Consider the following 116,872-nt stretch of genomic DNA (forward strand, 5'->3'; position numbering starts at 1 on the left):
CAATGTACTTCCATGCCTTCGGGCAACAACTATTCTGATTTTTATTGTTACAGATTAGTTTTTGTGTGTCCTAGAACTTGATTTAAAGGACATCATGCAATGATATGTACCATCTTTTGTGTCTGACTTGTTTATGATATTCATCCATACACCCCCACATGTATCAGCACTCAATAAATAGGAAATAAGTTTTTTATCCATTCTCCTCTTGATGAGAATTTGGGCTAATACTACTAAAGCTAATATGAATATTCTTGCGAGTCTTTTTGTGAACATATGCATTCATTTTTCTTGGATATACACCTAGAAGTGGAATTGCTGGGTGATGGGAAAGGCATTTGCTTAACTTTATTACGAACCGGCAAACAAGTTGCCAAAGTGATTTTAATTGCTATTCTGTAAACATATCACATGAACTTTTCTCCTCTCATCTCTTAGAATGCCCTTTGCATGCTTATGTGTTAAATTCCATCATTCTTGGGGGTACAATTCACTGGCCTCGTCTTCCATGACGTTTTTCTACCCCAACTCCTGTCCTAAACAGCCAAACTTCTTTTTTTTTCCCCCCGGCTCTAATCTCTCAGCATTTTTCATTACTTTTCCTACAACCTTTTTCACTTGGCTTTTTCGATATTATATCCCGTGAAAGCAAGACGCTACTCTGCATTGTTGCATGCCTCAGGCCTCGCTCACAGACAATATCAAGCATATAGCAAGTACAGGCTAAAGATTTGTTGAATGAATAAATGGTTATTTTACATATATACTTTCTCTCCTCCCTAAGATTATAAATTCCTAGATGGCAGAAACCATGTTTTACTAATTTCTATAATATCCAGAATTTCCTGCACTAAAATAATCAAACGAATATCTGATATGTGCTCATAACAATTTATTTTAAAATATGTGGAGAGTATAATAATTCAATTAGATATGGTGGATATGCAAAATAATTAGTTAATTAATATTTTATCACATGGTTCTAATGAATTTCTCATTTGATTGAAAAGCTAACTTTCTGTTTTAAGGTGAAAGTGGAAGAATATAAATGCTCTTCCCCAAACCTTTATTTCAGATTAGAGGTGATCTCATATAGTGCTTTCATAACACACAAATATGCAAATGTATTCATAGTTTCTTGAATATTAATGAAGATGAATTAAGCATTTGGTTGTTCCAACTGACTCTCATGTGATAAAAAAATTAATTTTTTGAAAAGGCTGTTGTACTACAACTCAGTTATTTCCTAGGATATAGTTGTATTCACAATCTTAATTTTAAATTGATAGGCATTGTTTTAATGACAATAAAATTAATGTGAAAACTTCTGTCTTAAAATAAAATTTTTTTCAAGATAATCTTACAGGGTTGAAACTCATGAAGTGAGACCTCATTTTAAGAAAAAAGAAGAAAATAATAAAAATTTCGGAAATCTTGCTCCATTATCTAGACTATCCATTTACATCCAGAGCTCAGGGGAATTGCTCAGGATTTTGCTAGATAAAGCGGGTTATTAGATGCCTTCTGCTATTTTATCTGCTATTTCAACACTTAGCTCTTATGAGAAATATCATAACACAAAACGCATTTTATTGTCAGCGGACATTTAAGAGGGATTGTCGACATGGCACTGAATTCCAATGTTTTATTTAACTGGTCTAGGAGATGAATTATCAAGTAGAAAGGATAGGAAAAAAATGAAATTTTAAAAAAGCGATACATGCAACTTTTCTAGATAACAGAAAAATGCAAAACTTAGATACCTAAATCTTTGGTAATTGTTTTGACAAAAACAATGCCTTAAAACTTGAAAGAGACTTGTTGAATAAATGCTTTTTGGGGCAGGTTGTGTGATTGGTCTGACACTCTTAAAAGTATGTTTTCATCATGTAAACCAAAGGTCTTCAGGTTGTTGTTTTTTTTGTTTTGTTTTTTTTTAAATTTATTGGGGTGACAATTGTTAGTAAATTTACATAGATTTCAGGTGTACAATTCTGTATTACATCGTCTATAAATCCCATTGTGTGTTCACCACCCAGAGTCAGTTCTCCTTCCATCACCATATATTTGATCCCCGAGGTCTCCAGGTTTTTTCTCTAAAGGACCACATACTATTATACTTAACGTTTTACTGTGCAAGGCATCAGGTCTGTTACAACCACTCAATTCGGCCTTTGTGGCTCAAAAGCAGCCACAGACAACATGTAAGCAACGAGGTATGGCTGTGTTTCAATAAAACTTTATTTACAAACGTAAGTCCAGGCAGCCACCTGGACTATATTTGACTTGGATATAGCTAGCTGACGTCTGATTTATACAAGAAAATTAAAATCCAATAGGATTTTTTTTTCTCCAGTTTGAAATAAATTCTCTCCACTTCAGCACTCTTAATGACAAACAAGGTCTACAAACTCTTAATGACAAACAAGGTCTACTTATATATCAGAGACAGATGATTTCACCTTGTCTTTCTTATCACCGCAAATCAAAACTACAACGAGATCTCACATCACCCCTATCAGACTGGCTATTATCAAAAACGCAAGGGTTGGCGAGTGTGTGGAGAAAAGGGAACCCTTATGTGCTGTAGCTGGGAATGCAAACTGGTGCAGCCACTATGAAAATCAGTATGGAGGTTCCTCAAAAATTTAAAAATAGAACGCCCATATGAATCAGAAATTCCACGTCTGGGTATTTACCCAAAGAAAACCAAAAACAGACTCAAAAAGGCATCTGCACCCTCATGTTCACAGCAGCATTTTTTACAATGGCCAAGACATGGAAAGAACCTAAGTGTCCATCAACATATAAATGGATAAAGGAATTGTGGCATATTTATATATAAATATATATATATATATTTCATTATATATAATATTTCATTATGTAACATATTTGAAGAATTGAGGAAATCTTACCATTTGCTACAACATGGATGAACCTCGAGGGCATTGTGCTCAGTGAAATAAGTCAGACAGAGAAAGACAAATGTATGATCTCACTTATGTGTGGAATCTAAAAAACCAAAACCAAAAAAAAAAAATAAAATAAAAACAAAAACAAAAGAAACAAGGGGAAAAACCCAAACTCAGAGAAAAAGAGGTCAGACTTATGGTTACCAGCAGTGGAGGGGGAGTTAGAGGAAGGTGGTCAAAAGGGACGAACTTCCAGTCATCAGATAAGTAAGTACTAGGAATGGAATGGACCACACGACAACTATGGTTATCACTGCTGTACGATACACAGGGACGCTGTTAAGACAGTAAATCCTAAGGGTTCTCATTGCAAAAAGAAAAATTTTTTTCTTTTTCATTTTCTTCTTTCCTTTTTATTGTATTTGTACAAAAAAAAAAAAAACGGATGTTAGGTTGAACCTGCTGTAATTATGTCCCAATAGATGTAAATGAAACCATCATGCTGTACAATTTAAATTTATACAGTGATGTATGTCAATTATTCCTCAATAAAACCAGAAAAAAAAAGTTCAACTAAATTTTGGTATATAGTAACAAATCTACATGCTTCAGAAATCTGTTTTAATAAATACCTTTGAAGACCTATCTCAGTTTTAACTCCCTTCTTCAGAAGAGAAAGAAAAAAATCAATTTTTCTTTAAAACAATGTTTCAAACAGGTTCAACACTTTATCTCAGCTTTGCTAATATGAGTGATTCATAAAGATTACAAATTGGCTGCTTCCCAAAGTATTTTTTTTGTTTTTGTTTTTGTTTGTTTTTCTTAAAGTTTATTGGGGTGATGCTTCGTAAAGTTTTAACACTTGATAAATGATGTTTCTTACCAAAGCAACTAGGAGTATAATATGAAAAACACCTAAATTAGAATAGGAAGTCTACAGGTCATTCAATTTGCCAGTGTATGTCCACAATACTTCACTGCAAAGCCATGGGGCAGATGCATTTGGGAATTCAGAATTTGGGGCATTTTAGAAAAGAAATATGATACATACACTATTTATTACATAACACCCACAACAGGATCTTGGAAAAGTACCATAGAATGAAACTCATTGAGATTTTTGCAGCAAAATATATACATACTCACACTAAGTTGATAAAACCTACATAATCTCATGTCAGTTCAGGTCACGTTTTTGTACCCAAATGCATTGTGGTGCCAAACTTATGAAAATCTTGCACTTTGCAGAAGATTCTAGATTTCAGAATTGCAGAGGAGGGATTTTGAATCTTTTTCTATGTGCTTTTTCCCTCCTAAGGTCTTTCAAAATGGATGGAAACCAATGTGAAACTGATGCGGAAAAATAGGATCGAGGCTAAATGTTAAGTCTAATAACGTGTGACAAGACAGACTGAGCACATCCTGTCCCTTCGAAATTCATTTTGTTTGGTGAGTGTGTCTAATACTTAATAGCATCATACCCTTTGGGAGATATGTCATGTAGAGAAACAACGGACTTTTCTTTTCTTTTTGGATTAGACGTCTCTCAAGTGAAATACTTTGTTTTAGTCTCAGTTGCTGTTGTCTGCACGCTCGTGTGTGACAAAGTCTGGTTCCTGGGCTCCCCCGAGCACGTATCTGTCAACTTCCTTCCCTTCAAGCTCTCTCCTGGGCCGATATTGTGACAAGCATCTGATACACCGGAGTTCTCGAAATCCTTTCTTATTTGGTAAAGGACTTAGAGTGACCACAGGTTTTGTGTGTCCCCTCTGGCCCTCCCCAACGCGTTCCTTTCGGCAGTTTCCTGTGACATGCAGTACGTAAAGTGCTGTGCTAAGAGACAACCCCTCCAATGTTACTTTAAATTTAGCTTGTACTTTCTCTTCAGCTTTTTTTTTCCAATAAGAGACTTCCTTCCCAATCAAGTTTTCTCTGTGCATTTATCATTGTCAGAAAAGATGGATGGCAAATTTATCTCACAGACGGATACTAAACTCTACGTGTTAATACTTTTACATTCACGTTCTAGTATTCGTCATGGCAGCTGTAATGAAGACTGGCGATGAGAGTCAGCAGTAAAATTCTTGCCTTGATCCAAATTCTGGATTTTCTACTTCGCAGACAACCTTGAACGAACTGCCCTGTGTTTTACTGTCTCCTGGACCCCAGGGGCTGGGTGTGAGGAGCACATCAGTTAATGCTTCAGAAGGACTAGAACAGGGTCTGAATGCAGTAAGCACTCAATACATGTTTGTTATTATTATGAAAATGTACCTGGACCTGCCTAGAAAGCTCTATTCTGTACATAAAGCATTAAAAAAAAAAGAAGTATATAAAAATACTAATAAAAAACACCTCTCAGAACATATAACCCCTGAGCAGTAATTCTCGGACTCCATTTTTTTCTAAGGCATTATAAATTCATATGTGATTCCAATACCGACAGAAGTCATAAGTTATTTCTCTGCATATACCCGGCACTCAGCCATTTCTTTTCTCCTGCATCTAAAATAGAATGATTCAAAAGGTAATTCTCCTTCTCTCCCTAAAACAGCTTCTCTTTTGTAGTTTCAAGGTTAACCTATAGTTATCCTTTTAGACGAAAGCTGGTATTTCCTCCCAGAAGCCTCCACGGATTCTATGTCCCATCTTTAATACCCCGTGTATATCATCTCTGTGACTGTTCTTTCCCATTGTTTAATATTCTCTATATTTCTGTCTCTTCCACCAGCTTCTTAACGACAAAGAGAGCCTTATTCATCTTTGTCTTCCTAATGGTTCTTATAATGCTTGGCACAGCACTATAAGACGAGACCAGGAATTCAGGATAAGTCAAGGAACTGACTAAATGAACGAAATGAAGCAAACCAAGCAAAATAGCATCCATTTCTTACCGTATTTGTCCCATTTTACACACATTGCCTATCTCATTTGAAAAATATTTTTAAATAACTAAAAGGAGGTTTTAGAACCCAACTAAGTGTGCCTGATCCAGCAATGAAATTGGTCTCCCTTTACTTATCTTTACCTTCCTTTTCACAAGTAAGAGCACTTCATAAAACGAAACAATTAGAAAAATATCATTTCCTCAAAGCTTCAACCAGGACAGTTGGTCTTGTTGGCAAACAGTAGAGCAAACAAAGGTGTGGGGACAGAACCCCAGAAAGCAGTTTCCACGCTCTCGGCCTCACGTGGAAAGGTGCTGGCTCAGGTAGTAAATGGCCATCAACTGTGATCAGATGGCCATCGGCTGTGGCTAGTTGGCCGTCAGCTGTCACCAGTGAGCCATTGGCCACTAATATAACTGCTGTGGCTACGCTAGCAGCAAATGGAGGCTAGCAAGAAGATGGTGGCTGGCAAGCGCGGACTGCTGTTAGGACGGCGGGTTGCAGATTATGTAGATCCTGCTTCCTGTGTCTCCAGCCCAGCTGCTAGCCAGCGAGAATATAGTGAGTGGTATGACTCCCCTATCTATGGCTCCGTGGGTGTTCCTCTTTGGCCTCACCATATCCTGCGTTCTTATGCGGGGAGTGAGAGCTGAGACCCCACCTGCAGGCCGCCCCGCAGGACAAAAGGTTACAGGCAAGAAAGACATCTGGAAATTTCATTAAGCAACTCCAAGAAGTCAGAATCATGAGGAAGCATGGCATCGCCTATTTTTGGCTAAAAACACTCTATAATGTGATAACGTCCCCTTACCTTTACATGAACTATCATTGAGCCTTGAAGAACGTGGGAGTTAGGGGAGCCAACACCCCCAAAGCCGTGGAAAATTCGCATGTAACTTTTCACTCTACAGTGAGCCCCTCTCATTCGTGGATTCGACCAAACTCGGATCTTTTCAGCTCTAACTCCATTTCGCCACTGCTCCCGGCATTCCTTGCCTGCATTGCTCAATTCTCCTGGAAGAGTGGTTCGCAACCTGGGCTCTATTAGAATCACCTGGGAGCTTAAAAAACAACTGCTGCTTGGACCAACTTTGCAGACTATGATTATTTTTTTTAGGCTTTAAGAAGTATTTATTTATTTACTTATTATTTATCTACTTATTTTGATGATCTAGGATATATCCTCCCGAAGTACTGTGTCACTTTAGGGAGGTCTACGTGATTGTCCGATTCAGCTAACAGGGCTTTGCGGTTCCAGAGATTGTGATTTTCATCAGTGTCCGGTGAGGCTGGTCCAGCAGGTGTGCTGACAGCTGCTCGGGGGAGTTCTAAGGCGGAGCCAGGGCTGAGAACCAGCGCCCAGACTGCTTCATGGACATCAGGCCATTTACCGCAGTCCGATCCTCACCAAGCGCCTGGGGCTTCCGCCTAACTGCTCTGCCTCTGAACAGTCCTCACACCGCCCCCCGCCCCACATCTATTGCTGGTTCTTTGGAGTCGGAGGACCTCGTCAGGACACTGGTTGTTGACATTTTAATAATGCATCTGTGCACCTGGTGCCTAGTGTTAGGACTCGGTCTTTGCTACCACTTGAAATTCTGTGTAAGAATGACCAGTCGTTGCCCCAGGACACCCTCAAACTTGGCCAAATGGAGCGAATCCATCTCGACACACTGTGCACCACTACCAACCCTAGTCCTGTCACTGTCCCTAGGCTTGGAGATAGATGCCAAGTGGAACTTATCTTGCACCTGGTCAGGGTCTGGCCCTGGTTCTTAGGTCCCTACCGGAACTGTGGGGCTCAGTAGCTGGGCAGAACTGAGATTCTGCCTTTTCCCTTCTGGATGAGTCTGGAGTGCAAGTAGCCCAGCATTCCTAGCAGCTGGACTTTCTCTCAGAACCGCCACTCACCGGCTCTGCTTCACGCACACTGGCCTTCCTAGCACTCCTTAAATATTGCCAAGCACTCTCTGTCTCAGGGCCTTTGTACTCACTGTTCCCACTGTTTGAAATAATTTTCTCCCAGACATCCATGGCTGTTTGGCTGTTTCTTCACTTTATTACCCCATTTTGTTCTTCTCCACATATTACTGTCTGACATACTAAATCTTTACTTGTGTGTTGTTTATTGCCTGAACGTTCCCCACCAGGAGGCATGTTCCTTTAGCACAGGGACTGTTAGTTTTGTTCACTGCTGTGCCCTAGCGCCTAGTACAGTGCCTGGAATACAGGAACTACTTAGCAACTATTTGTTGAATGAATAAACACACAGAACATTGCATGAAATGTATGTTCTCCTTCACTGCAGTCACCTAACATTTATCAGTCCTTCTTTCTAGAGCTGCACCATCCAATACAGCAGCCACTAGACACAGGTGGCTACTGAGCATTTAAAGTGTGGCTAGTCCACATAAAGAAGAAAGAAATCTTATCATTTGCAGCAACATGGATGGATCTAGAGAACATTATGTTAAGTGAAATAAGTCAAAAAGAGAAAGACAAGTACCATATGATCTCACTTATATATGGAATCTAAAGAAAAGACTATGTGAATGAACTAATCAGAAACAGTTTTGGGGACACAAAGAAAAAACCGAGAGTTGTTAGATGGGTGTGGGGGGGGGGTTGGGGATAAGGGGAAAGGTGAAGGGATTTGGAAGCAGCTGGTAACCACAAGATGGCCTCAGGGTTTTTTTGAAAATTAATTTGGGGAAGGTATTCAATAATGTTGTAAAGATTTTGTTGGGTATCCGATGGACATGCGTCCTATTTGGGAGACCACCTCAGGGATACTGTGAATACCTGATCATGGCATTGTACACCAGAAGCTAAACATTAATGAATGCCAACTATAATTTTATATATATAATGTGATGGTTCAGTGTGAGGTCGGAGGGATAGTGGATGGGGGGAGGGGGGTTCACAGTGTGAGGGATATAAATGATGAACGTCTAAGTATTACCTTGTCTTGTACACCTGAAACTAATAAATAAAAAAATAAAAAATAAAAAAATAAAAAATAAAAAAAAAAGTGTGGCTAGTCCAAAGTGAAGTGCACGGTAACTATTACATGCTTGATTTCAAAGACTTAATATCAAAAAAAACAGCAAAACATGGTATTAATAATTTTATCTTCACCATACATTGAAGCGTTCTTAATATCTTGGGTTAAATAAAATGTATGATTAAAATTAACTTCACCTGTTTTCTTTTTTACTTTGTAATGTGGCTACTAGAAAATTCAGAATTATATTATGCGACGGGCTGTTTGCAATGTATCTTTTAAAGTTCAGTCATATTCTTCTTGTTCTCAATTCACGTGGCAGAGATTTGGAAATGTACCCCAATATCTTCTCACCCTTTCTTCTTTGGTGATCGTGCCTATAATTCTCAGCTGGGGAGGGGACTGCCGCAATGAAGACCCCAGTTCCCACGCATCTGGGCGGGGATGGGCACCCCCCCCACCCCCCTTTGCCCTGTGAATGGTGGACAAAGAAGTGATATGTGGCTTCTAAAGAGAAAGGATGTCCCCTCCTCCCTTCCTCTTGCCTCATTCCCACTAGTGGCTGGAATGTAGACAAAGTGATGCAATCACTTTGGGCCTCGCAAGTGAGAACAAAAGCCTACGGGTGGCAGAGCAAGAAGATCAAAGAAGACTGACTGATCCCCGATGAGTGTTCCATGAGACATAAAATTCACTCTTTCACGGCACTGTTCCTTCACGTCTCTGTTGCAAGCAGTCCAAAACAACAACTGAACGAATACAACTGATGGTGACATGATACCAATTTCATGGTACGTTCATACAGTGCATTTTAGTTTTTCAAACATTCCTCAGTGCCTCGTGTGCTGTTCAGAACACGTCCATCAGGGTCACTAGAACAGATATTGCCATCCTGATTTTATAGACGGGGAAAGCAAGGCTTAAGGAGTCTTCGAGAGCTGTTAAAGGATTAGATGGCTGCAAAGCCACACGCCTGCAAGGGCAGCTGGGTCTTGGGACTTGAATGGTCCTTCCCCGGTGCTGCATCCAGTGGCACGAAGAGTGGGACCCGCCAACAACAACCGGGCGTTGCACATTTGATCCAGCCTCTTACAAGTGAAGATAAGAAACGTTTTTCCAAAAAATGATTCTGACTTTCTGTCCACAGGCTCTTTAACACTGGGGAACACGAGAGCAAAGTTTTCCATAACTCGTGATTTTCTTGGCACCCTGTCATGTGTCGTGTCAGGGCATGGTTCAGAGGGATGTCAGGGACAGATTCAGGATGAAAAGTGACGTGTCACAGAGAGAAAAAGCAGAAAACGGACGACATAGAATAAAAACAACATGAAATTAAACCACCACCAGCTGCAGGATGTGAAGCTGAGAAAAAAATGACATTTCTTTTCAATGATATTATACTAAAGGGATATAATCACTGAAACGCAGAGCAAAGGTGAGAGCTGCCTTCAAATTTAGCTCTTTGCTTTTTCCGTACACAAGTGGACTATAATTTAAAAAGAGAACGGAACGACAAAAAGAGTAACCGCAATTAAAGGGGACTCTAGGAATCTTTGCAACACATATCATTTCTTATTAACCTGAATTTCAGTGAGGTCCCAGATGTGGTCTGAGACTATGAAAACCGAATCCTCCTTCCAACAGTGGAGGGAGTAGAAGTTCTGCTTAAGCTTCTCCAGCTGGATCCAAACCCAAGCTCAGGGGGAAATCAGTAGTTGAGTTTCTCTGCATTCACCTCCAGCCCTAATTGCTAACTGCCAGGAAGGTAGGTAGTTATTGCACTAGCAATTTAGGGGATGAAGGCTTTGGTCTATAACAAACTGAACTGAGAGCAACTCATTTTACACAATATCCAGCCATCAAGTGACATAATTCAATCTCTATCAAGCCATGACAAAATTGAAATGCGTGAATGCCCATAGGAATAGAAATGTATTCCTTTCCCAGGTACTTCTTTTTTAATGTGAACACTTTTTTAAGTGGAATGTTATTAATGAGTACACTTAAAACCATGTTAGGGAGGATATATATAAGTATCTATTTTATAAGCTTATGTTTACAGCAATCGGGTTTTTGTAAAGTGTGTATGCAGATTACTATACCTTGTTTTAGTTGACTTTCTAAAATCATTACTTTCTTAAATTCAAAGTTCTGAACTCAAGCTGAGTCTGAACTCAGACACTTCCACAGTTTCCAAGGCACTAAAACCCAAATGGCTTACTGGTGAATTAAATACCACTTTCCACATTAAACAAGTCAAAAATCTGGCAAGATTGCCATCTGCCTTCCTTTCATCCCCTATATCCAATCAATAACTAAGTTGTGACAAAGCTCCTAAAAGCTTTAATCCCCATTCTCCATTTCTCCCCCACCTACTCCTGCGTTCCTTCCATTTCATTCTACCCAAGAAGCTATAATAGCCTTTTAAAAACATTAACTATAATCAGCCAAAATCTATATACATACTACATTTATCAGAAGACATGAACGAGAATATTCCTTTCAGCTTTATTAGTACCTAACTCTATACCACCCCCAATATCCCCCAATGCTTCCTCCAGCAGCTGACCTGCCTGTATGGTAGACGGCTTCCACAGTGGCTCCCAATAAACCCTGCTTCCCTCCTGGTACCCACTCTCTCGTGTAGTCCCCCCATATTTTCGCAGAATTAGTCCATGTGACCAATAGCATGTCACTTCCAAGATTAGGTTATAAAAAGACTGTGCCGTCTTCATTGGGCACTGACTCCCCCTTTCCCTCTCTTACATGGGTCACTTGGGGAAAGGAGGCTGTGCTGTTGTGAGCAGCCTACAGGGAGCTTTACAGGGTGAGGAGCTGAGGCCTCCAGCCAACAGCCACAGAACAGCGGAGGCCAGCCGATCTTGACACGAGTCAGCCTGGGAGCAGGTTCCCTAGGTAAGCGTTCAGATGACAGCAGCATTGACTGTCAGATCTAACCCAGCAGCTCTCAGTGATACTATTACCTAATACTTCCTGAGATTATCTTGTATTTCCCAAAAGTCTGAAGATTCTCATGAGACTATCACAGAACTTTTCTGATGCCTCTAAAATAGGACAGTGCCACAATGCACGGCAAACAATCTACAAATACTCTCTGAATTAATTTTTTAAAGTACATTTCAATAGAGCATACTACTGCATGTTTGTTCACCTCGATGCAGTTAGAAAACTACTCAAGTACTTTGAACTAAGTAAAAAAGGATAAGATACACAAAGAAAAGACTTCTCTGTGAAGAACTGATTCTAAACACCATTTCTATAATTTGGCACGAGGGACACAGCCATTAAATAAGACCTCTAACAAGGCTCTCTGATCTCTGTAACTTTGATTTCTCTTTCTTGTAGCTCAAGTTGACAGAAAAACATGTTAGGAGAAGCATGATCATGAAATAAAAAGGGACAGATAAAAGAATTTGACAAGTAATATGAATTACTGATGTTGGGTTATAGAAATATATCAAGAAATCTCAAATACCTTTCTTAAAGTGTCCTAATAAGACACAAGAATAATAAAGTGTAAACTCTTCTGTGTTGAGACCTAGTAATTAGTACCCCTTTTGAGAGAGGCTATCTCCAAAGTTTTGTTTATTTAATGACATTTCTATGAAGGTTGTTTAAAAATAGGCACACACACACACAAAGTGGGTCTCATACACACACTCACACAGAAAATCTTCTAGCATTTACAAAGCAAGGATTTATTAAAATACTTTCTATATCTAGCTGATTTTTTAGTCAATTGCTACAAGTTTGATGTGGCGACAATAGATTTTTCAGATGATTGTGCTGGGTGGCTAAGTGTGGGCAGCTCTTGAATAACTGTCATCACTAGATGGGAACAAAATGATTAGCTTTTACATGGGGTTTATGACATTGCATGATTCGGAATATCCAGTCTAAATCTTGCCAGACTTATCATGCCAGAAACTAAGAAAATGCTCAAAAATATGATTGGGCGGGCAGGGGGTGGGGGGGAGGGGAGTGTCCCAAGGATACAGGAAATAGCCTGAAGGAACGCCACAGGCCAAATGTGGGATTGTAGTGAATTGTGAGCCACTGAAAAACTAGGTATGTGTGAGTACTTGAGACGGCCTCAGATCACTTAGGTAGGATTTCTCTGAGGAATGCTACCCTTAATACTCATGAGGAAATAGCGGACAAACCCAGAAGGAGAAACACTGTACTCACAAGAAGGAGACTGTGTTCTTCAAACATGTCAGTGCTATACAAGACTGGGGAACTCTTCACGTTGAAGATGATTCAAAAGTCATGGCAGTTAAATGGATATATGATCCTAGACTAGACCCTGAACTGAAGGGAAAATGGTATTAAAAAGGACATTGCTGGGTCAATTGAAAAAACTGGAACGTAGACATAAACAGTTTATAAAATATTGCATCAATATTAAGTTTATTGATATTGATAACTGTATTGTGCTATGAGGAAAGATCCCATTCTTAATCAACACACACCAAATACTAGGCCAGTGATGCATTCAACTTACTCTCAAATGGCAGGAAAACGTGGGGTAAGGGGTAGGACGGAAGAGAGAGAAAACGAGTGTTAGAGCATGAAACTGTTAACAATGTTAAACGACATTAAGTAAATCTGGGCAGAGGGCAATCTGGGTTTCCATTAGTACTTTTCTGGCACCTGTTCTGTAAATTTGAAATTACTTCCAGATAAAAATTTTAAAACACTTCATTTAAAATCCAAATATATAGAAAAAAGACAGTAAGGTAGCAAACTTCTAAATATTTAACAAACGCACATTTGTGGGATGCTGAATTGTCTCAGCCCGGGTACCATAGAGTAAGGCGTGGAGTACACCAGCGTTCACGAACAACCTCAGCAAGAACGATTCCAGTGTGTGCACCCTCTGCTTTATGATCTGTGGGATCACGCCAACGCTGACACGCATTTCAGGTTCACCAGCTTCAAAGCTCAGCATGAACCTGAGTATCTCGGCGTTACGTGCAGCCTTTGATCCTCTAAAACAGCACTTAACCCCATTTTCTGTATCACTTGTTCCCATCAGACGTATTTATTCATTTACTTATCATGTCTCTCTTCCCACTCCATGAGGACACGGCCCAACACTTTGATCACTCTGTATTTCCAGCGATTCAAACAGTGCTGGTCCCTGCCAGGAAGTAGGTAATAAATATCTGAAAGAAACGTCTGCCTACTTACCCTTTCTCCTCCTCGCGTTCCCACTTTGGAAACCATTCACGGTGCTCGCCCTCAGTGGTAAGATGGACACACAACTAGCAGGAGTGGCTTCAGTCAGAAGAGTGCAGAACTCGGGTCCTCCGAGAGATTTCACCCATCCCCAGGGTCACCGGGCTACAGAAGAACCAGAGCTAGCCTCCCACAGGAGCAAATTGGGGAAGACAAGAAGTTAGGATGGCCGTCAGGAAGAACTTACACTCTGTAAGGAAGTGTCCTCATAATCTGTGCAAATGGGACACCCAGATACATTTTGTTAAAGCAAGTTGGGGGGTTGGGGGGGCATTGAAGCTATCTGCACCTTTTCAAAAAAAAATCTTAAACTATCCAAATGGACAGTTACTGATCTCTTGCTATAAAGCCACAGATTTTTGTTTTGAGCATGGATCCTTTAGATCTCCTGCTTGTTGCCATCAGTCACTGGCCTGTGGCCGGCATCCCTGTCACCCCCCGTCATTCTCACTTTATTTCAACACTCACATGAAGAGCAGTGGCCTCACAAATCCTTGACTTGTTAGCTAGGACCTCGTCCTCCTATCCCAGCCACTACCAAGGTCTTAACTTGTTCTCATCCTATCCTATCACTGAAATCGTGACTTCATACATGCCCCCTCCCCACCTTCTCATCTTTCAGGTTCATCTTCAGCCTCATTGTTGGAAGCTTTCAGCTCCTGGGTCACCCACTTTCTCACAATCTAGCATCTCGGTGCTCTCACGCCTTGAACAGCTCAGACCATACTGTGTGGTATTATAACCATCATCTTGCGATTATCTTCAACTCCCGGCCAACTTCTGTTTCTACCAAAAGTTAAAACGCTAGCTATGTTTTCTCTACAACTGCAACCAATGCAAATGAAGCTGAAGAAAGACCACACCATAGGCCTGCCTAGTTTCACTTCAAGGATATATTGCTGCCCAGTTCCTCCTGTATTTTCCCACCGAGTTGGAGTTTCCATGTAATTCCTTCTTTCTTCTCAGAATTCCTACATCAACTTGCTGTCCACTGCATTAATGCTCGTCTCCAGTAACCCTTACACTTCCTTTTTGTACTCCATGGTGCATTATAGAATAAAGACACATAACTAAGACACATACATACTTTAAAATTGTTTTACAGTCTAAGCTGCAATAAACATTAGTGATGCCCTACTATGTGAAAATAAGAGATGTAAGCAAGTTCATCGGCTCTCCCCTAACCATTACACACACTGACCTGATAAACTTTCAAACTATTTCCTTTTAAAGGAAAACACGTTGATATTATTTCACAATTGTAAAGAAAAAACAGATGTCATCGTCATATTTACATTTTTAACGCTAAACTCCATGAAGGCAGTGTTGTGTGTTCACATTACCATATTTTATCACAGTGAATGTTGTATAACTCAAGTATTTCCACTTGGAATGTTTTTGGCAAATGAAGTGCAGCCCACCAAAACATCCAAATGTGATAGATAGAATCTCTCAGATGTCTTCTGTTTCCCATGGCCTCAGCCCTATTCATATCCGTCATGTAGTATGTCAGCATTCTCTGGATGACAGACAGGGAATTGTAAACCGTAAATCCTTCTGTGCCAAAGGACCTGCAAATAATCAGGAGACAGACGACAACAGAGCCTTCTCACAATTAAGAGGAAAAGTCTTCCAAGTCACCATAAACGCTGATCATTATACAATTAAGTATAAAAGCTAAGTGTTTTTTAAAAATGAGGAAAATAGCCTAGCTGGCAACGGGCTGTTATTTACATTCTAGCACCTCTGAGCCTTAAAAAAAAAAATTCAACAGCATTTACCACTCATGCTGTATCTATTTTAGCTCCCGGTGCTCCCGGGAGAGCAGACGAGCAAAGGAACAGAGCAGAATAAAATACATTTAGTGGGCACTTACGAATTGAATGGAAATTAAGTTCCAATATGGCCCATTAAGCTCTCTTCATTAAAGAAACTCGGTTGCAGAATATTCACACATTATTACTAATATGATGACGCCGTTAATGATTTGATTACATGGGAGTACAGTTTGTTTTCGAACTGTAAAACGTTCAAGTCAGGACGTTCCAACTATAAAGATAATGGAGCGTGCCAAGATGCACTCTTAATTCTGTTACAAGGAGGACACAGGCAATTCAACCAGAACTGAACCAAGCTCCGCAGAGCACTAAGCTTCTCACCTTCATGGAGAACTAAGATTCTCCACACTGTTTAAGTGACAGACAGGGAGATTAACCGTCTCTCGCTCACTAGTTTGCACAGTGAACTTACACTGCATTCAGCTGGCCCCTGAACGACGCGAGTACGAACTGCACTGGTCCAAGTGGATTTTCTACAATCACAGCCCTTCATCTCCGCGGGTTCCACGGGTACCGCGGGTTCCGAATGCGCAGATTCAACCAACCCCCCGTGGAAAACTATTTTTGCTTTCTCAACCGGGGATTTTCCCCATAATCTCCACTCTGTTCAAGGGTCCAAAACAGAGAACTACTATGCTTGAAAAATCTTAGGAATCCTTTATATAAAGACTTTCATCATCCATATCCTACCCCACAGTAGTTTGTGTTCTGGGCTGACAGTCATTTTTGTTGTTTGGGAGGTTTGAGGGGCAAGGGTACGGGTAGGGATGGGAATTGTCCAAGACTCTTAATATTATGTGCTACAGAATGTTTTATTTATTTACAATTAAACCTGAAATGTAAAAGTCCACTGAAACGGAATCAGAATGAATAGAACATTTTATCAGGTCACACGGCCCAAATGTAAGCTCCATTTGAGAACGACTATTCTTGAGAAACAGTACAAATTGGTGGCTAAACAATCATTTATAGTGCTCCCACCATGTACAGGAACTGCATTCCATATTAAGCACTATAATCAAACTTGGAGGTTAAGTAGCTTTTAGTAAATTTTAAATGGATAAAAATGTAATTCAATGAAAAAAATTCTCAGACAGATCATTTAAATTTGACATAGAATCCCCACTTTTTAAATTTAGGTAATAAAATTAGTTTATTTCATTAGCTTTATTCACTTAAATGGCAGACATTTATAACTCCCAAGTACTTTATAAACACTACCTAAAATAATACATATAACCCCAAACAGATCAATAACCTGAAAGTATTACCTATTATGCATTTACTAAGTATAATTCTTTATACATCTATTATACATTTTCACTTTTTCCTTAGTTAATATCCCAACATATTAATATAGATACCATCTGGGGTCAACGTACATCCAAATGTGGTTAGGACATATGTGACATGGCATTTCAAAACTTCTAATCCAATTCTGAAGTCAAATTTGGTCATTTTTCCCTTTTTATTTCTGAAGTTAATATACTATGGTTAGAGACCAGTTGAATATCAATTCCGAGTGAATAAAAATTCTTTCAAGTAATATTAAGGCTAATGTAATTAAATTTTTAATTTTCTTTCATTTTAAGCAGCTTTTGTAACTTGAATTTTACCGTTGGTCACAAAGAATTTTATAAACTAAGTAGCTCAACAAGGAAGACTTAGATAACAGGTATCTGGCAAAACTGGCATTATTTCTGACCACATACGTATGTCCTATCAGTTTCTATTGTTGACACTGATAAAATGGAATTGTTGTATTATATAGTAAGAAATATAGCAACTAAATACCGCCACCCCATCCTCCAAAAAAGAACAATGTCATCGCTTTAATTTTGTTAGGAGTCACAAAAATTTTTATTTAGGAAAAATATTTCCTTCATTGTTTATTAGATAATGAATTGTATTTAAATGAATAATTTACTTTTACTTTTCTGTGTAGACCAATTAAAAAGTATGCTTCTTTCCTTTCATAAGCAAACTGTCTAATTCTGCATGGCAGATAAGAAATTAATACTTCCTTCTACCTTAAAAATTATGAAATTTTCCTCATGAATTAGTTATTTCTGTATGGATTGTTGTCATGCTGCTGTTAAAAAGAAGTCAGTAAAGGATATGGACACATGGGAAACAAATCATAAATTGTATTACTACTTTATAATGAAATATATTAAACATTGTTTAAATATTAAACAGCAAAATAGTCCTATATTAAATAAATAAAACTTGAAATTTGTCACGTGGAACTATAGACCGATACCACCAATAAAGGGGGTGGTCTAGTGCAAAGGGTGGCCACACAAAAAAAAAGGGAGGAAAAAACACAACATTTAATACTGGTATTGCCTTCAATAACAAATTAAACCAGTCATTCTCAATCCTTTCTGAACATAAAATTATCTGAAGAACTTTCAAAAAATACTGATGACCAGGTCTCATCCCAGACAAACTAAATCAGAATCAGGATTCAGGCAATGGTATTTTTATAAAGTCCCAAATGATTCTAATGTGCAGTCAGGGTTGAGAGCTACTGATTGAAACCTATAAGCTTCTTACTGTTACCTGACTCAGAAGAGTGTCCTATGAATAAAAAGATGGAGTTTTCTTTTACTGGTGGGACAAGACAAGGGGGTCTCCCGTTAATAGTAACTTAGGGGTAAGACAAGTTTATCAATGTGCACTTCATTTCGATTAAAATATCTGCATATGCCTATTAATTTCCTTTAACTCTGAATTTTCAAAATCCAAGACCATGTAGTCAAAGTACTCTGTAATAAATCAGTTAACATTGAAAATACATCATTCATTCGTTCATTCATGTATATAAATATTTACTGAATGCCTACTATGTGCAAGGCACTGTGACAGGTGCTACTGTAGGACTTGGAGTCATGAGAGAATGAATAGTGATTGCCTGAAAATCTGTTTTTAATTAATGGCTATAAAATTATTTGCATGGACCTAAGGGACTGAACTGCCATAAAAAAAAAAAGAGAGAGAATACATACAAAGGATCTGATCTGAAAATACATGGCACAGCATATTTGTACTTTTCCTAATGTTCCTTACAGCATTTCAAGAAGCCTTTGAAAATATATAAGGCAAATTCAAGATAGAAAAATAAACCCTGTTTAAAGTAAATGTTCCCAATTTTAACCACACTTTGTATCAAGTAAGTTTCATACATGACATAAGTATAAATACTAAAAATCTTTATAGAAAGGTAGTTCGTGTCCACTTGTAGTAGTCTTAACAAGTAATCTCACATTAAAATACTACAGATTCTAGTCCTTGACTATTTCATCACGGAGAAAGTTTATACAATACATAATTTATTTTGAAAACTGATTTATATACTGAGATATTCTAATGTGAACATAATTTGAGGTTTTTTTTTATTTTCAAGAGAGGATACAGAGAAGAAAGGAGGGGTCAGAATCTGTTCAAACCTTATAAATATCCTAAAATCTAATAACTTTAAATGCTGACTATCTTCTGAAAAACCTAGTGAATTCCATATGAATAAATACTTTTGTTTATTCCCCACCAATATGGACTTTTTGTTTAAAAATAAATAGTAAGTGCTTCTCATTTTTATGATAGCATTAAATTTCAAAATGAGGCTGGGAAATGTTAACATAGAAGAAGCTAAATGTTTACCAAAAAAAAAAAAAAAATACGTCAACCTAAGAGAAATCACTGCAGGGTAAAAATGGGGAAGAAATGACATAAGGTGAATGATCAGCAACAATCCTAATGGCAAAAACTCTTTAGGGCAGTGAAGGTTCCAAGTTGCTTTTAGGTAATAGAAGGTGAAATTAAGACTCAAGGACAACGCTCGTTCATTGTACCTCGGATGCAACACTTTGTCTAAAGTAGAGAAGTAGTAAAATATTTTACTAAGTTAAAATATAGGTTTTATATTTCATACGATATTGAATATGCACATAAAAATACCAGTGTTTTTATCTTGTTTCTGTTCAGAGAATTAAGCAAATGTGTTCTTTGGTGCCTGGGAGAGTTTAGCAATACTTAAGAGATAATGGAAGATAAGGACTCCCATCAACAAACCTAGAAACAGAAGACTCCAAACCCCATACCTGTGAGCTAAGAATGAAAGGTGGACTTAGGACAAAAGGTAAGGAAGCTCAAGTTACCCTGCGGGAGGACTAATACATTTCCTTCCCACACATCACACTCTAGCTCCCAAAATAAAAAGTACTATACCCTATTCGTTTTTTAATCTGAGTTTTGAGATTTTTCAAGTGGAAAGATATCACAGATAGAAATATATCATTCTAAGTTTTAAAATCACCAAAGTCAGTGAGAAGAATGTACATTCATTAAATGTATTCAATATAAGTAAAGAAGTCTTGAAAAGGCTGAACGGTTCAACCAAAGCTGAAGAATTGTTCTTGATTTTTCATTATTCCTTTTTAAATAAAAAGTATAGATATAGTATATTAATACATACAGACTGACATTTTGATTCATTCAAAATAGTCACATCCCTTTGCTTGGTTTTGCAAGTTCCAGAAACCAAAAATTTAATACCATTCATAACACAGTATTTTCAATAAAGGAATTATAGAGCAATGAAAAATCAGAAGCAAGATGGCTTAGAGAGCCTTATGACCTCTAAATATACACACATTTATAACCTGTATTTATTTTCTAAAGAAACAAATTTTAAGTAATGCTAGTTTAACCAATGGAGAAAAAACTTCTATCAAAATATACAATTTCCATTACAGACTAGAAGGCAAGTATTAAAAAAATAGTTGTAAGCCAAAAAGTTTGCTTATATGAATGACAGGCATCATCGCTTTGAAGCATAAAGCATCAAATGAGGTCTTCTGATCGATCTGTGACCTTCTTCATCTGTGTTTGATAAATTCATAAAGCTTGACTCTCAGTCTTTAGATCAAGGCATATCCATGCTTCTTAATCCAGATTTCCAGAAGAAGAGGAAACCAAGTAACTTAGAATCTCAAGTGGGATTTATGTTTTACCATGTACCTGAAAAATAGTATTATAATAGGTTATAATGATTATACAAATTTTAGATACTACATGTAAAAATAAGTGGACTTTTTTAAACTTAAAATCAACAGTGAAACAATGTTTTGTTTTCTAAAAAACTGGAAACCTGCTACTGTAACCTTTGGGAATATAAGGTCTTCTAAAGTAAGTTACAAGAAACATTCCACTTACTAAATTCTATAATCTAAGAGCTTCTTGCTAGAATAATAAATGTTTCTCTTTAATACGTTATCAATTAGAATCACTGGTCATAATCACCTCTGACTTTGAGGAAACCCGTAACATTCAGTAAGGGACTTAGACCAAGGAAGTTACACATCTTAGAGGGCGCCTCACGAGAAGACCAGATTCAGTGGGATTTACTGTGATCATGTGCTGCTCTGAATGTTTCCAATTACAAAACTGATGTTGTTTTAAGGACTGCAAGAACTCTATACTAGGAATTAAAATAAATTCCAAAACTCAGTTCCTTTCATCAGCTACCCGCAACTCAAATCCAGAGTCAGAGAGCTTTTTGTGCTGACCGAAAACACCGGACTCCCTGGGTCCAAGCCCGCAGGTGGGGAGAACACAAGGTTCTGAGAGCTCGCACAGGCTTTGACAGCAGGTCAGAATCAGAACTGAAATGCACATCTTCTGACTCAGAGTTTAGGGTGTTTCCTATCAAGAAACCCTTTCTCCATCTGTTTCTAAAATCAACAGAACACAGATAGTTGGTAAATTATCGACTGTAAATCAGCATCAAATTAGAAAACGTTCAAAAAAGGAAACTAGGGAATATGGTTCACCAGTTTGGGGAACTTAAACCTAACTGAAAAAAGCAGAAGTGCATGCGTCTGAGCACCAGCATTACCTGTCCAGCGTCTCCCAGAACCGTAAGAAAACCGGTCTATCCAGGTGGCGTTTGTGATAGCTGAGTTCTAACACTGTCACATCCCATTTCTGAACATTTGGATCTAGACGAACTTCATCATATTTGAGATGGAAGGCTTTAACTACATGGGGATGGAGGGGAAGGGAAAGATAATATTTTTTATTCAAACTGCAGTCAAAATTTTTTTTAAAAATTCTAAAAAAATAAATACCCAATACAGACATTAGCTAAATTTTTTTTTTTAATTTTTTTTTCTTCCACCAACTAAAGCTATATTATAACCAAAGTGATCTCTGAAATAGATGCTAGAACCTGCGGCATCCTCAAAAACATTTAATTTAACAAACATTTATGGAGGGTTGATACATGCCAGCTACTGGGGACTGACCTGAGGAATAAGGTAGGATAAAATGCACACGGTCTGGTGAAAAAGAGTAATAAGGAAAAGACTACTCAAATACAGTATGATAAAGGTTCCTTACCCAGACCATGGAATTCCAAAAGGGCTTGCATAGGCAGTGAGGTCTAATCTAAGACCTAAAAGTGGAGTAAGAATTAGGCTAACACAGAACAAAAGTGACCCAGTTAGTCAGAAGAGCACAAAGAGAAAATGGTTTAGTGTAGGAACTAACAAAATTAAATGGAACTACACTGTGCAAAGTAATGGAGGGGCTGCCTAAGAGGTAAGACCACAGACATCCGAGCAACATTGGCTTTAGGCCATATGAAGAAGTCTGCACTTTTATCTGAGAGACATGGAGAATCACTTCAACGTGTTCAGCAGAGATAACTGATAGAATTTAGGAATCTAGGGAAGAAAGAGATAGATTTGATCAACTGGGAAGATATATGTATGGCAAGAAAACCATTCAAGAGATAATTAGGGAGTGAAAACTAATGGGCCTTGGAAAGAAATGATGAAAAGGAAAAAGAAAAAATTGGCCCTTCTCTCGAGAAGTTCGTAGACAACTAAACTCTATAAAAAGTGAGTCCAGCAAAGCTCTAGGAGAAAGGTCTCAGGCAGAGGTGATAGCTGGTACAGAGGCCGAGATGGAAGCGAGCTGGGAGTGCCCTCCCAACAAGCCTAACTTCTCTTGTGGGCGATGTCCCACACGTAGAACCTTACGGCTATGGCAAAAAAAACCCTGAATTTCATTCCAAATGGAACAATAAGCCACCAGAAAATGTAAAGCACAACTACATAACTCTAGGTGCTGGGTAAATACAAGACTCCAGGGCAAAACTTCCCCAAGTCCTGTGTGTGGTGCAAACAGTTAGGAGGTGGGCCTTTTAGACCTCCTCTCTCCCTGACCATCCCAGCTGGCTTATTATTGTATTTGCAATCAGTTCACCTTCCATGGAACTTTTGTTTTATATGTGCACGTGTAAGGTGTGTGGCTTTTCTGCCCATTTTTCACTTTTTCCCCTAAGATACAAACTATGACAGCTACTGTTGCCATTATCATCAAGTATTAAGGTTTTCAAAGAAGAAATGATTAATTCTGTTCATTTTTTGATAGCCACCTTATGAACAAGTTACCTTGTTCCACTATTGCCTGCTGGCTTATTTTTGATGTTAAAAATAAATCAAGTCTAATTCTTGATAGAAATCCAAAATGAATCAATTGTGCCCACCAAAAAACAAAACAAAACAAAAAAAAAACACAACAAAGCAAAGCAAAATACTCATAAACATTATTTCTAAATGATTTCCTTTTTAAAGTACAGGTCCCCTCATCAGACACATTACTCATTTTGAAATGAATTCAATTTAATTAATTTAAGCCAATTTATCAAAAGGGGTTAATGTTATAGTTTGAGAGAAGACCCATTTTCAAAATATTTATAAAAATATTTTTCAATTTTTTAAACTTTCAAATTAAATACATTAACATTTCAACACCTCCTATTCTGCTTACATTTCACACTTCTAATTTCCTCAAGATGACTGCTTTAAATCATTCTTAAAAATACGTTATTAGTTATATTTTTAAAAATGATTTATCTAAAGCCACAAAGGCATGCAGTTCCCCTTAACAATTTCAGTAAATTTAGTTTATACAGTATTTTTCCAACACAATAGAGAACAATTTAAATTAAAAAGGGAATATCAGAATCCAAAAAGTTTAACTCACAAATGAAGAAACATAAGGTTTCTCTCATCATATAAAACATTTCATCATTTAACATGGAGCAATGGTGACAAGCAAACCACGACATCACCCTAAAAGACCTTTCTTATTCAGAAAAAGACTTCAAGGTTTTAAGCCTCAGCAAAAAGTAAAAGAAACAAAGTTCAGTTATAAGAAGCCAGTTATCTGGTGGCACAATGAATACGAAAGCAAAATACTTCACACAGCTCAGAACTGTTCATTTTCTGCAAACTGCATGAATCTTGTCAACAATTTTTTTGTGGGAACAAAGAAGCAAAAAAATTAAAACGGTGCTCTTGAATAATATTTAGTAGATACAATGATGGCATGTCAAATGATAAAGGAACAACGTAATGTAAGGATATTATTAAATGAAATTTTCTCAATGATAACTAGCAAAACTTTGAAGAAATCATCATTTAAAAATCTTGATCACCAATGTATGTAGCCTTCTCAAGCATAAAAAATAATATTTTATAAAAGCTGTATCTAGTCATAAGCTCAAATTTCTCATAATTTTGAAAATACTTTATTTGGCAATTTTATACAACTCAATATTTAATATCTTCTCTAAAGTTTTGTATTTTATTACGCAATAGAAAGAAAAGATAACTTTTTACCAAGGCCCACAGAGATGCTCCAAACTCCCTCCGTTTTCTCCCCGTGTGCTACACAGATACTACTGTTCTCAGTGTGTGTTATGGGAGAAAGGTTGGGAAGCTAGAAGAGGCAAGAGCGACGTCAGCAAGGAGACCAATGAAAAGCAAAGAGATAATATAGTCCTGAACTTCTGGCTGAGGTAAATTACTACAAAAAACTAACTGAGGAAAAGAAACAGTTTGGGGATGAGGGAGAATATGAGACAATCAATTTCACGGGGAAGAGGGTGAGCGTGGTGCACCGATAGGGACATCAGAGGCCTTACTTGGGAAGCATGACACGCGCAGGCCCAGGGTATTGGCTAGAGACGTGACTTTTCAAACAAGAGGGCACAGATGGTAACTGAAAACTATCAGATCTTCTTCAGAGGGTATTTCTAATTAAAGGAGAAGAGAAACGGCAACAGAAAAACGTTGCTGAAAGCCAGAGGAAAAGTAGCAAGGAAGTCTCAGAAAGCATAACAAACCACAGAGAAGAACATTTTTTAAAGGAGGAAATGGGTCAAAAGAGTCAAAATCTGATAAAGAGGTCAGAAATATCCTGTATTTGGGTCACTGGTGAGCTTGGTGGGAAGAGTTTAGTGGAAAGAAGACAGACAGACTACAGTGGACTAAGAATTAGGAGAGAGTGAGCAGAGACAATTCTTTCAAAAGCTGATCTGTAAAAGGAAAAGGAGAAGGCGATAGGAGGCAGGGTGAGGTCAAGAGAAAGGGTTTGTTTTATCTGTTTGAAGATGGAAGGGGAAGAGTACTTTCATCTTAAATGCTAACAGAGGGGCGGTGGGGGAAAAACGAAAAACAAAAAATGAAATAAATAAGTAAATGCTGACCCAAAGGAATCAATAAAGAAGGAAGGCTGAAGAAGAAGAAAATAATCCATGGAAGAAAATCATTACTAATAACTTTTTTTTTTAAAGCCTCTAAGTTCTTATCGAAATTTCAGAAAAAAGAAATTTCAGAAGACTTAACAATCTGAACAAAATAGCAATTAAAGCGTCGTTTATAATTAATTCAATTTAGACAGCATTTACATCTTCAAGACATTCTTATCATTTTTTATTACAATACTACCAACAAGGCAAGCAAGCCGGCAGAATACAACATTCGTGTTCAGTGACTGTATTTTCATTAAAATTCCCATTCTCTCTGCATCTTTAACTTTCTACTTATCAACTCTGTGCATCACTCAAGTTTCAGAAATAACATATTAGCATTATGAAAACTTTTTAAAAAATGAATGAAGGTAGGACAAGAAAGATTACATCTTTCAAGCGGCAGTTTCTAGCCTGGAAGAATAGTGGTACCACTAACAAAAACGGAAGTTGCTAAAAATCAGCTGGATTTCACAGTAGTACAATCTACGTTTATAATAACTAAAGTTGTCATTTGTAATAAACATATTTGTTTCATGAGAATACTTTTTATAAAGCGGTTCCACTAATGTTACTAACTTAACTGGGTACTCGAATGAAATAATAATTGAACTACCCCTACCAGCAAAAAAAGCAGGTTAAATTCCTCTGCTTTTTATTGACCAGAATCTGGTGGAGAAAGGCTATAACCACATGAAATCCACTCCTTTAACGGGTTATCTACCGAATGCTTCCCCTGTGCCACACACTTTTCTGTGCTGATGAGACAAGAGCGAAGGTAAACCTCCTCCTACCATGGAACTTGTAGAGAGACGACGATAATACAAAAATAAGAAAATATCAAGAAGTGCTATCATAGAAATAAAACAGCGTAGAGAGTAACTAAGAGGAGGGAATGCCTATTTCCATGACAGTCAGAGAAGGATTCTCTAAAGAGAAGAATACTTGAGCTGAGACCTGAACGAAAAGAAGCCAGTCATGCTACAACCACTCCAGACAAAGGGAACAGCTGGCAAAAGCGACACTAAGTTACAGCTACACATCACTGTTCATCAAAAGTCAACACCCTGACAACAATTCTAATAAAAATGTATGGGCATGCAACAATACTAACGATTTTAAAGCAACCTAAAAAAGTAATTATTCATGTTCGGGGATAGGCAATAATTCAGTTAGATATTAAGTTCATAGAAAACATTAACGGTCACAAAAAGGCTTAAAAATATTTCACAGGTGCTTAAAAATAACATTATACAGAGGGTGCCAAAAAAATATATACACATTTTAAGAAAGGAAAAAACGATTAAAATTGTAATACTCAATATATACTGATAACAGAAGATAAATACACGTCACGTTTGGCTTCTGCAATTACAAGAGGTGCTCAAAGTGGGTACCATCAGCGTAATTTTAATATAGTTTTTCTCCTCCCCGCACTTCTTCCGCCTCCCAACCCCCCACACCGGTTCAAGCCATTGTTTCTCAGTCTAGTTGTGTAGGCCACAGCTCCCTGGCCCATGCTGGTATTAGGAGCCTTGCGCTCCCACCGGCTGAGCCAGTCGGTCGCCGGTGACCTGTTGGCCGGTCGCCTGTCAGCCGCTCTTAGCAGCTCATGGCAGCTCTCACCGGCTGCCGGCCACTCACGGCCACCCAGCTCCAGGGAGAGCCGTTGTTCACAATCTTAGCTGTAGAGGGCGCAGCTCACTGGCCCATGTGGGAATCCAGCACGGTGCTCCAACCACCTGAGCCACCAGACCAGCCCGTTTTTTCCTTTCTTAAATGTGTATACATGTTTTTTGGCACCGTCTGTATATGTTACTTCATAGGAACCCTCTGATATACACATCATATATGCAGAGACATAGAATGCTCTCTTAAATAAAGTCAGAGTACTTCCGTATTAGGCAAGCAGTAAAAAGTAATAAAGAAAATCTTACTTTTAGCAAATATGTCAACTGGTGACCCATCAGGCAAAAGCCATGGCCAACCTTTGAACTGCCACGCGGGACCTTGCACAAAAACCGCTACAACCCGGTCCCTATAAACAGAAAAGGGGGAGGGGGAGAGTGGAGAGAGAAAATACACAAACATGAGTTTCGGTTATTGTAAATCCTGAAGAAAAGTCTCGTAATTAGTCTTGCAATATAGTCTCCTGTCAACAGTTCTAGGAAGCAAAGCAAGCCCATCACCGTAACTTCTCATCACGACGTTTCCATCAGATTACAACAACACTTGCTACACTCCCCATGTGGCTGTATTTTGTGCCTGAGTCTTTTTAAGCACAAGCGCAATCCTTCTATGGGATCTCTTTTTAGCCTTTTATCTCTGCCCTTTTATTAACTACAGTGAGGGCCCACTTCTGCAATGCAATAGGGAACAGTAGTCGATCTATTAATTGAAAAAGTTGGTTTCAAAATTCAAACACATCCTAAATATTTTACCTTAATTAAAAACATTATAAATTATAGTAATTCACCAAACCATTTTATGAAGCTCTAAGGCCTTATTTTGAGTTCGGATTATTTGGAAAGTAATCTGAATACAGAAACCATCTAGACTTTTTGAAGTTTTTCAACTGTTTAAGTTTTCAATTTTTCACTCACCCTACATGCTGTAAGTATTGCTTAAAGCAGTTTCTTTTTCCAACCATTTAACTTTGTTTTCCTAAAAAGAACAAATCTTTCTAGGCCCTCACATTTCACTGGTTTACAAAGTATTTAGTTAAATTGAGAAATCGCAGTAAGTACAACCACCATAAACAGTCTGCAAGTAAAAAGGTGGGAACAAAACCCAACATCAACAACAGTTAATGTCAGTGAGATGGACTCCAGCATTTACGATGTGCCCAAGTTGGGCTAAGCACCTTACAACGTGACTCATGTGCACACATTTAATCTTCAAAAGAATCCAGGGAGGCGAGTACTATCATTATCCCAATTTTACAGATGAGGAACCAGAAGTGCATGAGCATGCTAGAGAAAAGAGGGAGGGAGGAGGAGAGAGAGAGGAGAGAGAGTAAGGAGGAGAGAGAAAGGGGGCGTGGGAGAGAAAGGGAAATAAGTGACTGATCGTGTACACTGGTGGTGCTACTGTCCCGTGTGGGGGCTGATGAACCGTGAGAACAGCCACTCCACTCAAAACCATGGCAGCAGTTCTGACCTTCCAACTCCCTGAGAGGGTCCTAGCCATGCCAGGGAGTCCACGGACAACCAGTACATTAGATGAAGAAGACTATACATCCAACAAAACATTAAACCAGGGTTGCCTTCTACTCAAATAAAAAAGACCTACAGCAATAATCGGTTAATAATCGGTTACCATGACAAACCACAGCTTAAAATTTTTAACCTGTTCAAAAACCTGTTCTAAGGCTAAAATTAAATCTTAAATAGAAGATTTTTTCCTTTCAAGGGGTATATGCTTCATCCCGCCAAAACCGTCCTTGGGAATGGAGCACACTATTAAACGGCTTCTTAATTTTATGGTGTAGCTTGTATCATATTAAAAGCTCAAGGTGCCTGCCTGCCAAGAAAAGGGAATTTGCTGGAGAGACGTCACCTGGATCCTTCCAGGTCTCAATGGGTTAGCTGGGGAGCAGCAAAATATAAATATGACTCCCGGTGAATTGATGAAGGGACAATTAACACAGAAGAAAAGAAGAAAGGGAAAATATCCCTAGGTTATGACACCAATGGCTAGGGACCTAGTAAATATACACAAGCCATGTTTTGTGTACAGTGATGGCAGCTGTACATACTGTCTGCATTATCATTTTCTGCCAATAGCTCCAAACATATATAATGCAAATGGTACAACGCTCCTCCTTCCTACAAGTTTTAAACCTGACATCTGAGATTCTCATCTTATTCACTTCATGTAGTACTCAATGTATCTTGGTTAGGTATCAGGGTAGAATTACAATACAAGAACCCTTTATTCTTTAGTGAATTAACATACCAATATCGTCAACGGCTTGACTGCCTAATGTCTGAAGACTAGTGAGTGCTGCAAAGGGAAATGCCATCTCATGCGTCAATGTGTGGCATTCTCTGTATCAGAGATGTGCTCAGACTGTGTTTTTATTCCAGCTTACACCAATGAAACAATTTAAGTTAATTCATGTATATGAATTTTATATATATATAAGTATTTTATATTATAAAAAGCTTAATATTTTATTAAAGGACATTTTAATGCAATAACAGCCCTAAAACATGGTGATTATGTTCTTTTTATTAAATTATTCCCTTACAATAAAAGTAACAATGCCTTCACTGACCGTTTCTTACCAGAAAATTTGAATTGTCCAAATCAAAACGCTAAATAAACTATAAACCCTCAAAACATTCGTCTATTTGAAAGTTTTCCTCTAAAAGCTGATCCAGAACAAATGAAAACAATTTTTACTAAGGTTTCTAGAAGTTAGTGTTTCTTCTTGTAAGTAAAATAAAGTTTAGCTATTCAAAATATAAATTTATTTATGTATTACTAGTCTGTATTATTGATGACCAAATTAGACAGTAACACAGGTTTCAAAGATAGGTTCTCTTTATAACTCCTGATAAAATATGATATGTGTTCATTAAACCAACAATTACAGATTATCTTACCAGTCTTGAGGCATAAGTTTAAGGGGCTGGTCTACTACTCTGTAAGGAACTGTGACGCTAATTGCAGTGCCCCCTGGTTGCATCTGGTCTTTTCTTCTCTGTATTAGAGTTTCATTTTCTCGTTGGCAGCCTTGCTTCTTCTTTTCATCTGATGGGACAAATCTTTGAAAAAACAGAGATGAGAAAACGTCAAATGATTCAATGTGATGCAAACAGTAAAATACATTATATTTTGAAATTATGTTTTTAAATACTGAGAGTTTTTATAAACATTTTTTTTTAAAATAAACCTGTTTTGCATGTACAGGTCATAATGCTTCAAGAGTATGGGTCTTCCCTTGCATGTCCAACAGAACACAAGCTCACTTGGGCCATAAGTATGTGTGCATGTCTCACACAGACACACACAATTTATACACATCTAGTACTTAGCATTCTCCAAGGTTACATAAAAGACCACACTAATCCTTGACTTCTCAAATGCTATTAGAGGGAAATTTTATTATAAATCAAAAGGCAACTTGAAATAAAGACGTGGCTGGCTAGGCTTCTTCTAGATAGGGGATTTAGACTATCCAGGAACTTCACAACACACCTCTTTTCACATTTTATGCCTCAGCAAAATTAGAAAAATGCCATCAAATTTCAGGGTTGCTTTGCAATTTCTAACGTAAGGAAATTCAATTGGTGTATGCCAACTGTCTGATTCAGTAAATACTGCTAATAATTTAGTCAACTGCCAAACCTATGTGGCTCAATTCTCTGCCGTACCATCAAAAAATATTCTCAAAAATAATTCAGCAATCTGCAGAGCTGTTAACCAGGTCTAGATTTGTTAGTGTTCACAAAGTATTCTTTTTAATATACATACCCCTAAATACAGTCTATTAGCTATTTTATTAGCTATAGTCTGGGCCCTCCAATTAAATGGGGGCAATGCAATCACTGTGTTGAGTAGCGTTCTGCTTCTAAAATTTAGGAGAGATAAAAGGGGAAGGGGATGTATGAGAGACTGCACTTGGTAGAATCCTTTGAAAATTTTCAGTACCATATGCTGGATTCATGACACAGTGATATTAACTCTGCAGTCATGAAAGTTGTTAGGATACGGTGACTATGATGAGACTGAACTTCACTTTTGAGCTGAATGCATTCACGTCCATATCACATCTAATAGAAAAGACTGTCGTGTCATTTAGAAAGTTCTCACAGATAATCACTTTACTCCCTATGGATTCGTTTACGAACTAGAAAAGATGGGTGTGAGGTCATTCCTCCAAGGGGGTATGCACGCACATGCCTCCCAAATACCACACACATGCCCCACTGCTTCATGCCAGTGTAAGTCTGCATACACAAGGCTACTGCCTCAAAATTTACATACAGTGACGTCCAGAAGGGTATCTTTTCGTGAATGTATACTCAGTGTAAGCAGCACGCCAATCAAAACAAAACATCTGCATCAAACCAGAAACGCACCTAGGGAATTTTTCAGTAAATCTTCATCCTCCCTCCCCCCATAGGCAGCCGCTATTCTGCAATCCCTCACCCAAGACTAGCTTTGCCTGTTCTAGAAATGCACACATCTGGAATTGTACAGATGCACTCTTTTAGATGCCTGACTTCTTTCACCCAGGTGAACATTTCCAGCGGTCATCCATGTTGTAGGCATATAGTGGTTCATTCTTCTTGACTGCTGAGTAGAATTCTAGTGTATGAATATGTCACATCTGTTTATACATTCTCCTGTGGTGGACACTTGGGTAGTTCCAAAATTGGGGTTATTACAAATAAAGCTACTATAAACATTCTTGTGTAACTCTTTTTGTGACATATGCTTTCATTTCTTATATAAACACCTATGCGTGGAACTGTTGGATCACAGGGTATGTTTAACTGTAAGAAATTGTTGGGAAGTTTTCCAAAGTAGGACAAGGTTTAAAGAGCATCTTAAAGGCATCTCTGAGCTAGCTAGTAAGAAGGAAAGATTCTTGGGCCACGGACTAAGTGGAGCTGGGAACCCAAAGAAGTCAGAATAACAGTGCACACTTCTACCCATGGAGGGCATTGGCAAACTAATTAAACTTGGGCTTTGGTTTTTACAGTATTTCACAAGGCTATTGGAATAGGAAACAAAGCCACAATTCTGCTCCAGGTAGGGAATCTAACAGGAGTTCCTTCTTTCATAAAGCTAAAACTCTCCAGAAATAAGTTCAATGTAATGGCAAACTAGGAATAAACCCACTGCCCACTTCTTCCCTGCCCCTCACCCCCAATCCTAACTAACACCATGGCAACTGCAAGGAAAATCAAAGCTCAGAAATGTAAACTGGACCTCACTGAGACTTGAAGCAAGAATTAACAACCCTGACCACCGTGACTGGTTCAGGATAAACACAAGACAGGCCAGAGACATAATCCTGGGGTTTCTGCTAGAATTACTGGGAAACAGGCACTATCTTCATACAGTGATTGCTAACCTGGACGTTCTGGTCATCGTCTTTATGGATGATTACGGAGATGGAGACAACAGCCCCTGAGTCCATCATTTTAGTACTGGGTCCGGCTGTGTCGAAAGCCAGAACTTTTAGGTCATATTGAGACAATAAATTATTTTTTATAAAGGTACTTTCAGTTGGTTTTTATCACTTAAAAGTATTCTGACAAATACAACCAGAACTGCACAACTGATATGGTGGGTTGTATGTGATTTGGATAAGTATTTTGATGTCCACTGACTCACCCAATATTGGCAAATTTCTGTATTCCACTTTATACTCCATAGTGTGAAGGGGTGTGTGGGCACAATTAAAGTCATTACTGTTTCAACACATGTAGTTCTACTGAAATACTTTTACTAGTACTGTCAAAGAATAAAATACAAATGAAATGACAGAGCTAGATATGTTCCGGACTTTTAATTTTGTTATTTTGAAAACTGAACAAGTTTATGGATGTTTCCCATGTTAAAAATATAAATTAAAACAAAATTGAAATAAAAAAATATTATCTGGATGTGGAATAATATCTTTAGTGCAATGAAAAAATAATAAGCAGCTTCTATATTGTTTCCCAAGTGGCTGAGTGTCTGCAGTGCATTGGGAGCATGAGCGACCCGCAGCACCATTGTGAACCCCCGGAACTGTTCTGCCCGCTTCTTCCCCAGGCCCCACGCAGTGTCCTTACACGCTTGTGCTCTGAAAGCTGCCTGACTGAATCAAGGGGCCCTCTTTGCAATGCTGCCCACGAGGCTACTACCATCATGGCCAGACTCACAAGTGCCATCCAATCAGTTTATTTTCAATAAACTTACAGTCCCACTAAAACATCTCTCTAGATCATGTTTCATGAATGCAAAATGTGTTTTTGAATACTGCCATAATGTAACCTCAATTTTGTTTTTCAGGATGTTAAAGGTTACGGTGGGGTTTGTTTTTGTTCTGTTTCATTCACTTACTGAAGGGCTAGAAAATGGAAGAATCCCCAGTTTCACGTGAAACCAAGTAGACGCCATGCTACCAGGCATATGGGTCCCAGCCAGTGCTCTCATTGTGAGGAGGAGGTTTCAATTATGCATTAATTACACAGCAAGGCCTCCAGCTGACTCAAACTGTAGGGGATGTGTCAGCTGCAATGAGGTGTTAAACAATGAAGGGAGTGTTTTCAACTTAGAAGAAAAATGAGGTATGGTGGGTCCTAAGAATGTGGTCTGTAGTAAGGCTAAGGAAAAAGACACTGAAATGTACTTTGTGATTTATTTGCATATTTGCTATCTTCTGCTATAAAACAATATTTTAAATTTGTAATACATTCGGATGAGCACTGAAAAGGTTCCAATGGAATAAAAAAATTAAAGACAGGATTTCTTTTTTAACGTTTCAAAAACTTACTGTGAATTTTCTGCCACCATTCAGACATATTTATGAAACACATAGTTGTCAATTACTAAAAAAAATGAGAACTGAAAATATCAAATTCACAGATCATAAAGACCCAAGAGCGACAAAAGACCACAAAGATCACCTGATCCACATACAGTAAGTGCAAAAAACCCAATACCAAGTACAGTCACAGGTACAGATATGACTACCATATAGCAAAAAAGGGAATTGGAAATTAGAGATAAACGCACTAAATGAATTCACAGCTTGCACAAACACACACAAAAACAAATTTTGAATTTCAGGTATACACGAGTACTACTCTCCAATTTTCTCTATGTGTTCCCCTCTCCCTTTCCTTTTCCTTCCCAAACATTGACTTAATACCTATTACTTGGCAAACGATGGGAATACAAGTAACAGTAGAATAACAAGTCCTTTTCCTTGAGGAATTCACAATTTAGTTGTAAAGTTTGCTGGACTGCAAGACACAGACAGAGCCATCACAAAACAAAAACCAAAAAATGCATGCATGTCATATTTCACAGATTATAAATGATAAAAAAATCTACTTATATATATTGATTAGAAGATGAAAAGGAGATACATAAATACTCATGCAAAAGCACAGCATTTTAAAAAAGTTAATAAAAACTATTTACGTGTGGGTCTGACAGTCTCAGCTGTAGTAGCATCAAATCTATTTCAGAAAGTGGGCCAAATGATTCCATTCCTTTTCACCCCCAACTGTAGGTCAATTGAGGAACTGAGCCAGTAATCCACAACACTAAACTTCACTAAAAAAGCCTAATAAAATCTAAAACCATAAAACAAATATTTCTTCTCTCCATACTCAATGGAAAGAGCTTTATTGAAAATGTCATTCAAAGGTACTGAAAAATAATAATAATAAAACACGGATAAACTTGTATGTACCAGGTTACATAAATTTGTATACAGCTATTTAAGTCACAGGTACTTTTTAAAATTCAGTTCTACATTTGGTAAAACCTAAAATCAGGAAGTACTGCAACTTATTTTGTTTCTCATTTTTAATTAGTCATAAGTTATTTAGAAGCAGTATGAATTCCTTTTTGGAGGTGAGGGTTTTGGGGTTGTTTTATTCCTTCTTCAAGAACTGTCATTGGGATTTTACTAAGGTAGATCATTCACTCACATTCTTCTTTTAGATACTAATTATGTTATTGAGTGAACGCATTTTCCTAGTTACCACTAAATATATTTAACAAGAATTTTTACTGTCAGACAATTCAAATTATAAAATGTTATTCTAACAGTGAATGAAGAGTTTTTGTTCTTGAGTTATATCCCATGACTATCAGGTCCAGAATAAAACCTCATTTCTTAACCTGAATGTTTAAGAATCTCCACTGTCCCAAGGTTAAAACAACTAAACTGGTCACTGGAAGATCCTGACCTGCAACTAACGAAATTCCAGTCGCCTTTATGGTTACCTCTCAGCTGAGTGTAAGAATGGGTCAAGCTAAATGCATTCTATATTCCTTTTAGATCTCAAATTCTAGAAAATAATGAATTTCAAGTATTTCTTTAGATAACAAAAAAAATCACTGTGGTTCTGTATGTTCTCACTAATACCACAAAATTTGTCAGAAATGTAGGTAAAGTTTTTATTGGCTAATATATTACAGTGGAGGTCTAATTTGATTTTGAACCAAGCTTCTGGATAGGATTTCAGTTTATAGCGTGTGAAAGGAAATTATGTTTTCGTCATACTTTGAACAATGCACATTAAAATTGGGAAGACTGGGTTTTACACTAAATGCTGGAACATGTTCTATTTCTCATCAATTGCTATTAGTTCCTCCTAATACACTATCACCACTATCCTGGGCATTCCTAGAAGGCGGGACTTGTGTATTTAGCACTGTGCTTTTTAGTTATGGCTCAGTAGACACAGCAATCTCCCTAACTGGGAGTTATGACTAAGTCCATCTGTATTTCTCATAACAGACAAAACAGCATGATTTACAACGTAAAAATTAAAACTCACTTCTAATGGAGGGTGTATTCCAAACCAAAACAAACTTTTTATAGCTAAATAGGCAAACATTTTATTAAATATATTTTTTAAAATTTCTCCTCAGATATGACTCAATCAAGAAATGTGAATTAAAAATTTGCTGGCATCTTAACAGATTAACATACATTTAGCAAACTGAGTTACTACTAAGATAGATTGAATATACCTAATAAGCTTTATTAATTTATCATATTAATCTAATATAAATTAAAATGCTGTTGGAAAATATGTAAACTACTTAAATTTTAAGTCTAACTCTAAGGTTGGTTTGGTAGGGGAGAGATTTATTTTGTGCCCATTGCCCTGATGCACATTCATTAGAATAAATTGAATACAACTGCAACTATACTAATTTTAAACAGGAAATTCGGAAAGAGACATTAAAAATTTCAGGTACAAAATTCCAGTTATAAAATGAAAACGTAGAACTATCCAGTTATAAAATAAGTCAGTCACAGTCATAAGGATGTAATCATGTACACCATGGTCAGTAATAGCATACTGCATATTGGAAAGTGGCTAGAAGAGTGGATCTTTAAAGTTCTGTTCACAAGAAAAAGAACTGTGTGTGGTGGTGGGTGTTCACTAGTCTTACTTTGCCATCACTTTGCAGTATATCCAAATACCGAATCATTTCATTGTACACCTCAAACGAACACAATGTCATGTCAATTATACTTCAATTTTTAAAACTCAAAAAGAAGTTAAGCATCTGGAAAATTTAACATGGAATATAGGGTTCATTTCCACTTTAACTGATTTTCTTTAATGTATAGGTTAAAAACCCATGGTTCTACCCTCCACCCCCTAGGGAACTTGTTATCTAATACCCAGAAGTTCGTATCACTTCTTCCATTCTGAGGGTGAAAGAGGGAGAGAACCTGAATTTGTTTTGGAACCTCCTCAAGCTCTTGGGGGGGGGAATCAACAAAATAATTCATATTAAAAATGAATACAATAGTATCCTTTTCATTATGACTTTAGCCAAAAGTCTGTGTAATTTTCCCTAAAAAACCCAGACATTAAAAATATATACTGTACTTTGAAAATTATATTTCAGACTATCTATAAAGCTTATAGCACAGAAACACAAATTTTGATTTTCGCTAGATAAGGAGCACAGATCATAACTGTCAACCCTCTCTCTCTGTGCCCTGAAAAGAACAGGTTAACAAATGACTCACTTCAGGTCCTGTAGAAGGTCCTTGGCATTAAGCATGGTTATTAACGAGGTGGTAGCTGCAGGAATGATGATAATGGGTGTTCGAGATCCTGCATAGACGAAATTTAAAGGTAGCAAATCTGTTATTACCAGAAGGAATTGTAGTTACTCTCCCAATTAAAAGTTAAAAGTTTGTAAATTTGTAATTATAACTCTGTGAGCCAAAAACTATTTTAAGTCAGCAGTGATATTCAAAATGCTTAATCATCAGCAGGGCCCAGGCACTCACGTATCAGAACAGATAACACGCACACACGTTTGATGTAACCGCACAAGCACAGTACCCGCCCTGGTCTGGGAATCTAGTTTAGTCACAGCTACTTTTCAAAGTACGTTTAGAAGCGTATGCACAACCTCACCTTTCTTCTGATTTGGGGGAGGTCTTGCTTGAGAAACTGCAAGAGAGGGGGGGGAAAAAGCTCAAACCTTTCAGTATTATAAAAATCACATTCTTAATTTCAAACTTAAAAAGCAAACAAGGTCTAAAAATTTTCTGTATTTACATATGACTAGTTATAAAATTGTTAAATGTATTGCAATCTTCTCAAATAATGTGTTATTTCTCTGCTTCACAAAAACATTAAAATGATTTAGCATTATTCAACAATCTGTAGTTGCATCGGTCCTTACTTACCAAGGGACTATTTACTATATTCTTTTGTAGTTATTTTTCCACTGAACAAGGAAAGTGGATATACTACATTAGTGAGCACTGAGTATCCATGTCCATGGATGTTAAGGTCTACCCAAGGAAGCAAATAAACAATTTCTTAATTCACTGATCACCACAGTAGTAAATGCAAAAACAGAGTATTACAAGAGCATACGTACAGCACTGGGGGAAGGAGTACGAGGGGGACATGTGCTTAACCATTGTGGAGGAAAATGAAAGGCATTATTGGGAGCCAACACCTAAAATATTTATTATTTTTTCTCTCTCTTTTTAAAATAGTTTTTCTTTTTTTATTAGAAAAAGAAGAGAACAGTACAGGCCATGAGACGTGAACATCTGTATTATCTGGAATTGCCCATATATATTATTAATAATTGTAAACATATGTTATGAAAAACAAGATAGTCATCCTTTCATTATTTGTATACAACAGACTTTATAATGCACAGAAATATTTGTTGGCATATTGGTAATACCGGCCTAGTTCAAAATTAATATATTTGAGGATAAAGTGCTGTATGTTCAATTTTCAGCATTTATCCAACAATTAAAATTTACTGACTGCCCGCTATGTTCCATGTGCTGTGCTACTACAATGTGCTTTTTAGTCATATAAACAAATAAAAATTTAGGAGAGTTAAAATTCTAATTAAACATCAGTTCTTAGAAACAGATACTACTTTTAAAGAAAAGCACACACATTTTTGGAATATATTCCATTTTAAATACAGTAAAACTGGACACTGCACAACAGTTTATACTCCTATGCAGAGTAAGTCATTGTGTTAGGTATTATCCAGTCCAGTGGTATGATTCTTCCAGCCACATAAAGCAGAAGAAGACATACACAAATGGAAGTTCTCACACATAAATATATAAATGTGGTATGTATTTGCTATAGTGTTGTCATTTTTCTTAATGCTGAAAAAAAATACTAAAACTTACTATTAAGTCATTTTTAGAAACAGGACTTCTGGATCCATCTGATTAACCAGACAGCATCACCTGGGCTATGACAGTCTCCGTAACTATTTGGTATTTGGCAGAGGGATAAAGCAATGACAGGATGGACGGCTACATGGGTACACAGGAGACAGCAGTTGCTATGAGATTGACTAAGGAGAAAAAAATAAAAGACGTCTTTGAATGAAATGCCACTGATGTGGTAGAGAGCCCAAAATGGACTCAGAAATTTAGGAAAAGTGTCACTAAAAATCAAGGCTAAAAGGACCCAATGTAAGAAAAAGATAAAATATGAAAGCTCACATATTCAAAATAAAGTTTAGAGGTTTAGTAGAAAACAACTACAAAAGAGCAAGGACAATGGCAGGGCCCCTGAGGAGCTCGCTAAGGAGGAGCCTCCACGAGGGCGGAACAGGAATCCACTCAGCAGAGTGAGTCTGTCCTCAGGTCTCCACTCCAACGCCCTGTGGCCACTCCCCAGGCACATGACCCTCCCCAGGTGAGGGGAAGGGACAGACTGCTCCACCTCAGGTGGCCCCACCCAGAACCCAGGTAACAGTTTCTATCACTGACGACGCGCAGTCGGTCCTTCGCCGGCTCTGGGCGCCCATCTAGCACTTCCTGCACCGGGGCCACGGCCAACACTGACCGCTACAGCCCCTGGTCCCACCCACCTCCAGTCCAGCAAATGCAGTGACTTACAGGCTGAGAATTAGCAATTTTTGTGGCTATGTCTGATTTCAAATATAATTATATTCGTCACTTAAATATTTACTCGGAGCCAATGTACAAGAACTCTGCTGGCTCTTATCATTGTAATGATAAAGAAAACAGAAGTCATCCCTGCCCTCCAAGACCTCTCAGTGAAGTAGAGGGGCCACACCCCATCTAAGCAAACGAACACACAGAAGTAAACACAGGTGACTACGTAATATTAAGGAATAACAGGAGTGTACACTGAGAGGAAGGTGTCCTTCAGGTAGACTGCTTAGGAAAAGCCTCTCAAAGGAAGTGGCATTTAAGCGGAGATTCGAAGGATGAAAAGGAGCCAAGCTGCCAAGAACAAGTGCAGATAAGAAGCAGGAACATGGGCAAATGGGAGCAGGAAGAAACTGCTGTGCCTGAGGACCTGCAGACGTGCTGGCCAGGGTGACAAAAGGAGGAGTGGCAGGAGATGAGCCTAACAAATATATGCGGAAACCAATTCACACAGGGCTTTCCAGGCAGCGTGAGTCTGTACTGAGGCATCACCGGAAAAGCCTGCAACCTGTAAGCCAGAGAGTGACGTAGTGTGGTCTTCACATCACGTCTTCGGTAAGGCAAACCCAATGGGTTTCGATAACGGGTTTAACGGGGGGCGAGCAGGAAAGCAGAAGGCTCAGTCAGGACTACAAACAGCACCACGGCCCACCCTGCTGCTACTGGAAGTGTGTGTGCTTAAGCAGGAGGGTTCTGTTTTGCCGATTCCCAATCCAAGGCCCACTGAACGAAATGCAGTCAGAGCGCGCTGCTCGAGAACGGGCAGGCCCTGGGGTGCTGTCACAGTATTGTACTCTCCATCGCTGGATGTGTCTTGCTGGGGACAGGAAATGAATGGGTCATGGAATAAGACTAAGATGCACTGATCTAAAGAAATAATGATGGTTTACACTTGAGTTGGGGTAGTGGAGAAAAAGAGAACATCGATGAATCTCTAACACAGAAAACGTGAATCTGACAGAACTTGCCAACATTAGATGAGAGGAATAAGCAAATGTGAAGAATGAAACATAACTCCTAAGTTTGTGGCTTAAGAAACAAAGTGGATGGTGGTGCCTTTTACTCATGAAGAAGCTGAAAAGTGTGAAGACATCTTGGGGGAAATATCAGGGAGCAAAGTTTTTAAATCAGTATTAAGATGCACATGGCATATCCAAATGTTAGACAATATAAATACCAGAGATAAGTAGGCTCGTCGCAACTGGAAATAAGAGTTTGAAAATCATCAGCACAAAGATTTAAAAGTATGGAATGAGGTACTCCAACACGCACCTAGGTTATAAAGTGGATGAGTGAATAGAAATCTGTTTCAAATACAGACGGCTAACTCACTCAATCTCACATGAGTGATAAGCAGGTAAACGAGAGCTATAGGCCACCCATCCATTTCAGAAGATCTATAATGTAGAAGAATTAAAGCTGAGAAGTGAAGTATATGCATTCTGTGTGCACCAGAAACTGGTGGGAGAGCAGAGGTATGTGCGAGAGGCTGAACCTGGCTCTAAAAAGCAAGTGACAAAAAGGGCCAGGGCTGTGGCTTTTCAAAGGTTGTGCTTTTTAATACAATGGAAAATATGTCTCTTGTTAGTTATATTCCCTAAAGAAATGTTTAGAACTTAGGGTTAACTGCAAACTTTATTAAATCACCTGGCATAATTGGTGCTAAATAAATATTTGATGAATGGATAAAGAAGAAAACGATCAAAAATGGAAGTCCATCTTTGAGGAAAAGAGAATAGGTGGCTCAGTGCCCCATTTCCAAAAGGTTCCCTCTGCCTAACAAATAATATAGGTCTATAATCTCTCATCTACAACATATTACATCGCCAGATCCTTTGTACATTCATATTTTTTCCAATTTTAAAAAGACAGTACAGATGAACACATTTCTGCTGCAAAACAGAAATTCATTAATCTGACAAATAAAGATGACAAACTGTTAACACCCACTCAAATCAGGTCTTAGTGACAAGTGAGTGCTAAAAACTTATAAAACAATCTTTGCTTTTAGAATGGTGGGTAGGGATTGTGGGCCTAGGGGAGTAGTTAAGTAGAAGAAGAGGAGACCACACACGAATGGGCACCAGAATATTTGTTATATTATGAGACATTAGCTCAGATTAATTTCAATCAGTTTGTCAATGCATCCTGGTAGAAGGACTGAACAAGAATGACAGAATGTTAAGAGCTGAAAAGACCCAGAACTCCTTCTGTCACGTGATCTCCCGCAGATCAGCTCCCATAATTTCATTTCATCACAGGGCACATTGGAACAACCTGGTTTATATAGGTGTTCGTGAGTCCTCCACCCTGTTCCTTTGTTTGACCAATGATTCTGAGAAAATGTGAGATAACACAATTTTACATCACACAACACAAAACTGGGTTAGAATCTTCAGGTGGCGATTTCTCCTTTTTTATACTGTTTCTGAATTTCTCACTCAATTTTCGTTAGCCTGGCCAACTATCACCTCCTGTCCCTCCCTTCCAAGAATAACAAACAACTGGGGGGTCCCTGTGCTGCAGCGGCCAGCACTACAGCTCCTCTACTCCGTACGCTGTGTTCTTTGGGCCCAACTCAGCCCACCCATCCCTACTTCCTTCCTGCAACGAGCTCCTGGAGCTTCTCTGAGTGCCTGGCACTGAGAGCATGGACGGCATTCAAATAATATTTACTGAAGTTAATTGCTCTTCCTTATACTCTCATTATTGCTTTGGCATGATGCTCTCTCCTTAAAATAGTCCACGGTCCTGTCATCTGAAATCAATTATATCCTACGTGCTCCCAATTTCAGATGGCTAATGGAGCATTCCTCCTCAAAAACAGCAATGACAACGACTTCCGACAAACCCACTGTCATTTCAAAAAAGGTACGTCAAGATCCAGGTGTACAGATCCAGGGCATAGTGAAACAGCCGACTCAAAACCATTCCATTAAAAGCCCCTTATAATCTTAATACCATAATTTTAAAGTGCTTCCAGAAATATTTAATATGCATAATCTACATAATTTAAGAATTAGCCTGTGTGTGACCATACTATGAATAAAAGAAGCCCAAATACGCACTCCTGATCAAGCCAAATTGAAGAAGTCACCCAATTACCTGTGTCTTTCCAATACTTCTTACCTGTGCCCTTCCAATACTTTTCGTTTCCTTCATAGTTACTTTCAACAACAATGACGTAAAAAAGACACATAGTACGGCCTAGCTCTGAAATTATGCTAAATGTAAAATTAAAACAAACACCAAAATCAAACCAAAAAAAACCTAAAATAAATTTAGCATTGGTATCTACACGCACTAATAAACATCAATCTTTTCAGGTACTAGGAAGACGGAAGAAAAATATTTCTAAAATAACTTCAATATTACCTTTGCTTAACACATTTTTAAAAAAATGATTACAGAACCTTACACACTAAATAACACAGGCATCTGAAATTCTAAGCATAAAAGCTGCCTATCAGTCTATTAAAATGATGGTTCTCTGATTCTACAGGGGAACAAAAATCGCATCCTCATGCACCATCGTGGATTTTATCAAGGAACTGGTGAGGGGGATGGTATACATAATCAGCTTTTTAAAACATTTTTCTAAAAATATGAAAAATATTTTCTTAAAAATTTTCCTCAACTATACCTCCTTTCAAGTAATTGTTCTTATGATATTACTTTAGAAGCACTTGAAGTAAAATTTAAATTCCTTCAAAGCAAAATAAAATACCGAAAAAAAACTTTCACTGTTGCATCATTTAGAAAGAAAACAAAAAGCCAAAGTTTGTATTTTTACCTGGTCTTGGTACTGGCTGTGCTGCAGGAGTCTGAGTCTTACGGGCCGACGCACCCTCCTTTTAAAGAATAAAAAGTGACACATGGCATGAAAATCCTTTTACATGATTAACACTTTAATTTATGCCAACAAATTCCATATCTATTTTTCTCTCAGTCACTCCACAAACTTAAGAGTTTAAAAAAATAACTTTCCTTATCTTTTATGCTACTGGTCATAAGGTAGAATTTGGAATCTTCAGTGGAAAATAAATGTAAATTGTTACCATTCTGTAGTTATTGTAAGCATGTAATATTTTTCAAATATTCAGTGATTTGCTTAATTGCTAACAATTTTAACATCTCAGAAATGTCATTATTACCGATTTTAAATCAAGTCAATCTTTCATCCCTTAAACAGTTTGAAAATGATTAAATAATAGAGAATTTCATGTTAGAAAGATGTAAACAATGTTACTTTGGAAGACATTAAAAACCACAAACAGTTTATATTAAATGCCTTTAAAATATTCAGGGAAAATAATCCGATTTATAAAGATGAGATTTGTTACAGTTAAGAGTGGTTGAAAATATTTTAAAAACTGAATAACAAATCTCAACTAATTACTAAGCAGGTGAATAAATACAAGGAAATATGCTAAATGTGGAAGTATATCAATTATATACTCAGGATTAGATGCCTCTGAAATGTTTAAGACACTTAAAAGGTTGTCTAGTTCCGGTGCAATACTTTCAATCATATTCACACTAAATTTTTTATTAAAACATTTTTTTCCTTATAGAAAGAAATTTATAATAATATGTATTTCAATATGTGCGTCTCAGACCTGATTACACCGGAAGACTCACTGAAGTAATCAGATACTAGTACCTATACCTAAAATCACAGTGAATGTAACAATTACAAAGGCCCACAGACTGCATGTTGTACTGGTGATTCAATTACTATAAGCATCACTGCAACAGCAACATGATTTTTCAAAATGGTGTAATACTGGCAAAATTCAGAACAAATATAAACACAATCTTCCTTCCACATATACTGTAAATTCCTAGGAAAATTCAGTGCACATTTAAAACTTTACAAAACATACTTTGTATTCCAAGTATGTTTTAGCTTCATTTAATTATAAAGAAGGCCTTCTACCCACACACAAATATCCAATGGGACAGTCGGAAGTCCCGGAGAACACAGAACTAGCCTTCATTGATTTCAAAAGTTGTCCCAAACACTACAGACTACCTTCCTTGGCCCCACTGACTAAATGACCTTCAGCAATTTTGTCAACCAAGGCCTCCTTCATAAACTTCTAAAACACCTCGTAAAAAGGAGTGTTACCTGCAGCAACATCCCTCTAATTGCTTTGTAGGCAGAAAGTATAGGGCTGCAGGGAGAGAGTGGGGAGAAAAGGAAGGAGGATATGAGGGAGACAAAGGAAAGAAAGGAGATGAGATCACTCTTAAGAAAAGGTGCAGCTACCAGACTGGCCAGAGCTCGATTTTGGTGAGTCAGGACTCCATCTTTCTCCTCAAGGTGAACTGTAGCTAACTGTCAACAGATTATACTACTATTAGCATTGTGGGCAGGGAACACTCTCTACCCCCGACGCCATGCCAGTACAGACAAGGGCCAAATAAAGGGAATCCCACCCAACCAGAAGGAGTAGTGAGCGAGGACCCACCTGGGAATGCCTGCAACTCCACCCCTAAAACTTGGGTATTTTGCACCCCCATTCCAATAAAATCCTAAGCCTAAATTCACTGCTTCCTTGGCTTATTCAGTGTGTCTTTGAATTCTTCATGTGCTGACACCAAAAACCCGTTCTCCAGCAACATAACCAAGAGTATCTACCCCCCGCATATATACCAAGTTAACAACTGAAAGAGTCTAGTTGATTTGTGCTCAACTAAAATCGCTATCCTACTGAGAAACCAAAGAATATATCATACTATTAAAGTATTTGCGAAATTACTGCTGATTTTAAATGCTTACATTTTCCTTTAGGATCACTCATAGTTTGTGTGAATTAATACAGATAAAGATGTCTACCATTAGTTCTGAAAGAGACTTAAATTTAGCTCTGCTTTCAAGTCAAAAGAAATTCTTAAACAATAGCTGTTGCACAGGTTGGTGAAAACTGAAGGAGAAAAAATAAGGCAGGCAAACACTGACACTTGTGGTCGTTCTGAGATTGCTAATTTGTAATCAGGCTAATTCCTAATTCCGGCTTTATGAGTTTAAATAAAAGTACAACTGGTTCATAAATCATCTATTGACTTTATAGGAAATTTCTAAACTCTTAATAAATAATAAATTTTTTTCTTCAAAAAGGGAAAATCATTCACTAAAATTAAATAGCCAAACATATGCTATTTGTCCAAATCTTTTATGCAATACAAAAGATTTCACCTAATTTTAAGTCCAAATAGTCGAGAGATAAAAACTCCAAGCAAACATTACTATGTAAAATTGTTGATTGAGCTCAATAAAACTAAAATTGGTCTCTAAGTAACTGTGTCCAATGGCATTTTCAGAGTACTGTGGTGGAAATTACATCTGATCCAAAACCTTATTAATATTTTTCGTCAGCACTGCAAAGGAAGCTAGCTCTTCAGGTGAGCACTGGCTGAAATGCCTGCCTGCGTAGGGGCCCACTACTCACACCAAAGCCCAGACAGGAATGAGGAGCGATGGAGGGAAACCAGCTGACCGGCTCCCTGCTCACATCCTCGGGGCTTCTCCTCATTCGCAGTGGATGGAAGTCACCCGCCATGGCTGAAGTGTTCCCCTCACACCCCTCTCTCCCTCCATCTTTTTTACCAAGGATTTTTAGTTGAATTTATCTAGATAAACAGATTAATGTTAAGTCCATGAAATGACTTATCCTTACTATTAGATAATGAGCAAATCTATACCTGATTCATTATGTAATAATCACCGCAAAACTATTAACTACATGAATACAATAATTACTTCTGTACCCAGTAGAAACTTAAGAGTTTGGAAGGTGTGAAAAAGAACAAAAGAAAGCTCATTTAAAATGGAGGTCAGAAAGCCCCCCACACGACCACCACCTCTGCCAGCAGACCCCAGCAGGAGGAAGCCTGCCTTCTATTCCCCAACTGGAGGAAGCTAACTTGACCTCACAGCAGGAGGAGGGGAGATTTTCTCCCAGACCAGCAACAACCCAGCCAATGAGAAACCGTGGCCACCCTGTGCACTTTTGTTCGAAGTACACCCTTGCCACTTCCTTTTTTCTCTATACAGTAATGTTTTTCTCCTTCGTCTCTGGTCTTGCCTATGGTTTCTTATAGCTTGCATGTCTCAAATTGCAATTTCTCTGCCATTTCTCAATAAACTCATCTTTTTGCTGGTAAAATAACTGGCTAATTTTTAAAACTTTTTTTTATTTAAGAGTGTTTTTCTAGGACCCATCAGCTCCAAGTCAAGTAGCTGTTCAATCTAGTTGTGGAGGGCGCAGTTCACAGTGGCCCATGTAGGGATGGAACCGGCAACCCCGCGCTCTAACCAACTGAGCTAACCAGCCGCCCCCAGCTATTTTATTTTTAAGGTTGACAGAGGCATTGTACATCCTGTCTTTAAATTCTGACTCCTTGAGATTTATTCTAGACGGGCTCAGGAAAATCCTAAAACCAACCTGGGCAGTTGTGGTCATAATAACTACCTATTTTCTTTCTTTTATTTCCAGAGGGCACAGCTCACAGTGGCCCATGCAGGGATCGAACTGGCAACCTTGGAGCTACCAGCACCTTGCTCTAACCAACTGAGATAAGCAGCCACCCCTATGACTACCTATTTTCCCATCAGGGACATGTTGTAGATTAAAAAGTAGACCTATGCAAGTAAAAATTACAAGACAGTTATAACACTTAACAAAATAGCTGGCAGTCTGCTGAGTCTGATAAAGAAACTTGTCACATTTACTGAGAAAGTTTAACCATAGAATTCAGATGTTAAAAGAAACCAGACTAAAGAAAGAACTTCTACAAGCTTGCCTGTCATAAGATTTTTACAGTTTCTCTTGGCTGGAAACATGAAGGTTGCTAGAAAAAGTCACTACAGGAACTTTTATCTCATGCCTGCTCTGTTTTTCTGCGAAGAACTTTATGTGAAGTTCTTAACCAGCTTAACTTAAACAGAATGCAGGTATACCTAAAGGTTTAAAATAAATTTTGATTAAGGACACAGGCCCCTTTTTATTAGTTTTCAGGAATCTTGTTTGCTGCAGAAACACTTGTCCCGTAGCAAGTATCTTTGAGACAACAGTCCACTAGGAATTCAGGGGCTCCAGACAACACTGAAGGCTCCCAACCAGCCAGCAGGCCACCGTGGAGCGCTGTTAATAATCCAGACCCACGCCTACATCCCCTGTGCCACCTGCTTTTTCTGACCAATCCCGATCCATCTTTACCTGCCCAGACCACCCCTGCAGCAGGGTCTCAGTCCCTTTCCTCTGGGGCGGTGGCAAAGACCACGTCTTCAGCAGGTGACCACAACGCATACGCTCTGGCCCTGTCCCTGGGGTGCTCCACCCTGGGGGTGGGAACGACCTGCCTCTGTGGGGCCGAGCAGCCTTCTGCACAGGCCACCCTGCAGCAGCAAAGGGCAAGGAGGCGGAGCTCTCCTCCGGCTCCTGTTCTAGGGACTCAGAGGGCTCTCTTTACCTTCCCATTCAACCTGAGCAAGCACTGAAGAGGGTTCCTAGTCAGCCCCCTCCCCAAAGGAGGCTGTGTTAAAGGGACGTCCTCAGGAGCCAGCCGCAGCCAGGCCAAGAGGCTGGAGCAGCTGCAGTTCCTGTTACTCCACTTCCACTTCCACTTCTTCTTCCTCCTCTTCCTCTTCTGCTTCCTCCCCACCCCAAGTTGACCCTCAGGCCCTGCCCAAACCTGCAAGCCCCAAGAAGCCAGCCCCTGAAGAGTGGAGGTCCCGCAGCCCCAGGAAATCACTGGATTCTGGGTCCCTCAGCGCCAATGCCCCTCACTCAGCCCTCGTGGGACCAGCAGAGCAGCAGAGCGGGGTTCCCAGAGAGGCTAGCGTGGGGACAGCTGTTCCCCAGGACACAAGTGCAGGATGTACACGCCTGGGCCCCGCTTCCACGCGGCACAGTTCATCCAGGTCTCCATGAATGTTTTGGGGAGAATCCCACCACACCCCAAGTTTTGGAGCCACAAGGAATGCCTCCTTTCTCCCCAACAGCTGCAGGAGGGGTGTTTGTCTGTCCCCCGCCACGCCAAACCCTGACAGCACCTTGCAGGGAGGGCTCCCTTCCTTCCCTCCCCACCTGTTTTTCTTTGTTCCTATGAAATGTTAATCTGTTTTTCCTGGTTCACAGGTTTTGGGGGGCTTGGGGTGGGGAAAATGAAAATGGGAGTTGCTGGAGGGGAGGACACAGTTCAAGACTTCCCAGTCTCGAGTCAGAAAAAGACTGGAAGGCACTGTCCCCCCTGTACCCCTGAGTTCTGGGGGGATGGTGGTTTGGGGCTAGGGAACTTGTGTGAGGTGTTCTGGAAAGATGGGGCAGGAATTAAAATTAGTTGGCTCTTACTGCCTCCCAGTGAGATTGAAGCCCCCTATCCTCAACTTTTCTTCACCTTTCTTAAAAGCATTTGGTTTTTTAAAATCTGTACAGCAAGAACAACTTTTTCTGTCAAATAAAAATGAGAAAAGAAAAAAAAAAGAAATACCAAGATCCATAATAAATCCAGTAGGCCATCAAAAAAAGAGTCCACTCAAAAGAACTGGCAAAAGTAATTCTTTTATCCGTCCTAGACAAAGGGCAGGAAGGTGGCTAAACCACCTTTGTACCCCTAACCTTTAATAAGCTGTGCCCAACTGCAAATGTTGGCACATAGTAGTTGATCAATATATATTTGCTGAACAGGTGGATAAAGTAAAAATGTGACAGCCATTTATACTTCTGTGGGTATGGTGTGCCAGGAGTAGAAAAAAATTCCCACAATTTCTGCAGCAGCGCCATGTAGCTTAATGGTTAAGAAAAGAATGTAAGGACATAAATATCTTGTTTTAATTCCCAGGTGGACTCTTTCTCATCAATAGTTAGCTAATATTTGGGATAATTAGTTTATAACTCTAAGTACTGGTTCCTCATCTTTAAATGAGTATTACAATAATAAAACCATTACAAGGGAAAAAGCCATTTGTATAACAACTCTGGTAGGCTTAGTATCCACTCTGACTTTGGGTTAATAATAAATGTCCGCTGCTGCTAGCTTAGCTACACAGTGAAATCCTATGTAAGGGATTATGAGTAAATACTGATATATTATAATCAACTTCTACTTTTGTAAGATAATGTATTTTAAGTAGGCACTAAGCATTACTCTGCTACCTAAATTAAACAAAAATGACTGGTGAGCATGTATGGTATGGGTGGGCAAAAGGACTGAATGCCAAGAAACCTGGGTTTTAGTTCTCTCCTTCACACTGAACTATTCAAAGTCAAAAGTCTAGGCTTTAGATTTCACATTTACAAAATTCTTAATGTTCCTTCTAAATTTCTAGGAAAGTCATATACATTCCTAAAAAACAGTCATAGGATTCCTAAAACTACAAAGCACATTTCATCAGCTACACTAAAAATAAATGAGGACAAAAAAATTTCAGGTACTAGAGGAAATGCACATCTATATTCGAAATAAGAAACATCACTAACTGGGGAAGAAAGGTGGGATGACACATAAACAGATATATAGCTTAAGTTCCAAAACTATAAATTTCTAGGAGTTAATGTCCCTAAAGCCTCAGAGGAAAAACTGGTAATTCAAGCTCGTAAAAAAAAAAAAAAAAAGAAAAAGAAAGAAAGAAAGAAAGACAATGCCCCAGTTTAAAAAAAAAAAGGAAAGGAAGCAAAGAACCCAGGATACTAAATGTACAAAGAAATATTTGCTTGAGTATCTAGAGCTTACTAAAAAGTCTGCTTGACAGCAAGTTACCATCCCCTCCTAAAATAAATATCAGAACAAGTAAATATGACCAGTGAAACCTCATTACCCACCAAGAGGATCCTGTAGACGTGTGCTGTATCTACTAGCTCATTTTGCTGGATTCTATCATAAATGTAATTTTAAACAAAAGGAAAAAAAAAAGAAATGCTGACATTAAAAAGTGATTAAAAGTTTTGCTGCCTTCTAGAACACTCGAAACCACATAACAGAAAAAAGATGTAGGCTGTATCACATCACGTGTCAGTAAAGCAAAGCATGGCACTGATTTACATAAACCCCACAAAGTGGGGGGGAAGGCAAGGTGCAGAGATCTAAGTTACAGATAAAAGACAAGGGTCTGTGAGTCTTAAATAGGTACTAGTAAAATCGGGACAATGGGAGGAAGAAACAAAAACTTCAAGGGAAAGAGTGCACTGCAAGGGTTAAATTTCACCAAGTTACATATAAAAGCTAATATTGCTTATGCCCAGTGGAACCATGAAGAAACATGAAAACCAACATCGAACACTGACAACAGTAAGAAAGCAGGTTCTTCAGCATAAAGTTTTTTTTTTAAAAAAAGGAAATAAAATGGAAAAAAATTATAACCATTTCATAATCATCCCATTTTCATATTAACCACTCATCACTACACTTGCACTGAGTATATATAATTTATCACAGAGAAGCAAAATCCCCAAGCCTTTCCCTACCTTAGGTTTTTAGTCCAAATTAATGCAAACAATCACGTGGGATTCAGCCAAGCAGTGACGTTCAATTCTGCTCTGTCAGAGAGAGCATCTGTCAAGCCCACATTTAAACTGCTGCCTGCCTGTGCAGCAGCTGAGGAAACGTGGGTTTCATATTATAGACTAAAACCCCAGGAAAACTGCTCAAAATCCTTCCTGCAGCTGCCAGGCAACAACGAGAGAGAGTTAAAGCCTGGTCTCTTCCAACACAACCGAAGCACTCCATTCTAGCTCTGGCTGCTTTACACTGCAGCTCCGTGTTATTACTAGAAATATGGATACTGAGAAGAGAATACAGCACTGCATTGTCCGGCCAGCAAAACAGCAGATGTGAAAAGCTTCAATGCATCGACTGTCGGGAAGGGTCCACAGTGCTCCCAACAGAACGGACCACTACAGCTCTTTTGTTTAAAGAAAGAGAAAATGAAAAACAGGAAAAGCCGCAGAAGAGCAGGACCCCTATGAAGAAGGAGGGTGCCTGGAGGCCAGGCAGACAGACGGACACTTTGCAGGCTGTGAAAAGCAATCGCAGGCGGCAGACTGCTGGGGGATGTACGCATGTTCCATAGCATCTTTCTGCTGAAGTGATGGCGTGCCCAAAGTACGTTCAGTGGGTTTAGTCCTCTCCACACAAATGGCCTGACCAAGGAAGGTATGTCAGTATCTTATGTGTGATATTCATGTAAATGTCTGCTGCCTTTTTTTAGCCCTGCAGGCAATAATATCTGATAAAAGAGTTCGTACAGTTCACTGCCCTTGAAACTATGAAAGGGTTTCTAAATATGTGATTTTTAAAACGTGTCATTATTTAGAAGACAACCTGTCACTGCTTTATTCAAGTCACTATGTAGCTTGGAGTAAATACGGATCATAGGCATATAAGGGAGAAAAAGCAAATAATAATAAGATGTGCTTAAAGGATTCTCTGAGAAATTAAACTTAAAAAAAAAAATCTGTAGCCCTCTAAAGAAAACATAGCAATCCTCTACCAAATTAGGTCAAATTGAATCCTTATCTAGTAAATTACAGTGCTCCCTTAAAAATGGCTATCAGGAGAGACAATGAAATTACATTAAATAGTACCAAAGATGATCTTAACATGAAGAGCTGTTTTCAAAGTCCTTTTACAACAGGATCTCAATATATAGCAGTTTTTGGCAACACAATCTTCCCTCCAATACTCATCTCCCCAAATAGATATAAGGAACACGACCTAAGAGAGCATCAACAAATTTTAAGTGTTACCAGGCAGTGAGACACTACACAGAAAGCGTTTGCAGAGGATCACAGGCAGTGGGTTCACACACAGAACACCACCACGGTGGATTTCATGTTATTATGGTGTCCGTGAATACAACTTTAAACAAAGAAATGTCAATAGTTGCTAAAAATTCCCCTACCTGAAACAGTGAGCTTTAATTTTAAGCAACAGACTGATTCTAAATGATTACATGTAAGGTTGTTGGTAATCATTTTTAACGTGAAATTCCAAAACATAGTATGAAAATACTATGATATAAAAATATCCATAGGTAGCAATATAAGGCCAAAAATTTAAATATAAATGTAGCTACTGTGCTGTCAGGCTATATTAATATGTAGTAACAAACTACTGCCATGGTTATGTGTATGCAGGGCAGAAATTAATAAACTATCTTAGCAACAATCATAGAATAGCAGCTCATGGTTCAGGAACTCAAAGATATTACTACAATTTTTTACGTATCTATCAAAGATCCCAATTTTTGCTCTATGTCACAGGACAACTCAGTAACCTATTATTCACTATTCATAAAAGACAAACATTTGCAAGACGTATGTCAGCATTCCATTCTAAAATTAAGATTAAACAAGTTTTAGCAGGCCCTACTATTATTACATCTCAACATCAACTCTCATTCAAACCATGAATTTTTTATTCCACCTAAGAATAAAATCAGATAGTATTAAAAAATATGGTTGTAAAAACCTCAAGTCTCTTTTAGAGCCTGTATCTCTTAATGTTAAAGTCACCAATTAAATATTTTTATAGGGTCCATATTTCAAAACAAAAGTGTAGCATTTTTTTTCATGTAAGCACCACTTAAATTTACAACTGTTCCAATACACTAAAGATATCAACACTTTTAAAAGCCAAATGATAAAGACAGTGAGTGGGTATGTGTGTGTGTAAGAAACTGAACATTTTACAGTAATATTCCACAAACTTCAGTCCATAAGACGTAAACACATATTATAACCTGAAAATACTATCATAAAAACCCGTAAGAGATAAATCAAAGCTATTTCTGTGTCAAAAATGTAAAAGTACAAAAATATTTAGAATGCCACAATATTTTTAACTTTCTTGTCTTGCTCCTACTTTTTGAGAACTAAAATACAACAGGCAGTAATTGGAGAACGATTTTTATCGTGTAATAAAAGGTTGTAATTTTACTTTCTACTTAACAGAAAAATAATAATACCTGATAAACTTATAATAAAAAGTTTTAAGGCTGGACACATGCATTTTTATCAATGGGAGGTTAACATATGAGTATATATGATTTCAAGTCTAAGTAGCTGAATATTTACAAACACACAAATACATGAATTTAAATTAAGATGTATTTCCATCACCCATTGCTACAAAATCATATGGAACCATAAACTATGTATTTACGCTGAATTACAAAAAAATATCACTTCAGGTGTATTGTTTTAATAAAAATACCAACATTTATTACCATGATAATTACCTTCATTCACTTCTTTAGTCCTTTATTGAAACATTCATTCAATAATCTGACCTTGTATTTACTGCTTTTCAAGCAGTCAAAATTTACACTTTTAAAAAATCTAAATGATTGGGACTTCAACCAGATTGCAAGCAGCATTATTATATGAACAGAAAGCTGATACATTTAATTTAGCTTTGGAATGTTTAAATCAGATGATGAAATTAAATTTTAAAAGCCACTTTTGTATTTTTAAAGTATATACACATAACCCATACATCTACTGGCTTCTTTATGTGGTGGAGGAAGTATCATTACTATTTATTAAATGTTTCATTTGAAAATAAACGCTTAGAAAAAGTTTCCCAGTCTAAACAGACTGGCCAACTATTTACATGTACAAGAAGGGAAAAGTGAGTTTCTAAATCATAATACTCAGCTCAATTATTTTCAGCTTAGTTCACTGCAGAACTATGTTTTACTGGTACAGTGAATAGCCTTGGTCTTCTTTATAGTAATGTAACATTAAAATTCATGTAAATAAACTTTAATAAATAGCAATTTAGATCCTACATGTTTAAAACCACAAACTTAAAAATAAATCACTGTTCGTATCTCACAAAATGATTAATTTTCTACATGCGAGAAATGCCGTAACTTCTAAAGTACTACACAATTTCAGATACTAGAAATTACAAAAAGCCGGCGCCTGTACTATGACAGTTTAGAAATTTGTTCAAATTCCCACCTACTTGCTCCCCCTAGTGGCTGTTACTAGAAGTACTTTCATTCATATGTCTCAACAGTCAATAGTTTCAAAGTTCTTCACATTATAATATGTATATACGAATTTTACTCTATAATTATTCAGTTATGTGAGGACTGGCATTATTTCCCAAAATAATTAAATTTCATGTCAAGGTTAAACAAATTTGGTATTAACCATGAATCCCTCAATCTCACAGGCTAAGTGAACATACGTATGGATGTGCAGATTATAATTTCAAATAAATGTTCCCACATTAAATTTTTTATTGACTAGTGTTCTTTTGCTTAAAGAAATAGTTTTCATAATAAAAAGTTGGAAAATTAAAATTGCATATTTATTAGTGCCCTTCCCAAAGTTTTCTCTTTTACTAGAATTCGAGCTACAGCTCCTTTATCCAATTCCACCCCCATGGCTTGATCCCGAAAAACCAACCAGAAACCATGAACAAATCTGTGCTATGCTCTGAAAAGCCTGCTTCAAAGATAACAGCCAATTCTTAATATGCCGTACCATGAACTTCTCATACTGGTATCTCGTAATCTTTTTAAAAATCTAGGGCTCTAAATGCCATGCTTGAAAGTCCTAAAAATGTAACAAATTTTCTACATACGTACAAATTTAGAACACAGCATAACTTAAGAATCTTTAAAAATGCATTTTGCGAAATTTAAATTGTTAAACAGTTGGCTATGACAGTAATTAGTGCCCATATTTTGTACGAAATCTGGAAAGACTGTTCAAAGTAGTTCTTTGTTTAATTCTAACATGCAGAGTCTACCGGGATATGTGACAGTGCTCTGCCAAGGCCACAAACAATTAAAGATAATTAGCTGCTATATATTTTTTTAAAAATCAATCTTCAGTCTAAGTGAAGATAATGATCTCCTGAATCCCTCGTATTTGGAGTGGAAGGTGAGGATTAGCAAAGAATGCCTGGAAATGCTCATCATTTATTACTGTCTGAAAATCTGCACTGAAGTTACTGGACCCTGACAATTAATTCTGACAGGTGCATCTTCTCACTCACTTTCTCAGCACAGCAGGGGCCAATGGCAACACGCCAAGCAGTGTACTGTGACTAACAGAACTCTGCCATAATCAACCTTGTGCCGTCTGTCCCACAACTGATACATGGCCACTGTACAAAAAGGGCCGCTGACTGAGCGCCACCCCACCAATGGCATGTCAAATCAATTTTAATTAATGCCAATAAATTTCCCATCTGCTCTCAGGCCTTCTTGCGTGGCCTCTGTCAGGAAACCCCTGGCATTCTTCTCCACATGCAGACAATTTGTACATGTTTAACTGAGGTCCAGGGTACAAATGACCAGACCTACTGAGACAACAAAGTAAGTGGAAGAAACGAGATCCATCCCCCTCACTAAAGTGCTCACTGTGCTACAAAAAGGTCATTTTTAAAGAAACTAATCCTGCTTGGTGATGTTGTTTCCAAAGGGAAACGACTTATAAACTTTGTTCCTGGGTTACCATATGTTCACAGCTTCAAAATTCCTATTTGCCCTAATTTCATGAGAGCTCCAAGTCTCTTGCAGAAAGTTCTGTAATAGCACCGTGTAAACTTTCGTGCTTTATCTTTATAGAATGACTGCAAGGGAGACAATGTGATCGAATGAGAAGATGATCACCAAAGAACAGTACTGATTCAGCAGAAGAAAACCTTCTCAGCCACCAGCGTGTCATCCCTGTTCCTGGATACGTACAACATGCTGCAGTGGAGGAGAAGGCACTGCTGCTTTGCCAAGATGAGCTGGAATGCCAAGAGGTCGCTGTTCCGCACCCACCTCATCGGCGTACTTTCCCTAGTGTTCCTTTTTGCCATGTTCTTGTTTTTCAATCATCACGACTGGCTGCCAGGCAGAGGTGGATTCAAAGAAAACCCTGTGACCTACACTTTCCGAGGATTTCGTTCCACAAAAAGTGAGACAAACCACAGCTCTCTTCGGAACATTTGGAAAGAAACGGTCCCTCAAACTCTGAGGCCTCAAGCAGCAACCAACTCCAATAATACCGACCTTTCGCCCCAAGGAGTTACAGGGCTAGAGAACACACTCAGTGCCAATGGAAGTATTTACAACGAAAAAGGTACTGGACATCCCAGTGCTTACCATTTCAAATATATCATCAATGAACCTGGAAAATGCCAAGAGAAAAGCCCCTTTTTAATACTACTAATCGCTGCAGAACCTGGACAAGTAGAAGCTAGGAGAGCCATCCGGCAAACTTGGGGCAATGAAAGTCTAGCAGCGGGAATCCAAATCACGCGCATTTTTTTGTTGGGCGTCAGTGTTAAGGTAAATGGCTACCTGCAACGTGCAATACTGGAAGAAAGCAGACAACACCATGATATCATTCAACAAGAATATTTAGACACATACTATAATTTGACCATTAAAACACTAATGGGCATGAACTGGGTTGCGACATACTGTCCACATATCCCTTATGTTATGAAAACGGACAGTGACATGTTTGTCAACACTGAGTATCTGCTACACAAATTACTAAAGCCAGACTTGCCTCCCAGACGGAACTATTTCACTGGTTACCTAATGAGAGGATACGCACCCAACCGAAACAAAGACAGCAAATGGTACATGCCACCAGACCTCTACCCAAGTGAGCGCTACCCGGTCTTCTGTTCTGGGACCGGGTACGTTTTCTCTGGAGACCTGGCCGAGAAGATATTTAAAGTTTCTTTAAGTATCCGCCGTCTGCACTTGGAAGATGTATACGTAGGGATCTGTCTCGCCAAGCTGAGAATTGACCCTGTGCCTCCACCCAATGAGTTTGTGTTCAATCACTGGCGAGTTTCTTACTCAAGCTGTAAATACAGCCACCTAATTACCTCTCATCAGTTCCAGCCTAGTGAACTGATAAAATACTGGAACCATTTACAACAAAATAAGCACAACGCTTGTGCCAACGCAGCAAAAGAAAAGGCAGGCAGGTATCGCCACCGTAAACTACACTAGAAGACAACTTTTCTTTTCCAACGTGCAATCTGTAAAATATTGCTAAAAGCATGTATAGTTAAAACTGAGTACACCCATAGGACAGGTTTTAGTTAAAATTCACCACATGGAAGAATTCCAAAAATATTTCTTTTAATTTCTGAAGAAGGTAATTCTTAAAAATACATTATATAACAGAAAGATATCCTGAAAGAATCTATACAAAAACTGTTTAAGGGGATTCTGTGTATTAACATGCAATAACAAGCATGCAGACATCAATGGTTCAAGTCTTATGTTAGGGGCCAATAAGATGTATTTGCATATATTTCCCACATCAATTTTAATTTAAGAAATGGGGGCAGTCAAAAGGCCCCTCATTTTAGATTCAGTTTTTCATTTCAATATATAATCACATGTAAATAAAACATTACTGTCAATTTTAAGGAAACTTTGTAATTGTGCAAAGGACAAATTTTCTGACCTGACTATTTTAGGATTCTAAAAACCGTATTCCATGCAATAAGAGTTAGCTGAGTTATTCCAGAAACACATTTACAAAGTTCAGATGTTTCATCAATGCAGTTCTTATCTTAAGTATTTACTTTTTAAAAGCGACTGAGAGATTCATTTTCTTTTATTAATACATATACTGGGGGAAATTATTTTGACGTGATAAAATGTGAAAAATCGATGTGTCTCAGGCTCAAGTTTTTATAAAAGCAAAAAATTAAATGTTTCAAAGTAGACAAATGTGTTTCCTCGTTGGTGTTAAAGGGCCAAGCTAGTATTTCAACGCATTATTCAACTAGATCAGTTATTGCAGTCTTAAGGAACACCACCACTTAACTTCAAGACACTCTGTAAAAATACACCGTTTCTCTAACTGAAGCAGAAGTGACGACTTAAAGGCACAAAAAGAATGTGCTGTTGAAAAACGATAAAGGATAAAGAGTGCAGCAGCAATTTCATTCAATCCATTTTTAAGATGCATGGCTGCCAAATGCAACATACGGGAACTTTATTTCCTGACAGCAGGTGTACACATGCCAATACTTAATCATCTTATGGCACCTACTTCTTTCTCTGAGTGCCAAGTTTACAAACCTGCAGTTTTTAATTTGGTAGGTGACAAGTATTCTGCATCACCAATTAAAAACCTTTTTTGGGGGAATGGGGGGGAACTATAAATGCTGACGAACACTTAATTCTAGGATGAACAATGTATACAATGCACTTTTATCAATTTTTTAATAAAAAAGGTGAAGAAAAATATCACTGAGTGTTATGGTACAAATATTTCACAGTAATTTTGTTTGGCTCCATTATAAATTTAAAAATCCGGAAATACTATATCCACTAACTTTAAAATAACGTTTTTATTTCATACAAGTATGTAAATTTATCAATCTTAATTTAATCAGGATGTTACTTATTCTAATTATAATACAATTATTTTTATCCTTAATTCTGAAGAGATATTGCATCAAAACAGACCTATCGCATTTGATAAGGTTCAGAATCACAGGGACTGCTTAAGTACTTATTATTTCATATTCTGAATTCTATTTATAACTCAGTTTATCTCCCATTTTCAATTTCTTAGTCTAAGTGTCCTATTCTACGTAGAGTAATTCTGAGAGCTGAGCTATACAACACCTCCAGCTCTTATTAGGTCTGGTTTTCACTTAATCTATTCCATATGATTACAAAAAAACAAAAATTAAGACACCAAAATTACTAAACAAGTCACACATAACAGGACAATACCAAATTGCGTAAGTTTGATGATAGACAAAAAGAATCCATCCTTTGGTGTAATTCTCTCATTTATATCTCTAAAGTCAAGGGGCAAAGGTGTATGTTGATCCCTGCGTATGGGCACAGCTATGCACACAGAACCAAGCCCAGCACTGTTTGTCCAGGATGTTCTATGAGAGTACTTTCCTTCTGGAAAAATTCAAGTGTAAAAAGTTGACTTATGAAAGCACCAATTTAAAATCATTTTTATATCCCTGATAATACTATCTTGAAAACCAATGGTAATCTAATGATAGACTCTGATGAGTTCTCAAAGAGCGCTGGATCAAATAATAGTTTCTTAGTACAGCTGAAAATTCTTATTTTAAAATAAATATTCTACTATTAATTGATATTTGACTTTCTAGTAGTCAACACTGTGCAAGCTGATTTCTTCAGCAAAATATGAATTTTTATACTGCATTTTAAAATATGATATGTAAACATTTCACCAAGTATTAATTGTGCCTTATTCATGCCTATGGTATTTTTATTATACATGAAAATATAATTTTAAATGACAACACTGCTTTCATCAAAGAAAATATTACAGAATAATCTTTATACTTAAACTATTAATAGATATTTTAGAAGATAAAATAACTGTCAATACTTATACTGTTTTGATCAAGATTATAAGTGATGAAATTCTAATTCCGTAAGTAATTAAAATTTTCACCTCTTAGTATACAGCATAATCATATATAATCTCAACTAGAATATTAACATCTATTACCAAAAACCCCTATAAAAATACTAACAACAGCAACAGGAAATGTTCACTGATGGTGCACACACCGTGTACCTGGCACTGTTTTAAATCACCTTACATGCATTTCACATAATCCTTATAAATAACCTGAAGAGATAGGAAAGCCTCATTCCTGCGAAAGACTGAGTGAGGACCTAGGACCACACAGCTGGTGAAGAAACAGAGTTCCCTTGCGAAGACCACTGTACTATTCTGCTGTGTATTTCACATAATAACACCTGATACAAGGTATAAAAAGCTAAGCAGAAAAGGCCTGTCTTCTGTTCTCCGCTTACCCTTCACCTTTTGCCAGGGCCTCCAGGCTTTCCAACATTTTCTTGTACTGGAGGGGTACCTCATGTTAAGTGCAACTAAAGAGAAGGGAAACGAGAGAAATCCTGAGCCCTCAGTTCCTTTTTCGTCTCCTTTTCAGTAGTTGATGTCTGGTGGTCAGAACCTTAGAAAACCATTAAGCACCCAGACACATCTGTAAACAAGAGGCAGGTGACAAACATTACAAAAGGTGCTTCTTTTGAAGCACAATTGATCATCTTTATTAGACAAAAGTATTTATTTACCCACGCTACTAGTTAGTCACTATTGTTTTTTGACAAGGTGGTAAAATCCTCTGATCCAGCTGATTTGAGTATTTTTCCCCCAAGATTTTACCGCTTAACTACAAAATTTGACTATTAAATTAACACAGATTTAAGAACTCAAATAATATCCCTACTATACATTTCTAATATGCCTCACAGAATATCAACATATTACTTAAACATGACTCTAAGAAGACAGGTTAATATACCCAATACTGAAAAGGCGACATTTTGAGTTTCGGGAAGAAACCTATCACTGAGCTCCATCAACACAGATGCGCACACCCTCGTCCCAGCATAACGTAATTATAAACCTCACAATTAGCAAGAGGAGGAAGAAAACCTTCCTACATGTGCAGAAATTGTTTCCTCTCCCTTCGTACAGCATGGCTATGCTAAACAGAGCTAAAGCAACTGCCTCAGTCTGTTATTAATCTAATTCAATTTCCAACTGAATCCTACAGATTCTAAATTTGAATCTCACTTTAGTGTCCTAAACACTGAAAAAAAAATGAAAACAGATCAACAGCATCATAAAAAAATATCAAATGATTCAAGTTCAATGATTCTTGAACTGAAATATAACTACAAATAAGGGAAAAGTACATATTTACTTATATAACATCCAACCAATCAACTGTCTCAAAGAATAAAAAGAACTCACAAAATCAGTCAAAAGACTATAATACAAAAACAAGAGTCTTCCTAAATTTTTTTAAAGTTTTTAGTGTGTGTGGAAAGCACAACACTATTATAAAGTTAATATTGAAAAAAGGCATCAGTAGCTAAGAAAATCCTACTGAAAATGATGATAAAGAATTTACTCTGAAGCAACAATGATTTTGGTTTGTACCAACACAGAAACTACTTGGCACTTATATCAAGAAAAAAAAAGTCAGACCTGAAAGAGACTCTAACATTTATAGTAACCAGGTATCATGAACAAATTAAAATTTAATATTCCATGATTCAATATAAAAACTGGCTAATCTCTAGGATGTAATGTTTAGGATTCAGGTGAAGTCCTCATACTACGGAACTCATACTATTACAAAAATAAATTCCAGTAGAGCCAACTAAGTACAATACTGTACTAATAATTATCAAACCTATTACATGCCAGGTACTGTGACGCCTGTTAATGAAGGGGTAGGAGGACTATTTTATTGATCACAGAGAGAAAAAAAATCAAACAGAGAAAGAAATCAAGCAGAAAAAGATAAACAAAACACTAACTTCTACATAAAATTAACTACTGCCATAAACAAAATTAAAAGGCAAAATAGAAATTGAGAAAATATTTACAATAATTGACAGTAGGTGACAGTCTTGATATATAAAAAAACTTGTCACAAGTCAGTAAGAAAACAAATATTCCAAAAGAAATTTGACCATAAGCCATAAATAAATCACAAACAATGAAATCATCCAATAAATAAAACATTCAGCCTCACTCATAGTCAGCAAATGCACTTAGAAACTAGGTCCCATCTTTATCTATCAAACTGGAAGATATTAAAATAACGGTAAGGGTATGAGAAAGTCCTCCACAGGCAGTGTAAGCTGGTAGAACCTTTCTGAAAAACAACTTTAAAATATTTAACAAAAGCCTTTGAACCATTATCTCACAATTAAAAATCTATAAGAAAGTAAACCAGAAAAAAATTTTAAAGTCCAAAACAGAGATTAAATAAACTATGGTAGTTATATAATAGAATATTATAGTCCTTTAAAACTTGGATTTAAAGATAATTTAATAACATAGAAAACCACTCACTCTATTAAGCCAAAACAACAAAAAAATCAGGATATAAAACAATGTAGTATGGTTCATATTCCACTAACATATGTATTTTTTAAAATAAAAATGAATATGTAAAAAAAGGAATGGTGGTGATTTCTGGAAAATGGAATAATGACTATGTTTTCTTCCTATTTTTCTATATTTTTTCAATTTTTCCAGGTTTAAAATTAGTGAAAAATAAAGTCATTAACAAGCGAATGAATATCATATCAAGGTTTGTACTACATCTTGTATGATTAACACATATTCACTATGTTCACTAAATCTACTCTAATAAATTTCAAACATTTTTAAAGAACTTTCTAGAGTTATAGATAGATGATAATCAAAATGTGAATGAAGTGACTGGACTTAGCTCTTTAAGGAATAAATGACCAAACATTTTCAATTTTCGGAGCACCTACAATTTGCCCGGTACTGACACTAGGATAACTAGACAAGATACGGTATAATTTTTCATAAATGTCTGGGTAACTGGACAGCCATAAAGAAAAAGAATTAGCTGGTAGTCAACCCTATATGAGAATAACTTTCAAAGAGATCAAATATCTTAATGTAAATAACAAAACAAACCAGTTCTTGAGGTGAAGAAAACATGAATTCCTTTATAAACTAGGTGAAGTAGTAACTTTCCTAAATATGGCAAAAACCCAGAAGCAATGAGACTTATAACTGTGATTACGTAAAATTTGGGGGGCGGGAACTCTTTTTTTTTTTTTTTAAGTAAAAGATCATTTATTTTGGGGAGAAGAGGAAATATAACTTTAAACCTACAAGTTATCTCAACATTTAAGAATATTGAAATGATTATCTGAACACTTTATATACTGTCAAATTTCTAAATAATGAAAACCTCCACAGTTGTCTGAGTTATTGGTTTTCTTTCATATAACTTTTGCATAAATTACAGGTCTGCCTAAGATTAAAATAGTTGAATTTTTTTTTTTTTTTTTTTTTTTAGTTTCAGGTGTACAAGACAAGGTAATACTTAGACGCACACCATCTACATCCCTCACACTGTGAACCCCCCTGGGGGGGGGAGGGGGGGGGAACTCTTGCATGCCAATAAAAACATCAACAAAATCAGAAGGAAAACGACAAACTGGGAAAGGATATTTGCAACTGATCAAGGTTTATATCCCCAATATACCAGAGAGAGAGAGACAGAGGAGGATGAGACCAACATTCTGACAGAAAAATGGAGAACAATATTAATAGTTTGCAGAGAAAGAACTGATGTGAGTCTAAACGTGGTCAACCTTGAACCGAACAGGAATCAAATAAAAGCTTCACTGAGAAACCGTTCTCCACCTATTAGATTAACAAAAGATTAAGAGATACAAATCGGACTCTTTGGACAGACCTGTGAGAAAACAGGCAAACTCATACATACGAGTGGAAATGCAAATGGCACAATGCTGAATGCAGGGAAATTGATAACATCCCGCAAAATTACAAGAGCATTTACCCTTTACTTATCAATTCTGCATGTAGGAAGCTCTTCCCAAAACACATTAACAATATGAAATAAAGTTGGTATAACACTATCATGAGGCATGATTTGTAACAGCACAGTAAGCAGAAAGCAACCTAAACGTCCATCCAGAAGGGACTGGTTAAATAGACCAAAACTATATCCCAGTAGGAAAAATAATTGCATTCATCTATGTTGTAATAAACAGCAATATTATTAATGTTATTTTGAAGTCACTATTGAAATATCAGGTAGAACAAATAAGAAATCATGTTAATATGGTTAGGAAATGCTATGAACTAAATTGTTTAAGAAAATACTTTCTTTCTACTGATTATCCACTAGAACCAGTATGGAAAAGCAAAGGTATTGAAAAAGAACAGATATTACTTATTCTCAACGATACCACCATGTAACCATTAAAGGGATAAAGAAAAGAACAAATGCAGGCTGACTGGTGACTTATACACACACATTTGGCAGGGAGAGGGAAAATAGGAGAATGAGTGAAAGAATTATGGGGAACTTTGAGCATCAGAAAAGGAAAACAACAGATCAAATCGGAAAATCACTATGCCTCAACAAGGAGAAAGTAGAACAGCAACAAGCTTACAAAAAGCTCTGGAAATGGCTTAGAATGGCTGGAAAAAACACAAGGCACAGAATTACTACAGAGCTACTTATTAGGCCACTAAAAAGAAAAAGGTTGAAACTGAGAATACCAGGTCTATTACAACCATGTATATATAGTGAGTCTCAAACTCTTGTGCTACAGAAAATTGTGGAGTTCCGTCAACTGGAGATGGCATACTCCTAAAAAATGAATCATGATCTTTTAAATATTCTAGACAATACCCAGCACGGGCAGACTCCCTTTGGGAAGCTGTTCCATCCTCAATGAACTGGGCAAAAAAGACAAACTTAATTTTTACAAAAATAAAGTTCTTAATCAAAGTTCATAAACATAACCCCAAATATAACCTATTTGTATGTCTGTGTGAATGTCTATGAGTACACACACATTTAACAGTACATTTAAACCCAGGTTATCTTCTCTCATCTCCAAAGATAATACCTTCTCATCATTTCATGTCTCAGTGAATGGCTATCTCCAGTCAGTGGCCACTTCTCAATCAATCAATCAATCAATCTAATCTATCTATCTAATCTAATCTATCTATCTTTCTTTCTATCCACCCACTCACCCACCCACCTACCCACCCAAAAACCTGGATTCCCAGTGGAATCCGTATACTTTTCTTGAAGATCTTACCCTCTACTAATTCCAATGAGCATCTCTCACTTGAACTTCTGCAATACCTTTACAACTGGTTTCCTCATATTCATACAATCTATTTTCCAGACTACAGCCACAATGGTACTTTCAAAACACAAAGCTATTCACGTCATCCCACTGCTTTAATAGCTTCCCAATGTTCTTAGGATAAACACCAAAATCCCTAAAATCCTTGGCTAGCTACAAGGCCCGTAAATGATTCCCTTCCTTGCTAAGGCTAATCTCTCCATCCAATCTTTTGATCCCACCCCTGCCTTCCTCTTCATTCTATAAATTACCCTCTCTTCCTCAAGACTGATTTTAAAATCAATAAACAAAAAATCCTCAGTTAGAAACAGAAAATTAAAATTTGACTCAATAAAATAGTCTCACATTTCTAGGTCAAAGCATTTTCGTTGTATCTGAAATTTTTTTAAGGTACCTAATCAGTTTTTCTCTACAGGGACAAGACTCATCCACTAATTTAGATATAGCTTCATTCACATTGAAAATAAAGCAACATTAAAGTAAATACATGTTGACAAAAAGTACAGGTATTCTGGACATAATAACTATAATCAGTTACACAAACTAAATCCCTCTCAGTCATCTTGGACAACACAAAATGGATTTACAGACAGACTATCAGAACTGAATCGTGAACAGGGAAGCAACCGTGCGTGAAGTGTTGATTATGAAACTTTACGAAGCCACACATGTCCAGGTCCTTCAAAACACAGTGCATTTCTAAGCAGGGATTATGATGCTTAAGATCGTGCTGTGAAGGGTTCGCTGTCCTCAGGATAACTTCAATACAGACGAAACAGCTCGGCATCATTTCCCAAAAAGACCAGTCTTACCATGCTAAATTCTAAAACCCAACATCAGACTGGAATGCGTGGAAAGTAACTAAAAACATAATGAGTAATATGAGCTTAAGAACCATCCATTTGAGAAAGACTTTCCAAGCAACACCTATTTGCCAAGTACTCTGTTCTCAGCATTGGAGACACAGTGGAGGGCATGAGGTGGTTCCTAGCTTCAGATCCTCATATTCAAAGAAGACTGTCACAGTAAACAAACAGGGAGATTACCAGGAGAAAAAACTGGGAGGTCTGTCTTCCTGAGAACGTGACCTTTGCACTGAGATATGAATTAAGAGGAGGCACCAGTCTTATTTAGAGCAAAAGGAAGAATGATCCAGTGAAAGAACAGAACAGCTAAGACAACGGCTAGGAAGTTGAGAATTGCTTGACCAGCTGGTGGGAAGCAGCCAAAGGCAGTGGAACAGAAGCGGGCCAGGACCTTTCTTAGCACATTTACTCCAGAGCAGGAGGTTAGGAGTAGGATTCAGAGGGTTCCAAATCTGGATGGGAAAAATACTGAACAATTTTACTGTCACCAACCTCTAACAGAAATTAACATTTCCTTCCTGTGTGAACAGGTAAGACGCCACAGCACTATTAACAATGGTTGCGACTTTGTGTCACCAACAGAAATCAGACATTTTCATGTCATATTAAAACTTAACTGTCTTTATTATATATACTCATACTCTAAATTCTGGTGTTTATTACATTTGTCACTGAATTTTGTTATAAAATACATAAGTAAAGTACAAACTACTATTTCATAAATTCGCACTTTTAAAATATGATAATTTTATTTCATCACAATTGGTTTTGTCATCGTTTGTATTTTATCGTATGCATTAAAAACATTATTCAAGGGCCGGCGCAGTGGCTCAGGTGGTTGGAGCACCCACCGTGCTCCTAACGCTGAGATCACCGTGTGGGTTCGATTCCCACACGGGCCAGTGAGCTGCGCCCTCTACAGCCAAGATTGTGAACAAGGGCTCTCCTGGAGCTGGGCGGCCGTGGGCTGCTGTGAGCTGCTGTGAGCGGCTGCCCAGTGACCGCCCAGTGACCGACTGCCACAGCCGGGGAAGCACAAGGCTGCTAATACCAGCATGGGTCAGGGAGCTGTGGCCTACACAACTAGACTGAGAGACAACGGCTTGAACTCATAACACCCTCATGGGCCAGGGAGCTGTGTCCTACACAACTAGACTGAGAAACAACGGCTTGAACCGGGGTGCGGGGGGAGGAGAGAGGAAGAAGGTGGGGGGAAAACAAAACTAAGAACATCATTCAGAGAGAGGACTCACTAGGCCACCAAATGGGTCAATGGCACACAAAACGATTATGAACCTTTGACCAAGAATAAAAGAAACAAGATGTCTAACAACTAAGTGCAACTTCTGGTGCTTGCTTGGATCCTATTTCCAAGAAAGGAACTACAAAAAGACGTCGTTCAGAAAACTCAAAGAAACTGGAAAGTGAACTGGGTATTAGCTGACACCACCAAATTATTACTGATTTTACTATGTGCGATAACGTTAGCCTCTGTGGCTGGGTGAAAAATAAAAATAAAAAAGTCCATGTTGTTTGGAAGTGCAAAGTACATGTGTGCACAAAGTGTCAGCGTCAGATTCTGCGTTACAACACTTCAGAAAACCAGAGAGATGTGGAGCAAGTAGAGGAAGAGTGGTTAAGAATGGTAATTATAGAATCTGTGTGATGGGCATAGAAGATCATATGCCACTTTCTCTAATTATGTTTGAAATTTTTCAAAATTAAGAAAAAGGGGGATGGTAAAGGCATTCAGTAGTCACTTTTGCAAAAAAGAGCCCCTTAGATGGGGAGAAAAAAAAATCACAAAGAGGCACTGTCAGCGGGAGCGCAAATGAGAGGAAGACGCCCCTTCCTCCAGGCTGATGTCTGGGGCCAGGCTGCCTGACTTGCCGAGGGGCAGGCTAACCAGGGTTTTCCTCTTTCTTCTCCCATTCCGCTCAGGGAAGACAGGAGGCATCATTAAAACCTGCTCTGCTATTATTCATGCCTTGCTGAGTATGCAACCCCTGTCTAACAGCACTCAGTGCAAAGACAAAAGAAACTATTTCTCATTATTCAGCTGTCTGGGCCTAGAAAATTAGTCTCTGGTATAACTAGCACATCTCGGCATTAGAAACAGCGATGGTTTAGGAGAAATAAGTTGCAGTCATAAGCTAATGAGCACGGACTGAATTTAGGCTTTCTATGGAGGAGACCCTGACACCTGTGGGGTTGGGGGCGGGGGACACTAGGTAGTTGCAGATACACGTAAACGATGCAGGACCGGGTCACTTCGTCTTCACGACTGGCAGAACACACACACACAAAACAAATGAAGGGGGGTGAGGGAATGCCATATTTAGACAACTGGACCATAGAAGATGGTTCCCAGCTTGTCAAAAAATGACTGTCACTGGAGAGGAAGCCTTTCCCCTTGCGTAACTGGAGTGGACTGCAAGTTGGGAACACTAACACGACTCTGCAAACTGCGGGAAGGTAAGCTAGCTAATCCCTTCTTTCCAGGCCCTGTACACTGGCCTGCTTGCCTCACCTGCTCACCTGTCAGCTAACTCAACAGACTCTCAACCGCTCCTGTCTCTGCATAAGTGTTTTCTCAGCTTGGCTGACAGACAGAAAGCCTTAGAACTTTCTTCCCTAAATATCTTATGTTACCACAAATCAGGAGGATGTCTTAGCAAAAATCGGCACATTCTTTCATTCATTATGAGACATTTTCTTTTAAAAAAAAAAAAAAAACACCAAAATCCATTTCCCCCAATTGGCTTTAAGCAATTAAAAATTCCTAATTAGGGGCCAGGCCGGTGGTTCAGGCGGTTAGAGCTCCATGCTCCTAACTCCAAAGGCTGCAGGTTTGATTCCCACATGGGCCAGTGGGCTCTCAACCACAAGGTTGCCAGTTCAATTCCTCCAGTCGCGCAAGGGATAGTGGGCTGCGCCCCCTGCAGCTAGCAACAGCAACCGGACCTGGAGCTGAGCTGTGCCCTCCACAACTAAGATTGAAAGGACAACTTGACTTGGAAAAAAGGCCTGGAAGTACACACTGTTCCCCAGTAAAGTCCTGTTCCCCTTCCCCAATAAAATCTTTAAAACAAAAAAAAATTCCTGATTAAAAAAAAAAAAGAACTGATGAAATTTTAATTCTTTCAGTACTGAGAAATACATCTTCTAACATAGTATTTCCCTGCTGTTAGTATGAAATCCAAATCCATCATTAACAGTTTTTATTTAATATTTTTGCATTTCCTAAGATAAATAGAAATAAGTTGCAACTCCAGTACACATGCAATAGCCATTATGCAAATGCCTCCACTCTTACAAATGTAACATTAAGTTGGTATTTTTATTTAATGAGCATTCCAAGTGTGTTTAAATAGCATCCTTCCTAAAATTCATCTAAATATCAGTTCCTTAGGATGTTAAATTCTACTCAATTATGGATTGTTTGACTTAGTAGATAAATTATTGCCTTCTATATTAGTTGATAAAATTTAAGTCAAGCGTTAGCAAACAGAGCTGTTGGGCCAAACCCACGCTACCGCCTATACTGATGTATATACCATGGGCCAAGAGACTGGTTTGTGCATTTTTAAGGTTGGGGAAAAAATCAAAATGACCTTAGTTATAAATGCCCCAATGGAGACCTCAAGCACATTTTTATCAGTATTATTTATGCACGTGTGAGAGAGGGAAAGGAGTATTGCATTTACGTGTGAGAGAGAAACACACTTCCTTTCTCCTATTACTGAAAAGGTTTCTGGTAATTTCACTAACTAAATTTTACATAAGAAGTATAACCAATTGAGTAAAATGTGAACTAAAATCAGGAAAACTTTCCATATAATAATCCATTAATTATCCTTATTTTAAAATCCTTCACACTTTGCACTGTACTACATACATATTCACACCTTCCAAGTAAACACGCCAAGGTAGCATTAAGTTGTGTACAATGTTCATCCCAAGACACAATGATTACATCCCTAATTACACATAAAGTGTTCAACAATGGTACTCACTCATCCTAGGACTTCTCCATTTGTACTTTATATTTGTTTTTGTACTCATTCTGACAGCATTCTAAATCTTAAATTCTTTCCTACAATGCCAAGAAACCACTTAAATTTTAATGTCTTTGTAGCAATGAAATTATTGAGTTAACCGGAAGGGTGGAGTTTAAGTAATCTCCTTAATCTGATTATTGATCTGTAAGAATACATGAAAGATAGAAGTGGTTTCCAGAATCCAGTGGGAAATCCTTGCCCCGCATCTCCCCATCCGAAACACTGAGGCAACGTGAGACTAATGCTGGCCCTGCAGCTCAGAGTTCTAGCCAGGTTGTCAACCACTCTACTCTCTCGAGGGGCAAATCAGATCCTTTGGACATTTACGTAATGAATTTTAAATGCAAAAGAGGTTAATTCCCTCACCAACACTTTTTAGTCAATCAAATGGAATCAGATGGTAGTCCTAAAGCTAAATCAGTACCAACACAGCTAAAGAAATACATCATATCCACTTGGAGAGAGATTAGTTAGAACACAAATCAGGAACACAAGTCACAAATGGCAAATGATGACAAAGCCTATCCAAGCAGTGGCCAAGGCGGGAGGGTACCTGGCCTTGCAATAGGTCTGTTTTTACTGATGAGATGCAAATAACCAAGCCGTCTCACTCTCGTTCCACTCAACGTTTGAAGGATCTCATTTAACATGTGCTCACTGTACCACCGTATCGTTATACCATGATTTCCCATGCAGCTTTTTTACACAGAGAACATGTCTGTGCTACACAGGACTGGAGTCCAGTGGCCCGGGTAATCCTATTTCTCACTGTAATTAATGCATCGACATTTAGCACTTGCAACACTACTACTCTCAGAAGCTTCCACAAGGAACCAATATCTCATAGTATTTCCTCAGCCTTTCTCTAGGACCTTGCAAATTACTAAGGAAATGCCACCCTGTGAAGCGACCTGGGGTCCATGCAGGTGATCTTCCCCGGGGACGCGACTCCTCACCTGCAGTTATTTACACTCTGACCTGTGCTGGAACAAAGATGGTTATGAAAAGTCTCCAGGCCGTCAGAAGCAGACTGTATGACTATGAATTAGTCCTCAGTGATCTACAAGAGGGTCACGATATAAAATGTGCATGTCCTGTTACCAGCATGCCATGCTGAGGCCAGCTTTTGTAACATCTGTTGTACTTAATCTATTTAAACTTGCCCAAAATACTCATGACTCCAAGTTAAGAAATAAACCAAATGTATCAGAGGTCTCTCAAAAATTGATGTCTATCAATTTATTAGAAGGTATTCGATCAATTACATCTATTACGCTTAATTCAGATAAAGAAAAAAAATGGTCCCTAACTCACTTTATTTGAATAGTTAAATTTTTAATGTTTATTTTTTCCTGTTCAAATGACTTTTTTTAAAACTAACTTTTGTAGGGAAAAAATGTGATGATAAATTACAAAGTTCTTGATAAATTATAACATACCCACAAATTTACTATCAGAATGGTTGGTTATTATGATGTAGCTCTTTCTATGTTAAAACTCAGCAGTTCCTAAGGACGCTGTGAAGTATTTTTTATAGCCTTTTATGATCAATTATAAGATTCTAATCATATCAGAAGCTGAATTTGGGGGGGTTAATAAAAAAACTAAAAGCCTTCTGCATAACAGAAGTTAAAATTCTTGGAAAGATCAAAGACCTGCTTAATTTTAGTTCTCAAGTTTGGTATATTAAAATACACAAGCAATTTAATTACAGAATGTTTATGGCAACAACGTAAGATAGGAATGACAAAAATACACCGTAAGAAGACTGAAGCATATATCTAAAAATACCGAATGTAGGGAGGTAAGTAATTAGATTGATAGTGTCCAAAATTCACTGTTTGTAGATGACGATAAAATATTGAATCAATTCTTTCTGACTTAAACTGTAATTTGTAAAAATGTCCAATTGACTTGATTTCAAAATAGTTCTGTTTGATCATATACGACTGCAAAAATCTAAACGTAAAGAACAATGCCTTTTCAATGACAACCTAACATTGACAACCACGACAGTGAGAGAATTACGTGAGTTTTGTGGTACAACCTTTGTCTCCAATTAAAACAAAAATAAAATTTTTTTTAAAGCTTTAATTCCTTAGCCTTACAAATGAATGCCTTCAACTTATTCACAGCAAAGTACCATTCTAAAATTTCAAATAAGAACTTAAGTTTCGTCCAAACCAGAAGCAATAAGAGTTTAAATACAGATATTTAAAATAAAAGTGGGAACAAGTCACTCACAGAGAAACATGAGAAGCAGGAAAGACAAGAAGAACAACACTAAAAGAAACATCCATCAAGAAAAAGACCTGGAAAAGAAACCAAAACTTAGAATTAAAGATCAAATGAAGCTTGGCATAGTAGGGGGAGGGGCAGGGGACAGGATGAACTAACTAGACAATCCAACGAGTAAGACAGAAATACTACGAAAAGTAAGAAAATAAAATATGAACGCAGAATTTATATAAAAGATAGGAAATTCATTGAAGATTTTAAACCAGTTTATGAAGACCTTCAAATTGATACAGCAAACTAAAACTCTGCCAACACAGCCAACAGAAAAGTACCTATCAAAGAAATAACTAAAGACTAATTATAGCATGTTATTAAATATATTAGGTTTTCTTCTTATGAATGGATTCAAATCGTCATGAAATTAAAGGAAATATTAATCCTTTTCCTCAAAATAACGGAGAGACATATATGAAGTAAAATCACATCTATGTTAAAGAACAGCAAGCAGTTAGTCTAAAAACACACTGAGAAATAAAATAAAAAATTTAAAAAATAGAAAAAAATAATAAAAATACAGTGAGCAATTCGAATTTAAAATGGTGAAATACATTCATTAATAATAGTTCTGTTAAAATGGAATGGATTCAAGTTGTATTGATGAAGGTAAATAGAAATTATAATAAAAAGCTATACTGTACGTACTATGTCCAAGAGAGAATATTACATTTAAAGAAAATTAAGTTTGCTTTATCTGAGTTATATGTAACTATAACATTACACATGGAATAACAACTAAAAGCGTATATACAGTAAAACTGAAATTGTGTAATAAATTTTTATGTAATAAAAATTGTGTATAAATTTTTATCAAGCTGCTAACAAAAAACATTATATTTGCAAACTGTTTTCTCCCATTCTTAAAATGATCAATATGAAAACACTATGAAACAGGATGTTAACGTTATCACTAAAAATTACACAAATACAGGCATTTCGGAATTTCAGATACTTCTGACATATGCACCAACAGGAGCTCTGCCTATGCTTCTTCCGAAAATAAGTCTCAGCAGTTTTGTAATCATGGTATTGGCTATATGGTCACTGGCAGATTAATTTTAAAGATTATGTTGTAGATATTAAAATTGCTAAGATATTTTAGATAAATTCTTTAATGAAATACAAAGATAAATTAATGGAGTTTAATTTATAGGCTTACATCAAAAGTACCATCCATTGTGCAATCAATTTTCAATAAATCTCAGTAGGATACATAAAGTTTTGCTTAATATACATTAAAATATCACTATGTTCCGCTGCCATAGTACATTTTTCTTGAAGTATATTAGCATCAAAATGCTGATTATGGTGACAAAATATTCAGGTACAATGAGATTTTAGTATCTTTCACCCCAAAGAAAGTTATCAATGTAAGACCAATACACACCCATCTAAGTACATTTTCACACTCAATACTGCCCAACTTTAAAAAAAAAGTGTTTTCTGTACTTTCAGCATTAAAAGTTTACAAAATATTATGTGTTTAATATAAAAATTTCTGTAATAACTACAATTAATTCAGTGCTGCAATTCAATAGTACTGAACGGAACAATGCTAAACAAGGGAAGCCTGTATACATTTAAACCTCTAAACAAATCCCAGAAGAAGTTATTATAATACCTTTTTTCAGATGTGAACATTGTCTTTACTATAAAGTAAGAACAAGCCCACTGACAGAAAGGTTAAATAACCTGCTCAACTTCATGAGCTGCAGAATGAATGCAAGAGCCAAGATTCAAAGCCAGAACTGACTTCCAAGCCTGAAATCTGTAGTGCTTCCAACTGTTTAACTTCTAACAAGGTAGCACTCTCTGTTTTAGAGCAGGGATTTCAAACCCAAAGGCCACTAGCGTCTAAGAAGGGAGAACAAAGAGGTGAAGAAAGCCAGCTAAAAGGGACAGAAACATGAGGCCTGTGATGACCTAGAGAAACCCCCGATCTCAAGAAGGCAGCTGCGGCTCAGATGTATGTGGCTGCTGAGAAGCTAGAACAAGGGCCCAATTCTGCCAGAGAAGCCCTGGGAGCAGGGGAAACCCAGACTGTTTATGAGACATACTTGTTTTTAAATGTTGGGTGAGTAAATAAAATTTTAAATTACAATGGTGCCTAGTAAGACATTCCTGGGGCCCCACTGACATGGGCAGAGTGAATGACTGTAGATGTAACAAATGCAGAGGGGGGCAGAGGGGGGCAGAGGATGGCCCCGCACGGGCATCTGGGAGCAGGCGGGCTGCGTCTGACTCTGGGAAGAGACTGTCTCACAGGCACCTTACCAACCACACAATAACCAGCCTTCTTCCAAATCTTTCTGCCGCCAGGGCCCTGACGCCTGTTTCTCGTTCACTCCTCCCAAAATGTGCTGTCCTGCGATCTTCAAGGTAACTCCCGCTCAAACTGTGACCCCACTCCAAGTCGGATTACCTCCTCCCTGAACGATTCTGACTGTCCCCGAACAATCCCCATGTAAGGCGCCTCTCCTCTGACAGACCAGAAATACAGCCCATGAGAACCGTCTGGGTTTGCTCCCCTAGCACAGCACTCGCACACAAGCACTGAAGGAGTATTTGCTCAGGAGGAGGAGGAGGAGGAGGAGGAAGGCGGGGAAGGAGGGGCCTGAGAAAGCCCTCAGCAGCTGTCTTCACCTTCCCTAACCTGGTCCAGACCCGACTCCGGCATTCGGATCCTAGAGCACCCCGTACGCTTCAGGCAGAGGCGAACATGCTCATCAACATTGAATGAGGATGAAAAAGGCTGCACAAAACAGGGAGTGGGGAGGTTACTAATGTACACATTCCTGCTTAAGAGAAGTTCCTGAAGATGCTGAGATTCCAGATCCTTCCAAAACGTGACCGTTGATAGTGCTATCATTATACCTCTAATGCAGATACTGAAAATCCACACAAGTTTCCTTACTATCCAAAAAATTGTTCCCCAAAGACTTGTTCTAAGAACTACGGCTGTCAGAGTCAATTCAAATAACGATCTTAAAGGACAGCTTTTTATCTGGACAATTTCAGAATGCAAACTGTTTCCTCAAAAATGTTAAGACAGCAACCTAATCCAGAGTCAGTGCCATTCAGTGAGAACAGAGAAAAGAATGAGGAGGGACTATAGTCCGTGACCCTTGACCTGAACATGAATAACCTAGATGGGGACATTAAAATGAAGCAGTGCTAAATTCAATCACCAAATCCTTATACATAACAAGAGTGAATTCTGATCCTATTTTTTTATTCCCTCTCCAGCAGGAGCACTCGTTCTTTGCTAGTACCTAACAAAGAAAGGTCATCATCTTGTTTACTACAGAATGAAACGCATTATCGAGTGGCATTTTCTTAGTCTAAGATGACCCCTTTCACAAAAGGAATCCATGAAAATATATCCTGGTGTTCTCCATGCTAAATGGTTTCTAGGACCACCCACCCCGTAACTCCCAAGATGTTTCACCTAAACCGAATCTGTGCAGCTCTAGGTCTCCCCAGAGCTCTCAACAGCAGGGAGCAAAGGTGCAAAGTGGGGACACATGAGCTTGGGAGCGAGTTGGGCTCTTGATTCACACACTAAACATGACGAGATTCCTTCCTGGACCACGAAACGCTTCATCTAGTATTTCTGAAATACTACAGAATCCAAGTAACACATTTTGGGGAAAGGCTTCCAACTCAGAAAAACCCTCTAACAACTCTTCAATATTCATGTCTTGTGTCCCTGGAACCTTTACCATGAAGTGTATTTCTTAGCCTAAGTCAAAGTTAACCACCAAGCCAACACCACAAACTTAGTAACTTTAAAGATACCTGGACTTCTGCCCCTGTACTAAATTTCAGTAAATTATTACTTTTACGAAATATTACCAACTATTACCAAAATATCCTGGCTAGGCATTAATTTCCATATGTCTCAATAACTTATGACTCTTACATAATATTATCAAAGCACATACCTCTTTTCTGTAACACATATAGGAAAAAATTCATTTGTATAAAAATTTTCTAACCATCTACAAAAGCTGATTTACTAACATTCTTACATCTAACAGAAGTCTGGTGTCTTGAACTTCAAAGTTATGTAGATCAATCGTAAAGTGAACTGATCCTATTTCAGTAACTGTATCGACGAGGCCCTAGCAATACCCTGAAGAACATGGCGAAGAGGAGCTCTCAGCAGTGAGAGGAAGTCGCCTCTGGGCCTCTGTCACAGGCAGCACTCACTCAAGTGCTCTGTACGCTCAGCGGGTATCGGATAGCGTAAGAGAAACTGTCTTAATCGAACAAGGTAGAAAGTTGGTGAAACTCACAAGCTCACAAATTGGTATTAACTCCAAAAGAGGGGGGAAATGCAAGTAAAAGCATAAGTTTGAGATTCAACTTTTAAAAAGAAACAATTATTAAAGTAATTTCAAAGCTTTCAAGTGTCAAACGTCTGTCTATATTCTTTCTAAACACTGCTGGAATGAATCAGGTCATAAGCAGCAGAGATTCATACTGGGTATTAACATATTAAAGGCACTAGAAATCTGGGCACTGTTAGTCTTTCTGTGCATTCCTACATATAGTCTTCTTGAGATTCTTTCTTTCTGTAAAATCACACAGCATAAATTCATTTAAATTGACCTCTACTACTAATATATTCAGGAACAAAGTCTCTGACGAGGAAGTAGGCCATTATTCTCACAGTGCCTAATTAAGAAGCTGTCCTTGGATTTTAGCAAAACTGTTTTGTAAAAAAAGAATCACTAAAAAAACTACCACTGATTTTACTATTTGCATAGAAGCTCAGTAATGAAACCAACTGAACGGCATTTCAGATGAGACAATAGCATAAAGGACAACAATAATCACAAAAAAGTTACTTTGACAACTACCAAAGGGTAACTTCAGTTCCACAGTTAATTCACCTGGGGAATGGCTAGTAGGCAAGCTCTGTCCCCAAGAAAACATCAATAAATGAACTTTGTAAGAAGTTAAATCTTACAACCACGAGTTTCCTTTTGAAGTCAGGAAGAAGTAGGCAGATGCTAGAATGCTCCAGTGCCAGGTCTCCGCTCGACTGTCACCTCCGCAGAGGTCTCTGTCATTGCTCACTTGTAAGAAGCCCTCTGTCTTACTCACGACTGCAGACCCCGCACCCAGAACTGATCTGATCCAAGCCCTCAGGAAGTACTTGCAGAATGAATGAACGAGTCCACATACAATTTCAAAACTACAAAAATAAATCTGATGACAATTTAAAAACATGTATACTATTAACAAAATGTCTAATCCTCCATTCCAATTTGAAGTCCCAAAAAAAGAAAAAAAGTCAACTTTTAATATCAGATCCTCCACATTTATTTGCTGTCTGTTTCTGGAAATGAGTAAAGCATGGTGAGACGTATCTTAATTCTAAGAAATCACAGCAAATGCACAATGACTCCTATGCTGAGTCCTCAAAGAATGATGACTCATGAAGACACAGTAAGCGCAGCAGCAGTGTTTTAAACATATAGACACTCCAATTAATGCACATACAAAGTATTTTAAAGTGTTCAAGGTACAATGAGCTATACTATAAATACGCAAATGAGGTTAACACAATTCCTGCTCCACGTCACCCTGTCCTATCACTGACTAAAAATGAAAAGTGTTAACTTTGGCTCAGTGAGAACATCGAGAAATAACCATCTTTAGGGGGTTGAAGAGTAAAGTTTGCTACAAGTGAGCCAAAGGCTTACAGGCGTGAATACCCAAGTATTTGGTTCTGTCAAGTGTGCACTTCCTAAGCATTACATCAACCACTGTCATCGGTCATTGTAAAGAGTGTAAAAGATTAAAGAACCTAAGCCATTACGGCAGAAAACTCTCCAAACTGAAGCTTGCTACTCCTCACTGACTTTAAAGCCTCTAACCAGGGAGCACCCACCCCACTGGCAGTTCATCAAAGCAGGTTTTATTTACACACACTCAACTCAGGTAAATAAATAAATAAATGCTAAATAAGTACATAAATAAAAATAAATAAAGGACACCCATGAATCAAATAATCACCACAAAGATCTATGGACACAATTGGTCATTAAAGATAAACGTTTGAAATAGAAAATACTGGAGCATAATAAAGATTTTCTTTAACATCTGCTACTCACATAAAATGCCTGGAACAAAACAGCCTGTGCAGTCAAAGGGACTTACCGTTACAGATTTCAGTGTCATACCGTGGTAGGTGCCCATCGTGTCGATTTTGAAGCCTTCCGTTTCTATAAAGAAAGAGGGTTCACTATTAGAATGTATGCATTTCATGATCAATAACAAATCTAAAGTGGTAATCTACATAGTCTCTTGACAGTTCAACAGTATAACAAAACCTTGAATTCTACTATACATACAAAGTTTAAGTTAAGTGACATATTTGTGAAGATAAAAAGTTCAATAGGGACACTAGTCTCAAAAACATATTCAACACGCACCAACAGGCCCACTAGGTAGACAGACGCCGGTTAAGACTACCTCTGTACTTTTGTTCAACAGTCATGTATGTAGTTGCTTGGGAATATCAAAAATTTGAGTGAATAACATTTTTTATAACCCCCAAATTATCTATTACAGTACCACTAAACGCATCTATTATCACGAGAAGTCCTTAACTTATAAAAAGTTGTGTTCCATGGTAGGCATGTCACATAACCTGTATAAAAGCCACATTGTAAGGAGGAATCCGGTTCCAGGACAAAGTCCCAATATGCCCTTCTGTAGAGCGTCAAATGAAAAACATTTTACACCCTGCAAACCACACAGTCTGTCACAGCTACTGAACTACGCACTTGTGGTGCAAAAGCAGGATAAACAACCTATGTAAACAAATGGCATAGCCTGATGCTGCCCGGGGAGGGTGGGATTTGGTCTGCGGGCTGTGACTGTCCAAGTCCTACTTTCCACAATTCATTCCACAGGAAACAGTGCAGTGAATAAAGAATGGACTACTCTCTTCTATGGCATGAATTCAGTACATGCTTTTGTCCAGTGAATGAAGTCAATACACAGAATTCACGGCATCAAGGCAACACAGCCTGAATGAAGTGAAATGAAGATTCCGGATTACGCAGGAAAAGAATCATAAGTGTTAGACTTGCATTTGCTTCTTTCTCATTTTTTCACGAATCAAGTCAAGCTACATGAAGATCTCAAGAGAAGTTACAATGACAGCAGTCCCACCTCACTAAGCGCCTCACTGACGTGGAACCAATTCATGACTGCGTTAGCCAGTCTACCACGTGGGCGTTCACAGCGTGCCACGTGAGGACCCTGCGGCTAACATGTGCACTCCCCACGTTCTCATGGACACCATTATAATTTGGGAGACATAAGTGGATAGAATCTCCACTCTTAAAATTTGAGACACAGAATATTAATAATAGCAAATATAATATATAGATAAATACATTACATATATATACACATATGTACACGCTATATATATAAAAATATATACAATAGTTTAGTATGTACCGCCCACTATTCCAGGGCCTTTACATTTACTAACTCATTTAATCCCCACAATACTGTACTATTTATTACGTTGGTGCAAAAGTAATTGCAGTTTAAAAGGTTAAAAACAATTGCAAACATCTCAACTACTTTTGCACCAACCGAGTACTGCTATTATTAGTACTATAATGTTAGAAAGGAGGAAACAGAGACAGAAGGCAGTTAAAGTAACTTATCAAAGTTCATGGAAAAAGTAACTGTGACACAGGCAATCTGGGTTCAGAATCCATGCAGTTAACCAAGGGCAGGCAAATTTATTCTGTAAAAGACCAGATAGTAGTTTAAGGCTTTGCAGACCACACTGTCTGGTCACAACTCCGTATCGCTGTCACAGCACCAAAGGAGCCACAGATAACACGAATGAATGAGTGTGGCCATGTGTTCTAACACTGTACTTACAGTACACGTGGAGGGACAGATCTGGCCTGCGGATGTTGGTTTGTCAACCTCTGCTCTTAAGCATCAGGCTCTACTGCCTCTCAAGACGAGCACAACCACAGTAAAAGGAAAATAAAAACTAAGTAACTTGCCTTCTTTTCCTTTGAATCGTTCCTGGTCATATCTGTTGTACGCAGCTGGGATGGGCTGTTTAGTACGCAATGTGGGATCCTGTAGAAAAATTAATTATGAGTCACATTTTAATATTTTAAGTTGTTACTTAATACTCGTAATAAAAACCTAATAAGGGTATTGTTTTCTAAACTTTTTGCTTACTGTAGCCAATAAGACAAAAGTGGGGAGTCATCACATGCTTATTTCCAGGATACTGTGGAACCATATGAAACTAAATAGCTAGAAGGATTTTCAACCAAATTGGAGGGTACGTTTGAGTTAAAACACAGGCAATATGTCATACAGGGAATTTACTTTAGTGGTTCTATGTGGGACCTCGAAGAGTGAGGAAATCAACCTTCCAAACAGCTAAAGCTAAGGCCCAATGAAAGGACCAAACGGCCTATGAAGAGGAGAAACACAATACATTCACTCAGAAGTCATAGATACCGATGATTTAAAAGAGCCCTAAAGTGGACACTAGTAGTATTTCTATTTCTAACAGTGGTCAGTGATTGTCGCACGCCACCACAAGCAGGCCAGATACAGTTTACTCAACTCCTCAGAGGGTGTTTCCTAATTAACCCCTTTCAGATTTAAGACCCAGGAATGTCTCCAGGTAAGAAGTGCTGCTGAAGCAACTTTTAATGATGAGGAGGGTTTTCACATCCTTCAGCTATACTGAAGCACCAAAAGGTGTAGAATATACTGACTGAAAAACTTTCAGATGAGATGTCTTCAAAATTACAACACTGAAAAACAAGTGTCATTTTCCATAAAATTACTATGTAAGTAGTAAAACATCCTTACCACGGGTGGTGCGTTTGGGGCCGGCCGCTGCTCAGGTGCACGCCCTTCTTCTCTGGCTTTTACAGACTGAAGAATCGCAAATATATTCTTGGAAAAATTCTGAAATATAAATGGATTTTCATTAAGCCTGGTTAGACATTCAAAGACAGTAACTTTACTTAATAGACAATTTCAGATTTTTTCTTCCTCTCAATTCTTCCCTACTATATCATGAGGTATTATTGTTACACACATTAAGTAAAAAATCAACTAACTGCAGGGAAATGGATCCAAAGACCAATGATAAATCCAGTCTTATTCACTTATTTCATTTTACTTAAATTGTACAACTGGCTACAAACTTATTCATATGCTGCATCTATTCAAATTGGAACCAGGAAATAAGTTACATTTAAATAATATATGACAAATTTGTTGTCAAAAGAGGATTCCTAATTCTAAATCAACTACTACAGTCGTGGCCCCGTTATTCATAGGGGACAGGTTCCAAGATCCCAGTGGATTCCTAAAACCTTAAATAGTACCACCAAACCATAATCACTCCTTCAAAATCTGCCACAAATGTGGTGGCGGCCACTTCATCAACAGATGCAGCTTCTCCAGTAATTCTTGTATTTTTCAGTGTAAACCTATTCCTTAATCTGTGGAACCACCCCTTACTTGCAGTAAATAGCTTGGCGTCACTCATTTCAGGGGGTCCCTTGCTGAAGTCTTCCTATAAGCTCAATGATTTCAAGCGCTAATACTTTTTTTAAAACTAGTTTCCAAAATGCACAAAAAGTGATAACAAGAAAGAATGGCAGTATTTTAAGTTTCTGCAAATCTCCTTAATGTCTGGCTTAATATAAGACAGCTGTATTCTCAAATCTACTTTTACATTCAATATTTCTTGTGACATCTTGTTTTGTTCTTATCAGAGCATATGAAAGAAAACTTAGTCTCACACAAGACACTTGAAAAGGATAAGTATTATAATCACTTTCAGATGACTAGATATTCTTTGATATCATACCAAAACTCAATAAGTGACAGTTTCCTAAAGGTTACTGCAATGTGGAAACCACATCCATAAACATTTTGTATTGTTCCTTTAAAATCCACTGGTCTCTTTTGTACATTAAATGGACTTTTTTGTTTACTCACACAATAATTTGCACTGGTCGTCTGGAAAATATTGATCACCGCAGATTTATCAAATATTAACAAATTGTATAATAATACACACTAGCAACAAATTACATTTGTTAGTATCATCATAGACCTCATCAGAAGAGTCTAGAATTAGGAAGCTGTTATGGTCACAGTAGCAAAAAGAAACTTCCCAAAACACTGTCTTACGAAAGCTCACATTTCAATTATTGACAACAAATATTATCGATTGCGTCCCTTGAAAGAAAAGATTTACTTCATTTTCGAAAAAAAAGTCTGCCAAACATGAGTCTAAGTAGCCTAATTAAGCAAATAAAAAATGGTTTTCTTGAAAAAGCAGCTGGGTTGGCACACAACTTAAACAATGGCACAAGTGGTTTTCATGGAGACAGCCCTCGTATTTCGGCGTACAAAAGTGCCGTAGATATTCAGATTTCATCACCCAAAATCCTGGAAAGGTATTATTCAAAAGTCAAGAGTTAATAAAATTAGTTATTTTAAAATTTCACCGCAGACATTATTAGTGAGTGAAGAACCCAATGGATGCTAGTACAGTTGGGTGCCAACGCCCTGGTTCATGCCCAGATGCCAGCAGTGAACCAACCACTACTTTTGTACCAGGAGTGCTAAGATCGAAACAGTGATAGAGGCAAACAAAGTCTTAATCCTATTAAGAGAATTGATAAAAATCAAGTCTCATTACTTTAAAAATAATACAGTATTGTGTGAGAGATACAAACTCTAGAAAAATCAATCAAAATGTCATCACTATTTTTGCGTGGTAGAATTACAGGTGACTTTTGTTGTCCTTTTAGCAAAGTCTTTTTATCGACTTTTCAACACTGGACAATACTAATACATGTTTTAAAATGTGTTCTTAATGGGTTTATAAAATCAGGTTGCTTTATGTGGGAATCTTCAACCTGTTTTTTATTCCAAAAATCCATAAAATAAGAAGGCCCTGATCCCTGAGAGTAATGAAGGTCTGTCTAAAATCTTGGGGCCTTTGGAGTTATGAGTACCCACGAGGTTTTTAGAGTTGAGCAGAGAAAATACCAAAGTAACTTTTTTATTTTTAAAAATGTTAAGACTCACAGAAGCAAACCTAGCTGCCAAACAATTCTTAAATTAACCTATTTTTAAATTATACAGTGGGGCCAACAACACTAAATTAAATTAGAACACTAAATTCTGAAATGATGGTACAATCCTGCCACCTAGAGCTCAATAAAAATTGTTCATCTCAGTTATTTGAAAGCTTAATTGTCAATCTACAAGATGAAGCATATCACCTATGTTTTATTTCATTACTATGAAATTCAGATTTTTCAACAATTATAATAAACACTAGTAGAGCAATGTAAGTCACAATATTCAACTATGAGCCCCATATTAAGCTGTAAAAATGTGTATAAACAGATCACTGTATTGCAAATACAAAAATGGAAGTTAATTCGTTTTCTCAGATATCTCTAGAATTCTGAACTCTAGAGAATGAGTCTTAATCTTGAGCTCAAGTACTTTGTAAAACAAGTCAAAGTACACAAGAAAAATAATTCCTTCCTTCACATACTCTTTTCTAGTAGTTTTGTTCCTAAAATGGCAAGTCAATTTGAGGTCCGAATCCAAAATCTGCAAACAAAGCCTGCCTGCCAAGACCAATGCTGAAGCTCCCTCACATCAATAATTCACACACTTGTACAAACCTCTGACCAAATCCTCACTAGTAACAACTGGGCATCAGTGCAGAATTAACAGGAGAAAACTGGGAGGCGGGGGAGGGAAAGACATGAAAATATGTAAGTGAAACAAATCAATGTAACCTTTTTGGAGATCCACTGAGATACTGACATTTAGAATCTTTCCAGTATTTCAAGTACACATCTCTAGTAGCAAGTTGCTTCTAGGAATTAATCCTTTTGCTATATACAAATAAATGCACAAAGGTGTATGTACAAGGATGCTTTTTAATGCATTATGTGTAATACTGAATAGGAAGGTAGAAAGGAGGAGAAAGGGAAGAAGAGAAAAAAATCCCACAATCCTATAGACCCCACCAAAAAAAAAAAACTGACTCCATTAATAAGGAATAAGTAAATATTGCTACATCTACACAACAGAATATATAAATACAGTAAATGTTTGCTGACTGATTTTCGTTTAAGTTCTCTATTTTGTGGAGAAAAAATATTAATAATATTAACGACCAGAGAGCTTGCCATCAATAATCCCTATTCATTAGGTTTAAACAAAACTCTACACCACAAAAACACTGGACCACTCCTTAGATTTACGAATGAGGTGTGAAGCAAGGGGCTTGCACTTGGATTCAGACGTTTTCATCAGCTTCTTTGGTGACCACCAACCAACCACATGGTAGAATGGAATGGCAAACATGGCCACTTGGAAATCTGCATTATTACCAATCTTTCAGGAATAAACTTGAAACCTCCTGCTACTAGCAAGTGTTAACCAATTGTATAAGCACTCACAGGCTCAGTACACACGCTAACGAGTGAGTGAACACGCAGGTTACCTTTCCCGTGCTCTGTAAGATAGTCGTCCGAGTCCTCCACACTCGCTCTCTGCTGACAATATCTCGGGTCACGTCTACCTCCGCGTCCACAAAACTCCTCTGCTTCAGAGCAGTTATGTCATCGTCTAAGTCAGTCTTGATAGTAGATCTTTTCTTAGCCATAATTTTGGCTTTGATTGCAGCAATTTTTTCCACTGACATTGCTTCAGACAAGGACCTGAAAGCAATTTCCTTTTTAAATTTTCACAAGCAAGGATCTCAAAATATAAATACATTTTGTTACATTAATTAAGTTCCTGGTAAAAATACTTTAAGTGGCAATAATTAAGATTTGCTTCTTATATGTAAAAATGACATGCTTGACATTTTGTGATCATATAAGAGTGTTATAGAGCCCATGTAGAAATATTACTCTACGAGCAAATTAGTAATTTCTTAGAAGAATCAATGCAACAAAAATCTTCACATTTTTTTCATGTCTCCCATCACCCAAGAGTAACACTCATTAATATGGGTTTTTTTCTTTTTATTTTCTGATTCTTTTATTTGCTAATGGTCCAGTCCATGTAAATTCTGCACACGCACACCACCTTGAAGAGGGGAATGAGAATTCATTCCGTAAAGAATTCAAAGCTTACGTTGTCCTTGAAATTTATTTCAAGATTTCAAACCTACGTCATAATGTACAACACATCAAATTTACAGCTGATGGAGGTTTTTATATGCCACATAAACATATATACTCCTTTTTATGTCTGGAAGAGAAAACCATGTTTTGAAGTTTCCTTTTCTTTACTTCATTTCTAAATAACAGGCAAAATAGCAAGGAGACGCTATGCTTTCAGAATAAAAAAAAGACAACACTGAAAGTATAGATTTCATTAAGATGACAATCTTAAGCTTAAGTGTCATTTTTCACAATGTAAAATGAGAAAGAGTTAAAAAGTGTTTGGGTACCTTAACAGTTGACAAAATTATTACTCTAATCACAAGATGACAATCTTGAAATAGGCTTAAACAACATCTGGAAAAAGGATAGGAGTTCCTGCAGGTTCCTAAATATGGTAATATTATACAGTATGCTAGCTTATATTAGGCATGAAGGTGCTTTATAGCAGATGCTCAGTATGTACCTAGTATTTGACTCATTTTATATAATACTGTGCAATTTTCCCTCAAAATCGAAAGCATACAAGCATACCTTGAGCCAAATTCAAATACTTTTCTAAATTATAATGAAATGTGCATTAGGCTTTTACCTCCAGCCAAGATGAAGTAACGGAAACTGGATTAACTCTCCTTTGCAACGACCAGTCAAATGGCATGAAACGGTAGTCTACTAGATACTTGATATCAAACAATGAAAGACAGTGACCTCTAACAAATGAAAACCAAGTAAGGCGAGCCCTGGGTATGCTGCTGTCTCCTGCCTTGCAAGTTTTCAACATGGCGTAAGGAGGAGAACAGGCCAGAGGACCTGAGAAGAGAGCTGCACAGAAGGTCCCCCTTGCATATTCCAGAAGAATGCTGATGAGCACATAACTATGAGGAAACTAAGTAAAGCTGGGTCTAGAATCACCCAAGAGGACAGAGAGAACAATGCCCAGTGCTCACCAGGGAGAAGAACAGCACCTGTGCCAGACAGACAGACCAAAAACCTCACATTCATGGGACATTAGCTACTCAGTATGGTTTTGTCCACTAATGGGTGGGGAACAGAATAATTACCCTAACTGAACACTGTTCAAATAACAAATCTTAAAATCAAGACCCAAAGAAAAAAACTTTCCAAGCAATTTAACTAAGTCCCAAAGTAAAACTAAAAAAAAGTAGAGAAATACAAAAATACCTAGTACTCAAAAAGGTAAAGTGCAAAATGTCTAGTATCCAAAGATTACAAGGCATGTTAAAGGCGCAGAAAAACAGAAGCCAGAATGAGGACAAATATAATGAAAACCAACTGTAAACTGACACAGATGTAGGATTAGCAAACAAAGACATTAAAATAATGATTATTACTCTATTCTGCATGTTCAACAAGTGCAGTAGAGACATGGATTACACATTTAACCAATTTACAGAGATTTAAAAACACACAACTTTGGAGACAACAAATGTACTGCAAATGTAAGTAGAGAAGAAAATATTGACGAACTACAGAAACTACCTGAAACGAAAAGAAAAAAGAATCCAAAAACTACAGAGTCAAAAAAAAAAAAAAGATAAGGATAGAGTATTAAATGAGCTGTTGGACAACTTCAAGGGGAGTTTGAGGAATTGGGAGTCCAGAAAGAGGAAAACAAAATAATTGAAGAAACAACACCAAAAATTTTCCATACTCAATAAAAATTAAGACCCCCAAAATTCCCTCAAAAAGCTCAATAGACCTCAAGCACAAGGACCATGAAGAAAACACCCCCAAGTCAAGTGATAATGGCTCAAAATCAACGATTGAAAAAAAAAAATCTTAAAGTACCCATAGGGAAAAAAGACACATTTCGTAAAAAGAAACAAAAATAAATACAGCAGACTTCTCATAAACAATGCAATTGAGGCTGTGGTATAATACAAGATTTTTAAAGTATTTTTAAAAGAGGTTAGAAAGCTGTATACAGTGAAAAAATTTTCAAAAAAAACCAAAATAAAGACTTTTTCAGAAATAAAGAGTTGAAAGAATTAATCACCAGCAGACCTGAACAAAAATAAATGTTAAGAGGAGTCTTTCAGGCAGAAGGGAAAAAATGGATGGGTGGAGCTAAGCAAAGGAGTGATGAGCCGAGCAAATGGTACCTGTAAATATATAGGACTTTTTCTAATTTAAATGTCTGTAAAAGATAACTGTTTAAACAAGAACGAGAACAACGCACATTGGTGTTTACAATGTATGTGTAGAGAAACGTATGACAATAGTTGCCCAAAGGCCAGCAGGAGAGAAATGTAGGTCTACTACTGTAAGGTCCCGGTACTATACGTGAGGTGGTGCGATACTTGAAGATAGACTGTGAGGATAAACCACGCATACTAGAAACCCTACAGCACACACACGCACAAACCAGTTGTAACTAATAGGCCAACCAAAAGACCAAATGGAGTTACAACAAATATTCATTCAATCTAAAATAAGTCCAAAAAAAGGAGCAAAGAACAGAAGAGACAAACATAAAACAACAGCAAAATGACCAACTGAAACTAACCCCAGGAATAATCACCAGTGTAAAGGTCTAAATAAAAGCACCTACGCTACAAAGGTGCACAGGTTAAAAGCACCTACGCTACAAAGGTGCACAGGTTAAAAGTACCAGGACGTGTTTAAAGGTGAATGAAGTTCTGGAGATGGTTGCACAACGATGTCCAAGTACTTGCCACTATTAAATTGTACACTTAAAAATGGTCAAGATGGCAAATTTTATTTTATGTGTCTTTTACCACAATATTTTTAAGTAAACGTGTGAAAAACATATACTACTAAGCTAACATACGCCAAAAGAAAGCTGAAAGAATGACTACGTCAGCATTAGTATATTGCCAGGGATAAAGAAGGTCATTCCATAATGAGACAAAGATTCATTCATCGAAAGAACATAGTCCCAAACATTTACAACTAACAAGAGCTTCAAAATAGGTAGAACAAAATCTGATAAATCACAAGGAGGCACAAATTCATAGTGGGGGATTTCAATAACCTTATCTCAATTAATTAATAAAACAAGGCAGAAGAAAACTAATACGAGGAAAAAAGACTTGACTGACACGATAGACCAACTTGACCTTACTGACCTTTATAAAACCTCCAAAATAATAGCAAAATACACATCTTCAAGTGCACATAGAACATTTATCAAGACAGATCATATCTGGGGCCAAAAAACAAATTTCAATACATTTCAAAGGATTCAAGTCATACAGAATATAACCATACTTTAGAATAAATTGGATCATCAGTAACAAAAAGATCTCCAGAAAAATCCCCAAATATTTGGAAACGAAATAACTCACTTGCAAACTACAAAGTAATATTGAACTGAACGAAAATGAAAACATGACACATCAAATGAGATATTAAAGCAGTACTTAGAGAGAAATTGATGACTTCAGCTTCAACTGTAAGAAACTATAGAGAAGAGTATATCAAACACAGGGTGAGCAGAAGAAAGCATGACGATCAGAGCAGAAATCAAAGAATCAAAAGATGGGAAAAGAAGACAAAAACCCCAATCTGGTTTTTAGAAGATCAAGAAAATCAATCAATTTTGCCCAAACTAATAAAGAAACTAGCAGAGAAGACACAAATTACGAACATCAAGAATGAAAGAGGAAATTGGAGGATTATTTTGTAGTTTTTTTGTACATTTGCAACAGTGAGCCCCATTTTAAATAAATGAGCCCCCTTTTGAAATATTAAAGAATGAAAAGAGGGAACATCACTACTGATTTTAGACATAATAAAAGGATATTATGAACAACATTATGACAATAAATTTGCCAACTTACATGAAATGGACAAATTCTTTCAAAGAAACACTCCATGAATAGAGACTAGCCTTATAACTGTTAAAGAAATTAAATTTGTAATTAAAAACTTTAGGGGCGGCCAGATGGCTCAGTTGGTTAGAACAGGAGCTCTTAACAACAAGGTTGCCGGTTCAATTCCCACATGGGATGGTGAGCAGAGCCCCCTGCAACTAAGATTGAAAACGGTGACTGGACTTGGAGCTGAGCTGCGCCCTCCACAACTAGATTGAAGGACAATGACTTGGAACTGATGGGCCCTGGAGAACTGTTCCCCAATATTTCCCAATTAAAAAAAAAAATCAGTCTTAAAAAAAGCTTTATCTGAAATAAGCATATAAAAATAACTAAAATAAAACTATAGAACACACGGCTTCATTAACAAATTCTCCCAAATGTTGCAGGAAATAATACAAATTCTAAATAAACTCTTCCAGAAAACTGAAGGAAATATTTTCCAACTCATTCTGAGACCAGAATTATCTTAATATGAATGAAACAAGACAAAGACATGACAAGAAAACTACAGACCTCAGAAACTTAGGTATAAAAATTCTATATAAAGTTTAAAAAATCTGATCCAATAATATGTAAAGATAATAGATGATAGCAGTGGTACGCAGCTTCTGAAATTACTATTACTGATATCCAGCTCTTGGCATTCACACCCACATTTAATCCCCTCTCTGTGGGGGGGGGGGATGTGGAATGCTGTATAAGAGATAGGGTGTCACTAAAGGTTTGGCTATAAAAAAAAACACAACTTCTATCTTGTCTTGTCCTCTTGTTTGCTCACTCTGATGAAGCAAGCTGCTATACTGTGAAACATTCTATGGACAAGAGAGTCCTCTAAATAACAGCTGAGGATCTGAAGTGTGTCTAAGAACCTGCAAGGAACTAAACTCTGTTAACACAACAGGCACATGAGCCCGGAAGCAGGTCCTCCCCCAGTTAGACCTCCATGAGACCCCGGTGCTGCCAACACCTAACACCGCATTCGCTGTGAGAGACTCCGAAGTCGGGAAGCCTCCGAAGTCACCCCAAGACTCAACCCACAGAAACTGTGAGGTCACAAATGTGTGCTGTGGACTTAAGCCACTGCGTTTGGGTTAACTTGTTATGCATCAATAGATAACAACTAAAATAACCAAGTAGAGTTTATCCATGGAACATAAACATTCAAAAAATTAACTTAATTCACCATATTAACAAAAAAAGAAAAACTATATGATTATTTCAACAGAATCAGAAAAAGCATTTGAGCATAGCCAGCATTCCTTTCTGATAAAATCTCAGCAAACTAGAGAATAAAAAGGATATTTCCTCAACCTGTTAGATTATCTACAAAAAAAACCTAAGCTAACTTGCTTATATGGTGAAAGACTGTTTTCCCCTAAAATGACGAACAAGTTCTAATCTCAGTGCTTCTATTCAACTTTGGGTTAGCAAGTCTAGCCAGTGCAATAAGGCGAGAAACAAAAGGCATCCAATTTGGAAAGAAAGAAGTGAAGTTGGACTTTATGTAAACAGGATTGTCTACAGGAAAGACAATAAAACCTACAAGAAAAAGTTACAAAGGCATGATGTAAGGATGCAAAGTCCATACCCTAAAGTCAACTGTATTTCTACAGCAGCAATAAATAATCAAGAATTGAAAATAATAAAAAAAACACAATGGCATCAAAAAGTATGAACTACTTATGAAAACTATCACAAAAAGACATCTAAGCCCAGTACACTGAAAATTATAAAATGTTAAAAGAAACTAAAGAATACCTAAACATTTCTCCATTAATAAAGAAATATACTGTGTTCTTAAGTCAGAGGGTTCAGTATTTTTAAGATGTCAATTCTCCCTAAAACTGGTCTACAGATTCAATGCAATCCTAATCAAAATCCCAGCCAGCTTTTCTGTAGAAACTGACACATTAATTCCAAAACTCATATGGAAATGCAAAGGATCAAAAAATAACAAAACATCCTTGAAACAGAAGAACAGAGTTGGAAAGCTAACACTACCTGATTTCAACTTATTACAGAATCATGTAAACAGTGTGGCATCGGCAAAAAGACAAACAAATCAATGGTATAGAACAGGTCCAGAAACAGACCTACACGTGAAGGAACAACCGGTTTTTCACCCAAGTACAAAAACAATTTATTGGAGAGCAACAGTGCTGAAACAACTGGCTCTCCATATGCACAGTATTGAACTTCAATCCTTATTAAAAAAAGTGCACTTTTATCCATACCACGTATCATATACAACAAGGTTAACTGAAAGTAGATGACACTTAAATGTAAAACCGTCTATAAAACTTCTACAAGAAAATATAAGAGACAATCTTTGTTGACCTTGCCTAAAGATTTTGTACATACACCAAAACACAATTCACACAAAAACACACTGATAAATTAGACTCCATAAAAATTAAAACAGTCAGCTCTTCAAAAAGCAGCTAGGAGAATGGAAAGGTAAGTCGGATTGGGGAAAATATTTGCAAAGCATGTGTCTGAAAAAGGACTTGTATCCACCAGAACTTGTATCCAGAAGAGAACTTGTAACAAACTTTCATTAACTCAGTAATAAAAAAACAATTCAGTAAAAAAATGGATAAAACATGACACTTCACCAGATACAGGATGGCAAATAAGCACATGAAAGGAAGCTTATAACATTTTCATTTTAGAATGGCTAAAATTAAAAAGCCTGGCTATACCAAGTGTTGACAAGGATGTGAAGAAACTAGAACTCTTATACACTGCTGGTAGAAATGCAGAACAGTGCGACCACTTTGAAAAACAGTTTAACAATTTTTCAAAAACTTAAATCTACAATACTTTATGATCTAATCATTGCTCACCTAGGTATTTACTCAAGAGAAATGAAAACATACATCCATGCAAAAAGTTGTACACAGATATTCACAGCTTTAGTTGTAATAACCAAAAACAGCAACAAGCGAAATGTCCATCAACAGGTAACTGGGACAACAAACTGTTACATCCATACAATGGAATAGTCCTCAGCAATAAAAAGGAATGATTTGTTGATACATCCAACAACATGCGTCAATCTCAGAAATATGCAAAATCAAAGAAACCAGACCAAAAATACAGTACATACTACATAATTCCATTTATCTAACTCTAGGGGAAAAAAAAAACTATAGTAACAAGCATGTCACTGTTTGCCAGGGAGGGAAAGGTGTCGTGATAGGTAGAGCATGGAATTATAAAGGTACATACAGGAAATTTGTGGGGGTGACAATAATGTCTTATTGTCTTGATTATGATGATGGTTTCACAGATGCATACATACGTGAAAATTTATCAAATTATACACTTTAAATACTCGCAGTTTATTGTATGTCAATTATCTTTTTAAATCTGCATTAATTTTTTAAGTTAAACTTCCAAAAACATTATATTGTGCCAAAGAAAATTTATGAAGTGCTTCTAATTACAGTAAAAATCAGGGCTCAACAAAGTAAGACCACAGGCCGAAACCTGCCATGTCCATTCATTTACGAACAAAAGCAGTACATGAGTATGGCTGTTTCACTACCACAAAGAGTTGAATAGTTGCAAAAAGACCTATGACCTGCACAAAGCCAAAATATTGAATAAGTGGCACTTTACAGAACAAATTTGCTGACCTCTACTATAAATCAACAAGAGATTAACTTCCCTTACATAAATGAGTGTCTTGGATCATGGAGTAATTTTAAAAAAAGAAAGATCGACATGGTAACAGAATCAAGAAGGTGGCTTTCCAGAAAGCATCATTAGCACAATGGCTTCCACACACACACACATCATGTTTGGAACTTAGGGCACAGAGGCACATAATGAATGCAAGAGGTAAATGCGTAGAACATACTAACATCCCCTTCTCTGTATGTGCTTACATACGCCTAAACCACCTACTTTCTACTAAGTAAAGTCTTACCTAATCTGTTCAGTTTGTACAATCCCTTCTTTGTGGCCCTCCAAGCGAGCAGCCAATCTCTCTTTATCCAGGCGCACACACTCTTCATCCTGAAAACAATCACAGGTTAGCAAATACCTTAAATTTTTATCTAACTTGTAGAACAACAGAAAAAACACTACGTGTAACTTTTCCTTACATAAATTCCTGCCTCTAAAGTTCCAGGCACCACTGACCTTATGTCAGCTTGAAGATTACTTTAGTTACACGAAGACAATAATATGTTGGATAACATAAGAACAGAACTGACCCAAAAACTTCAGTAACTTTATGATTAAGTGGTCTGCCCGTAACATATCATAGCTACCTTTATTCAAAAAGATATCATACAACAAAGAAATTCGTACTCTTCAGCAAAGTTTTTATGAAAAAGCTTCACCAGTCAAAAATTTCACTTGGACCCAGATTTTTCCATCTGTTGCCGAGGCCCTGAATCCACCAGTACAGATCCAAACACTAGAAGGGAAACTTAAAAAAGGGTTCCAAAGCCTGCTCCTCCGAACATCAGGAGTTCCCTACAAAGGGTCCCATGGGCCCCTTTTGTCTGACTTCAACCTTGGTAGCTCAGCTTTTTACCTAATTGGTAAATTAAAACTTCAGCCCTTTTCACGAAGATGGCGCCGAAAGCGAAGAAGGAAGCCCCTGCCCCTCCCAAAGCCGAAGCCAAAGCGAAGGCTTTGAAGGCAAAGAAAGCCGTCCTAAAAGGCGTCCACAGCCACAAAAAAAAGAAGATCCGGACGTCACCCACCTTCCGAAGGCCCAAGACACTGCGGCTCCGGAGGCAGCCTAAATACCCCCGGAAGAGCGCTCCCAGGAGAAACAAGCTTGACCACTATGCTATCATCAAATTCCCCCTAACTACCGAGTCGGCCATGAAGAAGATAGAAGACAACAATACACTTGTGTTCATTGTGGATGTCAAGGCCAACAAGCACCAGATCAAACAGGCTGTGAAGAAGCTCTATGACATTGACGTGGCCAAGGTCAACACCCTGATCAGGCCTGATGGAGAGAAGAAGGCATATGTTCGGCTGGCTCCTGACTACGATGCTTTGGATGTTGCCAACAAAACTGGGATCATCTAAACTGAGTCCAGCTGGCTAATTCTAAATACAAACGTTTTTCACTGTAAAAAAAAAAAAAAACTTCAAGTAAAATTTAGTCTCAAAAGCGTTTGGTTAAAAACAAAACTTACTAACTCTGATCTAGGTTAATCGCCACGTTTGAAAATGAGAACACTGAGGACCAGAGTTAGTGTCTGACTAACGGAGCATGAGCCTGTATAAAAGGCATCATCAGTATACGCGAGATCTGAAAGGATGCTGTGTTTCCATTCATGCTCTAACGTTAATCTATTACGTGTAACTCTCAAAGCACAACATACCGCTGACATGAATGAATACAAGGCTAATAGTTTAGGAAACGCGATGCATGTCTGCCATTTGTAATAAAGGTGCAACACATATTACTCAAGTTCCTGAAGAGGCTGCTGATTTTAAAAACTGCAGCGTAGATTTTAATCAGATGAGAACCCCTACCCTCAAGGTTTCTTTCTCCCTCCTAACATAGTGTCTTGCAGGTTCTCAATATGTATCTGCTGAACTGCAAACGGTTTATGTACCATGGCTGTTGAAATAACTCTAACTCTAAATGCTCTGGAAAGAATTTTATTATTTCTGCTGTTTCCTGCTGATTTTTCAAATTACTGGAATCCTAGCAAATTAACATTTCTGACATGTTCAATGTTTTTCAACAATTAAACTGTGTTCAATAATTAAACTGTGAATTTTATGTTTTTCAAAATAAATGGTATCTTTCAATTCACTTATTTTGTACAGTGAGTTACAATCTCCTTTCACAGAGACAGAGTTGGGGAAATCTCAGTTTTACTGCCCCAGAATGTGTAGCCGGTATAGCGGAATGGCTGGCAGCCAGACTGCCTGGGCTCTACTCCTTGTGAGCCTCACACGTCACTTCTTCTCTCTGAGCGCGTTTGCTGGTGGATGACACGCCCAGTACCGCCAACTTCAGGAGCTTGTGGTGAGGGTTCCATGAGTTCATAGACAGAGAACACGGAATAGCACCTCACACAGAGCAGTAACAGTGAGCTGTCACTGTCACTACCTGAAATACATCGGGCCCATGTCTCAAAGCATGCTAAACACCATTTTAGCATCAAATTTTGTCCATGATTCTAGTGTATGTACTTACCAACCAACCCTGTCCCTTTAACAGCTCCCTTTCTTATCCTTAATTGTGGATGCTTTTCTGTTTATGTAGCAGGCAAATGGTACAACTGTTTGATTTTTATACAAGTGTGAAATGCACAGATTGATGTTTTCTAGCCATGTTAACACTAGTGATGATTATAAGTGTTATTCCTACATAGGGAATTGTTTTATGACCAGTTTGGTCATTTCTCAGATCTTAAGTGTGCCTCTAGTACATAATTCTCCATTTTCAGGGGCTTTTGTATGTAACTAATCTGGGACTTGTTACAAATTTCAATAAATAGTATCATTAAATTCCTAAGGTTTAATTGTCTCATGCAGTATACCAGCTAATCAACAAATTTTATCTCCAAAGGTAACTCTCTCTTTTTGGCTTCTATGTCACATGAACTATCCTTATTCACCAATATTAATATTCCACTTGCTGGCTATAAAATGCTACAAGAAACACGTAACCTGATGAGTCAGTATTTTAAGAAGTAACTGTAATAAGCACTTCATGTTCATAGCTCTTTGGGTGAAGCAAATTTCCACACTATCTTATTCCAGGATTAGGCAAACTACAACCCAAAGGCCAAATCTGGCACGCCATCTGTTTTGTAAAATTTGACTGGAACACAGCCCCACCTGCTCATTCACGTATCGTCTATTCCGCCTGCGCACTACAACAGCAGAATAGTGGACAGAAACTAAATGGCACAAAAAGCCTAAAATATTTACTGTCTGGCTCTTTATAGAAAGTTTTCCAATCCCCGATCTAGTCCAACACTTCTCAATAAGGAAAATAAAGTGCTTTGTCCATCATATAGCTTATATATGACAGATCTTAAACTACAAGAGCTCAGGCTACTTACTAATCATCTATTTACTCTACAACAATTCTTCCAGAAAAAAGTTCCTAGGACAACTATGAGCAAAGAATTCTTATTGCTACACAATCCCAATTTCTGCAACAATATGATTCACCTTTAAACTAGAGTTCCATTACCTCAATTCGTGGTTTCTTTGCTTCTGCTAAAACTTCATCTGCAGCTCGCTTGACTAAAAAAAAACAGAAGTAAATAAATGTATAGTTTTGGGATAGGTTTTTGAAAGTTCAATATAAACATTAAAGAAGACATACCTTGAGTAGATCGCTGAAGACCTATTTCTAGAGGAGCACTTCTGTCTATACTTCCAGACGTGGCTGAAGATTTAAAAAGATGTATGTGAGATTTTTTTGAACACATATATTGGATATTATTACAGGTGAAATGCTCAAGATTTGATATATTACTTTATATACGGTGATTTCCCTAGGTGAAAAGAAAGTTTTAAAGCAGCTTTGTAAATACATTTTATCATAAAAGATTAATGTGCATTTAAAGTCTACTGAGAGGACAGACTATTTTCAACAATTTAGACTACAAATTATTGAGATAATCTGACTGAAATCAACTGGTTACTTCAAAGAACATACTCCAATACACATGCACATGGAATGGTATCAAAACATAAATACATAACCATACGCATGTACATGTATGTGAAGGAAAGGTTATTTTTTAAGTCAGCATTCACTTTAAAATACAACTTTTATTCATAATTCGTTTTAAAATTGTAATTATTTTTTAAAGAATGGTTCAAAATAATGGAAAGATAACAACAGGCTATATCCATCCCATCCACCGAGGTGCCACCACCTTATGTAACTGCTGTTAGTCTCTTACGTATCTTTCTAGTTTCTTTCTGTAGATACAAGAACTACAAAACTATACTTTTATTTTTCCTCCTTTTTTACACAAAGGATAGTTACTAGACACACTTTCCTTTTTATTTCCTAACAATTTATCTCCAACATCCCTCCATATCAGTACATGAAGTCTTTTCTAACTCTTTTTTTATAGCTACATGGGCTTCTATTAATAACTGGGCACTGATTCAGGTAAGCACCTCGTAACCACTGTTCTAAATGATGGGTATTTACAACTGTCTGCCCCCTTAGTTTACCCGCCAGTCGGGGAGACAATCTATAAGTAAACAAATATAGAATTCAGGTCAACATAAGGGACTTGATCAAAGTAAATCAAACGGTGCTATACACGGACAGGCGCATGAGGGAAAGCCATGCTGTCAGCTAAAGAATGGTCAGCTAAGTTCTCTGAGAGACCACCACGTGAGCACAGAGCTGAGTGAGGCGGTAAGAAGTGAGCCACGTACCACTGTAGAGAAACAGAACTGGACACAGGAGTGAAGCCACTGCAAAGGCTCTGAGGGTTAGAACTGTTAAAAGGACCAATTGTACTGGAGTGCTGTGAGCAAAGGAAGGCTGGGAGAGAACGCGGTCAGAGGATGAGAAGCAAGACCATGCAGGTCAGGACAAGGTAGATGAACATCATTCTAAGTGTGATGGAAGCCACAGGTGGGCCCTGGCAGGTGAGCGATACAATACAGTTGACATGCTTTCAAAAGCAGGTCACTAATGGTAGGGGGACACTGAGCTGCAGAAAATAAAGGCTGCAGTGGGGACCTGTGAGAGGGTTACGCAGTAGAGGAAGCCTGGAGCAGGGTGGGCAGAGAATGGTAAGTTGTCAGAATTTTAAAGATGGAAGACGGAATAGATGGGAGCCGTGAGAGAAGAGAAATCAAAGGAGGTTTCTCCAGGGTTTTCGGCCTAAGCAGCTACGTGAATGGGCTTCCATTCACTGAGATGGGAACGCTGATGAATAGATTTGCTGTTTTAGTTTTGTTTCCAGGAGAACGGACGGAGGGTCAGCATTCTGTTTTTCGATATGTTAAATTCCAGATGCCTGTAAAATATCCAAGGGAAGATGCTGAGAGTGAATTCTTCAACCTGGAGCTCAGGAATAAGGCAGCACTGGAGGTAAGGAAGTATGCACAATAAAATGAAAGGTGGACAATGAGTAGAAAGACAACCAAAAGAGCCTGATGCCCCAAATGCCGAGTGAAGAAAAGGCTCTCCAAGAGGGAGCAGTCAATAGAATCAAGTGCTGCTAAGAAGTCAAATAGGCCGTGGATAAGAGACCCAAGGGCACGCAGTCCTCAAGCCAGCGTTGACCCCACCGGGGTGATTTTTGTGAGATGTGAGGAAGAAAGCCAGACTGGAGGAGTCAAGAGAGAAGCAGAGGTAAAGAAGAAGCAGTGATACCATGCAACCCTTGCAAAGAACTCTGCAATAAAAAGAAGACAAATGGAGCAGTAGACAGTAGGAATGTGGGGTCACAATATTTTCTTTAATAAGAGGTCTTACTGTATGTATTCTAAAGGGAATGATGTGGAAGAAAAAAGATGATGCAAGAGAAAATCAACAATTTTCCCAGGCAAAGTCTTTGAAAGTGTGAAAGGAGATGGACCCACTCACAAGGAAGGGGTGACTGGCCTTAGGAGCAAACGCTGTGCATTCACTCTAACAGGAAAGAAAGGAGACGACATGGACACAGCTGCAGGCACGTCCAGTTTTCAGTGGGGACACAGATTCTCTTCCCATTGCTTATTTCATAGAAAACACACACACACACACACACACACACTTTCCACTTAAGAACGAGAGCAATTTCAGGATTCAAAGCAAGAGAAAACTCTCCATGGCTGATTTTGAAGATGGAGGAAGACACATAACAAGGAATGCGGGCAACTTTTAGTTGCTGAGGGCAACCCCCATTCCACAGCCAGCAAGAAAATGGAGACAATACTACAACTCCAAGCAGCTGAGCTTGCCAACAACCGGAAGGAACTTCGAAGAGGACTCCAACATATCGATTTCAACCTGTGACGCTCTGAACAGAGAACCCAGTTATGCCATGGTGGACTTCTGACCCACCAAAACTATGAGATAACAAATTCTGTTGCTTTAAGCCTTAAGAAAAAAGAGCGAGGGCAATTTAAAAATGACTCACATGCTTCACCATTGAGATATCCAAGTAGATCTTTTCGGTCAGGTCTTCTAACCACAGGAATATTTTCTGTCTGAAATAAAAATTTTAAATTAGATATCAAACCAAAAACAATTATAGACACTTGGTAAAGATAAACATCATGTAATGTCTGAATTTTAGTCCAACATATCTTCATAACATTTAGAACTTTATTTTTAGGAAATTACTAGGCTAAAAGAACCTAATAAAAATCTTTAAAAGTACTAAGCATGTTAATTTTTGGTATCAGAAATGAAACAATGACCATTTCCCTCTTCAAAATATCAATTTGAGTCTGTTTTGTTCCCTTCGCTTACTCTACCTACTTAGTTTTTAATTTTACTCATGATGGTTTGCGTTATTTGGGGCAAGTATCTTTTTAGTCTCATTGCTTGCTAATTTTATGCAATGTTTCCAAAGTGCTTTCTTTTATCACATCTAAACCAGACTTCCTCAAAATATACTTGCACTCTTTCAAATAAACCAGCTTAGCCACTAAAACTAAACTTTTATCATTAACAATAGGTATGTGTTGACTGGCATGGGGGAAATTTTAGATTATGCAGGGAAATGTTAATGGTGGTTGTATACTTTCTACATTGCATATTTCTTTTTGATCCTCAAGTGTGTATACATTCTGTAAGAAGATTAAAAAATTAAACCTGGAGAAATGTAAACACTTTGGTAAAACAGATAATTTTCCTTTAAGTTCCTACATGAGCAATTTGTAGAGGTGAGCAAAACAAATAGAACTGTATACTTTAGGCACCAAGTTATCTCTGGGCTATGAATGCAACAAATCCTGCAATTACAATTGTCCGTATCATTTTGATAATGTAAACAAACAACAGAGTACAGGAAAAACTAGTGGCTGCAGGATGACATAGTGCAAATACTTTCGGGCAGTCTCCATAAGCCAACAATGAAGTAACCAGAACCCTTAGCACCCTAGCTGATGACTTTATGTTGACTACTGAGTTGATTTCACTGCACCAAACATTCTGCACCAAACATTCAGGCCTCCAGCGTCGAGATGCACTGTATTTAATCACTTAAGATTAACGTATTTTTTCTAAAGAGTAGGCTAAACTTTCATTGCTGCTTACAAATACAGACATTTAAGGGCCCACAGGTTTTTCTGTGCACTAGCCTACAAGGAATATCATAAACAGTTGAAAGATTTGGATGAATTTTCCTTACACTACTGTTTCTAAGTCTGAGAACACACTTCAGGGTTTGGTCACTAGTGAATGATACACACGTTACAGGCAACTGGAAAAGATGGGAGCCCACTCAACGAACCTAGGAGCTATGACTCAGGGAAACCAATTTCAGAAATGGTCTGTTCCAAGGAACAAGAAGGTAGCACAGAGCGAGGAGAATAAAACTGTAGAATCTAGAATTTTAGAATCCTGCCCTTTCAATCTTTCAAGCAGTTAAGAAAAACAAAAGCGTTAAATGACCCTGGTCCTCAGGGCCACAGTAACAACCACAGTGTTAGTTTGTGCCACACCCATCCCCAAGAAGACTCCCTAAATCTAAATAAAGTGTCAGGACCACCCTTATTACCCCAAAAGAAATGCATACAACCAACAAAACATTCTAATTACTGCCTAGTACAGTTTTTAAGATCTGAGTTAACGTGGCTTTACAGAGATGTTGCTGTGTTATCCCACTATTTCCCCAGATTCCAAGTCGTTTCACCTTACGCATTATTTCTTTCAATACGTATTTGACGCTAAACATGTATTTCCTGTTCGCAAAAGCAGTGTTCAAACACTGAGGTGCAGAAAGCAGGCAAAACTGAAAACAGATGAATTTGTCAATAAAATCTGAAAAAAGTTTACTGATTACAAATTAATTTTAAAAAGTTGTTAATCTTGATTCTTTCTGATGTCAAAAAAATTTTGAGATTAAACTAGAGTTCTGAATTTTAGGGTCCCTCCAGACTCATAAATTACTTAAAACATCCCTATAAATGTCTTTAAAACTTCTGTTGTTGTAAACATTACCCACATTCTACATGCAAAAAAATCTGCATAAACCACAATAATCTAATCACAACCCTCCAGGAAACTTTCATACAAACTTTTCATCTTTTTCATCTGAAATCCATGAGGGACATTATCCATGTCAAATGCTACCTACCATCAATTAAATCAATAAAGTTTTAAAATAAATTCTACTTACGGCTGCACGTCGGACATAAACAGGATGAGAAAGATGCACATTATTAAGTAAAAATAAAATGGAATCCAATGTGTAGTACTCTCTGGGCTGGCCTTCCTTTCCAGTCCTGAAAGAATCATGGCAAGAGTTTTACTCACAATTCTGTTTCAACTCGTAGGGCTTACTTATGTGTATTAATTTACCTATACCCACTTTGCTATCCAACAATAGAATGGAATTAAGATAGCTAACAAAAATACAAAGTATGACATCCAGTAAGTGGAATCGTCATTAGGTTAGGTAGGGCAAAAGGAACACAAAGGCAGACAAGAGCAAAAAGCAAGAAGGAAAGCACACACATTCCTACTCTAAGATATTATACATACTTTTTAATATTGGGCCCAAATTAGGTTCTGGACTTTGTCAATAGAGAAACCTAATCAGTAACACACTAGAGAGGATTCATAGAAAAACAGACTGAAAAGAAGAAAACAAGCACAACTGTTACTGGTGCTAAACTTACAATAGATGTATCCTATGTCTATGTCTCCTAAGTAATGGACACAACAATTAATTTCTGAGGTGTAAGTCTTAATCACATGACCCAAAACCAAAACGAATTCTACCTGCGACAAAACAATGTAGGCCAGGGGTGTAAGATGTTTAACGCAGGAACGTAATGCTACTCGCTCAACAAATACTACTGTCCATCCCACCCTTCCTGCAACTCCTCCCCATCCGGAAACGTCACAGCCCTTGAAGTCACTTGAATGTGGCCCAGTACAATCAGCCCCAAACCTCGTCGTCCAGGCGCTACTTCCACTTTTCCTCTAAATCTATATATTTCAAACCACACATCACCGTCAATTATTGCACTACGAAATCTAAAATATGGGTAATAACCAGGGGTTTTTTTATGATCTAGAAAAGCAAAATAACACACAGAATATACCGCGTGCGATAAAGGTACGTATTGTTCAACGTCATGAACAAGTAGAGATTTACAGACGCACGCAAACGTTAATAATAAAGGAAGACACATTTACTGGTGTGATTCACGGCTGTGAAAGTCTGAAATCTAGTTTTCTAAGCACTCCTTTTTCACTAGATTGCGCTCAAAACATTTTCTTTCCCGCACACATGCCTTTTAACACGGTTCTCTCGTCCTCGAAGACCGAATCCCGCATTTCACCTCGGAATCCCTACCCGTTCTTCACAGCTCACTTATCTGCTCATTCACTTATTCAGGACAAAAGTGTCGCACGCGGGTCTAGGCGCCAAGTGCGCGTCCGTGAAACCCGCCCGACAGCCCGGCCACAGGGGCGTGGGGCCCGTCCTGAGACCCAGGGCGGGTGTCACGTCCTCCGTGGTCGGCTGACCTGCTTGGGGCGGGACCCGGTCCTGAGAAGCGTCCATCCCTGGGGTCGCACCGCCCAGCACCCCGAGTTCTCCTGAACCATTGCAGGGAGACAAATACACCCTCGGTTAAAACCCCAGTGTAACTCAGTCCGCCACTCTGAGTGGACAGAACAGGACCGTCACAATGACGTCCCTTTAACCCGCCATAGGGCCGACTAAACCCGCGGCCCTCCAGCCAGGAAAACAAACAACAAACCCAAACACCAGCCCGCCGACTAAACTTCCCTAGTTTTCCACCAACTCTCACAGAGCGCGCGGCGTCCGCGCCACCCGACAACCCACAGGACGGACGCTCCGGCCCACGGTTCTCATGGTCCCCACGAGGCGCAGCAGCAGAAAGGCGCGACGGCGGGCAGACGTGTCCCCGTGCTTCCTCGGCGACTTCAGTTCAGGACGGCCCACGTGGACCCCGTCCCCACGCAGGCCTCCCTACAGCGCGTTTCCCCGAGCCACGCACGCCGTCCACTTGTGCTCCGACCCGGGGACCTCGCCCCGCGTCGCCCGTCACCTGGTCCCCGAGGCCATCCCGCCTCCCCTTCCGACGTGCTCGGCTAAGTGGCTGCACACGGTTGGTCCCTGCTCTCCGCGAGGGGACCGCGCAGGGGACACGCGCAGAGCGGGAGCTGCGCGGCCGGCGGACACGGTCCACAGCGCCGGCGGCCTCGGGCAGGCAGGAGGGGAGCAAGCCGAGCCAACGACGACCCGAGACGCGCCGAAGCGCGGACGGGCCGTGTCCGCCTCCCCGGCCCCGCGCACGCCGGCGGGAAGGGAGCGGGGCCTCGCGCTGCCCCGACCCCACGGGCGGACCCCGGCACACGCGGCTCCTGCCGGTGCCCCCCCGCCCGCAGCGCAACTTCCACCCGAGGAAAACTTTTCCCCGCGCCCCGCGCCCCGCGCCCCGCGCCCCGTGTCCGTCCCCGCGGGCCGGGGGAGGGGCGGGACCAGGCGCCGGGGGCGCGACGCCGCGCGGCCAGGGCGCCGCCGACTCACCCCCAGACGACATAGTTGGTCTTGACGTTCTTGGGCCAGGAGAACTCGCCGAAGATGACCTCGTCCCCCTTCACCACGATCTCCTTCTTCTGGATGTTGTACTGTCGCAGGACGCTCAGCACGTCCGCCATCTTCACCCCCCTCGCCGCCGCCGGCCCCGGGCCCCGCCGCCGCCGCCGCCGCGCCCGCCTCCCGCGTCCCCCGTCGCCTCGGTCTCCTCCTCCGCCGCCGCCGCCGCCGCCGCCGCGAACCAACTGCGGCCGCGCTCGCAGCCGCCCTCGCCTACGCCAGCAGCAGGGGCAGTGGCCACCCAGGCCGCCGAGGACCCCGCGCTAGGAGGCGAGGCCCCGCCGCAGGCTGCCCGCGGAGAACGCCTGACTGCGAGCGTCCCGCGCCGCGCGGCCGCCGCCAGGGGGCGTCGCCACCGCCCAGGAAACGCGCCTCCCAGACTCCCAGGCGGCCCGGGCCGACTCCCGGCCGGCACCTCGCAGCGCAGGGACACGGCCACCACGTACGACGCACGTACGGGACACATCGCCGGGCGCACGCGCGCGGAGCCAGTGCCTCATCGCCACCCCCGGCCCCTCCCGCCGCCGCCCCTCCCACCGCCCCTCCCGCCGCCGCCCCTCCCACCACCGCCCCTCCCGCCGCCTCTCCCACCACCGCCCCTCCCATCGCCCCTCCCGCCGCCGCCCCTCCCACCGCCGCCCCTCCCATCGCCCCTCCCACCACCGCCCCTCCCGCCGCCTCTCCCACCGCCCCTCCCGCCGCCCCTCCCACCGCCGCCCCTCCCACCGCCCCTCCCACCGCCCCTCCCACCGCCCCTCCCACCACCGCCTCGGGCTCCGCGAGCGACAGGTGCGCGCGCACCTGCGCAGAGGTCCCGCGCTTCCGCTCCTAGAGCGCGCGCAGAGGGACCCGCGACCCGTGTTGAGCGCGGCCGAAGCCTCGCCGTCCCTCGTTTGCCGGTGCAACTTGGCAAAAGGTTTGCAGGACGCTAGGATTACCTTCCCATCGAGGTCGAAGCAGGCCTAGCGAATGGCCTCGGGGTCTCAGTGACTAAGCCCCCGTAGAAGAGCCAGCTTCGGGTTGTTTTTGGCGTGAGGCTGATTAGCATCTTGGGAAGACCGCGTCCAGCGGAGGTCATTCCCGGACTTGGTCACGCCATGTACCTTCTCACGGCATCAATTGGGTAACGGAGAAAATGGAGTTAGTAGGAGAATTAGGGGAAAGGGTCCAGCAGTCATCAAAATGTCATGAACGTGGGACCTTCCCCTTCAGCTCCTTACAGGATGACTTTTTCCATCCTGGGCCCTGTTTCTCCCCCACAGACACCAAAGGGCTACATTTAAATGATTCTGTTCCAAGATGCCACTGGGAAATTTAGAGAACTCGAAATCCAAAGTGTCTGAATCAGAGCACTTTTGGATTACTTTTTTTTTTTTTTTTTGTGGCATCCATAAGGCTCTAGGGTATCCGTGCTGTCCTGGAAACGGTGCTATAAATTCAATATACAACGTGTCATGCAGGGACCCTGGTCCCGCTCCCTGCACAAGAACGCAGGACACGGTGAGGCCAAAACGGAACACCGATGGAGCCATAGGTGGGGCGGTCACACCACTATGGTGTCGCTGGCGGCTGGGCTGGAGACACAGGAAGCGGGAAGGAGCCACACGATCTGCAACCTGCCGTCCGCTTCTCTGCCAACCAGCCCACCCCCTTGCCAGCGTAGCCATGGCAGTTATATCAGTGGCTGATGGCTAACAGGTAACCGCTGATGGCCATCTACCACCCGCGCCAGCACCTTTCCACCTGACGCCGAGAGCCTGGAAACTGTTCTCTGGGGCTCTGTCCCCCCAGCAGGTCCTCAACTTTGCTTTCAGCGTTGTTTTCTTACAATGTTGATGAGAGGGGGGAAAAAATTGGAATCCAATCAGGCCGTTGTGAAATTTGAATTTCGTCCCCATGTCTGCATAAATTTTCCCCCAAGGAATCCGTAGACTCTCGTTCCCTCCCATGTCCCTCCCATGTCACCAGCACCCAAAAGTATGCTGGTGAAGTTCACTGATGAGTCGACATTGTACCAGTGTGAGAGTGGGAGTTAAAAGTATGGGCCCTGTTCAAATAGATGGTGATGGAAGGAGAACTGAGTCTGGCTGGTGAACCCACAGTGGGATTTATAGGTGATGTAATACAGAATTGTACACCTGAAATCTATGTAAATTTACTAACAATTGTCACCCCAATAACTTAAAAAAAAAAAGTAAGGGCTTTGTGACAGAGCACTGCCCTACCCACCGTGTCCTCAGAGTTAGCTGCAGGGATGGTTCCCACCACACACGCCCTGAACTGATATCAAGGAGTGGGGAAATGTTTGCCATACTTTTGTTCATGTTTCTTAATAGAGGTACATCTCACATTTGTTGCTCAGACTGGGGCAATGAAGACAAGCCAGCTACACTCTCCTGCATGTCTTTGGGCTGTGGGAGGAAAAACACACATTTCACCCAGACAGTGGCCCTGACAGAAATATTTTTCTTCTCAGCAACGTTATAATCAAAATACTTTGAAGGAAGCTATGTCATTTGAGGACCCGCTGTATGACAGGTAGTTTCCTAAGGAAGTAATCAGAGATGGGGTTAGCCTTCTATTTGGAATCTAGAATCCTGGAAGCAAAATAGTTTGATAGACTGGCTTCTTTTAACTTGAAAAGTATACTACAATCATTGAAAGATTTATATTAAAACATTTTGTTTATGTATAATTTACCTGTCTTTTTGCATTGTTAGTTTTTTCCTACATCTTGTAAATAATGATTTCTCATAATAATTTTTTAAAATTTGAGGAATTATGAAAAATCTAATTATGTTTCTTGACCTTTCATGTGTAAAGGAGCAATTCTTTTTTTCCTCAATGGCCATTTTGGGAGACCTGATGAGCATTTAGGCATTATTCTGAATCTGGAACCTAAACTGAGAAAAAACAAAATTAAGAATAGTTGTTAGAGTACACGAATATTAAGTTATAAGTATCCAAAGACAAGAAATATTTATAGGCAATACTGTAAAAGCATAGCGAGATACAGCAATGGTATTAGAAAATAAATCTTTTCAAAAGTAGGAAGGAATTTTTCAAAGTCATTTCAGAAAATGTTAGTACTGACAATTACCTGACAATTATGACAAATATTTTGCTGACATAAAGGAACCTCTACTAATTTGGGCACATAATAATTGAATTCTTCTACAGAAAAAAAGACTCAAATTCTAATTTTACTCTTTTGTATATTATTCACATAACTACCTACTATATAAAATTTATAAGTATATCTTTATATGCATGTGTATTTAGGCATGAATGAATACATAAATATACAAATAATATATTTAAAGTATTTAAGCTATAGCCTTAACATATACACATTAAATAAAACAATGTAGATATCATATTAAATTTAACATCTTCATAAATAGTAACAACTCTTAATAAACAGAAAATCATACCGATTGTCTCCCATACAATCTTGTATTTCTCTATAATTATTGTCACCTAATATAGTCAACCAGTCATATAAATTATCATATTAACCAAGTAACCATCTTCTTCTTCAAACAAAAGAAAATATCAGAGGACAGAAAACTATAATTGCTTAGCTATTTTGTTCTATGAATGTGCGTTTTATATTATTTTAAGAATTTTGAGGTTGTAAAAATAAGCATACATATAAGGTATGATCAAAAAATACAGTGAATGCTGCTGCCGAGTGCCATTCAACAGAAAGGCAGGGATCTCCAATAAGGGAAGCAGTGCGTGGAACCTTAGTAACAGTGTGTGACAAGTTTCAACTTGTTCGGTGCAGTCAATCGGGTGTGAGCTACGGTTGAGAGAAGGTGTGTTTTAAAGTGCGCTATAAATCATGGATCACAAACAATGTATTAACATGAAGTGGACAAACGGTTTCATCCTCCATTATGACAACGCTCCGTGTCACACATTGCTGGTGGCACGGCAATTTCTGTCAAAAACATTACAGTGTGTCCTCATCCACCTTATTCACCAGATCTGGCACCATGTGACTTCTGGCTCTTCCCCAGAGTCAAAATGACCAAGAAAGGTAAACTTTTTTAATCGATTCAGGACATCGAGCCAGCCACGACTGCCAGAGGACTTCTAGCACAGCTTGAGAAAGTGGCAAGAACGATGGCATAAGTGTGTTCGAAGCAAGAGGGAGTGTTTTGAAGGGAATGAATGGCAGTGTCTTTTACTTTAATCATTTTTTTATGTAAACATTCACCATGTTTTTGATCATACCTCATATATTTCTATATATATATATATCATATAACCAAGAGACATTTGTATATTTTGTTAATCCATTGTCATTGTAATAAATAAAAACAAATTATATTTAGTAACTGATGTGGGTTTTTTTGATCTGCTTTTTATTTAGAAATTGTCCAAGCATCAAAAGATTAGTTATTTGTTAACTTATTCATTTGCCTAGTCTTAAAGTTAATTAAGGATCGGTAATTTACAATTTTAGCAAGCACATTAAATTGTTATTTGTAGCACTGTAGGAATTTCAGAAAGTTATCCCTTCAAAAATATATCTGTTGGGCCAGCCCGGTGCCTCAGGCGGTTAGAGCTCCATGCTCCTAACTCCAAAGACTGCCGGTTCGATTCCCACATGGGCCACTGGGCTCTCAACCACAAGGTTGCTGGTTCAACTCCTCGAGTCCCGCAAGGGATGGTGGGCTGTGCCCCCTACAACTAGCAACAGCAGTTGGACATGGAACTGAGCTGCGCCCTCCACAACTAAGACTGAAAGAGAACAACTTGAAGCTGAACAGCACCCTCCACAACTAAGATTGAAAGGACAACAAATTGACTTGAAAAAAAGTCCTGAAGTACACACTGTTCCCCAATAAAAGTCCTATTCCTCTTCCCCAATAAAATTAAAAAAAAAAATGAGTGACTGTGAAGGGTGCAACCATTTAAAAAAACAGATATCTGTTATTACCATTTCATTTAGTTGAATACAATTCGTATATTCTATTTGTACAGATATATATATATGTATATGTATATATATGTAATTTTAATCATGTTATATAAACAATGATGATTTAACTCAAAAACCAAACATAGGAAATTTTGGAAGTACAAATCATGAGAAACTAAACACTAGTTTAGTTATGTACAAAATATTATGTTGACATTTTTATATGGTAAATTAAAATTTACAAACTCTGAATCATGCCCAAAGTTCTTCTTTTCCTGTATTGTGCCTATGTGACCAGGGCTATTCAGTAAGTATAATTTTCAGAGTTCACAAAATAAACACTAAGTTTGACAACTGTCTTTTAAAATGAGCACCTAACTGAATGTTTTGTTTGTTTGTTTGATCCATTAGTTAACGTTTAGACTTTTTAAGAGAGGGAAAATGAAAACAAAATGAAAAGCAGGCAGCTTCAGACAAATATGAAATGACCACTTAGAAGGCTAATTATATTTTCTATGTGAAGAGAGAAGAGGAAATTTAGATATAGAAATACCCATTTTAACATGTACACACACAAAAGAATATTATTACAGCTGACTTAAAGAATAACTCGGACCCTTGACAAGTTTATCTAGTAATACAATTAAAAAGCAGCCCTTATCAATCTTCAAAGTATGGACATGAAGGAGGGGGTGTCTCCTACCTTAAATTTAAAAAATTCTCTTTCCTTTACATTAACAAGACAAGTTCATCGTACAACTTTCTTTTATTTTTGTTCTAAAGCACCTCCTAAATGACCAATCTTGTTCTTCTTAAAAGTAGCCAAAGTGGCTTGTGTAGTTCTAAATTGCCTCTCATATAATTCTGCCAGTTAGAGAACTCAGCGTATCAGTTAAAATTAGAGTGTAGGAACACGAGGGAAGCAGATTTTTGGCATGGAAGTGGCAGTTTTCGATCAAGAAGCCCCTGTGAAAACTGCAGTGTTCCCTAAAGATGCTACTATGTTTCCCCAAAAAGAAGACCGGGTCTTATATTAATGTTTGCATCAAAAGACGTATTAGAGCTTATGTTCAGGGGATGTCCTCCTAAAAAATCACGCTAGGGCTTATTTTCCGGTTAGGTCTTATTTTGGAAGAAACACACAGTACTTCTGAAACCTCATGTCTCCGGAAGTTAGCCAAAAGCTAATCATCCCCAAACATGGGTGGGAATGGAATGGAATGGAATGGAATGGAATGGAATGGAATGGAATGGAATGGAATGGAATGGAATGGAATGGAATGAAATTTTAAGCAGATGAAATTAAACAGAGCAGGGACACAAAGACAAGACTAAAAAGGGAGTCTTTGTATCATTTGTAAACGGAAACTCGAGGCAAAGTTGGTTCACAGACAGTGGTCTGAGGAGACCTGTGGCGCCAGCTCAAGGATAGACTTATAGGGCCTCTGCCACTCCTCTTCCTATGGACTTTTCCTCTAATAGACAACCTCACAAGCAGACAGGAGTAAAAGACAACCACAGGAGAAAAAGTCAGAAGGCTAGAAAACAGTTTCGCTAAGGAACAATACAAATCTGGTCAGATCGAAGAACGTTCTCAGGAGACTTTTCCCAGGGAAGAAAATCAAACCCAGTGTAAAGTACTTCAACACCATGTCAGAGCTCAATTCAGCCTAAATTTACCTCCCCCATCCAGGTATGGGGGCCTTAGCCAGGAGACACAAGAGATTTCCGATGTCCAAACCAGAGGGTCGAGGGGCCCAGTCTGTGGCGGTGAGGGTCCCAGCTGAATCTTGATGAAAACTTCATTTTTGTCAATGACCTTCAAGCATAGACCACCAGGAACACACTGTACAGAGGGGCGTACCAATAATCACATCATAAAGAGTTAGAGATTCAGGGAAATACGACCACCATTGTAGCTTCTATTTGAAATGCCACTGAAATTTCTCAGTCTTCAGTATACAATAGATAATTTGCTAAATTATGAACATGAATTTACTTACACTCATTATATGCCTCTATAAAATTTTGCAAGACACAGTTTCACTGTGGACGAAAAAGGGACCACATACTAAACCTGACAAGTTCAGGGGAGGCCTGCCAGCAGGCCCTACAAACTCAAGAGACCGAAATTAACCACACAGGATGGTATGAACATAAAAATTCCCTACTAAACTCAGGTCATGGCGGGTAGTCACATCCTTGGCCTGCAGGTTCCTTAACAAAGGTCCATCTTTACCTTAAGTGAGCCTGTCTATTGTCTTTTTGCATCTAAGATAACATACCCTTGGAATGTCAGAGTAATCCTTTTCCAGACCCCTCCAGTCATAACCTGCCACATCAGAGCAGGAGACCACAGAACCCTCATTGTTATCTAGTTCCCTGAATACCATCTCTAAGTGCCCTAAATGTTTACCCACCAATGTAAAAAGGTACCCACTTGTGTAAAAGAAGTGTCTCTCCATTTTGCTTTTTACCCAATCCCAGAGATTTCCCCACTTTGCTTTCTCCCACCCCCTTAATCTATCACCAAAGGATTTCATGTAACCCTCCTTATGTCTCCTCCTTTGATTCTAATGTATAAAATAAACTGCAAAACTGCCATTTTCCAGAGCATTTTATTTTTCTTTTCTTTTTTTAAAGATTTTATTGGGGAAGGGGCACAGGACTTTATTGGGGAAAAATATGTACTTCCAGGATTTTTTCCAAGTCAAGTTTTTGTTCTTTCAATTTTAGTTGTGGAGGGTGCCGTTCAGCTTCAAGTTGGTGTCCTTTCAGTCTTAGTTGTGGAGGGCGCAGCTCAGCTCCAGGTCCAGTTGCTGTTGCTAGTTGCAGGGGGCACAGCCCACCATCCCTTGTGGGAGTTGAGGAGTTGAACTGGCAATCTTGTGGTTGAGAGCCCACTGGCCCACGTGGGAATCGAACCGGCAGCCTTCGGAGTTAGGAGCATGGAGCTCTAACTGCCTGAGTCACCGGGTAGGCCCCTCCAGAGCATTTTCTTTTTTTTCCCCCTTAAATACTTTAATATGAAAATTTTCAAACATATGGAAGACTTGAATGATTTATACATAACTTAATTTCTAAAATTAACATGCTGCCATATTTACTTTGTCACATGTCCATCACTTCATCCACCCATCAATCCATTTTGTTTTTCTTTTGCAGAATTTCAAAATAGATTTCAAACATTGCCGCACTTTATCCCTAAATGCTTTAGCACAGATATCATTACCTTGAGTTCAATGTTTGTTTATGGTTCTTTCAAATGTTTGAAGTAAAATTGTCATACAGGGAAATGCAAGAATCTTAAGTGTGACATTGGATAAATGTTAGACAAATGCATATGTCAGTGTACTCTAAATTTCTATCAAGATACACAACATTATCCTCACTCTAGAAATTTCTCTCCTGTTCCTTTCTAGTTAAGCCCTGTCCACTTGCCTTCCCACCCAGACGGAGCCACTGGATTCATTTTGCCTGTTGTAGAACTTCAAAAGACAAAGTAGACTTCAGAGCAAGGACAGTGTCTCTGAAAAACATACCCATTCGCATACCTAATGGTATATTAGAGTCACCTGCTCTAATTCTAGTTCCGGTGGGTGCAAATAAGGTCACCTGTATTTCCTTCTCAACTACTATTAATTATGCTTCCCTCTTTCTAGAAGCTTGGGCAACAGCAAGGTAACCTGGCAAATTCACAGGGATGTCTTGTTGCATTCCAGTATCAACTTATTCTCACACCCTAATCATGGTGTCCCTGACCCTAATAGTTGGACTGTGCCTCATATCCCTGATTTTACATGCCACTGGCCTAAATCTCATGTTCATTCTGCCTCAGCCAGTCACCAACAGAATTTTGCTCACCATGCTCTCTGACTCATGTCAAGTACTCACCATATTTCATCTGAATATGGATAGACCAGGAAATGACTTCTCTTCAGAGTCAGGTTCGAGTGGAGGGGGTCTCATAGCAAGGTAGCTTCGTGCCACAGTTCTGGTGTTACACGCCTTCTCCAGTGTAGGGTGCTGAGGAGAGGTGGGTTCAAGTGACAGCTGCCCTGCTGTACCTGAAACCGTTTCTCCCCTCTCACCTCAGGCAGAGTATTTTCTTAACCCATCGAGGTTCTGCTTGTTGGCAATTGTCATCAGTTTGGCTCAAATAAACTCACCAAATTTCTCTACAGGTTTGGATGTTTCTGACCCAACATTCACTCTTCTGCATCAATACTTAAAACTTCTTATACTATTAAGTGAATTTTTAGTCTTAATTAGGATGGTCTTCACCAGTAAAGTTGAAAACATAACCCCTCCATTCATTCTCTTTGAATTCATAAGGAAAGAAAGTTAGAATGAAAATGCAAGGTTAATCTCCTCTTGGCCAACAAAAACGAACAGGGCAAAGCAACAGTGACCTCTACAAAGATACAGAGAAAAGACAAAACTCCAGAACACAATGGTTAGGAAACATCTATCACAGAGTGCTATTTGTTCAACACAACAGTCGACAGTTGGAGTTATTAGTTTGTCTAGTGCAAGGCTTGTAGACCCCTGAGATCTTTAAAAGAAGAAATTTGGTCACACTTCAAAAGAAAACTTACGTTCTGGTCTTGTGTGGGGACAAAGCCCCAAAAAGCAGTTTCCAGGCTCTCGGCCTCACATAGAAAGGTGCTGGCTCAGGTAGTAAATGGCCATCAACTGTAATCAGATGGCCATCAGCTGTGGCTAGTTGGCCGTCAGCTGTAACCCGTAAGCCATTGGCCACTAATATAACTGCTGTGGCTATGCTAGCAGAAAAAGGAATGGGGGCTAGCAAGAGCGGATTGCAGAGAGGCGGATGTCGCCAGTGAGAATATATTGGTTTGACTCCCCTACTTATGGCTCCGTGGGTGTTCCTGTTTGGCCTTACCATGTCCTGAGTTCTTATGTGGGGAGCGGGAGCTGAGACTCCGCATGCCGCCCTGCATGACAATTAATTTCTGGCTCTTTCCTATCTCCCTGACTACTCCTCCTAGTTATGTTCACTTGCTCTTTGTCTTTTTCCCTGTACCTGAGTTTACATTAATGAGGTGATTCCTGGTGGGTCCTCCTTAGTTTCAAGGGAGAGGCTGGCTGTGCTTAAAGGATGGCCTTTCAACACCCCCTCCCACTGCACTCCCCAACACCTGCCCCTGTACTGACACTCAGGGGAGAAGAGGGAGCTGGAGATTGAGTTCTAGCCCCGATGGGTTATGATTTACTCAACCTTGCCTATGCAATGAAACTTTGATGAAAACTCTTGAACAACAAAGTTTCAGGGGAACTTCTGGGTTGGTGAACACACTGATTTGCTGGGAGGGTGGTGGTGTACTTGGAGAGCGAATGGAAGCTCTGCACTTAACCTCCCCCCAGCCCTGTCCCCACCGTCTCTGCCATTTGGCTGTTTCTGAGTTGTATCCTTCATAATACAAGTGTAAGTACAGCACTTTTCTGAGTTTTGTGAGTTTTTCTAGCAAATTATTGAACCTGAGTGGACGTCATAGCAACATCCGAATTTATAGTTGGCCAGGCAAAAGTGTGGGTAGCCTGGACACCCCGTCTGTGGCTGATGTTTGGAGTGGAGGCAGTCTTGCAGGCCTGAGCCTGGAACCTGTGGGGTGCTGCGTGTCAGCACTGAATTGAATCCTAGTACACCCAGGTGATGGCAGAGCATTGGGAAACTGCAACAGTCCTTCAGCAGTTTTCCTGTGAAATAATAATGTGTTGTAATTCTTTTGCGTATAGAATGAAAAACCCTCTAATGCCAAAAAGCTTACAATGACTTTCAGTAATGGTTTTGTTGACATAAGAAATGTCCAAACCTGTAGAGAATTTTTATGAGGTTATTTGAGCCAAACTGACGACAATTGCCAGGAAGCAAAATCTCAAAGGATTGAGAAAATGCTCTGGAAAATGGCAGTTTTGCAGCTTATTTTACACATTAGAATCAAAGGAGGAGACGTAAGGAGAGTTACATGTAATCCATTGGTGGTGGATTAAAGGGGTGGGAGAAAGCTAGTGGAGAAGTCTCTGGAATTGGGGTAAAAGTCAAAATGGAGAGACACATACTTCTTTTGCACAGGTGGGTACATTTTTACCTTGGTGGGTAAACATTTACAGCACTTAGAGATGGTATGCAGGTAATAAGATAACAACAAACGGTTCTGCGGTCTCTCGCTCTAGTGCTGGGGTGTGTCCCGGAGGAGTTTGGAATAGAAGATTACTCTGACATTTCAAAGGTATTTTATCTTACATGCAAAAAGACAACAGACAGGGCTCACTTAAAGTAAAGACTAACCTTTGTCAAGATAGCTACGGGTCAAGGATGTGACTACCCACCATGACCCACTTTCAGTTGGGAATTTTTATGTTCAGACCATCCTGTGTGGTTACTTTCAGCCTCTGAGTTTGTAGGGCCTGCCATGCAGGCCTCCCGTGAGCTTGTCAGGTTTAGTATGGGGCCCCTTTATTGTCCACAGTTTTAAACTGATGTGATTTTCATTAGAGCTGCAATTTATTTGGGGGAAAAAAACACAAGGGGAATCCATTGTTCAGTCTAAGATAATGCATGGGCTCACAAATTTGTACCGTTTCATACAGTGGTATGTAACAGAAAACGAGTGCATTGCAAAATTCACAGAATTTTAACAAAATACACAAGACTTTAATGAAACATCAGGCTTTCTCTAAGCTGTTTTATTAGGTTGTGTAGACTGAAAACTGTGGTAGGCTGAAAAAAAATGGTCCCTCCCCCAAAATGTCCAGGTCAAATCCCTGGAACTTGTAAATATTACCTTACTTGGAAAACTGAGCCTTTGCAGATGGAATTTAGTTAAGGACCTGGAGGAGAGCTTCCTGGATTATCCAGGTGGGGCCAATCTAATCACTGCTGTCCTGATCGGGACAATCAGGAGAAGGCCCGTAAAGATGGAAGCAGAGATGGAAGATATGTGCCCACAAGTCCAGGAAACCAGGGAACACCTGGAGCCACCAGAAGGAGGAAGAGGAAGGAAATGATTTCTCCTCCTTTACAGCAGCCGCTAGAAGGAACACCGCCCCCGGCCACGTTTGGTACTTCCCACATCCAGACTGTGAGAGAATACATCTTTGGTAATTAGTTAGAGCAGCCCTAGGAAACTGATACAGTAATTGACCCTGGAGGGCTCACAATCAGGCTTTTAAGAAAAGTTCCTTGGAGGAAGAATTTGCAGCGCTTCCCAGAGGGCTAAGGTTCACCGGTTGGACCCGCTATAGATGACCTCACTTAAGGGCCCTTTCAAGCAGAAGATCTCAGAATTGACTGAGCTCAGTGGCTTTCAACCCGAGGCAGGGGCTTAACCTGCTCTTGATGTCAAAGAAAATGTGAGAGCTTTAATTGACAATTCAAACCATAATAAACAAGTTCAAAAAAAGTGTAAAGATCTCAGTTCTTTGAAATGAT

The 116,872-nt window shown here is 38.7% G+C and overlaps 3 protein-coding genes across 3 annotated transcripts; 2 read left to right on the forward strand and 1 right to left on the reverse strand.

Moving 5' to 3' along the window:
• Positions 1–16,702: 16,702 nt before the first annotated feature.
• On the reverse strand, positions 16,703–104,736 carry CDC73 (cell division cycle 73). The gene is made up of 17 exons (XM_081039057.1): positions 104,415–104,736; positions 102,027–102,132; positions 99,819–99,888; positions 97,046–97,108; positions 96,911–96,963; positions 93,653–93,741; positions 85,192–85,408; positions 81,507–81,605; positions 80,675–80,753; positions 78,792–78,856; positions 43,475–43,532; positions 37,646–37,681; positions 37,249–37,336; positions 30,122–30,283; positions 27,449–27,549; positions 21,807–21,948; positions 16,703–20,929 (listed from the first exon to the last, which is right to left on the reverse strand). Exons 1-17 carry the CDS (start codon positions 104,543–104,545, stop codon positions 20,893–20,895), a joined length of 1,596 nt encoding a protein of 531 aa, XP_080895183.1. The 5' UTR covers positions 104,546–104,736; the 3' UTR covers positions 16,703–20,892.
• B3GALT2 (beta-1,3-galactosyltransferase 2) lies at positions 51,221–58,921 on the forward strand. The gene is made up of 2 exons (XM_081039056.1): positions 51,221–51,840; positions 56,276–58,921. Exon 2 carries the CDS (start codon positions 56,399–56,401, stop codon positions 57,665–57,667), a length of 1,269 nt encoding a protein of 422 aa, XP_080895182.1. The 5' UTR covers positions 51,221–51,840; positions 56,276–56,398; the 3' UTR covers positions 57,668–58,921.
• LOC308493291 (large ribosomal subunit protein uL23-like) lies at positions 94,294–94,776 on the forward strand (the record flags this gene model as incomplete). The annotated part of the gene is made up of 1 exon (XM_081039251.1): positions 94,294–94,776. The coding sequence occupies exon 1, from the start codon at positions 94,306–94,308 to the stop codon at positions 94,774–94,776; it is 471 nt and encodes a 156-aa protein (XP_080895377.1). The 5' UTR covers positions 94,294–94,305.
• Positions 104,737–116,872: the final 12,136 nt, after the last annotated feature.

This window comes from Rhinolophus hipposideros (assembly GCF_964194185.1).
Source record: "Rhinolophus hipposideros genome assembly, chromosome: 26".
NCBI classification, from domain to species: Eukaryota; Metazoa; Chordata; class Mammalia; order Chiroptera; family Rhinolophidae; genus Rhinolophus; species Rhinolophus hipposideros.

Excerpts from the sequence above, each read along its gene's own strand:
- CDC73 (XM_081039057.1), bottom strand. The coding sequence starts at position 104,545 with ATGGCGGACGTGCTGAGCGTCCTGCGACAGTACAACATCCAGAAGAAG. Across the intron at positions 99,889-102,026 it reads TTTATGTCCGACGTGCAGCC|ACAGAAAATATTCCTGTGGT; the intron begins GTAAGTAGAATT and ends TTTTTATTTCAG. Across the intron at positions 93,742-96,910 it reads CAAAGAAACCACGAATTGAG|GATGAAGAGTGTGTGCGCCT; the intron begins GTAATGGAACTC and ends GATTGTTTTCAG.
- B3GALT2 (XM_081039056.1), top strand. The coding sequence starts at position 56,399 with ATGCTGCAGTGGAGGAGAAGGCACTGCTGCTTTGCCAAGATGAGCTGG.